This window comes from Arvicola amphibius, chromosome 13, assembly GCF_903992535.2.
Source record: "Arvicola amphibius chromosome 13, mArvAmp1.2, whole genome shotgun sequence".
NCBI lineage: Eukaryota > Metazoa > Chordata > Mammalia > Rodentia > Cricetidae > Arvicola > Arvicola amphibius.
This window is the reverse complement of record NC_052059.1, coordinates 55,948,584-56,070,479: the sequence shown is the minus strand read 5'-3', so window position 1 is coordinate 56,070,479 and position 121,896 is coordinate 55,948,584. Positions and strand designations below refer to the sequence as shown.

At 41.9% G+C, this 121,896-nt stretch overlaps 2 protein-coding genes and 1 pseudogene across 2 annotated transcripts; 2 read left to right on the top strand and 1 right to left on the bottom strand.

Moving 5' to 3' along the window:
- Positions 1–2,787: 2,787 nt before the first annotated feature.
- Positions 2,788–88,578, bottom strand: Micu2 (mitochondrial calcium uptake 2). Its single transcript, XM_038310071.1, has 12 exons — positions 88,369–88,578; positions 56,369–56,507; positions 44,780–44,811; positions 44,604–44,679; positions 34,356–34,403; positions 32,629–32,711; positions 17,504–17,569; positions 14,544–14,641; positions 10,970–11,141; positions 4,934–5,042; positions 4,383–4,540; positions 2,788–3,057 (listed from the first exon to the last, which is right to left on the bottom strand). The coding sequence occupies exons 1-12, from the start codon at positions 88,576–88,578 to the stop codon at positions 2,965–2,967; spliced, it is 1,284 nt and encodes a 427-aa protein (XP_038165999.1). The 3' UTR covers positions 2,788–2,964.
- On the top strand, positions 6,462–6,919 carry LOC119800054 (60S ribosomal protein L28-like). The gene has a single exon (XM_038310072.1). It carries the CDS (start codon positions 6,465–6,467, stop codon positions 6,819–6,821), a length of 357 nt encoding a protein of 118 aa, XP_038166000.1. The 5' UTR covers positions 6,462–6,464; the 3' UTR covers positions 6,822–6,919.
- Positions 88,579–103,126: 14,548 nt separating the features above from the next.
- On the top strand, positions 103,127–103,604 carry LOC121676989 (annotated as a pseudogene).
- The last annotated feature ends 18,292 nt before the right edge of the window (positions 103,605–121,896 follow it).

Sequence of the window (121,896 nt, the reverse complement as noted above, 5' to 3'; positions counted from 1 at the left end):
AATGATACAATGATTACCAGATGTAAATGTTTATTTGAATTCCTAGGAGTGTGTGCTTTTTTTTTAAATTGAGAAAATGCTGTCATAAGATTGGTCAATAGGCAATTCTGTAGGGAGCATTTTCTTGATTAATTATCAATGTGGGAAGGCCCAGCCCATTGGGAGTAGTGCCACCCTTGGGCAGGTGGGTAAGAAAGCAGACTGAGGAAGTCACGAGGGGCAGTTGAGTAGGCAGCATTCCTCCACGGCCACTGGATCAGTTCCTGTCTCCAGGTCCCTGCCCTGCCCTCCCTCATGGTGGACTGTAGGAGAGGTGAGCTGAAATAAATGCTTTCTTCCCCACGTTGATCTCAGTCATGCTGTTTGTCATAGCAACAGAAAACAAACTAGACAAATTGGTACCAGGATCATGGGCATTGCTCTGCAGACCTGACCATGTTGTTTCTGGGAGGACTGTGAAAGGCATTTGGGGCTAGAAAACAATTCAGCGCTTAGAGCTCACTGAGCTGCCATGAGCTTGGAAGATGACAGGTGTATGTGGACACGGGATTTTCCTAGCACACTGTTGAAAACAAGCCCCTTCTTTTACGTAATGTTCTGGGTGCCCTGCTGAAAAGCACCTGACCACGTCTGTGAGACGTCTCTACTGCGGTCCACTGGTCTTGCAGGTGTGTACAATCTTTTGTACTGTGACTGTCATCATGTCCTTTGGTCCCACAACGCAGGAGGCAGAGGCAGGTGAGTCTCTGAATTTAGGGACATCCTGGACTACATATCAAGGTCTGAGACAGGCAGAGTAACATAGCAAGACTCTGTCTCAAAACAATCCAAGTGTCAAACTACAACAAGCCCACAAAAATCACATTGTATGATTTTCATGTTGTGGTAACACCAGATAAAGGACAGGGTGCTGGAGAGATGGCCAAAGGGTTAAAGCACTTGTGTTCTTGCAAAGGACCTGGGTTTTGGTTCCCAGCATCCACATGGTGGCTTACAACATCCATAGGTACACACAAGGTGCACACAGTGTAGGTACAATGCTTATACACACAGAATAAGGAAACCTTTAGAAAACACAACAGACCAAAGTAATAGTATCATCCAAGTCTAGCTTGGTGAACTAATGAGTTTATTGGGGTTACTTCTGGAACATGGGTGAGGGGCTACTTATAGGAGTAGGGGCTTCTACATACATATACATGCCCACCTGTACACACATACATAAACATGTACATACATTTCCCCATAACATTATTTCATATTCATTTTACTGCCATCTTGCATGTTTCCCGTAGCCCAATATATCTTCCTTTATGAGACCTTGATCTTATGATCATTGTGTGTGTGTTGTTAAGAAAGTGTGGTACTCAGCTGTGTCCTGTGAAGGCTGAGTCCCCAAACCTATGTGTTTGGGAGTGAGGGTACTGTATTTATATCTCAAAAGTACGGAAAATTTAGAAGAAAGCCTATTTTCCTGTATCAGTGTCAACACTTTATCCTGATTCCAGACAAGCCACTGTCACTCTCAGAGAACACACAGCGAGGGAACAGTCACACAGGACAGGACACAGAGAGGGAACAGTCACACAGGACAGGATACAGCGAGGGAACAGTCACACAGGACAGGACACAGAGAGGGAAGAGTCACACGGGACAGGACACAGCGAGGGAACAGTCACACAGGACAGGACACAGCGAGGGAACAGTCACACAGGACAGGACACAGCGAGGGAACAGTCACACAGGACAGGACACAGCGAGGGAACACTCACACAGGACAGGACACAGCGAGGGAACAGTCACACAGGACAGGACACAGAGAGGGAACAGTCACACAGGACAGGACACGGCGAGGGAACAGTCACACAGGACAGGACACAGAGAGGGAAGAGTCACACAGGACAGGACACAGCGAGGGAACAGTCACACAGGACAGGACACAGCGAGGGAACAGTCACACAGGACAGGACACAGCGAGGGAACAGTCACACAGGACAGGACACAGCGAGGGAACAGTCACACAGGACAGGACACAGCGAGGGAACACTCACACAGGACAGGACACGGCGAGGGAACAGTCACACAGGACAGGACACGGTGAGGGAACAGTCACACAGGACAGGACACGGCGAGGGAACAGTCACACAGGACAGGACACGGCGAGGGAACAGTCACACAGGACAGGACACAGAGAGGGAACAGTCACACAGGACAGGACACGGGCGAGGGAACAGTCACACAGGACAGGACACGGCGAGGGAACAGTCACACAGGACAGGACACGGCGAGGGAACAGTCACACAGGACAGGACACGGCGAGGGAACAGTCACACAGGACAGGACACTGCGAGGGAACAGTCACACAGGACAGGACACGGCGAGGGAACAGTCACACAGGACAGGACACAGGGAGGGAACAGTCACACTGGACAGGATACGGTGAGGGAAGCCTGGAGTGAGACTTGTCCCTGGTGGTGCTTGCTTAGTCTTTTAGAAAGCACTTCACGTTCTCATGTCCAAAGGCTCAGTGACAGCCTCGGCCTCCAGCTTACCAAAGCATCACTCTGCATACAGGCCTCTGGCAATGTAGTGTGTGTTTCTGTAAAGGAATACTTTCTGTTCTTTTTATTATATTCTTTTATGAAAATTTACCAAGAAATTACTGAGTCAGAGCTGGCTGGATGGCTTATTAGGTAAGGGCACTTGATGCCAAAGCTCATGACCCAAGTTCAATCTCTGGGACTCCCACGGTAGGAGAGAACTGGCTCCCACAGGCTGGACTGTGCACTGTGGCACACACTTTACCCCTTGCTCCCCCCCGCCTCAATCCCTGAACCAGAAAATGAGTACATGGCATTTTTACATTACAAGGCAACTCAATGAAGATTTAGAGAAAGTTAATTCTTTGAAAAAAAGTCACAAATTCTGGCACTTCAAGCAATGTAATTGCTACACATCTTGTTCTTAAAAAGCTTGTTTCCAGGCTTCCTTGACTCCCTTAATGCTCTCCTTCTTCACGCACTTCCAGTACTCTTGCACACTCTGCTGCTGCGACACCTGTCACCCGAGAGAAAGGTCAGGCACTGGAATCATGTCTCGTGGCCCTGTTTATTGCCTTCCCATACTTCTCTAAAGAAAGTTGAGGGTGGGTTATATTGCCAAATCTATGTAATGAAATCCGTATATATAATTTCCCCATATATATATAATTATATAAGATAACACGCGCTGTGGGAACCGGGATCTCTTTTCTAATTGTAAATGAATAATCTTATGTTAGGAACACAAGCGTCAGCTCTCAATCATCCCTCTTTCCTGGCTCTCTTCCTAACTATCTACTTATTGCCGTGCAGACGCTTAAAGTCAAGTTATTCTGATGTAAATTTATTTCATGAGAATACTTCTAGTAGATCCTAATGCAAACAAAATTCTGGACTTTCTCTGTCCCCTAGTCAGAGCCCAGCATGTGACTATGAGCAGCCATGACATGTACTGAGGGTTCTGCGTGCTTCATAGTTAGCTCCCTGCATAGGTATTGTACGTAAATCAATCATTTTCTTCATTATACAGATGAGGTATCTGAGGAACAAACTAAGTGGCTCTTCAAGATTCATTAGTTAGCTGGGTGGCTGTGGCAAACGCCTTTAATCTCAGCACCCAGGAGGCAGGTGGATCTCTGTGAGTTCGAGGGCAGCCTGGTCTACAGAGTGAGTGCCAGGACAGGCTCCAAAGCTACACAGAGAAACCCTGTCTCAAAAAAAACAAAAACAAAAAAGATTCATCAGTTAATACATGACAGGGCAGGATTTGAACCTAATGAGTCCAAGGTCAGTACCAAGGTAAGATACTAGGCTGTGATTTCTGAAATTAGATTCAGATATATGTGCGCATGTGTACATACAATATACAAGTGTGCATGTATGTCCAAGTGTGTGTGCATGCGTGTGTATAAGTATGTACAATGACAGAGGTCCGAGGACAGCCTTGGGTGTCATTTACTGGCCTGAAGCTCAAAAAGGAGGCTAGTCTGGCTAGCTGGCAAAACCCACATACCCACCTATCTCTGTCTCTCCAGAAGTGAGATTCTAAGTACATGTCACTATGCCTGGCATTTACCTGGTTCTGGGGACCAAACTCAGGGCCTTACTAATGGAACCATTTCCCAGACTCAAGTTATTTTTAAAGCAAGGAAAATGGTAAATATTATTCTTGTAAAAGACAGTTCAGGGTTTGGCTGTAGTTTAGTTTCTGTATAAATGATAAAGATTCCATTTAACATATTTCATTTGCTCTAAATTTTATGTTTAATACCATTGTTACTAACATGTAAAAACACAGATTTAAAAAAAAAACAAAAAATAAACAAACTAAAAATCCGTTACCCATAAACCTCGATGCATTCTGTTTTTCAATACTCCAAGAAACTCCCCGTGGCTGAGGCATTCATCGCCGTCCAAGTCAAAGATCTTGAAGACAGTGTCCAAGATATTGTTTGAGAGCTCCTGTCCAGTTGCCACTTTGACAGCTCTCTTAAACTCCGCTGAAAAGCAAAGCAAGAAACTGCCGATCAACCAGGTAAATTAGTCTAAGTGAATTTAATCCACATTTTCCCATTATTTGAGAAGAGCATTCAAATCACGAGTGTACACAAATCATGAGAGTATTCAAATCATGCATCTGGTTGAGAAATGTCATGAGGGTAAAGCAGGGCATTTCAAGGTAATCAAGGTTCCCAGTAACATATTCAATTCCAAGTCCTTCCCCTTCTGGAGAATAAGAAAGTAAAAGCAGAGAAAGTGACTCCTGAGTAAGCCTGCGGGTGCTATGAACGGAGAATAATATTATCTTACTGCTAGTCACCCCCTTATCGGTATCATCTACTCGATAGTAAAACTACTTACAGACAATAAAAATGAAATGATCTGTATCTTACCCAGTCTCACGGGGCGATGAGCTAAGCTAAACATTTGCATGGCGATAGCAAAGTCTTCCAAATGTGTTGTAAAATGGCAAAATGACTTGAATTCATCCAAACTAATGCTCTAATAAAATAAAAGGTTTTTAATTATAATTTTACATATACATTAAAATATATATTTTTTCTTTCTTTTTTAGTTTTTCGAGACAGGGTTTCTCTGTGTAACAGCCCTAGGTGTCCTGGAACTAGCTCTTGTAGACCAGGGTGGCCTCGAACTCACAGAGATCCGCCTCTAAACGCGCGCGCCACCACCACCCCGCTATGCATTGGAATCTTATTGGTGTTAAGTCTTCTATCCTAAAGCTTATGAACTTAGATCTTTCTAAGCAAGTTGATAAAATGTTAAAGACACAGAACAGAGTGCAATATGGAGGCAGAGGCAGGCGGATCTCTGTGAGGTCGAGGCCAGCCTGGTCTACAGAGTGAGTTCCAGGACAGGCTCCAAGCTACAGAGAAACCCTGCCTCGAAAAACAAGAAAACAAAACAAAACAAAACAAAACAACAACAGAAAACAAAACCTAACGCAACCCCCCCCCCACTCTCGCCTCCCCACAAAGAACAGAACGCTAGATCCGAGAGTGCAGGAGGTCCATGAGAATGAGGCTGCCGTGTAGCTGTGTGGACTGGGTACTCTGGGGCCAGGCCTAGCTTCTCCCCTTAGTCTCAGTTTCAAGGAGGCTGCAGAGGTAAAGTAAAGCCCTGGGAGGGTTGCAGTCCTGTAAGGCTGATGTCCACGGGAATGTACACACTAACCTAAGTATGTATACTCACTGCTGCTCTTGTTCCCTTTCTCCCTGTGTACATGTACCCCCCACACCCTACAGAGCCGCAGCCATCCGAGGACACAGAGGACAGACACTGTGTAAGCTTCACCAAAGAGCAGTTTAAACCCAGCCTTGCTGGCACTTTGATCTTAGATTTCTCCAGAACAGAGAGAAGATAGGTTTTTCTGTACTTTATGACTACAGCCAAGGAGACTACTAAGACCCTGTTCAGTGGGCCACTCCTACTTAACCAGTGAACAGGCACTGGACAATGTGGCCGATGCTGAAACTCCAGCTCTCTAAGATGTGTATTATCTTTGCCTAAACCTCAGGCAGGCAACTCTTAGGTTCCTTTGTCCAAGGTCTATGGAGTGGAACTGAGATTTGAACCTTGGTCTATCTGATTTCAGTATCTACATACTTAAGAACAAACAAAACCTAAGTTTAAAAGCTACTTTACCAGTAAAAAAGAATTTGGAGAGGGGGCTAGAGATGGCTCAGCAGTTATGAGCACTGGCTGCTCTTCTAGAGGTCCTGAGTTCAATACCCAGCAACCACATGGTGGCTCACAACCATCTATAGTGGGATCTGATGACCTCTTCTGGCATAAAGTCATATATATATAGGTAGAGTACTCACATAAAATTAATAAATCTTAAATTAAAAAAAGAAATTAGGTTTTTCCGTCTCCGTCTGCCATAGAAGAGCAGGCGCCGCCGCCATGTCTGCGCATCTGCAATGGATGGTCGTTCGGAACTGCTCCAGTTTCCTGATTAAGAGGAATAAGCAGACGTACAGCACCGAACCCAATAATCTGAAAGCCCGCAACTCCTTCCGCTACAAGGGGCTGATTCACCGCAAGACAGTGGGAGTGGAGCCCGCGGCCGACGGTAAAGGGGTCGTGGTAGTCATGAAACGCAGATCCGGTCAGCGCAAACCAGCTACTTCTTACGTAAGGACCACCATCAACAAGAATGCACGGGCCACCCTGAGCAGCATCAGGCACATGATCCGAAAGAACAAGTACCGCCCCGATCTGCGCATGGCGGCCATCCGCAGGGCCAGTGCCATCCTATGAAGCCAGAAGCCTGTGGTGGTGAAGAGGAAACGGACCCGTCCCACCAAGAGCTCCTGAGCCCTACACCCCAGAAGCAATAAAGAGTCTACTGACTTTTTTTTTTTTTTTTTAAAAAAGAAATTAGAAAATTCTCTTCCTTCAATTGATGCTGCCTGAATTGATCTCAAACTTAGTATCCCTATTGCCTTGATCTCCAGAGTAGCTGGGTTACAGGTACATGCTGGCTGGACCAGTGGAAGTTCTGACAGAAAATTCTTATTTCTACAGGGCCTTTTTAGGACCTGCCCTTTGTTCACATGTGGTCTGCTCAAGTCCCACTGCTTTCTGCCTTTGTGGAGCAATCGAAGTTGTAAAACTGCAACAAATTCAAAAAATGTATTATTTTTCATACGGGTGTTGTCTGTGTACCACTTGCATGCCTGGTGCCCATGGAGGCCAGAACAGGCATTAGATCCCCTGGATGAAGTTACAGACAGCTGTGAGCCACAATGTGGGCGCTAGAATCAAACTGGGTCCTCTGCAAGAGCAGCAGTGTTCTAACCTGAGCCATCTCTCCAGCCCAACAAAAGAACTAGAAAGAATATGTGACCAAGGTGAAAAAATGCCAGCAGTGTGAGGGGTAACAAGCCTGCCTTCCTCCTCCGACCCCTCTTCTGACCCCACTGCAAAGGCATGGACTGCACCTGCATGCTTCCAGAAATACACAGCTCACACACAAGCGGCTGTGACCCACACAACACAAACTGCCTGTCTGACTGGGAACACCCTCTCTGCGCATGTCTGCACGCCACTTTCCTTTTCCCCACAGTGAATTTGTCCGCACAGTGTGGGTCAAGTATCATTTCTCTGTATAGCGTATCATGATCTTAAAACAGGCATGGAGTGCAGCCGTTCCGATGCCCACTTCTCTTCTCTTTTCAGCATGCTGAGGTGTGAACTCAGACCTTGTGCATGCTAGGCTTTTCTACAGGTGGAAATGGAATCTCATTACCATCTGAACTTGTGCATCTTCAAAATGAGGTTTCGCACTGTTCACTTGTGATTTCTGTTCTTGTGACTTTATGTCCTGTCCTGGTGAGGTCACCATTGCTGTGATGAAGCACCATGGCCACAGCAGCTTGGGGAGGACAGGGCTGATTTTGGCTTCCACTTCCACAGCACTGTTCTCCATCAGAGGAGGTCAGGACAGGAACTCAAGCAGGGCAGGAACCAGGGGGAAGGAGCTGATGCAGAGGCCATGGAGGGGTGATGCTTACTGGCTTACTCCTCATGGCTTGTTCAGCTTGCTTTCTTCTAGAACCCAGGACCACAGCCTAGGAGTGGCCCTACCCACACGGGTTTCCTCAGACAGAGGACCACTTTGCTTACTGCCAGGATAATGAAAACAAGGCCTCCTGCAGCAAAGGTCAGGAAACCGCTTCCTGCCTGGTGGGAAGGACTGATTTGTTTGGCTGTGTATGATTTTTCGCACAGCAGCTTCCCTCAGGGAATCTCAGAATCACTGTTACTGGCCTTGGGTGGCAAGGGGAAACCAGCACAAACAGGATGTTCATTCTCCTGCTATAAGTAACATTTTTTTTTGTTTTTATTTTTCTTGTCTCTGACCCAATAATCTTGAATCTTCTGTGAGCGCCCACTCCGTTGTGCAGGGTAGTGTAGAAACATAAGCATTTCAGGTACTCTGTACTAGCCGACAGTCTGTCTTTAAGTTCTCAGATCCTCCTAGTGTTTGAGAGTCACGGTTTGAAAAGATTCCACCGTGTGCTCATTAGCTTCACCTGGCAACCTGACCAGCCCAGGAGGACATTATATGTAAACCTTTTAATCTCCTAGTCAATACTAGGGGCAGCTCTTAAATTAGATGTATCTAATCAGGGTTGTAAACATTTCCTTCCTCTTAAAAAAATTTCCAATTTTTTGGTTTCTTGAGACAGGGTTTCTCTTCGTGACCCTGACTGTCCTGGAACTCCCTTATAGACCAGGCTGGCCTCAAACTCAAGATCTATCTGCCTTGGCCTCTGGAGTCCTGGGACTAGAGGCGTGCACCATCATTATAAACATTTCTTCATTTTAAAAATTAAATTCACTTGTAATTATGTATTTCCACTTCAATTATCAATTGTATTGCCTGTCTGGCCATGGTGGCATACAGGAGGCTGAGGCAGGGGAATTATAAATTCAAGGCCTACTGGACAACATTATGAGAGGAGGAAAAGGATCACTCATATATTTTTTTTTCTTTTCCTTTTTTAATGACACGGTTTCTCTGTGTAGCTCTGGCTGTCCTGGAACTCAGTTTGTAGCCCAGGCTGGTCTGGAACTCAGAGATCCACCCACCTCTGCCTCTCGAGCGCTGGGATTAAAGGCATGCGCCGCCATGCCTGGCTGGGTCACTCATACTTGATCTTTTCCCTTTTGCTAGAAATGACTTTCAAAGGCTGGAGAGATGGCCCAACAGTTACCAATATCAGCTGCTCTTGCATAGGACCGGAATGCCATTCCCAACACTTACACAGAGTGGGTTGCAATCTCCTGTAACTCCAGTTCCAGGGGATCTGACACCTCCTGGCCTCTGTGAGCATTTGCACACATGTGATTCACACGTACACACACATGCACTAACATGGATACACATTAGAAAAAAAGAGAGAAGCCGGGCGGTGGTGGCGCACACCTTTAATCCCAGCACTTGGGAGGCAGAGGCAGGCAGATCTCTGTGAGTTCGAGGCCAGCCTGGTCTACAAGAGCTAGTTCCAGGACAGGCTCCAAAGCCACAGTGAAACCATGTCTCGAAAAACAAAAAATAAAACAAAACAATAACAACAAAAACCAAAAAAAAAAGAAAGAAAAAAAAGAGAGAGAAAGGGGTTCATAATTTTAAAAACAGAAATAGTTCTTTAGATCTTATACAAAAGTACTTGCTCACTCCAAAAACATTTTGCTTACATAAAATGACAAAGGTAAAAAATCGCAGTGACACACGCCTGTGGTCGTAGCTCCTAGGGAAGCTGAGGTGAAAGACCACTTGAGCGTTCAAGGTTAAGATATGGCAAGGCACTGATTCAAAACAAAAAGAAAACTAACAGGCGCTGAAGAGATGGCACAGTGGGTGGAAGCATGTTTTGTTCTTGCAGAGGACCTGAGTTCAACTCCCAGCACCCACACCAGCTTACAACTGCTTGTAACTCCAGCTCCAGGGGATAGACCCAACCTCAGATATACACATATATACAGACATATACACGTGTACATGTAAATAAATAAATAATAAAAAATTAAAAAAAACAAACAATCCCTTGAAATCTCACTACAGGACAGACAGTTGAATGAGAAGGGCACCATGGCTCCTAGCTCATGCTCGCCTACCTGGTCCCCAGTGGGCAGAACTGTGTGAACAGAGTTAGGAGGTGTGGCCTTGTTGGAGGAAGTATGTGACACTTTGAAGTTTCAAAAGATTTGTGTCATTCATTCCCAGAGTCAGTCTGTCTCTCTCTCCCTCGCTCTCTGCCTCCAACCTGTGGATGGCGATGTGAGCGCTCAGCTGTCCCTGCCACCATGCCTTTGCTTTGTCGCCATGACGTCTAAGCCCGCACCTGTAAGCCCAAGTTAAATGTTGCCTTCTGTAATCGCCTTAGTGATGGTGTCACAGCAACAGAAAGTCACTCAGACGCGTACAAAACCACGACTACGAGTCTGGTGATCATCACTTTGAAGCTCACACACAAATCACATTTCCTGTGAAAATGTGTACACGGGACAGCTACTCCTAATATGTTAACGACACAGCAGCACTTCATTGAATTCAGTTTTTTCCTGATGGTTTTCAAGGGGGCTCTGATGGGCTCACTAGGTACATAGTCAAATCCTATGTAAACAGAGACAACCATGGCCTTCTTCCCAAACAGCCTTGCTTATTTCCACTGGCTAAGCTCTCCAGAGCAGCTGCCAGCACTGGGTAGAGCCTCGTCCACGGTGGAGCTGCAGCCTCACAGGGGCTGTGCTGTGTCGGAGGCAGCTCATGACAGGGAGCTGGTACTAGGGAAGTGTCCTTGACCTGGCTGCATCAGTTCAGTTACAAGTCACTATGTCCTATGAAATTTCTGATCTGTTTCATGTCTCTCAAATGTGTAAAGAAAAGGTATACCGACCTCTCCTACCGACAACTTTTCTCTCACGTTTTTCCAGTAGATGTCTTTATTTTCGGTGTTAGTGAAGAAAAGGAGCCACTCTGCAAAATCTTCCTTCCTCATGAAGTTCAGACCCTTAGAAAACTGAAGGAATTCCATTTCTTGAACTTCCGTTTGTAAGTTTTCCATAAATCTAAACAGTAAAGTACGAAAGTGGTATAAGCAGCGAGTGGCATTCCCCCTTAATACTGTAAGTGGGCTGTGAGGCAGCTCCCGCCTCCCCACAACTGCTGGCCTCTGGTAGGTGAGCAGAAGGAAGCGTCAGGCTGTGTCAGGGCGCGAGAGAGCAGCCGGAGACAGGCCAAGCCCAACAGTCCAGCAGGTCTGTACTACACCTGGCACCCAGAGCTGCCATGGTGTGAAGGTGTAAAAGTTATGCTGAATGCTGCTTTAACAGATCTACAGAAAAGAGCATTTTCCAATGCACAAACATCAACAGCCGGAAAAATTAAGTATAGGGGAGGACATTCCTTTAGTTTAATAATTAATGGATACCAACATAGAAACAATGATTTTGTATCAGAAGCTTAGGTCTACATGAAATTATCTGCAGTTTTTGGGGCAACAGTGTGAATCTATGTGACAAAACACACTTTTTTTTTTTTAAAAAAAATAAAACCAGCATGTTACTTTGAGCAAAGTCACATTGATAGCTGTCAGATTAAACTTTTACTTTCTTGAACAAGAATCTAGAAAAATTGCACTAGGGTTTATTACTTGAGTAATGTCAAAGCCATTATGAGCATCCTATGCTTTCATGTGTTGCAATCTCCTTTAAATAAATTTTACCTTTTGTGTGCCATAATACAGTTTAAAATGGGTAGACTATATACATGGGATAAAGAAATACATACAATCAGGCTAGTGGGAGAAAACCACCATTGTTAGTAGCTTTCTTTAGGGTCTGCATTTCTCCTGTAACTTCCAAGTGTAGAGGGGAGAATGGGCGTAGATGTCTAACTCTGCGATGAGCGCCTGTCTCCTGCAACATTTGCCGAATGTACCGGATGCACAGATTTTTGATGCTATATTTCTTTCTGGGTCAAAGCAGAATTTTGTCTAAAACTGAATGCATTTTGGGTTGTGGGTTGAACTAATGGATAGCAATATTTTACTGATATATTTTGTATTTTGTTTTACTGAATTTTATTGTATTGTGTACTATGATAATATTCAATGACTTTGTGTTAGTGTGTTCATGTGCTTTAGTGTGTTAGTGCGTGTGTATGGGTGCATGCATGGCTATGTGTGTATGGGTGCATATGTAGGTGTGTGTAGGTACGCATGTTTGGGTGCATGTGTGTTAGTGTGTATGGGTGCATGTTGGTGCATGTGTGTTTCAATGCTTGCGAAGGCTACAGACTGAAGCCTGTTGTCTTCCTCTATCACTTTTCCACCTCATTTTCTGAGGCAGGGTCTGCCATTGCCGATTCAGTGGATCTGTCTGGCCAGTGAGCTCCAGGGTCCTTGTCTCCGCCTCCATAGCACTGGTGGCACAGGCATGTGTCGCCATGGCTGTTTTTCATATAGCTGCTGCAAATGAACTCAGGCCCTTGTGTTTATAGAACAAGCACTTAACTGACTGAGTGCTAACCGCCCCTTGGCTGATTTGCATCAGGATAATTAAAAGAAGTCTGTAGTGAGCGAAGAGGCGTGCACAACAGCTGTGCTGTTCTTTTCCACCTTCTGGGATAGGAGGGAAGAGGGTAAGAGACTGGGAGGCTGACCAGGGAGATGGAGCAGGAGGCAAAGAAGTGTGCTGGGCTGCCGCAGCACTGGAGAACCGAGGGACCAAGAGGTCACGAGAAGGGAATTCATAGTTTTTGGTGACCAACTGGACAGAGAATGAGAGAAAAGCAGAGGTGACACCTCATTCTGAACAGCACTGGCTACAGCATGCTTCTGTTCACTGCTGTCAGCTATGAAAGGGAAGAACACACCTCTCTTCACACGGCAGCTTCTTTGCAATGCCAAGGGCCTTTTAAAAAGAAACCCACCTGATAAACGTACATAAAAACCCATCTATCTTCATGGGCTACACGCCTTTCCCTGGGTCTCCCTTTAATCTACTCCTAACTTCCCACATGGGGTAAAATCTCTTCATTGACAGAAGCATTCATTGCAATGCATCTGAATGGCATGCATGTTTTCCACATAGCTTGTAAAAAGGATTATGCTTAGTGTTTGAGACACAACAGCACACGGTATATAAGTATATATAGACTTAGCAAATCTCAGCAGAAATGCAGGGAGCCAAGCAAGATGCAGGCCCCCTGCCTTCCATATCAGGATTTTTCTAGTATTCTGATCTGCTGCTTTCTAGTACCTGTTTAGAAACTGTGTTCCAGAGAGTGCTCCAGGGAGGCCCAGGGAGGAGGTAAGCAGGGCTCCACTGTGTTAAGGACTACAGTAAACAGATACTCTAATTTTACGAAGAAACAAGTTCAGGGAAGTATGTTAGCATGACGCTTTATCTGAGACGTGGAACAGTCTGCTTCCTACCGCACTGGCTACTTTCACAATGCAGCTGTTGGTCATGAAGATTTACTGCTGGACCTCTGCAGAAGAGGCCTGTGTAGACCAGAGCTGAGTGTCCACATCTCAGGACCGTTTCAGTGCACAGTAACCCGGCTGAGATGTGCCAGTGCTGGTCCCAGCAGAGCTGCACTAAGGGGCACAGCGCATGACCTTATTTTTGTGTTAAGCTGGGCTGCTTGTTTAGTGTTAAGAACAAAATTGCTGGGTGGTGGTGGTACACACCTTTAATCTCAGCACCCAGAAGGCAGAGGCAGGTGATCTCTGCGAATTCGAGACCATCCTGGTCTACAGAGTGACAGCCAAAAGCACACAAAGAAACCTTGTCTCAAAAAACAAAACAAAACAAAACAAATAACCCAAAGTGATGCTTGGGGCATGTCTCTTATTTGCCAATATCAAGTAACCAAAAATAACCATTACATTTTATAAATCAGACATTATTTTTTAAAAATGGGCTAGAATATTTAAGAATAGTAACTTTATGTTTTATAGGTTAAATCCTCAGTGATAAATACCTTAAAGAACCATAAAGAGTATCTAGGTCTAGAGCAGGGTTTCTCAACTTTCCTAATGCTGTGACCCTTTAATACAGTTCTTCATATTGTGGTGACCCCAATCACAACATTATTTCATTGCTACTTCATAACTGTGATTTTACTACTGCTATGAATCACAATGTAAGTATTCTGGAGACAGGTTTGCCCACGGGTCAGAAGCCGACAACTGCTGCCTTATAGTATGCAGTTCTAGAAAATGAGGATATTCAGTTTCTTTCTTTCTCTCTCTCTCCCCCCGCCCACCTTGGCTTTTTGAGACATGGTTTCTTTGTGTTGCCCTGACTATCCTGGAACTCATTTTGTAGATGAAGTTGGCCTTGAACTCACAGAGATCTGCCTGCGTACCCCTCCTGAGGGCTGGGATTAAAGGTGTGTGTCACCACCACCCGGACAGTTTCTTCATTTCTTACATATAACATTTCCCCAGATTTTATGTTTACCTTCGAAATTCTTTATAATGAAGTTTTTTTTCTCCTCTTTTCCCAAAGAAACGCACTTGAAGGGTTGTGTTAATTCCAGGCTCTTTCACTGCTGGTTCCTATAAAGAAGCACAGAAAGGAACCTGTGGGTGTGAGCTTGGGGAAATGTCCATGAGTGTGTCCTGCAGGATGTGAAGGCAATGAGGGCAGTCACTCCTGCCTACGACCTTGGCTAACAGGACTCCCCCAACTTCCACTAACATCCTCTGTGATGAAACTCTACAGAAACTAAGAACAGAAGGGACATGCCCTAACAGGACAAACCTACAGTTGAAACTACGCTGAATGGGGAAAAGTCAAAAGTCTAGAGAGTCCAGGGTGGGACTCCTCGCCCTCTTTCAGTTCAGCTGGGGTTACGGGTGCGTGCTGCCACGCTGGACTAGTGGACCAAGTCCCTCCTAGCACTCCTTGAAGTGCCCTGACACTGCCACCCAGAGGCTCTCTGTAGCCCACACCACACTGGCCTGGAGTCCAGTGCCCAGTGATCCTTCTAGCTCCACCCTACACTCCTGTCCTCACTGCCGACTTCTCCCTGCAGAGTGGCAGTCCAGACAGGGCCATGACTAAACTCCAGCCAGCACCACAGACTTACTCCAGAACCTGTCCGTCTAAACAGGGCTGCGTAACTCAAACAGCTGCAGGCCTGCAGCTCCTTGGCACTCTTAGCAAAGCCTCGTCTGCCCCGGGCCCACAGACACCATTATCTGTGAAAGCATGTCTTCATTCTCTTCCACTCAGTTTGGCTATAACTAGAATTTTTTATTTTTAGATTCAAATTTCCACAGTCCTAAGGTTCTACATATCTTTTGAAGTGTAGAGGGTGTGTGCCTCAGGATTACAGAATGAGGGGACAGATCAACTGAATAGCCAAATGTCCCCAAATTTAAGCTCAGAAGAGGGATAGCTTCTACTTTTGACATTTACCAAACATCAGACCAAATGTCAAAGCATGAGTAAAATTCATGGTAGCTAAATATTTTTACTAATTCTTTAAGAATTTCATACAATGTATTTTGATTATATTTACCAACTTTTCCCCTTAATTCCCTGAGAATTTTGTTTTTCTAATTAGATTTAGATTTAAGTCTTGCTCTGAGCATAAAATCAAATGAAGTTAGAGTTGTACACCGCATCTGCTTTGAAGCCCCTGGTTATGAGATCTTGATTTTCCTTTACAAGTCCACTTCAACTTTTATACTTTGAGACAGGTTTCCAGCAGCAAGGAGGACCGTGCCGTCCTAGATTGGGCTGCACGTCTGCTTCACTTAAGTGGTGCTGGAACTGAACCCAGGACGCTGTGGGCGCTCTGTAAGCACCACCGCGGAGTGCACTCAGTCTCCCTGCCGGTTTCCCCTCTTTAAAGATCTATTTATGTATGTGGGCGTTTGGTCTACATGGATGTCTGTGTACTGGATCCCACAGGCCAAGATTTATAGACAGCTGTGAGCTGCCACGTGGGCACTGGAGATTGAACTCAGGACCTCTGGAAGCTCAGTCAATACTCTTAAAAAGTTTTAACTTTTTAACAATTTAAACATACTTTGCTCTAAGCAAACAAATATTTCTAAGTTTTCATTTTTGTTTCAGGGAATTTCTCATTCACGTATTAATACACACCTGCGATAGTGTATATGTGGAGTGCATGTATATGCACTCATTCACATGTGTGGGCACAGGTGTCTTTGCTGGTGCACACGAATGGAGGCTCAAGGCTGATGCAGTTCCTTTGGATTGCTCGCCACTGCACTGAGGCAGGGTCTCTAACTGGCCCTGCCTTGCCAGAGCACTGTATCTGCAAAGCTGCAGTCACTGTGACCCTTCCACCCACACAGAGTGTATGTGAGTTGAGCTCTCATGCCTCCATGCAAATGCTTTAGACACTGAGCCATTTCCCCAGCTCTTAATTATTGTTGTTTTTAACAGTGTTTGTATGTGTGTAGGCCAGAAGACAACCCTAGGTGTCACCTACAGGAATATGAACACTTTTTTGGGAATCAGGTCTCTCGCTGGCCCAGAGCTTACCAACTAGGTTAGGTTAGGCAGCTTGCCAGGGAACCCCAAGGATACTCCTGCCCACTTTACCAGTGTTGGGATTACAAGCATACACTACCAAATCTAGCTTCTACGTGGGACTGAGTTTATGTCCTTGGGCTTTCAATGCAAATGCTTTACCAGGTGAGCAATTCTTTAGCCTGGACTAAATAAAAATAATTTTCTTCCTAAGAAGACAACTTGACATCAGGTATCCTCCCCTGCTGTGATGTCAGTGGAGGGGAGGTTGTATTTGGTTTTTGAGAGGGTGTCTTTGTGTAGCTCTGGCTGGCCTTGAACTCACAGAGATCTGTCTGCCTCTGCCTCCTGAGTGCTGGGATATACAGATGTGCTCTTGGCATAGGCTGTGATTTTTTAAAAACTTACATATTTGAAATAGATATGTCCTAAAGTAGAGTGATTCAGAAGTTTAAGAAAATCTTGCAAGATGGACTTACAATTACCAGATGGCAGGCAGCTGAAATGTGTTGGTATGCACCACTGGTGGGAATGGAAAGTAGTGACCCACACGAATACTGGTTAATACTGGTCATCTGTTAACCTACCAACAGTCACACACTCTGATCCAGCAACTGAATTTGTGGTCAGTTATCCCTAAGATGTAGTCACATGCCTATAAAATAGCATAATTCTAGGGTTATTCCTTGCAGCCTTATGAACTATGAAAGACAGATATATGTTAAATACTTCCCAAAAGGGGAACGACAGCATAAATATTGTAGCCATATAACAATGTACCTTGAAGCCACAATGAGATGAGATAATGAGCTATGGAGACAGCTTAGTGCGTAGAGCACTTACCACACAGTGTGAGGACCAGAGTTCAGATTTTACCAACACCATGTGTTTGGAAGCGTTTCCTTACATACCTGGGATTCCGTCTCATTCGTCTTCACTGTCTTGAAGTCATCTTGCTTACTTATGATCTTCTGCAACTGAAAAGATTACAGACACACACTTACACGGCTGTCTAATGGAGATCTGAAGTAACCTGAAGACAGATGCCTAGCTGTTACAGGGCATCTAGCTGTCTGCGGCTGGCTGTAGGCCATGCAAGACTGCAGGATTAAGCAGGCAGAAAGGCCGCCAGGGCCACAGTTCTCTGCTTAGCAGCAGCTCCTCCAGCAGACGAGCTGCAGTCTGCCTTTCACTCCTTTCGGATGTTTCCATTTGGGCGTGTTTCTTACAGCGCTGACACTTTACAGCCACATTTCAGATGCGCATCACATACAAGGCCACTCTTCTGCATATGTTCTCCCTTTTATTTATTTGTAACATGTTGAAATACTTATATTTTTGTTAACTATAAAACTGTTAATGGTTTCTTAAAACTGAGTATGTTAAGTAACCTACCTACCTTCCAGAGTCATTTGTACCAGTCTTCAAATGGGAAGCAAATTAAAGGAAAGGATTAAAAAGAAGTGAGATGTACACACAATCTCAAACTATGGTTTAAATCAATTAGGAAACAAATCATCATGACTTTCTTTAAAAAATGACTTGTTAGTAATTTATAAACTCCTAACAGTAAGTCACAGATTATCAATCTACACTTGGCACCCCTTCTATGTTAATTAGACAAATGGCTTATGCTAGGTTCTTTACAGAGTCCTCCCTCCCTGTGCTCCATGCCCTCCTGGCTTCAGGGAAACAATTGAAAGCTTGACATCACTTTCACCTTTATGTCTGCCATTGAAAACCCCATGGCACAGCGCCAGGCACATTCTCACTCCGTATCCCTCCTTTGCCCAACACCTGCACTTCTTTCATGCAGAAATGAACATAATCCAACAAAGATAAGAGCAACAGACTACCATGTACGGAGCACTCAGCCTCTGGGGTGCTCCCTGCTTGTTACTCTGGACAGTGCTTTAGGAAAAATTGACATACATTAAAACCCAGATCCTGGCCAGGCAGTGGTGGTACACATCTTTAATCCCAGCACTTGGGAGGCAGAGGCAGGTGGATATCTGTGAGTTTGAGGCAAGCTTGGTCTACAAGAGCTAGTTCCAGGACAGGCTCCAAATGTACAGAGAAACCCTGTCTCAAAAAACAACAACAACAACAACAACAACAACAACAACACCCAACCAACCACCCACCAAACAAACAGATCCTAGCCTTGCACACTTGAAAATTTTTTCTCTCTGTAGTCAGCCTGTCCTTTCTGAATGTCCATGGAAGCAATTCTGTTTTTTTCTCTAATTTCACCTTGTTTTCAAGTGTAACTGAACACTGCATATTGTTCTGCATGTGCCATTTTTCTTTCAGCATGGTTATCTCAAGATTCATGCATGTGGCCTGTTTGTATTCACTGCTGAGCTGTGTCGCACTGACTCCAACACTTTTCAGCTTTTTCGTCTGCCTGTGATGAGGGATGCCCTTTTGTATGCTGTGAATGTTACATCACTATTGGTTAATGAAGAAGCTGATTTGAGGAGTATTGGTATTAGTTCTTTGAAAATCTTGTAGAATTCTGCACTGAAACCATCTGGTTCTGGGATTTTTTTTTTTTTTTTTGGCTAGGAGACTTTTGATGACTGTTTCTATTTCTATAGCAGTTATAGGGCTATTTAATTTGTTTATCTGGTCTTGACTTAATTTGGTAAGTGATATTTATTCAGAAAATTGTCCATTTCCTTTAATTTCCAATTTTGAGGGGTATGGGTTTTCAAAGCATGACCTGATGATTCTCTGGATATCCTCTGTGTCTGTTATTATGTCCCCATTTTTGCTTCTGATTTTGTTAATTTGGATATTTCTATCTGCCTTTTGGTTAGTTTCGATAAAGGTTTGTCTATTTTGTTGATTTTCTCAAAGAACCAACTCTTTATCTCATTGTTTCTTAGTATTGTTTTGTTCCTGTATTGTTGAATTCTGCTCTCAATTTGATTATTTCCTGCTGTCTAGTCCTCCTGGGTGAGTTTGCTTCTTTTTGTTCTAGTGTTTTCAGGAATAATGTGGGATGTCCTTCTGTACATGTGTTGCTTTTATTGGTTAATGAATAAAGCTGCTTTGGTGTATAGCAGGGCAGAATATAGCCAGGCTGGAAGAGATATGTAGAGAGAATAGGCAGAGTCAAGGAGATGCCATGTAGCTGCTGAAGGAGAAAGATGCCGGAATGCCAGAAATTTACAGGTAGATCACAGACAATACACAGATTAATAAAAATGGGTTAATTTAAGATGTAAAAGCTAGTTAGAAATATTCATGAGACAGGGCAAACAGTGTTAAGTATCTCTGTGATTATTCGGGTCTGGGTGGCTGGAAAACAAGCAAGCAGCCTCTGCTTACAAAATGGCACCCAGTGTTCAGCAATGTACATCCACATAAAGCCTCAGAAAGCTTAATTAAAAAAAGGGCTTCTAGACACAAAATCGAGAGTCAATTGAAGCTTCTTGATAGCTGCATTTTTTTCAGATAGGCTCTGTTTGCTGGTGGTGAGCAGAGACATGGCTCCTTTAAGAGAAGGCTTCCTGACTCAGCATTAGCAGCAAAAACTGCATGGCTTCTTTAAGAGGTGGCTTTTTGGTTCATGCTGGCAGTAAAAACTCTGACTCTTGGGGGCTGGAGAGATGGCTCAGAGGTTAAGAGCACTACCTGCTCTTCCAAAGGTCCTGAGTTCAGTTCCCAGCAACCACATGGTGGCTCACAGCCATCTGTAATGAGGTCTGGTGCCCTCTTCTGGCCTGCAGGCATACACACAGACAGACTATTGTATACATAATAAATAAATAAATAAATAAATAAATAAATACTAAAAAAAAAACTCTCTTTTGGGAGGACCTACATTTAAATGGATTTATGAGTAATGTGCTACAAATTACCTAATGGCGCACAGACACACTGCCTCTCTAGAGCTGGGGCGGTGAGCATGGCTCACAGAGTCAGTGAACATATTTCTGCCATGTTGGATGGGGCAGAGCTAATAGGCAGGGCCACAGAGTTGGTCCTATCACATCTGCTTAACATTTAGGGAAAAAACGGCATTCCTGGTCAGAAAATGATTAGATATACACAATAAAGACAGATTTAGACAAAAATAAACCTCTGAAAAAAAAAATAAACCTCTGAATGGGTCACAGTGTGTTTAAAAATTATGTAGGCTTGGGAGAGACAGGAAAAAGAGTATAGACAGTTATAAAAAGAAGTAAATAGTTTTAAAAATAAAACTAATCTTTAACAAGACAGTAAAAATAATATAAGAGTACAGTCATGGATTAAAGGAGTATAGAAAAATAAGTCACATAAAGATAGAAAATACACAATCTAGATTATGTATGTTATTGTGTTTTTTTTTAATTTTTTGCCTGTGAATGAGCTAACTACAAAGATATATTTAATTTCATTGTTCAATATGCTAAGCTAAACCAGCATATATATTTTAAAGGTATCTTGACTTCAAAATTTGGGTCTAAGGGTATGTTGCTTTGGAAAAGATGTTCTGCTTTTGTTTCCACAGAAGACAAGAACCTGTGGATTCTTTCCAAGCTAATATGGTTTGATGGAACAAGACCCCCTTAAAGGTCTCCATGAAGCCTAAAAATACTTTGCCCACCAAACAGCAGGAAGCAGTTTGGAGAAAACTATGCCCAATTTCCCAAAATGATTTTTTATAAATGTTTGTTTTCATTTAAGGTGGGATATGATATAGAAATGGATATTTTCCATTGGTATGGCCTTTGATTTATTGATACAAATTTAAGGTCAATTTTGTTATATATATTTCTGCTCTTGTTTAAGGTATTATGTTTATAAATCTCATTTAAAAATATAATATATAATTAAAAATTATAGAATAGTCATTTATAAGAGTCAAACTTGCAGTCATGTTAGTTAGGTTTTCTAGATATACAGAGACATTTTTTAGTTAGATAGATATTCTTTAAACCTTTCAAAGGCCTACAGACTATGGCATCTAAAATGTTTTAACAACTTAAGGCTTTTCTCAACTGTGAGACATGTCTGCTTCTGGCAGCACCAATTACTTCAGAGAGGTTGATGGGCATTGAAGAAATTCGTTTTAGAATTTGCCTTCAATGTGACAAGGCTAGTCATTTGGGCAAGATACTGTTCTTGCCTGGACTGCTTGATGGTATGCTATATGAACTGAACATGCAGGGCACACAGAAAAATGGCTGTTGAACTTGCCTAAAGGTGAGACAGTTCTTTAGGGTTCCTGCTTCATGAATAACTGCCAGATATTCTGCAGGAAACAGAAGAACATGACTAACAAACTGGCAATATGGGCAGTATAGATCCTCAAATTTCCTGCTTCACGGAAAAGTCTGCTGGATACTATGGGTCTATAGGCTGAAGGAGGATACCCCAATGGTACAGAAGAACTCTGGCTGACTGTCTAGGCATCAAGATGTCTCTGTCAATTCTAGTGTTTTGGAAGTTGCTTACAATGCACTTCCTGTTTACTTAGGTAATAATATATCCATCTGGGATCTTTGAAGAGCTGAAGACAGATAGTTATAATTTTCCTTAGTTATGATAAAAGATAAATTAAATATAAACTTTAGACTCACAAAGATAGGATAGATGATGATGGAGGAGTGTCTATGTGTTACTTTCATTATTAATAAAGAAAACTGCCTTGGCCCTTTAAGAACAGAAAATTAGGTAGGTGGAGTAGACAGAACAGAATTGTGGGAACAAGGAAGTAGAGAGTGGGGGAGACGCTTCAGGGATTCGCCATAGTGAGTCTCCATGCTGCTCCTCTCCGAGATGGACGCAGGTTAAGATCTCTCCTGGTAAGCCACACCTCGTGGTGCTACCCAGATTACTAAATATGGGTTAAAGAAAGATGTGAGAATTAATCAATAAGAGGCTGAAACTATGGGCCAGGCAGTATTTAAAAGAATACAGTTTCCGTGTAATTATTTCGGGTGTAAAGCTAGCCCGGGCCGGGTGGCGGAACACAGCCCCGCCGCTTCTCACTACAGATTGGCGCTCCAACGTGGTCACTAAATCCACTTAAAAACCTTGCCCGCTTGGTATCGGAAAGAAAGTTCTCTGAGACCATGCCAATGGCTCACTGCTCCCTTCCTGCACCTGGGCAGATGGCGGAATCAGGCTTAGGCGAGCGGGACAGCATGGCGGATTCCTGCCACAATACAGAGAGATGTTTTCAGACTGCGCAGTGCTCTGCATGTCAGATTTGGCTGTAACTTGGATGAAAAGAGTTTTTGTGCTGCACGCTCAGTCTCAGAGTTAAAGTGCTGAGTGCGGCTCCTACCTGGCGGCCCCAGAGCTAGTAGAAAATGGTACATCCTCCATTTTGAAATTGGAGAGAGGTGGAGCCAACATCCAGAGCAGCCAGCAGCTCTGCAGCTCAGAGCTGCAACCGATTCAGAGTCACAAGCGGCTCAGCTATGTTGGACTGGGCGTGGCAAGCCTGCAGTACCTGTTTTTGACCTAGGAATGTCACAGCTTAGATTCTTAAGTGTGTAGCGATTTAAAAGCACAAAACAAAAGTGCTCCTGGATAGTAAAAAAATTACAGATTCACAATAGGAAAGATTCAGACATAGAAGGCCTTTAACTGGGTCACAATGTTGGATAAATGTACGTAGGCTTGAGAGCGAAAGAGAAGAAAAAATATAGAAAATAAAGTTAATGCCTTTAAAAAAAAGGTTAAAGTCTTTAAAGAGACAGAGTACAGATAGTTATAGATTAAAAGAAGTAAAGTGATAGAGTAAAAATAAGCCACGTAAAAATGGAAAATTCACAGAGAGTCTGGATTATGTATTTTGTTGTGTTTTCTTTGATTTTTTTGACTGTAAAGGAGCTAAGTACAGAGAGACATTTCATTATATGGGCTGCCAGGCTAGACCAGAATGGACATTTTAATGGTATGACTTCAGGATTTGGATCTAAGAACATGATGCTTTGGAAAAGAGTTTCTTCTTTTGTTTTCACAGAGGACGAGACTCTGTGGATTGCTTCTATCCCAATATGGTATGATAGACCACGCCCTCCTGAAAGGTTGCTGTGAACATCTTCAAAAAATTACTTCATTCAACTGCCAACTGAGAGGAACCTAGTACACAGGTTACACCATGAAAGACCTAAATAACAGCGCCCCCATTCAGCAGGAAGCAGTTTGGAGAGAAAAAACTGCGCCCATTTTCCCAAATATTGCTTATAAATGTTCTTTTACATTTAAAGGGGGAGATGATATAGATATGAATTTGCATTGGTATAGATTTTAAGGTCAATTTTGTTATATGTATATGTATTTCTTATCTTGATTAAGCTATTGTGATTGTAGTTCATTTTAAAAACTGTAATGTATAATTAGGAAATATAGGTTGTTAATGGATAATCATTGATAATAGTTAAGCTTGTAGTCATGTTATTAGATTTTCTAGATATGTAGAGATATATTTCAGTTAGATAGACATTCTTCATATCTTTCAAAGACTGCAGAATATGGCATTTAATGTTTTAATAACTTAGGGTTTTTCATGACAATGAGACACGTCTGCTCCTGGCAGCACCAATCTACTTCAAGAGGAAGATGGGCATTGAAGAGGCTACTTATGGAGTTTGTTAGCCATTTGGGCAAGAAACTGCTCTTGCCTGGACTGTTGCATAAACTGGACACAAGGAACCCACAGAAAGAGGACTGCTAAACTTGCCTAAAGGTGAGATGGTCTCTCAGGGTTCCTGATTCGTGAAAGAGTCTGCGAGACGTTCTGCAGGACACAGCAGAAAGTGACTGAACTGTCTTTGGAATTTTTCTGCTTCATGGAAATGTCTGCTGGACACTATGGGCCTGAAGGCCGAAGATGGATGCCCCAACGGTACAGAGGAACTTTGGGTGACTGTCCAGGCAGCCAGTTGTCTCTGTCATTTCTAGAGTTTGAAAGTTGCATATGACTTGTTTACTTAGGTAATATTATATCCTTCTGGAGTCTTTGATGGAGTTGAAGAATAAATAGATAGTTATAGCTTTCCTTAGTTATGATAAAAGATAAAATAGATTTAAATATTGTAACTGTAATACTTGCTTGTTAACTGTTTTGTTATATGTAATTTTGCTATGTTAAAGTTGAAGCCTTTCTTTTTTGTTTAAACAGAAAAAGGGGAAGTGATGGAGGAGTGTCTATGTGTTACTTTCATTATTAATAAAGAAAACTGCCTTGGCCCTTTAAGAACAGAAAATTAGGTAGGTGGAGTAGACAGAACAGAATTGTGGGAACAAGGAAGTAGAGAGTGGGGGAGACGCTTCAGGGATTCGCCATAGTGAGTCTCCATGCTGCTCCTCTCCGAGATGGACGCAGGTTAAGATCTCTCCTGGTAAGCCACACCTCGTGGTGCTACCCAGATTACTAAATATGGGTTAAAGAAAGATGTGAGAATTAATCAATAAGAGGCTGAAACTATGGGCCAGGCAGTATTTAAAAGAATACAGTTTCCGTGTAATTATTTCGGATAAAGCTAGCCGGTTGCTGGGAACTGGGCGGCGGGAACGCAGCCCGCCGCTTCTCACTACAGATGATAGAGTATTTTCCTTAATTTGCCAAATATAAGTGGACTAAATAGTGTAACTATAATTCTTGTTTGATAGCTGTTTTGTATATGTAATTTTATTATGTTAGAGTTAAAAACCTTTTTAATTAGACAGAAAAGGGGAGATGATGTGGGATGTTCTTCTGTATAAGTGTTGCTTTTATTGGTTAATGAATAAAGCTGCTTTGGCCTATGGCAGGGCAGAATATAGCCAGGCTGGATGATTATATATATATATAGTATGCTGAGTCAAGGAGATACCATGTAGCTGCTGAAGGAGAAAGATGCCAGAATATGAGAACTTTACTGGTAGGCCACAACCTTGTAGCAATACATAGATTAATAGAAATGGGTTAATTTAAGATGTAAGAGCTAGTTAGAAATATGTATGAGCTATTGGCCAAACAGTGTTGTAATTAATATATTATCTGTGTGATTGATTCGGGTATGGGTGGCTGGGAAATGAATGAGCAGCCTCCGCATACACAGGTGTTCTGCTAACTCACTAATGTGGGATTTTTCCAGTTTCTTTATGTAGGCATTTACGTCTATGAACTTTCCTTTTAACACAGCTTTCATTGTGTCCAATAAATCTGGGTATGTTATGTGGTCATTTTAATTGAAGTTTAGGAAGTTTTTAATGTCTTATTTTTTTCCTTGACACACTGGTGACTCAGGTGAACATTGTTTAATTTCCATGTGTTTATGGGATTTCTGAAATTAGTGTTGCTGTTGAAATCCAATTTTAAGCCATGGTGGTCTGATAAGATACATGGTGTTATTCCAGTTTTTAAAAATATATATCTGTTAAGGTTTGCTTTATTACCTAATATGTGGTCAGTTTTTGAAAATATTTCATGAGGTGTTGAGAAGAAAGTATATTATGTATGGATAGAATATTCTATAGATGTCTATTAAGTCCATTTGAGTCATTACATTTGTTAGTTCCCTTATTTCTCTGTTAAGTTTCTGTCTGGTAGACCTGTCCAGTAATGAGAGTGGGGTGTTGAAGTCTCTCACTACTAGTGTGTGGGGTTTAAGGTATGATTTTAAGCTTTATAAGTGTTTCTTTTACATATAAGGGTGCCCTTGTATTTGGGGCACAGATGTTCAGCATTGAGATTTTCTCTTGACAGATTTTTCATGTGACAAAAATGAAATGTCCTTCTTTGTTTCTTTTGATTGATTTTAATTTTAAATCTATTTTGTTAGACATTAGGGTAGCTATACCACCTTGTTTCTTAGGTCCATTTGATTGGAAAATTTTTTCCCAACCTTTTTACTCTGAGGCAATGTCTGTCTTTGAGGTTGAGGTGTGTTTCTTTTATGTAGCAGAAGAATGGATTCTGTTTTCATATTCAATCTGTTAGCCTGTGTCTTTTTATAGGTGAGTTGAGTCCATTTATATTAAGTGATATTAATGACCAGTGATTGCTAGTTCCTGTTGTTTTAGTTTTTGTTGTTGGTGACATCATTGTGTGTGTTTTCCCCTTATTTGGGATTTGCTGTGAGATCATCTACTGTCTGTGTTTCTGTGGATGTAGCCAACTTCCTTGGGTTAGAGTTTTCTTTCTAGTACTTTGTGTAAGGCTGATTGTGGCTAGGTATTGGTTAAATCTGGTTCTGTTACAGAATATTTTATTTTGTCCATCTATGGTGATTGAAAGTTTTGCTGGATAAAGAAGTTTGGGCTGGCATCCATGATCTCTTAATGTCTTAATTCAATGCTTGATCAGGATCTTCTGGCTTTCATTGTTTCCATTGAGAATTCAGGTGATGGGGATTGAACTTAGGGTCTGATGCAATTTAGCATGTGAGCTCCTGAGCTATACCCTAGCATGTGAGCTCCTGAGCTATACCCAGACCCGCTAAGATTTGGCAAATACTCTTTATCAGAATGAAGACACTGTTTCCTACTTCACTGACTTTTAACAATGATTCATATGGTTAATGTTTGGTGTATACTGACATGATTAGCTGGGCATCACGGTGCATACACAGACCTGCAGTACTTGGAAGTGAAGGTAGGAGGATCAGAAGTTCATCGCCAGTCTGGGTGTTACATAAGAGCTGTCTCAAAAGGCCAAAGGACAACAAAGAAAGAGACAGTATATGTATACATGGCCTCTTCTGCTGTTACTGTGTCAGGGTGGTGGACTGTATTGACTTATTTCCTAGCTATGGAGCTCACTGGTATTTCTATTTTGACCTCATTCTGTACTTCACACATGGATTGGTTTGCTTTTTCTAGGTAAGGGCAGAATTCTGTATTTTGGTTTGTGAGGACAGGACTGGAATTTACTTCTTGGCAGGTCTTTCTCTGGTTTTAGTTACCAAAAACATCTTGGGCTTCCTTTCCTTTATCTTGTAGTTTGGCATTACCTCCTTAATTCCAGCGAAACCATGTGCACTTGAATGTCTTTGTGGGAAGATTTTGGGATAGTGATTTCTAGGCTTCTGATAAAGGGTTGTTCATATTTAGATACCGTATCTTGTTAGTTTTATTGAAGACATGAGTCTACTTCATCTAAGCACATATGAACTGGCTGCCACAATATTCAATATTCCATTTCTGTGCTTGGCTATCAGTAGCATCTGTGGCACTGTCTCCTTTGATACAAAGTATTGTTAATATATCCTTCCTTTCTAGATTATTCATTCATTTTGAAAATCTGTCACATAAGGTGCCAGAGATGGCTTAGGGTTAAGAGCACTTGCTGTCCTTGTAGACTCTACAAGAGCAGTGGTTCTCAACCTTCCTAATGCTGAGACCCTTGTTCCTCGTGTTGTAGTGACCTTCAGTCATAAAATTGTTTGCTGCTATTTTCTAACTGTAATTTTGTACTGTTGTGGACTGGAATGTGAAGCTGATATGTGACCCTAGGTTGAGAACTGCTGTGAGGATCTGGATTTGGTTCTGAGCACTCACAAGGGTCTAAGGAATCTGATGCTCTTTTCTGGACTTCACGGGCACTGCATACATGTGGTGCACTAAAAATATGCAGGCAAAACACCTATACACATAATAAAAATAAAAAATCTCTAAAAAGCTATTGTGTAAGTAAGTAAAATTTAAAAAATGAAATATGGATGTTTTCTCTGAACATACATACAAGTGTACACTATATGCTGCCACTTACAGAGACAAGAGAGAGTGTTGGATACCCTAAAACTAGAGTTACAGAGAGTTGTGAGCTGCCAGTGGATGCTGGGAATTGACCTGGGTCCTCTCCAGAGTAGCCAGTGCTCTTAACACTGAGTTACTGCTCCAGCCCATAAACAAAAATTTAAAATAAATACTTTAAGATGGATGTAATCAATAAAATGGCTAATTATAAATTTTATAGAAAGCTTAAATTTGTTCTTTTATTATGAAACATTAAATACAGTCAAATTTAACCTTCATACAATCTTTCTTCAAAAAGTTACAAAACAAACAAAATAAACCAAAAAATGTAATTAGTTAATTAAAGTATGAATTTCTTAGGAGTCTTATAACACAGTGGATTTTGTGCTTGACAAATCTTATAATGTTAGGTTTTACCTAGAACACTTCAGCTTGGACTCAGAAAGAGATTCTGATAGCCTCTGAACACTGAAGATTTCAGTGTCTGGGGCCAGAGAGGTAACGCAGTGGGTAAGAGTGTTTGGGCCAATCCTGGGAACCTGAGTTCAATCCCCAGGACCCACACTGGGAAAAGAGTGAACCAACTTTCACAGCTGTCCTTTGACTTCCACACCTGGGCTCTGTGTGTGTGTGTGTGTGTGTGTGTGTGACTAAATTTGACTTAAAAAAAGATTATAGTGCTTATATGAATTCTAACATTTCCATTTGAGACATCTGAGAGTATGAACCTAAATATCTCAGTTCAACATTTGGGTCAGAGGGTCTTTCTCTTCCCCAAGACACTCTCTGACATGGTAGCATGGAACCCGGCTAATATAACAAGCTGTACGTGCCTGCTCTATGAGAAAGCACTGCTGGAGGTGCTGGGGAGACAGAAAGCTCCTTGCTGTCACTGAATTTCCATTCTAATGGGCTGAAGAGAACAGACGCGCAGAGCAATTGCTGGTGCTGAGCACTGTAAATAAAACACTGGGAGAGAGACTGCTGGGGGTGCAGGAGGCCTCCTCCAGGTGGTTCTCCTTGATGACACTAGTGCCAGCTTCTGCATGATTGAAAATGCCTGAATGAGTGTAGTAAGGACAACCAAGCAGAGGGAAGAACAAGGACTTGGGCACAGAGGTGCCATGTCACAGGGACAGATATAGAGATTAGCTGTGGAAGGCCCTTCCGGTGCCTATCTGCTACATACAAATTCTGAATAACTGAGCTGGGTGATGGTGGCACATGTCTTTAATCCCAGCACTCAGGAGGCGGATCTCTGTGAGTTCGAGGCCAGCCTGGTCTACAAGAGATAGTTTCAGGACAGGCTCCAAAGCTACAGAGAAACCCTGTCTTGAAAAACAAACAAACAAAAAACAAAAACAAAAAAACAACAACAAAAAGAAATTCTGAATGACTGAGGACATACTGTTGAATGGATTTCTGAATCTCTGTTGACTAACACTTTCAATTTCAGACGGAAAATGAATTAGGCAGAGTCAATTTTATTTCTCTTTGCTTCCAAGACAGTTTACATTCAGGAATGGGAGAATCATTACAAAACCAAGGAGGATAAACTCTATCAAAGGCTTTTCTATGTATTTAGCAGCAACTCTAGCAGGTGTATTTAGTTTGATCAACTCCTAACACTCTTATACTAAGAGCACAGTCCTTTCCATCAGTATGAGAGGAGCTCGGAATGAAAGGACCACCTAAGGAGCCGATTCCCCAGTGAACAGACTGGTCATTAATCTACTGTCTAGAGAAGCTGCTTAAAACCCTGGCACTCGGCCCGCGAGCAGACGCACCATCTATCAAGGTGAAGATTACATAGATCAACTATTACTGGCTTTGATCACTGTCCATACTGTTTATCACACCTGACAGAGAGCAACTCACGTAGATGGCGATTTTCGCCAGTTCTCAGGCTGAAGAAGTAGGCACCGTGCTACCCGACAGCTTTTTCATCTAGATGTTAACAAAGCACAAATGCTCACTAGTATGGAAATTAAAAACTGAGGCAATCTGCACATTAGGACACTTTCACAGGACATTACAGATGTGTATCTTATCACTGAACCACCACACCTGGCTCTTTCAAGAATATGAATATGTATGCATATATATATATGTATATATATATATATATGTTTATTAAACTAAGGACCATGGAAGTTAAACAATTAAAATAATTAATAGAAATGTAGTTTTCTTCCTTGAAATACTTTCTCCAAAAATTGATAAATGTATCTATCCCCTGGCTATCAAGTTCCATTTCTATAGCCAGCACAAAGAGCCCACTATAGGCATACAAGGTTGGCTTTAAAGCCTTAACCTTCAAACAATCGGTGATGTGTCCCAATAGTTACTTTCTGTTTCCTTTCTCTGTGTGGTGCGTGTGCATGTGGAGGTCAGAGAGCAGGCTGGGGTATTCTGCCATCAGTCGCCACTGTCTTAAAGCCATCTTGAGCATTTACCATCTTCTGTAGCTGACAAGACTTCAGACAAGCTTTGCAAGAGTTTCTTGTACAAAAACAACAAACAAACAAACAAACAACAAAAAAACCCCAAACAAAAACCAACCATTTTCAAAGCTATGGTATGGAGCTGGGTCAAAAATTTTTACTAAGTTTAATTTATGTAAAACAAAATACCCCTTACATAGCCATGTAACCACCAGTGATCAAGACTTGAAGTATCAGCATTTCAGCACCTCTTCTCTCTCCCTTTACTCCTTCCTGGCTGCAGACAACCAAGGGTCTGCTTTCCTTGAGTATGGACATGAAGCACTGTATATACACAGAATCCTACAGTTCATATTTTTTCCTTTATTTCGACTCATCCCTCCTGCTGCTTATTTAATACTTTGTTCCTTTTTGTTGCGCAGTAGAAGTCTACTGCATAAATAACATTTATTCATCTAGTCACTTTTGACAAACATTTTGGTTGCTCCTAGACTGGGGTTGAGTAAAGCTGCTATGCGTATTTATATTCAGGTCCTGGTGAACATATGTTTTATATCTTTATTTATTTATTGAGACGGGGTCTCACTATGTAGCCTCGCTGGCCTGGAACTTCGTACATACACAAGACTGGCCTTCAACTTACAGAGATTCACTTGCCAGCTCTTCTGTGTTTTTGAGACAGGGTCTCTTTCTGTAGCAAAGGTTGGCTCAGAATTCACTCTATAGCCTTGGTTGGCCTAGAACTCATGGCAAGCCTTCTAAATTTCAAAAATATTGGGATTACACGGTTGAGCCACCTCACCCACTTATATATTCTCTTTTCTTTGACTGTAAATCTAGGAATAAAAATTTTAAGTCATACACTAAGCATGTATTTAACTTTGAAAGCACATAGCAGTTTTGCTTTTCGACCCAAGCATCATCTTATTTCTATGAGCAATATACATATATAATAAAGAGACTGCTATTTGTTTCACACCTCCATAGCCGGGCATAGAGGCCCACACCTTTAATACTAGTAGTACTCAGGACAGCTAGAGCCACATAGAGACACCCTGTTTTGGGAAAACAAAAACACCCGACCAAAACCCAAACCCCCAAAACCCAACCAACCAACCAACCAACCAACCAACCAAAATGCCACAAATAGTCATTTATGTACACACATAATTTGTCATTCACATACCCTCACTGGTTGACAATGATGCGCACAATCTACTAAGTTTGTATGCATTTCCCCCTCTGCATAAACTACAGAGTACAACCAACGGTTTGCTCTGAGATGTTTCTTTCATATCAGCACCAGCTTTTAGAAAACAGAGTGGAATTCACTGTTTGGAGGTTTAGAACTATGTCCTCAGAAAAAATATTATTAAATACTCAGCTGTATTTACAGTTTTTTAAATATTAGCTATACCTAGTTCCTAAAACATTTACACTAATTTATATTTTTTTGGCTTACCTTTCTATTACTTGTTTTTGATACGAGAGTGATTTAAAACACATCTTTAACATGTATTCTTTAAAGCATATATGGTCTATATGGTCCTTCTGCTGTATGGTGCAGATGCCAGAAGCACATCTCTCCTAGAATCTTATGCTCTAGGCACTTGTCATTTTCCCAAGACTGTATTTCAGAAGTTTTTAAATTTATTTTTATTTTATATGCATGAGTGCTTTGTCCGCATGGAAATTTGTTCTCTATGTGTGTGTCTGGTGCCTGCAGAGGTCACAAGAGGGAATGGAACCCGGGTCCTCTGCCATTAGGAACTAGGTCTGAACATGCAAATGGTGTGACCCTTCAAATGCAAACAGTGAGCACTGCTTTGATGTTTAAGGGAATGTCAATCACTGCACAAGCACCAGGTGTCACAATAACCCCAATACAAGCATGTGCTCACCTTAACAAACTCCTTTCTTTCAATCATCTCATTGCCATCTGCATCTAGCATTTTAAAAGCGACATGGAATCCAGTGTGAGGCTCTGCAAGAAGGTGAACAATGAACAATTATTTAGTTGCTGGCAAAATGCTAAGTATTTGTAGCTACAAAAACCTTCCAATTTGAAATAAATGACCAAAAAGTATATAAGCAAAAGCCAGAGGAAAGAAGGATCTTGTTCATATTTTCTTTCTTTCTTATTACTTTTTCTTTTTTATTCCTTACTTTCTCTTTCTTTTTTGAGACAGGGTTTGTCTGTGTAGCCTTGGCTGTGCTGGAACTTATTCTGTAGACCAGGCTTGTCTTGAACTCAGAGATCCACCTGCCTCTGCTTTCAAGTGTGGGGATTAAAGTGTGCTCTACCACTATGCAGCTAGGAAAGTTCTCTTTCAAACAGTACTTGATGTTGAAGCTCTGGCCTCTCAACATCGCCCATGGAGCTGTGGCTGGGCTGCACACCCTGCACAACAAATTACTGTGAGAACTTGACCCTACCTCCGGCTTTCTGGTGTTCTCACGGCACTCCTGCTATTTTCATATTATTGCTATTCTCTTTTACTGTTCTTTTTTAGTTTTTAAAAACCTTTTACCTTGCCATTCTTTACAACTATAAAATGTATGTCCGCATATCCTTCAGCCAGTTTCCTCTAGCGTTAACATTTTACAATTCGAAAACACACGTATCAAGACTAAGATATTAACATTGCTACAGCATATGAGCCACGAGCAGCAGAGTCTGTAAGGTATTTTGCATTTAGTTGCCATGTCTGCTTAGTCTCATCCACGGATGAGAATTCCTTAATCTTTTCTGTTTCCACTACTGGAATACTTTGAAGGGCAAGAATCCTGTTTAGATTTTTTTTTAAAATATCCCTAAGAGGCCAAACATGGTGGCCCATGCCTTTAATCCTTGAGGCAGGAGTTTAAGAGAATTTCAGGCCAGTCTGGGTCACATTGTGAGACTCTCCACAGAACTCCAGAACTCACCCACTCTTTCTCCCTCCCTCCCTCCCTCCCTCCCTCCCTCCCTCCCTCCCTCCCTCCCTCCCTCCCTCCCTCCCTCCCTCCCTCCCTCCCACTCTTTCAGAAGGCTAACCATGATTTCTCTCTTTCTCAGAGAACACTTAATCATGATTTTTTTCCTTTTCTTGGATAACACTATGATTTTTCTTCTCCCTCAGAAAACACTCACTACGGTTTTCCTGTTTTTCTGTTCATAAATGCTCTGTCTCAGAAACAAAGTTATAGGGTGCCATAGTATGTAGGTAGAAGAGCACACTCTAAGTTAACATTATTTTGCAGATGGAGAGGTTAAGATTTGTGTGTGTGTGTGCGTGTGAGTCCACCTGTGCGCATGTGGAAGCCAGAGGCTGATGTGGAGAGCTTGGGTTATGGCTCTCACTGAATCTGGAGCTTTTTCCGCTCTTCTACTAGACTGGGTAGCCAGTGAGCCCCAGCCCCAGTACTGGAACTACAGGTGCAGATCCTCATGCCTGTATTTTCTGAATGCTGGGGTCTGAACTCAGACTGTCATGTTTGTGCAGTAAACACTCTAACTCACGGAGACATCTCACCAGCTCTATTCCCAATGCTTTTAGTGATAAACACACAAACACCAAATTTCAAGTCCTGCTTGTTAGGGATGAGAACTCCACATAACTATTATAAAGAGAAGCAGTATACTTACTCGTGAGGATTGTAAGTAAGAAAAGATACTCGGTATATGAAATTAGCCCTGAAAGAGAAAACATAAGAATAAATCAGGAGATAAATTTTAGATGAGAACCATGGAAATAACTAATATTGAAACATCACCTCTGTAAAATTTGACATTTTATTCTACATCTTTGGTATAGTGGAAACCACTGTATAATAAGAGTTGAAATACAGCCACATTTTAAAAAAGAAAGACACCATTCTTCATCAAGTTTTACCTCCAGCAAGGAGGTAATGATAGCGAATCTTATGTGTCAGTTAGATTGGGCAAGGATTGGCCATTTTTCTGGGTGTATCTATGAGGGTTCTCCAGCTGAAACCAGTCTATGGACTGGTAGACTCAGAGGAGGAGACTGACCTCTCAACATGTGAGCATCATCTAGTCTGTCAGCAAGATGCCGAGCAAAGAATTCAGGCCTGCCCTCCCCTTCCTTACCTGCTATCAATCTCGCTGCATCCTCTACCCCTCTACTTCAACTCCTGGCTCTCCAGGTTTTCAAGACTTTGGGCTGAGACTGAATCCCACTCCTGGCTCTTGGGTCTCTGGCTTACAGAGGTCACACAAACCTGCAAGTCTCCTTATGAGTTTGGCTTCACTGAACAATACTGACAGCTTCTGTTTAGCAAGTAACAGGAATTCACTAGCATCTCATCTGCAGGTTATGTAATTTAGACTTAGTTTTTCCTTGATTGACAGGAATCTACAAGCACAGTAGCTCAGCTTTAGTTACAGCGAAGGCTAACAATCCAATCTTTGCTGCAGTGACTTCCCTTCCCTGGAGAAACCGTTCTTTTTCATTCTTAGCATGCAGTCTGGGTGGACGCCTCACTTTCCTTCCATTTCCATGACACTGAAGGAGGCGCTGTATCCGAGTTAGGTTTCTGTTGCTGTGATAAAACACCATGACCAAAAGCAACCTGGGGAGGAAAGGGCTGACTTCTGTTTATAGTTCTATAAAACAGTCCACATACAAGAAAGTCAGGGTAGGAAGTAGAGACAGGAACCTGGAGGCAGGAACTGAAGTAGAAGCCATGAACAAGTGCTGCTTGCTGGTTTGCTCAGCCTGTTTTCTTACACCACTTACAGTGATCTGGGTCTTCCCATATCAACCACCAATAAGGAAAACACCCTACAGACTTGCCTACAGAGGCATTTTCTCAATAAAGATCACCTCTTCCTGAATGACTCTACCTTGTGTCAAGCTGACAAAACAGTGGCCAGCCAAGATGGCAAGTGGCTTTGGGCTCAAGCTGGTGACCAGGCTGCTCTAGGGACTGGTTCAGGGTAATTCATGACTGAAGCTAGGTCACTATGAGCGGTTCTGCATGATTTCTACCGAGAATGCCGGACCACTGACTTCTTTTGTGTGCACTCGATGATGTGAGAGTTATAATTAGGACTATGAGGACATGGGCAAAGACAAGAGAGCCCATAGTTAACTGGAAGGCTTGAAAAATGGGTACTGGTCTGAGCTCCAAATCCAGGTAGCTTTAGGGCTAGCTCCGTATCTGGTCACTAAATAAACTTTGTTGTTAGAGCAGTGATGGGTTTTAGGTTGGTGCAGTGAGGAGCAACAGTAAACACAGAAGTCTGACTTTAACAAGAGTGGCTGTTGGAGGAGGTACCAATTTGTCTCTTGGTCAGAAGCTTGGGCAGAAGCAAAATGCACAACTTACAACTGAACACACTTTATCATGAAGAACTCAACAACAGATAAAATCACACAGACTCTTAGTTATATATTATTATATATTATATCTATAATCACAGATAGTTATAGATTATTATATTAGATAATAATATAACGAAACTCAGGCCTAATAATTATCAACTTGTAAGTCTTATTTTGTCTTTGAATCTCTACCTCTCAGTAGATTATTTTGAAACAAATCTTACATATCATATCACTTCAAAGCCTCCCAGGTAAAAATATTCAAAGGCTGGGTGCTGACATCCTCACCAGCTCTCCTCACTCAGCTATTTCCTTGATTTTGAAGTAGTTGTGTTTTCTCAGAGTGAGGACATGTAGTCCGTCTATGGATACCTCTTTCTGAAGACTATTCAGTGTTTACATGAAGGGAGAATAAATTCTATGTGTTTGTCATGTCTTGCTCCTGGCAGAAGTGTTCTAATGTTAGTCTGAGGATCAAAGCATTTCATCCCTTGGCGGCCTTAAAAAAGGGGGAAAATAGTGTTTTTCTATATTTCAAAGGAATAGAGTGGGGGGGGGAGGAGCAACCTCTAGACTGTCCTGGGCTTGGTGCCAAAGGAGACCTTTCTTGTCTTTAAACACAGGTAAATGTCCTTTAAGCATAGGCAATTTTTGAAAAGGAAAATTCCAGCGTCTTTCTCTGAAACACTGACTTAAGTAAACACAGTTGAGAAGTGTAAAAACAGCGGCTTGTGCTCCAGACGCAGTACAGACAACAGAGCCCTGCAGCGCCTCCTAGCTGCCTCAGAAAGCGCTTCTAGAGAGACCCGCATCTAAGGGCACCCGCTGGAAAACTGCTTAGCACCTGTTACTTTGATGGGAAACTGAATGCTGCTAAGTGGCAGTTTCAAAGCTGCATGATACACAGAGAAATTTATTTATTATTTATTATTTATTTATTTATTTATTTATTTATTTATATGTGTATTGGTGTTTTGCCTGCATATGTCTGCGCACCATAAGGATGAGTTCAGACAGTTGTGAGCCACCATATGGTGCTGACAATCAAACTTGAGTCCTTTTGAAGAGTAGTCAGTGTTCTCAATCACTAAGCTATGCCCAGAACAAACAGGGAAATGTTTTTAAAAATTTACCTTTAAAGGCTGGGTAGTGGTGGCACATACCTTTAATCCCAGCACTCAGGAAGTAGAAGCAGGAGGATCTCAGTGAATTCGAGGCCAGCCTGGTCTACAAGGTGAGTTCCAAGATTGTTACACAGAGAAACTCTGTCTCAAAAAACAAAACAAAACAAAACAAAAAACAAAGAGACAGAAAGACAGAAACAGAGAGACAGAGAGAGAGACAGAGAGACAGAGACAGAGGAGAGAGAAAGCAATTCATAAAAAAACTTACCTTTAAAGTTTGATAAAGGATCTTTAGGGCCACTAGGTGCAATGAGTAACAGTTCCTACACTTCCAGAAGTATTTTAAAGTTGGAACCACACTCAAACACAGTCTGTTCAGTGACGGCATTCTGAGAACTGTATTTCCCAAGCAGCCTGGGATATCGCTCTTCCATGGGGATATATTTATATCTTACAACAATGTGTCTTGTAATTTATAGTCAGAGCATCCTTGAGGCAAGTGTGATACTGACAATCTAGCTCAGTTAAAAAATTCAGAATAAGCATAACTTAGAATTTACTTTTCTTTCTAAAGCATAGTAAATTTTATCTCAAGAACATTCTACCTTTTGTTGGCTATGTTATAAATTCTGATGGATCCTATATGGTGTGAAATGGAGTATCTTAAATTGTTCTTTACACAGTTTTATTAACACTGGCAGTGAAGTACAGGTGAATCTTTCCTTCTTTCTCAGAAATACAGATTTCAACAGAAAATAAAAACAAGCAAGCAAACTCCCTGCTAAATTCTTCCTCAATTGTTTTCTGTCTGTGGTGACTAGGCTTTGTTATTAATGAAAGTGAAGATAGCTTGAGTGCCTGAATTTATCTTCCCTGCATCCTTCTGGTCACAAGTACAGGAAAGCCGAGTTTGCAGACTCAGAACACACATTCCTACAAACTCCCAATATAAAAATCGTAGGAGACCGTTACCTCTAAAGCACACAGGTTTATTCTGGTGCTATGATTGGGAGGGATCCAATAGGGAAGAGGTTCTCAACCTTCCTAATGCTGTGCCTTTAATACAGTTCCTCACGCTGTGGTGACCCCAACCATAAAGTTATTTTGTTTCTACTTCCTAACTGTAATTTTTCTATTTATGAATCATAATGTAAATATCTGATATGCAACCTTTGCACAACCTGCAGGTTGAGAACTGCTGCAATAGAATACTAGAGTGTAAAGATCACTGGGTAATTCAATATTAGCACCGCAACGGAATTCTGTGCTGCCTGCTAGACACTGACATACTGAGGGATGAACAGAACTTGACACAAGCAGTACAGTAATGTGTATACATGTATTTGTTTTGTGGACCTGGGGATCAAACACAGTGCCTCACACATCAGCCAGGAGCTCTAGCACTGAGCCATACCTCTAGAGCTATTTTGAAGATTCCTAAATGTTTATTTTTCAAACCACCCACTCTTTCTCCACCATGTATGCTTTCTAACATCATTGGCAGCTTTCTCTTGACTTTTATACTTTCTTCTCTTCCTCTCCCTTCCTACTTGACTTCCTTTATTACTATCCTGTTTAGGGTCCATGTACAATTTGTCAAACTTCTTCAGTAGTCAATATTCTTTATGGCTTCCTCTAGGACTATCCTCTACTTGCCCAGCATAACCCTAACTTAATTCAACTGCAGCATCCTGTTGTTCCACGTGAACATAGGATGAGCACACAGCTGACCAGCGGCTCTATTCTTCATGAACCACATCTCTGCTTGAAGCTTCTCACAGTTATTTTGCTTCTCAATCAGTTCAATTCATTTTCTTATCATGGAAGCTCCTCCCTACTCCTTTCTCCACTATTCTGCTTTGTCCAGGCTGCTCCTCAGGCCCTGCTACCCACACAGTATATAGATGGACGCCATCTATCACTCTTCCCTCCTGGCACAACAGAAAAGCCAGCAGCCAGTGTCAAGATGGCCTTTCCCTCTGGCTTTTAAACAATCCCTCTTCTCCCGCTTTTTAGGATTTGCTGTGCTTAAACTCCGCCCCTTTTCTCTCACCAGTAAGAAATATGCTCACATCTCTCCATCATAACTAACATGCCCTCAACTATCTGTCTCTTCCCCAGCTTCCTCCTCCTAACTCTTCTGCTCATGCCCAGGCCTCTCAGCTAGGTTTCATTTAATTTTCTCACAATGACAACCATTTCTCAAAAATGGCTTCATAGCGCACCCCTCACTGACCTATATCACTCTAAGCATCAAGTACTCAGGATAAAAATGGTGGGCTAGAAGCTGGTTTATGTGAACTATAGAGAAGAGCCAGGATCAAATAGAGCAGACTGGATTCCAGAGGGAGAGGGGACCAGCACTAGAAACCACAAAGGAGTGAGAGGATAGCTTGGAGAAACCACAGGCGACTCAGCCACAAGCTCTCACAGTCTAGCCCCAGGGCTCGGGGTGGGGAGCAGGAGCCCTTCCAGAAGGAAATGCTGGTGCTCAAGGTGAAGGGACTGGCAATACTGCTCTCAGCACAAGCCCACAGTTCTCAGAAACCTCAATCCAGTTCAGGATTCGGTGAGAAAGCGTGTTCCACAGTGGCGCGCAGTCCCACGGTGTCACTCCTCACCACCATCTTGACTGGGAACCCTGGGCCCTGAGCACATGGATAATTACAAACCAAGGACTCTGTGGCTGTAGGCTGGGGCTGGCTGGTGAAGAATAAAGGAGGAAGTCCTGCTCTTGGTGGCTAGGGGCAAATCTCATTAACTGAGAATAACACTGGAGTCTGACAGTCCTAAGCTTGAGGTCAGTGGGTAGGTCAGCCTCAAGGATTCTGTTGTAAAGACTACGAATTCTGAAGCTCTAGGGAACTACCTGTCCACAGCTGTAGCCCTCCAGCAGGGTGTTCAATATGTAGTGGGTTTGAACATGAAGGAGACAGGTTTGTCTGTAAAGATCTCAGGCCGTGTTTTCTTCCCTTACGCCCAACACACTTGGGAGGTGCCCTCCAGTATGAGGCTCTTCAGGATAACAAACAACTAAGTTTCAGGAGATGGGAAAACCTCTGCAAAGCTAACTGTGGCCAGCAGAGGGCCCCTATACCCAAAGGAAGCTACCCAAGTGAAGACTGCCCTGGCTGATTTCTAACCCTTGTCTAGATCAGGCTCATACCAGTAAGAATCATAGCAAGACACAAGTCTACAAGATCATATGACAGTGCCCCTGACACACCCACTACAGACTCCAGTCCTATAGTACTCAGAAAGAGCCTCTCTGACACTTTATCTTTTGTTATTGCCATTTCCTTCCCTTTATATTATTCTTTTTATTACGATTTTGTCTTTCTCCAGTATTTTAAAAAATTTATGTGTATGAGTATTTTGTCTATGTGTATTTATGTGTATGAATGTATGTGTACAACTTGCATTCCTGAGGCCCTCAGAAGTCAGCAAAGGGCACTGGATCCCCTGGAACTGGAGCTATGGATGGGTGCTGGGAACTGAACCCATTATCTGCAAGAACAAATTAACTACGAAGATTCTTTATTGAATTCCAAGCATCATAGGTCAAATAAGACAGTTACACAGTACTCTAGCCAATATTCTTCTAAGTACTTCTCTAAAGTGGGTCACATCAGAGGCCATAAAGCAAGTCTGAACAAATATGAAAGAAGTGAAAGAATTCATTGTATCTCTTCAGATCAAAGTGCAATAAGAGTAGAAATCAACAGCAAAAGAACATATTGAAATTATGCAAGTATTTCTATACTGTACAATGTACTTTTAGGTTACAAGTCACTGGGTCACTGAATAAACCAGGGAAGAAAATGATGACTTCCTTAAAAGTGAAAGCACAACTTATCAGAACCTTTAGGGTACAGGTAAGACATCTGTAGAGTTACTAACTATGACTGCTATGTTAGGAAACCACAGTGGGGCTGGGAGTGGCAAGTCAATAACGCCTCTCCTTTGCAAGTATGAGGACCTGGGTTTGATCACCAGCAACCACATAAAACCCCAAGATTTGTCATTTGTATTGGTTTAATAAAACACTGATTGGTCAATAGCCAGGAAGGACGTATAGGTGGGGCAACCAGAATAGAAGAATTCTGAGAAGAGGAGAGGCTCAGTCTGCAGTTGTCACCTAGATGCAGGGGAAGCAAGATGAAAATGCCTCAATAATAAAAGGTACCAAGCCACGTGGCTACCAAAGACAAGAATTATAGGCTAATGTAAGATGTAAGAGTTAGTAAATAAGAAGCCTGAGCTAATTGGCCAAGCAGTGTTGTAATTAATACAGTTTCTGTGTGATTATTTCAGGTCTGGGCAGCCAGGAATGAACAAATGCCACCCTCTCCCTCCACCCCCAACAATGCTGTAAGAGGTGGTAACAAGAGGCCTCCTGGGTTGGCTGTCTGTCTAGACTAATTGGTGAGCTCCAGGCCAATGAGAAATCCTATCTCACAGCGGTAGACAGTCTTCTTGAGGAGGGCACCAGAGGTTACCTTCAGGTATCCATGTCAACTTCACTGAAAAACAGTGATCTTATATTTGAGTAACTTAAAGGTGCATCTAAAAGTGTTAGAAAAATAAGAACAAGACAAACCCCAAAGCAGTAGATAGTAAGAAATAGGATAGAAATGAGCTGGATACTAAAAGAACAATACAAAGACTTAATGAAACAAAGTAGGTTTTTAAAAAATAAACAAGATAGAAAAACTATTGGTCAAAAAATTAAAAGAGAGGGAAGATATGATCAATCAAATTAAGCATGAAACCAGCACATTACAACAGATACCAACAAAATCCAAAGGATCATTTAAAGGACTACCTTCATTCCCAAAACACTAGAAGACATGAATTCACAGACACAGTTACCTACCAAAGTTAAATCAAAAGGATATAATTAATTTAGACAGATCTATAACAAGCAATGAGACAGAGGCAGTATGGGTCTCACAACAGCACAGCAAGACCAGATCCTTTCCCTCATTCTACCAATCATACGCAGGAATAGGTAACACTAACACTCTTCAGACTACTCCATAAAGCAGAAAGATAGGAAAACTGCAAAACTAATTGTGAGAAGCTGGTATTAACCCTGATATCAAAACCGCATAAGTGCACAGCAGCAACAGAAGACTGCAGACTGATTTTCCTGGTAAACAGACACAAAAAGTCACAATAATTTTCAAATTAAATTTAAGAATGCAATAAGGAGCATAAACATTATGGCCATGTTGGTTGTATCCAGGGATGCAAGGATGTTCAATATATGTAAATCAAGAGATGTGATGCAGACTCAAGGACTGAAATTACATCATTTCAGTCAGTGCAGGAAAATCTTTCGACAAACGCTGGCATCAGGATATAGCCTTTCAAAGGCTAGAACTGCAGTGTGCATCTGCATGCCTGGCCTACCTCTCCTCTTTACCATGTTCTCTCAGCCCCCCGAAGCATTCTCATGGTTTTCCTCTGTTCATTTTGCCTGGCCTTTTTATTTCTTTGTACGGGACTCCTTAATTTCCACACAGGCCTCATCTCCTTTCTCTCCACTTTCCCTCAATCCTTCTCTAGGACTTAATCACTGATGTTAAGTAATTTATCTTTTATTGCTTAAAAAAACTTGAGAAGTTATTTCTCAACCATTTATTATACCATGAAACACCAGTTAAATCACATGGCACTTTCTGCTCCTGCTGTCCCTGCTGCAGTGGCTGGCAGAGCTACATGGATAACCTGATGGGCGATGGCTGCTTCCAGGAGGCCGCCATTGTCGGCTACTGCGACGCCAAATACGTCTGGGCAGCCACGGCCGGGGACGTCTTCCAGAGCATCACGCCAATAGAAATAGATATGATTGTAGGAAAAGGCCAGGAAGGTTTCTTTACCAACGGTTTGACTCTTGGTGCAAAGAAGTGTTCAGTGATCAGAGATAGCCTATACGTTGATGGTGACTGCAGAATGGATATCTGGACAAAGAGTCAAGGTGGGGATCCAACATACAATGTTGCTGTTGGCAGAGCTGGTAGAGCACTGGTTATAGTCATAGGAAAGGAAGGTGTCCATGGAGCCACACTTAACAAGAAAGCGCATGAACTTGCTTTATACCTGAGGAGGTCTGATGTGTAAGCAGCCTCTTCCTTCTATCTACCAAATGTCTTCATCACCACCCCAATTATGATCACAGTGGTACCAGACTGTAGATGGTAGCTAGTTTTTCTTTATTTTTTAATGTCATGATTCCCAAAGGGTCATTTGTATGTTAACCACTGTGTGTAACCAACCTTGATCTGGCATCATAACTGCAGCACAATAATGATTTGCATGATATCTTGAAACTGGGGGAAGGAAGCATGCCGAGTTGGGCATCACTTTGTTTTAGGAACTAATTAATGGGATAGTGATTACTAAAATAAGTTAATTTTAAGCAAGGTGCTGGTTGTACAAGCTCTAATTTGATCAATGTCTTTTCAGCACTTTGAGCATTTACTTGGCTCATTTAGTCTTCCTTTTGTAGCATATGGTTGGGAGGAAAAAGTGCATGCATACTTCACTCTTTCCTCATCCCTCCCTTCAAACATGAGGTATTTGGTTTTTCCATTCTTTTGTGTAGTGCCTGGTTTATTTAACTTAATTGATACCTCCTTTGTTGACGAGCTATCGAGAGCTGCGGTGATTTGCTTTTAATACTATGGTTGCACTTGAGACAGACTCTTTGTAGTGTCTACAGGATATGAAGAATGCAATTGTCGGGGGCAAAGGCACTTCCTCCATGACCTTGCTACAGTAACCACACCGGTCAGATTCCCAGGGACATTCTGTCATTGCAGTAGCTCAGACTTCTTGTCTTGTCTTTGCACACCAGCTCTCTTCTTGAGTAAAACTGTAAAAGGCTGCCATTGTGGACATTAGGTTCCCAACATAACCATCTGGAGTGTGTCCAGTTTATTTTTCATAGGACCAATTTTTATTTGCAGCTTAGGTTTTTATTCGAAGTTGCATTATTGTGGACTTGGCTGTCTTGTGATGTATTTTTTTTCATATGTATTTTGTGCCATATTATTGTTAAAATGAACTGTTGCTATTGTGAGATGGGTTTTCTTTCGAATGGCACTACTTTAGGGACATTCTAGTATTTGCTTCTATTGTTTGGGCATTGTGGATAATGTACAGATTTAAAAACAAATCTTGTTGCTGATTTGTCCATTTCTTTCCCTGCACTTTGTTACATCTGGGATACAGTCTAACTCATCTGATTTAATATGCATTTTAAAATGCCATAACTATTAAACACCTTGTTTATAGACAGATTAAATAAATTTATTCCAACAAAACAAAATCACATGGCACAAATATCCCAGTTTAATTATCTAACACTACTTAGTTAAATCTATACATAGAAATTTAACGATGATTAAAAATTACCTTTATCACCCAGGTCTCTAAAAAAAGTTGATCCACAGCGTGCTATTTTGATTCCTGATAGTACATCCTCGATATCCTTAGGACAGACACACAAGTGAAAATCTTTCAGTTGAAGGTATACAAGTTCATTTTCCAGGTCACCCCAAACAAACACACGAAGCCCCAGCACGTCTTACCTTCCTCGCCAGCTTCTTGACTAGTGTTTTACCTACAACAAAGAAGAACCATGACTTAGCAGTCACACTTTCTCTCCAAACTCAGACTGCATTCAGAAGAAAATAATTTCTAAAATGAACAACCCAATCTAGGTAAGAAATAAAGCTGGCAACTTTAGTCAATATCTCAAATGTAAAATCAGGAGCCACAGAATTCTGAATGTGAACACAATGATACTGCAGTTTTCTGCAAGGCCCATTCTCAGCCTCTCTCACACACGTGAAATCTTACAGTCTTTATTCCGAGGGCACTGTGCATTGATCTGTGCCTCACGAGTCCTTTGTTTTTTTAAAGTCAGTGTTTTGGCTTCACTGATTCAAAGACGTCACTTCAATAGGGTAGTTTTGGAAAGCTGCCCTGTTCCAATCCTAGAGCGATCTCTTAAGTATACCATTGTCCAGCCCAGTTTGAGGGGCGACCAAGACTGTCCCAGTTGCTCTTCACAGGGTCTTATTAGACAATAGAGACCTGAAGCTCTTCCAGGTTTTCAGACATCTTAAAAACTTTACTATTATTATTATTTTATTATTTTGTGAATAGTGGTGTGTGCATGTCACACAGTACATGCAAGGTGATCGGAGGACAACTTTCAAGAGCCCCTTCCCATCACCTTGCTTAGGAGGCAGGTCTTACATGTTTCTGCTCTGGTGTGCACTCTAGCCTAGCTGGCCTGTAGGTTTCTTCTGGGTGGCTCTCCGGTCTCCACCTCAAATCTCACTGTAGAAGTGCTGGGGTTACAGATGTATGCCACTGCGCTATGTCTGGCTCCTTATGTGGGCTTTCCAAATTCACTGAAATAATAAATGTTGTCTGTCTCAAACCTAGTGGTGAACATTACCGTGCAGGTGTAGAAACATCTACAATCTCATCTGTGAGGTTTCATGTTACTATCCTGGTCTAATGTTTTTGCTGAGCATTATGTGCCTGTGAGTGACAGTTCTTGATTGTCAGGTGCCATCATAGCATTTAAGTTACTATACAATCTGCAACTGTACATGTCTGTAAAATGTGTATAAAATTAGTAATATAATGATGATTACTTGCTCTAGAAAATGGTGCAATACATATATTTTAACTTTTTGTTTGCTTTTGACACAGGTTATGTTATATAGTCCTCACTGTCCTGGAACTTGCTTTGTAGTACAGGTACACCTGAGATCAGCCATCTTTTTGTCTTATTTCATGAGTTTGTATGGTCACATGCCCAGGACTATTTTAACTCTTAATCTAACAGCTTAATTATACATATAATTATGGAGGCAGTTTTATCACTTTTAACTAAAATTCAAAATATTAATTTAAAAGAAATTGATCATAATTCAAATTTATCATAATGTTTTTCTTTTTTATTTCTTGAAGGGTAGTCTTGCTATGTATAGCTCAGGCTGGCCTGGGACTGGTGACCTTCCTGCCTTGGTGTGTGACACCATGCTTGGTCTCCTAACATTTTTTTCTTAAAGTTCATTACCATGTATATTTTATTTTTGATTCTCCCAGTTTTTGAAAGAGATTGCACTCTATTCGGAAAGCATGTGAGGTGGCAATACCCGGCAGTGGGAAGGTGGAAGGGAATCAAGGATCTGAGGTGGCTTCTAATATAGGATAGTTAGATGCCTTTTTTGAACTTTTAAAAAAGTCATGTGCTTTAAAAAAATCTATTTGAAACTTAATGAGTTAGGTAATATCTGTTTGCTTAAAGCTGGATGTCAGACTGTCAAATGGTTAACCCAGTAACATCAGTGCCAGAGAAACAGCACTGAACAGTGCAACGATAAAGTCATGAATGATAATATACTACAAGAATTAAGGCAAGAAGTAAATTATAGAAACTCCTGAAGAAGGGAGACCTCATATCTGCTTAATTGTGTAGGTGAGTGCTTATCATGAAGGTGTGAAATTAATTTTCATAGTATTCCACCCCCACCCCCAGATCCTAGGCTTTTGAATATAGTACTATCCTCATCTTACATATAAAACAAACAAGTAGGACGATTTAGGTCATAATACTGCCAGTGGAAAATCTGTATTCTCAATCAGATACTGGACAACCTCACCGAAGTGAAGACAGTAACGTAACTAGGGACTCCTCTTCACAGAACTGATTCATCAGTAACATATGATTATAAAGGCATTTGGCTGTTGTGAATAAAAATTAAAATAGAAACATTGGTTATTTCATAGTAATTACAAAATCTGTTCATCTGTATATAGGATGATCATGGAACAGTGGAGTGGGTGTTATAAGCACTAGGCTGATCTGTGGCTTGATGTGCCAGGAAGGGGTCTATGTCTACCACATCATTCAGCAGTCACAGGAGCACAGAGGCAAGATCTGGTACCAGCCTCTGCTTTATAAACATGATAGAATTAACGTGGGAGCTGAATGAAATGCTTCAACTGTCAAAGACAAGGGGCTGGAATGTTCTGGGCACGAAGGAAGTCTTCTGGGTTAACACCTCTTTACTGTCATATTCCAAAATAGTAAAAACTGATGCTGAGAAATGAGCTTTAAAGATGGAGTAAAACTCCTTGCAGTTTCCCGTTGACATAAACACAAAAGTAAAACAGACATCATGAGTGTCTGATAGCTTTTTCTGCAGTCAGAGAGGCATCAGTGGAGAACAACGACGAGCAGGAGCAATGTCTGCAGATCGTAGGAGAGAAGGGTGGGAACATTCCGGCATCTCAGGGGAGGTGCAGTCTGTCCCAAAGATTACAAAGTACACCTGTTTTTAAAGCAGGCCATGCAGCCAATCCCCAGTTGGGGATGGGATGAATCAGGGGATAAGGAAGTTTTAAGTTATTTGTCACCTTACAGGGTGACAACTAAGAATATCCTTGTTGGGCATCATCTCAAGGGTATGTGCATGTGCTCATGTATACTCAAAAAAGCCAGAGTGAAAATGTCATATACCGAGTGACTATGAAACTGGCTACTCTTGTACCATCCTCAAGTGCCCTGAGAATTCTGATTTCTGTTTGGCAGGAGTAAGGGGTACAAGACTCCATAGAGTGCTGGCTTCACAGCTGATACATTTTTGAACAGTGGCTGTAGTGTCCTCCTGTGCTTTGAGAACTGGAATTCCATGCTCAACAGCGCATTTGGTACAGAAGCAGCTCAGGTGTCCACACTATCTAAAGGAAAAGGAAGCATGCTCCAGATACACAACGACACTTTACTCAGCCGTAAAGAAGTTGTGTCATTTGCAGGAAAATGGGAGGAACTGGAGATCATCGTATTAGATGAATTAGAGCAGGCTCAGAAGACAAACACATTTTCTTTCACAAGCAGAATCTTAATAAAGAGACATAAAAGAAAGGAAGAGGATGGCATGGGGAAGAAGAGCAAAGGAAGGAGGTGAACATGATCAAGCTTCGTAACAGGCAGATAGGGAAATGCCATCTGTGATTCTCTGCTCCGTACACTAAATATGCTACTCAGAAAGGGTGTGATGTTCTCTGTCCATTTTTATTACTCTAGGGTAAAATTTTGCTCTTGAAATCTAAAAAAATAGTGTACTGTAGAATACTATTTTCAGGTGTGTTACTTTTGTTTATGCTGCATTTGATTAACTGTGAAGCTGTGATTCTTTGCCTGTCTAAAATACCTAATGGTCCTAAAAAAGAGAGGACTGCCCAATAGTGAGGCAGAAGCAAGGACAGGCGGGGCTGGTGGGCAGAGAGTATAAAAGGAGAAACGAGAGGAGGTGGAACAACAGAAAGAGAACAAGGAGAGGTGGACCTCAAGGGCCACCTACCCAGCTATGCAGCAAGACACAGAGAAAGTAAAGAAAGGCATACAGAAGAAGAGAAAGGTAAAAGCCTAGAGGCAAAAGATAATTTAAGAAAAGATGGCAAAGAGTAAGCCAGGCTAAAGCCAGGCCTTCATAACTGAGAGTAAGTCTCCATGTGTGATTTATTTGGGAGCTGGGTGGTGGGCCCCCCAAAAGCCAAAAGAGCAAAAACATAGTGCTTCTTGATAAATGTAACGAAATAAAACAATTTATTATTGAAAGTTGATGAGAAAATTCCCAGTTAGGCAGGAAACAGAAATCATCAGATTCTTTGTCTTAGTAGACAAATTAATAATACTCTTAAGAAGTCTTAGTGTTTGTATTTCATGATTACGAGGTCAGAAAATTATTTTAGAATCAGTTAAGCAAAGACATAAAAAAGTATACTCACTATGAAAATATTCATATTAGTAAAATAACTGTAGGAAATTTAAATGCTCCCATATGGCTAAGTTATAGCATACTAATGAAACAGCCGACATGTTCTCAAGCAGCAATGACAGGGAAACCGCTCCGGCATTAAACAGAAGAGCTGGTGATGAAGTGCACAGCAGACAACGCCTGGTCTTACATCTCTAAGTGAAAAGGGGTTTTAAAGGGTAAACCTTATGGCACGTGAATTCTATCTCTAAAAAAATTTACAGGCCAAAAAAGACGTGTGCTAATAATGCTGGTAACTACTAGGTGGCGGGCATCCGATTCTGGATTACTGCATTTTCTACTCAGCAGATTGAACAGCTTCCGTTTTCAAAATGGACAGCCTTTTTTCTCACGCTCTCTAACTTCACCATCTACAACACTCGGAAGCAGAAACTGCTGCTCTGTGGATCTAGAAACAAGTCAGAGGCTTTGGCGCTAACCCAGCGACACAGTGAGACTGCTTCCAAGTCCACGCGACTCCATGTACTACCCTCTGCCCTAGCACAGTGACACATTCTGCGGTAAGTCACCTCACATATGTCCAATACTTCTCACTTAACTAATGGGAGTAAGTACCTCAAGGGTGCTTAGTTAAAAGCACAGGAGCACAGAGAGACTGGTATACAGAGACAAGGGAGTGATGGGTCACTTCTGTGCCTCTTGCCCAGATTGCTTGAGCAACTGATAGCTGGCCACACACAAAACTTTAATAAGGCTACTGACAATCACATTGTCTTTTAAATCCATTATCTCTTACTACTAAGGCTACTTCTGCAAGCCTCTGACATTCTTCCCTTTCTTACAACTTGAAACAGCTTTCTCACTCACTGAGAGTAGAAACAGGGATGGTAACTATCCCTTTCCAGATGTTGTGAGGGCCTTTCCAAGAGCCTGGTTAATTTCCGCTTCCACCATGCTCCCTCACCCTTGTCCTCTCAGGGCCTTTGTCCTAGAAAAACCCTCTCCTCTACCCACTGTTCCCCCATCCCCCTCAGTCCAATGTTAAAACTCTTCTCAACAGGAGTGGTGGTGCACACCTTTAATCCCAGCACTCGGGAGCCGGAGACAGGCAGCTCCCTCTGTGAGTTCGAGGCCAGCCTGGTCTACAGAGTGAGCTCCAGGACAGCCAGGGCTGTTATATAGAGAAACCCTGTCTTGAAAAACAAAACAAAATAAACAAACAAACCCCCAAACTCTTGTGTTGGTCACATTTCTACTAGCTGAAGGGGAGATGCACCCTCTTGGCAAACAGGGAGGGGTAGACAAGGTGGGGAGAGGTAAGCGGCTCTAGCTAGCATGGACGAGAGCACTCTAAGTGGTTCCTTGACTTTCAGTCTCCACGTGCTTACTTAAAACAGGTGAAATCTGTGGATGTGATCAACAGTGAGGTGGAGAAAGTGAGCGATTTAGGCAAGCTGATGAAGAAGGCTAGAGAAAGCGAACTGCATACGACACAAATGACTTGGAGGATCTAGGTGAGGCTGAATTTAGTGGCTCCAATCTTGTGTGACTTCCCAGCAGTTTCAATAAAAGGGATATTATCAAGTAGTTATCAGAGTGACAAAGCCGCAAACCCTGTGGCTGCAGGACAGCGAAGGGGACCTTGGCATGACAGAACAGTGGATGCGAGACGCTTTTATGAGGGCAGAGAATAGACACACTGGGTAGCAGGGAAAGTGGAGGATAATTAATTAGTTGTTGCTAGAGATGCAAATTTTGAAATTTGACTGTAAAATTAGGACAATTAGTAGCATGGGTTGTGAACGGTGGAAAAAATGTCACTGGAAGGGAGTGCAGCAAGACAGAATTTAAAAGGGGAGACGGTATTCTGGCCAGAGAGCCTGTGCTTGCAAGCAGAGCACACAGCAGAGACCCAAGCCTACAGGACCCCAGGAAAGGAGCTGCCAGTGTCTATCTGGGGTGCTATGCAGAGGCTTATATAAGCCTCATCAGTTGTATTAATAAAGCATACTATTAACAAAAGGCCAAAAAGATAGTGCCAGGTAAATGAGTTTAAAATCTAATAAATCTCAGATTGCTCTGCATCATTTCATTTACCCACAGACCACGGGTCAGTGGTTTGGCTCAGTTTATCTTTGCTTTGCTGTTCATCGTGATCTGTAGGAATGTAACCAAGATTATCTTATCCACGATGAAAAATGAAGATGAAACATCATATGCATAAAGGATGTATTATTTGGCTTGCAAAATTACTGAAGTCTTGATTTGGCTCGGTGCCTTCTGATGGTTTAACCGCATTCCAAAGAATAATAAAAGTAGAAATGTCACAGTCTTTAATCATAGTTTGCTGTAGTTCTTTGAACATATTTTAGGGGCTATTTTGATGTCTTTTTCTGTTAAATCTGTTATCTGATTGCTCCACAAGCAATTTCTCTTGCTCGCTTCTGTTCAGTGATGCTACAGGTCTTGTTTCTTTGTGTTTCAGCTTCTGCTGTTGGGCCTGGGACAATTCAGATGACACATGTGGGAATCTGGGTACCGGCTCCTTGCCCATGGCTCACTTACTGCTTGTGAATGTGCATAGTGTCTGGTCAGACAGTCTTTAGTAAAGACTGTGTCTCATCCTGCCCTCAAACAGTGCTAAGCACTTGAGGGAACACCCCAGTGAGGCATGGGATGGTTTGGGAGTTCTTGAGTTCCTTCCTGAGATCACTAGGGTGCTGAATCCAGACAATTTGGCCCTGCTGACTTGATGAGAATCCTAGACACACACTGCTCTAGAGATCATCTTTTGAATTTAGGTTCCTATGAAGGATTAATTCCCACTGTGGGTGATTAATATTTGTTATGACCTCTAGAACGCTCCCCATGCCTCAGTTTTGTCTCCTTCCCAAGTGTTCTTAGGCAAAGCACTCAGCACGTGGTTGGCCTGAATCTATCCCTGACAGCTCAACTACCTCTTACCACCACCTACACCTATTTGTTTATTGTTTTTTTTTTGAAACAGGATTTTGCTTACTGTGGATCTTAGCTGATCTCATACTAGCAATCCTCCAGCCTCAACTTCCAGTGTGTTCCGATTACAGGCATGTGCTAGTGTGTCTAGCTGACTGACCTGTGCCTGTTTCTGAGAGTGGCTAAAAATCTCCATTTTATGTTAAAAATGAGGAGACCAGAAGTTTTTACTTAACCTATTTCTATCATCAGGCCAGAGTTCTGTAGCCAGACGGAAGGGCAATGGTGCTGCTCTGAGTAATGCTGGTCCAGCAAGTGAACCCAGGTCTTCATCTCTTCTGGATACCCTCTCTGCCTTTCAAGCCCTAACAAGAGCAGCCAGGTCTCCAGTGTTCCTGGTGGAAGAGAACGAAAGGCAGAGACTGCACTCCACTCTACAAATAAGCAAATAGGGACTGACTGGGTGGGAGAGGGTGCTCCCACCCTTCAGCCGCCCCACAGCATTCCAACTCCAGGGGCAGGGCAGGGCAGGAGCAAAGTCCTAAAGGAGAGCCCAGAGCACTGCTCCTCCCAACAGCCCCCAGAGCGGTGTTCCTGCTGTTGTAGGCTAGAATGAGTTTCTGTCTCATTGAGTTGCAACAGGAGGGAGAATGCCAGTCTTAGTTAAAGCACTCTAGACTAGAACATTTTCTTATCAATTTTAGCAGCTTAACTTGAATAGGCATTTCTAAATTTCCTATAACACCTCAGACGCATTTCCAGAGACTGTAAATGTGATTCTTCATTTTTCTATCAGTTTCAGTAGCAGTGGATTTATGTGTTCTTTATGCTGCTATAACAGATACTAAGTTTACTCACTCCTATGAATAGAATTCCCCATTGTGAGCACAGCCTGCTTTATCCACTCTCTCACCAGTGGACATGTGGATGGTTTCTAGCTTTTCTGCTAACCCAATGCTGCTGCTATAAACACTCTTTTGCATATCCTATGACACACCAGCAAGTGTTCCTATTGGGTATAGAGTATATATACCTAGGAATGTGAATGTTGGTAGAAAATTCTATAATGTTTAATTCTGCAAGGCAGTTACAAGTTGTTTTCCAAAGCAGGTGGAGCTTTCCATTTCCAACCAAGAGTATAAAAGTTCTTGGAGCTCTCCACCTCTGGTTTACAGCTTCCTGAAACTTTGTTGTGATACTTGCCAATAAGAGGTGTAGAATTTTATCCCACCACAGTTCCAAACAAGGGAAGAATTTATGTTCATTTTCTTGTTTATCTTCTGTGAACATCTATTTCTTCCACTTTTTAATAGCTGTACAGAGGAGGGGTGAGAAAAAGGTCAAGAGAGGAGGGCATTCTTCCCTGCTTAGTCTTCTTGAGCAGTTCTAGGGATGGAGCTAGGGCCTCACACACCCCAGGTAAGCACCTTTACCCTTAGAAGGGCTCTTCGGTTGGATCTAATGAGTCGATAAAGAAGTGTGTTTTATTAAATTGACATGTATGAGGAAAGCCTCACAAGAAAGTGGAGCTTGAAGAAACAACCAAAGCAAGATGCTTTGATATTTAGACAACAATCAATTTAGGAAGGACAGACAGGACAAATGGATCTCTCCACTAAGCTATATCCTAGGGATGTCGTTAAGAGATATGGGGCGGGGCGGGAGTAGAAGCTAATGGAAGCTAAAGGTTACTTCAAAGAACTTGTTAATTGGGGCTGTGATGAATTACCGCAGTCACCAGTCTGGTGATCAAGGCTGTTTTTGTGGCTTTGCTTTGTGAAAGATGTCCCTCTCAAAAGAATCTTTATGGCTTGTTGCATGTAGGAAAAGACAGGCCAAATGGCCCTTTCTGTAGTGACAGTTTCTCCAGTGATGTCACTCTGAAGTAATTACCATGTCACTTGGTATACTCTGAGATGACCTGACCTTCACTCTTCCATGTACAAACTTTTTAAAAATTGTAGCTTCATATTCTCTTGTTCATTTTATGTGTTATAAATAAATCCTGCCAGTTTTGGGCTTGTTGTTTCAATTTCTTTAAGGCAACTTTTGATGAATAAAGCTCTATTTTAATAAGGGTGAATCTTGTTCTTTTGGTTGGTACTTTGTCTTATTTAAGAAATGTTTACCTCAGGGAGACACACACATATACACACACTGCCAAAAGGAAAAATGATGTACACGTGAACCACCGGGGACTCAAATACACATATTAGTAATTGACAGACGGCTTAGCAGGGTGAGCAGAACAGCACCCTCAGCGAATTCTATTGATTCTCATAAGATTTTCATCTTTTGTGAGAGCAAACTCTGTTTGGCTATAACAGTCTAGAATGAGTTTCTATTTCATAGAACTGGAATTGTCAGTGAGGGGGAGGTTTTTTTTTTTAAAAGTGTGTGTGTGTGTGTGTGTGTGTGTGTGTGATGTTATGTGTGAGTGTTCTGCCTACAATGTATAACACATGTGTACTTGGTGCCTGTGGAGGTCAGAAGAGGGCATTGGAACCTCTGAAATAGGAATTACAGAGAGTTGTGAGTCACCATGTGGATGCTGGGAAATTGAACCTGGGTCTTCTAAAAGCACAACAAAAGCTTTTAACTGCTGAGCCATTTCTTCAAGTTCATGTCCCTATACCTAGGCTGGGCAGCTTAAAATAGTATGACTTTTGTTCAAGGAATCCCAGACTTCCAGTCTTTGGGGAATCTGCACTCAGGAGCACAAACCCACACATAATTAAAAATAAATCTTAAAACTTATTATTATTATTATTATTATTAATTATTGTATGTGTGTGCCAGCACATGCCATGGCATACATGTGGGGCTCAAGGGACAACTCTATGGAGTTGGGTTTTTTCCTTCTACTCCACGTTGCTTTGAAGGATTGAAGAACTGAGCGCTCTTACCATTCAAGCCACATGAACTGCTCCTCTTCAGGAGTTTTTATCCCTCAAGTTGGTCTATACTCAGATTCTAGCAGCTAATCAATTATTCTTAAACTATTTCTGACATAAAGTCCTGGTAGATTCCAGGTGACTTCTTATCTGAGAAAACCCTGACTGACCCTGTGGATCTATCTGTTTCTAGTTTTAGGTCAGGGTCCCCAGGGACCTTAAGTCTGCTGTGACCCTTGATGGACTTGAGTTGCTGATTTTATAGTTTTTAACCTTTTTCCCCCTTTTTCTGCTGTGAGGACAGAAGTGATAATGTCCAAGTTCTGTTCATGTCAGAGGTTAAATTACTTTATTACTTAATTACTTGTTTGGTTTTTTTGAGATAGGGTCTCAACTATGTAATCCCAGCTGTCCTGGAACTCACTCTGTAGACCAGCCTGGCCTTGAACTCATGGAGATTCGCTTGCCTCTGCCTTCTGAGAGCTGGGATTAAAGATGTGGGCCACCACATGTGACCCAAACTATTTTTTAAATCTTTGCTTAGTATCTTACTATATCAATGTAGGTCAACATTTAAAAGTTTTGACACATACTGCTAAATTTTCTTCCATGGGGCTTTATTAAAGTAATCAAAGCACATTTTTATTACTTTATTTTCTAATTTCCAAACCTTCATTGTTCCCCTAAGATGAAGTCCACACAGCCCTGCCAAGTACACATTCCTTGAGTGGGTGAGCCGTCACTGAGATCTTTTGTACAATTTAGCCCTTATTTATTCGTCAATGTGATCTCCAAGAAATGCCCCAAGCTCTCTGTCTCCAGTGACTGGGGGACTTCCTGTCCCCAGGATTCTTGAGAGTGTTCACCTGCTTTTGCCCTGCTCAGCCTTTCCCAGTGCACTCCACCCTGCTGACTGCCCCGCACTGTGTCTTCACACTTCTGCTGTCCATTACCTTACTTACTGAGAAGCCAGCGTTTTGTTACATTGTGTCAGCACGAGAAGGTTCACAGCACTGTGGCACACACAGTCTGTTGGGGTGAGCCTGGCTGGTTCCCGTGGTACACCTGGGGTTTCTGCTATTGTGGGGTAATTGTGAGCTTACTGTTTATAAAGTCATTGTCCTTTGTTATTTTAATCTTTGGTTATATTTTTTTTCAGAATTTTTCTACTTACAGCATAATAACATAATAACTGATATATGGCTTTCCTTAATAATTAGTCTAGTTTATTTTTCCTCTCAATTTAAAACCTCAATTCCACCAAAAACTAATAATAACCAGTCAAATTATTAAATAATCTTTTTAGTGGCATCTTAAAAACACACTTTTTTTTCATTTAAAAAAACGTACAAAACAACTACTTCTAAGATAGATACATATGAAAGTTTACAACTGTCATATCATAACAATAAAATACACAACACACAGAATAGTGATAATTCAAATGCAAAAAAGCTGTCACTAATCTTGAAAACAGGTTTTTCAATGCTCATGTTTAAGTTTACAAAAAAAAAAAGTCACTCACGCTCTACTTGCTCAAACATTACTGAAAAGAGGAAGTCTCGGGGTGTCATGTAATATTCTCCCTCATGCTCCAGGGATGAAAACTGCATGAACCGCTGTTTACGTAGAGAAAGTTTCTCTACCGATTCCACGTCATTTTTCTAAAAGAAAAAGAAATAATAATTAAAAAGTTTTTCAGTATCATTGCCAAACTCAGTTACCTCTAGAATTACCTTTAAAAAACAAGTGAGATCTCACAGCCCCCAAAGTTTAGTCATTTAATAAATATCAACTAAGTCCCTACGTTTTTAGACACTGAGTTAAAATACCAATTAAGACTAATTGGAGGGAAGTTACTTTCAACCGGAGCATGACATTCACAAATGTGTAAAGTCACTGTGGTGGCGGGAAGTGACATAGCACAAATAGGAGACAGTGGCAGCAGGTGGGTCTCTTAGGTAAGACAAAGCAGTTCTCTGAAGGGACACTGACAGAGGCCACAGGAGGAGCAGAAGGCCACTGTCACCATGGCGAGGAAGAGAGTGGCGAAGACAGAGTTCTCCTGTGAGGGCTCTGCTCACACAGCTGTGACTAGCACCGTGCATAAAGGACATGCACAGCCATATGATGCGGTGCTGGAGGGCAGCGCTGAAACATGCTACGCTTGCTGCTCCACTCAAGACACTCAGCCTCGAGTTCCCACGTTGTCTTCCTACACACGGATGGGCCTTGTGCTGGGCAGACTGCGACATGCAGGTGACAACAATGGCCCCCATGTGGAGCCTTGACATGATATTGTGCTGCTTTCACCCCACACTGCTTCCCTACGGTATCCTTTTCACTGGGCTATGCATCCTCCGGGACACACCACCTACTTTTCATGCTCAGCACCAACACCGGGATTTACCGACACACAGACAGTGACTGCTGACTCAAACCTGGTGTAGGAATGTCTTCTGTTTGTGTGTTGCTTTCATTGGATAATGAATAAAGAAACTGCCTTGGCCTAGTTGATAGGACAGAACTTAAGTAGGCAGAGTAAACAGAACTGAATGCTGGGAAGAGGGCAGACAGAGAGACGCCATGGATCTCCTGCCTGAGACGATGCTGGTTAGAATCTTGCCAGTAAGCCAGTCACATGGCTATACACGGATTAGTAGAAATGGGTTAAATTAAGATGTAAAAATTAGCCAATAAGAAACTAGAGCTAATGGGTCAAGCAGTGTTTAAATAAATACAGTTTCTGTGTGATTATTTCGGGTGTAAGATAGCGGGGTGGCCGGGACAATAAGCAGCCCGCTCCTCCTGTTACACAAACCAAAATGAAAGAAAAATTAATTCTGGCTGCTTAAATCTCTTCACAGTCAAGGCCACCAGAGACTTCTTTTGGCTGATGTGAATCCCTAACTAATTCTCTCCCCTGAAGTAGACAACAGGCTTGCTAAACATCCAGTTCTGCTCCTTCTGCATTCTATTTAGTGCCTACAGCATAATGGACATCAGTGCTACTTTGTCCACACACTGTTACTATAAAGGAACTCAAAAGGGGAGGAGGGAACGCAGTACCTTGCACAAGCTGGGAAAAGCACTACCCTGACCTATAACCCCAGTCCAGGGGCAAGTTTTAATTACATGCATCATACTCATCCTAACAACCAGAAAATGGAATCATGGTAATATTTCTGAATATTATATAACACACACACACACACACATAGCAAAACATCAGCATTTATACATAGCAATATACACACATCATTTTGCTTACCAAAGAAAAAGCAGTGGTAAGTCGGACAAACAGTAATTTCTGAGGAGGTTCTATGTGCTTTGACAGTGAGTTTATGTGTATGGCCAGGAACGGGAGGGTGGGCAGTAGCAAAACCAGAAACCTACCTGGATTTGCAAATCCTAGGGATTAGAACAGAAAGAGGCTAAAAATGAGACAGTGTTGTGACTATAAAGAAGAATTTTTAAAGGCATGTAACTAACATTAACTTATAGCCTATTAAGAAAATAGCAAAACTAATAATCACGTCAGAGAAAGTACACTCTCAAACCCTGAGACACTATTGGTGCTTTTCTAATTTCTGTATCAAAGTTGTTAAATTTTCCTTTTTTTGATATTTCTTTTTGTTTAAATTCTTTTCACACCTCAACCAATTATATAGTCCACTACTTTATTCAATCCTCTGTTTACTGGTCTCCTAAAGAGGGGCAATTTACGTTCTGGTTTTTAGGCTGTCCTCTTCCTTGTAGCAATCTTACTTTTCCTGGTCTTAACTAATATGTAAGAATTAAATATACAAACCGTCTGCTCTCTCATAGCAAGTTGTGTAAAAGATAGCATATTTTTCTCTAGAAGGTTTAGTTCTAAAAGTTTCTCTATCTCGTGGTTATTTTTTTATTAAAATGCTTATTTAATTAAAAACAATGTGAATGTGTGCATATGCCACATGTGTGGGTGTTCACATGTGTGGGTGTTCACAGAAGATGGTGTCAGATGCCCTCAAGACACGGACAACTGTGAGATGCTTGACATGGATACTGGAATCCAGCTCCAGGCCTCTCCAAGAGCATCAAGCGCTCCAAACCACGCATGGTTACCATTTTCCATGAAGTCTCTATAAAGAGCATCAAGCACTCCAAACAATGGTTATCATTTTCCATGAGTCTCTATGAAGAGCATCAAGTGCTTCAAACCATGGTTACCATTTTCCATGTCTCTATGAAGAGCATCAAGAGCTCCAAAGCACGGTTATCATTTTCCATGTGTCTCTATGAAGAGCATCAAGAGCTACACAATCATTGTCTCTAGGACCCTTGCACTCACACAGTCACATTTCCAAAGAGCCAACCCTGTAAGAAGTGCTGTTTTATGGAGCTGGATAGCTGACTGGATTGCTTGCATCCACTTACATTTTGGCTAAATTACTTTCTAGTGAACAATATTAGATAAAGGTAACAAGAATCTTTTTACTAGTTAATTTCTGAACTTGAAGTTTGCACAGAACTGTATGTCACGCCCACAAATAACTTCCAAATGTGACCTACAACCATGACTCTCTCCACCAGCAGATGGTTGAAACCCTTCAATATCCTCTACCAACACCCTTACAATTTAATTTGGTATGGTAGCTTTCTGAATTTCTTTTACTCCCTAGCATAAACAAACCCATTCTACTAGCCCAAAGCCTTCCAATCCCCATCATTAATTAGCACCAAACCTCTGTGTATCCTATCCACTGCCTCTCTCACTGAGATTGAGAACTTTGCTATCAGCAGTCAACAGTGCCCTTTATTTCTTTTATGACGTATACAGTGGTTGCTCCCAGCTCACAGCTTACTACCAATCTTCCCTCGCTGAGGGAAGCATCTCTTAATTGAGCATCTATTAATTTCAAAAAAACACTAGGAGTCAGAATGCAAATGAACCAAGGGGATAATTGTGCAGCAGAAAATGTCAGCAGCAATGCAGTAGATAATTAAGTGAGCAAGATGTACAAGGCAGGTTGGGAGCATCTTTATAAGCATGTTCTCTCTAATCTTCAAAGTACCCAGTTGGAACCAGTTTTTTCTTTTTCTTTTTTTTTTTTTTCTTTTTTTGGTTTTTCGAGACAGGGTTTCTCTGCAGCTTTTTTAGAGCCTGTCCTGGAACTAGCTCTTGTAGACCAGGCTGGCCTCGAACTCACAGAGATCTGCCTGCCTCTGCCTCCCGAGTGCTGGGATTAAAGGCGTGCGCCACCACCGCCCGGCTCAGTTTTTTCTTTTAAGCACCCTTGTTTTATAAAGGGATGTAGGATTGTTAAGGTCAGCCAGCTTGCCTAGATTAACACAGTAGGTAACTGACGGCACAGCCCACATGGCACCAACCTCAGTCTCCAACACGTTCCCAGTTCCCATAGCAGCTCCTGTGCGAGGAGATGCAGTGCAGCAGGTCTCATCCAAGCTCGAGTCTAGAGACTAACAAAGGCAAGTCCAGGCTAAATGATGCCCATTTCCTAACTAGTATGCATTCCTTCCCTGGTTATATCAAATTTAAGTTGAGTAGAATGTCTTGAATAGATTTATTTGCTATTATAAAATTTAAGCAGGGGGGGGGGATAGGACTTTTGTAAAATTATCACTTTCCAAATTAAGATACCAACACAGTTTTGCCTGGGTTATTATTACTATTGTTATTATTTATCAACAGTAGTCAAATTTTAAAAGAAAAATTTGAAGGCTCACAAGTGCAGTTTGTGTGTATTGTACATTTATGGTTATTTTATAGAATTTGGATTGACTTGCCAATGCCAGTTTTATTGTGTTAGTCTTTTATTTTGCTTTACTTCATATTCATAACTATTCTGATCAAATCTCAAACCTACTAGATGGTTTCAATGATCAATAAAGCCAACATTCAGTCAGCTATGATATTACCAAGAGGAGAAAGACGCTTTACTGTGTGGTTTTCTAAGGATGTGCTATTATAACAACCGAATTCTTTCTGCCTTATTTTTAAGTAGCCCACCAAGCCTGGGAGTGACGATTCTGCTCACTCTAATGCGTAGCAGCACATTGAGCTGCTGCTTTGTGTACAACAGAAGTACAGTTGTTATTTACCACCCAGATTTTTTTTTTTTTAGAAAATTCTTATTTATTTTTATTTTAGGTGCACTGGTGTTTTGCCTGCATGTATGTCTGTGTAAGCATGTTGGATTCTCTAGGACTGGAGTTGCAGACAGTTGTGAGCTGTATGTGGGTTCTGGAAACTGAACTCGGATCCTCTGGAGAGCAGCTAATGCTTTCAACTGCTAAGTCCTGAGATTTATTAATTTTGAAAAACTTGCTCTTTTCTAGTTTTATACGTGCATGCTATGGTGGCTCCCACCCCCACTAGTTCCCTTCCACTCCCATCAACCCCTTTCCTTACAAACCTCAAACCTGCCTTTCTCACATTCAGTTCTTTTTTTTTTTTTGGTCTTGCTACACATTGAGTTTATCAAGGGCCATTTGTGTGAGCAGGAGTTTTAAATTATCCATTTTACCCTGGCGAGCTCACCTGTGGGCCCATAATTGAAGACAATGTCCTTTCCCAAAATTTACTAGTAGCCAAAAGTTCAGCTGTGTGAACCTTCTCCATCCATGACTGATGACAGGCTCAGTCTTGTACACTTAGCACAGATAACATCTGCTGTTTTTAAATTTTTCTGTATTATTATTATTGAGACAGGATTTCTCTTTGTAGTACTGGCTATCCTGAACTCACTGTGTAGACCAGGCTGCTCTCCAACTCAGAGATCCACCTGCCTCTGTCTCTGAGTGCTGGGATTAAGGCTGTGTGCCATCACCACCCAGCTTAACCTCTGCCTTGTGGAATCTATTTGTAATAGCTGTGTCATGCACAGAAGACAGCATTTTGCAACCCTTCTTAAATTCTTTCTGAAACTTATTGTTTTCTGAGACATGGAGATGGTGGCATAAATGCTCTGTTTGTTGTAGGAGACTGATTGTTCGTTTCCTGACCGCCCAGACTCCCGTAATAATCACACAGAAACCATATTATTTAAATCACTGCTTGGCCCCAGCTCTAGATTTGCTAACTCTTACATCTTAATTTAACCCATTTCCATTAATCTGTGCATCACCATGAGGTTGTGGCCTACCAGCAAAGTTTCAGCACATCTGTCTCTGGCGGCAGCTCCATGGCTTCTCCCTGACTCTACCTCCTTTCTCTCAGCATTCAGTTTAGTTTTCCCTGCCTAGCTAAGTTCTGCCCAGCTACAGGTCCAAAGCAGTTTCTTTATTCATTAATGGTAATCACAGCATACAGAGGGGGAATCCCACATCACTGTTGAAGCCTGAATGTTGGGTCATCCCTTATTTGTACAGTCCTGAGTCTCTGTATTCACCACAGTCCTTTGCAAAGAGAAGCATCTCTGATTAAGGCTGAGTATAGTATTTGTCTATGGGTATAAATAAAAATATTTTAAAGGCAGTTTGATGCCATAACAACTTATGTAAACAACTGTGGTTAAGTATCTAGGAACTTGTAGCCATAGGATTTTGACTGTGTTCACAGTGTCAGGAATAAGGTCTCCCTTGTGAAGCAGGCCTCAGATCCAGCAGAAGCAAATGGTTACCACCGTAATGTTTGTGCCATTAATACCTGTAGGCATGTATTGCCTTGTGAGTTGGTAGTGTAGCTTGTAGGGTTCATGGACCACTGAGGGATGCCTTTTAGTCCCCAGTAGCATGCATAGCTCCTCCTGACAATGTGAAAGCTTGCCAGCAGAAGGAAGTTTCTAGCCCAGGTTTAGTTTAATTTCCTATCATACAACAAAGATATGTGGTTTCATCAGTAATGGTATAACCCAGAATTTTAAGAGTTAAAAAGATCTAGGGAACATCTAGTTCTAGCTCTGTGCAAACACCAGCATCACAGCTTTTGAGTTCCAGACCATGAGATGTGCTTTAGTGCCCTAAACAGTTTTGCAGAAGGCTTTGGTTCTTTTGTTTCTTCACTCCTTCCTTTTATCTGTTTTTGCCTGGTCTCATGTGCCTGAGTTCACTTCACCCATTTTTCTTTGTTCCTCTTCCTCATATATATGAGGTGGCTTCCTCCCCCCCCCCCCGAAATAGGGTTTCTCTGTAGCTTTGGACCCTGTCCTGGAACTCTGTAGACCAGGCTGGCCTCGAACTCACAAAGATCCGCCTGCCTCTGCCTCCCAAATGCTGGGATTAAAGGTGTGCGCCACCACCATCCGGTGAGGTGGCTTTTTTGTTGTTGTTTTCAATACCATAAACTAACCACTGCTTTGGGTACTGATTTCCTTCCTCTTGTCTCCTGTCTTCTCTGTCACCGATGATGATGTATGATTGCAGCAGGCTGAATTTCATAAATGAGTGAGGCAAAGAAAGCGGCCTGCAGACTCAGTAAGCACAACCAGCTCAGTTAGGACTGAGAAGAGGAGGTGTAACAGATGTCAAGATGTCAAAGCTGCACCTGAGAAAACAGGTGCCTAGTGTAGCATGGGTGTGCACTGGTTAGAAATGTTCCCGAGTTCATGCTCAGGTAGTTATTGCAGAGCCTGCTGAATGGATTGCCCTGAAGCACATGACAAAAAATGTACAGAAGCTAATAGCAGCATACTGTTAAAACCACAGTTTTTCCTCTGTGTGTATGTGTATAAGCACAATTGTGTGTGCATGTGTGGGGATGTCAGGAAATCTTAGATACTGTTCCTTAGGAGCTGTCTACTTTTTTTTTTTTAAAGACAGGGAATCTTAATGGCTTGGGGATCACAAATTTGGCTAGGCAGATTAGCCTGTAAGACCCAGGGATCATCTAGTCTCCCCAGTACTGGATTATATGTACATGCTATCATGCCCAGCTTTTTAAATGTGGGTTCTGGGAATTGACCTCAGTCCATTCTTATACAGCTTGCAACTTATCAACTGATCTCTCCAATACCAATGATCACAGATTTTGACTTTCCCCTTAATATATCCAATAGCCATCTCATATAAAGATACTTGGGCTTATAAAGAAATGCAGAAATAGGATGTTTCATACCATGACCCAGCACTTACACTTAATCTACATATCCAATAAAGTTATTTAATTACTGAAAACATCCTATTATAAATGCTCATTTTACACTGAGTTTCATGTAAATATTAATACCCACAGACTCATATTCATGGGAACTGGAGTATGCTATGACACCTGAACCAAGTCTGGGTTCTAGTAAGCCCATTGCTAATAAAGAGTAAGGTAGAGAAAACTTATATGTGCCTTAAAGAAATAACAATTCTGTTTTCTTCTGTATGTAAAACAAATAATATTACTATGCTTCTAATCTTTTATCTTTGAGATTATAGAATATTTCTCCCTTCCCTTTCCTCCCTCCAAACCTTCCCATAGGCCCCTCCCCTTGGGTTCTCTGAAGAAAAGAGGAGACAGGACAAATGTTTTAAATGTCCTGTCAGTGATCCTTAGGGCCAGAATCTCACAAGAAGTGATGTTTGTGCTCAAGACAGAGAGGCTAGCTGTAAAAACAAATGCAAACAAACCCAAACCAACAACTGGTAAGCAGTTCTGCCTTCTTCCTTCTGCTTCTTGATCAACTGAGCTACGGAGTATCTTGAGGTCTGCTTTGGCTGGATTAAAAAGCCTGTCACAGGCAAGGTATGGTGGCATATGCCTGTAACCCCAGCTGTAGAGAGGCTGAGACAGGCTATATGTCTGTCTTAGAAGACGCGGCTAAGAAACCATGCAGGAAAATGAATGCTCTGGTACAGCGAATTCAGTCCCTCTCCCTCAAATTCCATGGGGTAGCAGGCACAAAGCTCTTCACAATGATTTCCAAAGTGGTAGGCAAAATTAATGATAAACAGTTGGCATTCCATCTGCCTGCCTGTTTACTTTTTTGCCACTACCTCAGTCAGATGGTGTGTGTGTGTGCATACATATATATGCACACATATATACACACATACATATACATGCATATATACACACACTTATTTACATAAACATGCATATATACATACATATACATGTACACACACATACACATATTAAATTCTTGGACAAATGTTCAGTCTTTACAAACTCCCAGAAGTGGGGACCTGGGAAGGTAAAAGGCAGAGTGATATTGAGACACTGTTAATTTTACAAACAAAAACAAAATGAACTAAACCAGAGTGACAGCACATCATTTCTGTGGTAGAAAAGAACCAGTGAAAATCCTTAATTGTTCAGATTTTATACAAAGTCCAGCTCCACACTTTTATTTTGATAAGAGTGTGACACGGTTGTAAATCTCTTTGAATGTCTGAATCTAAACGAAAAGAGTGGAATACTTAAGTTTCTTACACACTAAAGTCTGAACCCTTTGTAAAGTGTTTCTCATTAATGTTTTCTATTACATACTTCATTTTAATACTTCTGTAAATTTTTATTTTGCTGTAATTGTTTTTAAACTTTATTATAAAAACATTGCAAATAAAAATCCCACATATTGAAATTAACCAATCCCAAAGACTAAACAACATATATGTAAATATCACACAAATATCTACTGGGTCACAGCCTTCATGATACAGTACATTTTTTACTGAGCACAATACATCTTTGAATGAATCAACCCACATGTTTGTTTTTTAAATAATAGAATGTATATTTCACACTGAAAAACCATATAAATGCTGGAGTCCAGTACATTAAATAGCCGAGAAGAGCAGTGCAGCAAGGCAGGGAAGAATAAAAACACATGGCTGCAAAAGTTTGGGCCAGGTAAGGTTAGCAGAGCCACCCAATGGCCCCTATGCACATACGTGGAAAACCTTCAGAAGCCACAGAAAATGCTGCTTAAAATGTAGGAGGATGAGAAGGATAGCTTAAAAGCACTTAATGTAAATCTTTTATGAGGAAAAATACCTTCTAACAAATGAGCCAGAATTATCTGGAAGATTCACTAACATGACAGACCTCACAATCTACTGTGCTGTATGACGTCAGCATCACTGGCTGACTCATGAGACAGCCACAGTACTTTGTAGAGTGCACGCTATAGACAAACCAGGGCTTTGCTTATATAAACTGCAAATGATTAGAGCTATGAGTGAAAACAGAACGTCTTTCGGAAAAGTACAAGTAGACAGAGTTCTACATTGTCATGAATAACTGCTACACGTCAAATAAAACTACATCACAAGGCACACACGCTTTCATCTTCCCAATAATGTCAACACACAGTTTTTAAGAGCTCACTATTAGTTCATTCTTTGTCATAACGAGGCACCAGAAAAAGAATCTTTGTGAGCAAAAATTCAGTGTGCTGACACACAGATTTGGGATTTAAGATAATCAAGAAAAACATGACTGAAATTATATCCTAGGATTAAATCAATTGCTTACAAAAATAGTAAGTACCATAGAACAAACTCTTAATTTTAAGCATTGTACTTCGTATATAAATTTCAGTACCAATGTTGCTGCTCATGCCTAAAATCCTTAAGTACCAGGGTTGCTTCAGAGATACTGGACCCTGATCAGCATTTGGAGGGCGCTGGAAGCTCCAGGTGTTACTGGCTTCCCTTCCTATCCACTTATTTTAGAGAGAACCCAAGAAATAAAATCTGGGACCATCAGATCTATATGCTAGTTTTCTTCAACCCAAACAAAACAAAACAGCACAGTGTATTTTCCTGAGGACAACTCTTACTTAAAGCAAAAGGTCATTTAAAAAATTTACAAAATAATGAGATAGGTAAGTTCTTGACTGTTCCCAACTTACCAAAAAACCAAAACCAGAAAGTAAACAGCGGCACTACAATTAAAGATTTTAAACTTGACTTAAAGGACCTGCAAAATAGTAACAATTGTGTCTGAAACTTCAGGATAAGCCTGGTGGTACGAAGCCTCTTCTTCCAGGGAGAAGAATTCGGCGTGCCTGTGCCAGTGAAATACTCAGCCACCTCAGATGGTGGTGCTGCCAGGCACAGGCCACCTACTAAAGCTTGGCCTTGTGGGGCAGTAAGGGGCAGACGAAGGTGTATCTGCTTCTGGTTTACACAAAGGCCTCCTATGGGCCAGCACCAGTGTTGTCAGGACTGGGCAAAGCCAAGAAAAGAGCAGACCCTTCTACTTCGTGTCCCAGAGAAGGCCCAATGTCAGCCCTCTCCTCCCATGTCCTGTCCTGTTTGTTGGGAGAGAAATGACTGTATTTGTGGCTGGAATAACCTCTGATTTAGAAGCTAAATTGGCAGGTACCCCAAAATGAGAGAACAAATGAAACTGAGAGGCACACCCCTATCGGATCTAACAACCTTTAACCTGAGCACAGGGAGAACTTCCAAGCACATTTAGGCCACAAGTATGTCCCTAGCTAAGTCAACCACCTCTCAAATCCTCTATTGCTCAGTTACTGGATGGCAGACGCTAGCTGATGTTTTAATGCAAAGATAAAAGAGCCTGAGGATCAAGATGGGCAGCATCAGAACACATATTCACATCACTTCTGGCAAATGGCATAACTGGCTAGAATGTTTATGCTAGAATCTAAGCTGGGCAGCGGTGGCGCACACCTTTAATCCCAGCACTTGGGAGACAGAGGCAGGTGGATCTCTGTGAGTTCAAGGCCAGCCTGGTCTACAAGAGCGAGTTCCAGAACAGGCTCCAAAGCTACAGAGAAGCCCTGTCTTGAAAACAGCAACAACAAAAAAGAATCTAAGGTAGTACCTATGCAAAATTGGGGGGGCGGGGGAGTTTAAGGCAAGAGCAGCACAAGACAATGGAACCATATTCTGAAAGAGAATGGGAAGATTACGCAATCAGCAAGGCCTCAGAAGAGCACAGGTGAGACATAGTAACACCTGGAAAGGGATTCAGTCAACCTAAGAACACAGAAAAATACACTATAAATTTAAAAAGAAAATACCTTTTTTCACTGCCCTGTATGTGTGCATTCTATGCTTCAATAATTTTACAAGACTGTAAATCTTGTAAATCAATTTTCATCTTCTAAAATAGGTTTTCAAATTTGGTATCTTAATTGCTGGATTTAATATTTTAAAACTTATTTAAACACACACACATGCCCTCAAAAAGCAACAGTATGGGGTTAGAGGCAGTTCTAAGAAGATTCGTACAAAGGCCAGCAAGATGGCTCAGCAGCAAAAGTGCTTGCTGCCAACTCCATAGCCTGAATTAAATCTGCAAAACATACATGGCAGAGGGAGAAAGCTGATGTCCACGAGCTGTCCCCTGGCTTCCATGACAGTATGTCCTTCTCAAGCCCCATAAAACAAACTGTTAAAAACAAAACAAAACCCAAAAAACAAAACCCAAAAAACAAAACCAGAGCCATATTTCCTTATACTATAATGTGGAGAAATGAAGGTAGCAGCAGGTTTGAGCTGTGCCCACACACCCACCCAGTATCAGCACTGAACTTAATTAACCTGGGAGATTGGAATTTTTTGTCCCGTCTTACTCCAACCTGTTTGTTATAAACAGAACTATTCCAGAAGAAATGGAATAAACACTACTAATCTTACTCTTTATCTGAACGACGTTTCATAAGGAGCTTCTACAAATCGACTCTGTTGGCCAGTGTATACAGTTACATATAAATAACGAGGGCTCTACTGCAAAGCAGCTGCCCAAGGAGCCGGTTCCTAGGGAAGGGGGTGGGGGTGGGGGATAGAATGCAGGCTGAGATCAAAGGCTTAGGCCTGCTGGAGGCTCTATTACCCTAAACCTAAAGAGACTGTTCAGAGACTTGCTAGGTGGAAGCCGGTGAGTGAATGGGGGTGGAATTCCTCCTGTCATCCCCATGACTGTTCCTCAAACCTGCATCTAAGACTAAATATGTGGGAAAGAAGGAACAGAAAAAAATTGCTGGGATTTGGGGCTATATGAACATGTGAGAACCATCCACATGGTTCTAGTTATATATAAAATGCTCCATGGATTTCAAGGATTACTTGTAATGCAGTAAAAAATGTGACAAAGGAATTAAGAGCAGTGAGTGATGGGAACTGGATAAAAGAGATCTTTGAAAGCTGATGACTTCTGTTAAAACATTTCACTCATTTATTGCCTTTAAAGCAACAGGTGCTTCACCCTTCTGTCTCTATTTTTTATCCATGAAGTGACAAATTACAAAAAGTAAGTTCTCTGTTCTTTGTTGAACATTCTTTGGTGTCCACGTTTCTCAAGAATAAAGTGGGAACAGAAAGGGCCTTTCTTACAGTATTACAGCTTTCAGAATGTCCAATACAGACACACTGCATTAGACAAAATACAGTAAGTAAGACCTATTCATTTGGGGCCTTTATTTTGGAATTGGTAATAATCTGAATGAGATAAAATTGCTTTGCTTGTGAGCACTCTGTACTGTGACTGAATATTTTCTCTTAAACCTTTACGGATGGAGATTTTCACCCACTACACCCCAGAAACAAAACACCCCAGACTAAGTTAGAAACCTGCACTGGGCAAGTGATATCTCATACAGAAAGACAGAGCCTTAGCCAAGGAGACAAAAGCTATTCCCAGAAACCCTGGGCACTGGAAACCCTCCCTGGCATTTCAGTGCTGTCTGTCCAGTGATGGTACTCCAGCCTTCTTCTGAAGCAGGAGAGAAGGCTTTGCTTAGTTGAACACAGCAAGAGAAAATGGCGTGTGTGATGCATACTGTTTATTCCTACATAACACACACACCTTCACATACTGCACCTCCACCCACTAAACAACTTGTGTCTAGGGCAGAAGGGAGGGGAAACAAGTATCTTCTCTTTTATTGTTTTTTTTTCTAACTAGATTAAAGCATGATATTCATTTTTCCTCCTCTACTGCTGCCTTCTAAGAGCTACATCCTAACTTTTGTGATCCAAACAAAAGCTGAACTTGGACCTTAAGTGATCACACACAGTTTAGGGGGGTTCAGCTAAACTCTCAACATCACTCTAAAATATTACCAGTGCCATTCACTCCAATTTAAATTAAATAATATTCTTCTTAATAAACAGTAGAGTTACTTTAGCTTATTCCCTAGATGGTAGAAGGTAAATACCACGGTGGGAACTTTTTCTAGTTATTAACATCAACCAGCACACACCTCCTATGACAAAGCACCAAACAGAGATAGAAAGGCCATTCATCCTAGTGGAGGGGCATTACAGAAGATGGTGCTAGAGCAGACATAGGAAAGAAGTAAGCAGCAGTTAGCCAGTATGGATGTTCTATTTAAGCTCCAATCATTACTTTTGCAGGTTATGGGTATTTTGGTTTTCTATTTTTTTGAGGATTTTCCCCTCAACATAGGGGAAGCCCTGGTTGTCCTGAAACTGGTTTTGTAGATCAGGCTGGCCTCAAACTCGAGATCTGCCTGCCTCTGTCCCAAGTGCTGGGATTAAAGGTGTGCAGTACCATCTCCTGGCAGATTTCCATTTTTTTACAATGAGATATGCACCAGACTAGCATATTTTAAGACTCTGTAATTAAATTTATGCATAAACTAGTAACAAGTTTGGTATCAGACCATTCTTTTGGGGTGTGAGTCCCCCTCCCTAGGCAGTAGAGGAGATGCTGAGCAGTTAAGGGGGGACTTTTCTGACAGACACTTTGATCTAATGAAGAAACCAAAGGTACCCATGGAAAAAGCTCTTGGGAAATAGAGTTTCAGAGAAGCCTGGAAGACTGCAGGGGCTGAGTCATGAAGAGAAGCTGCCACAGAATCCAGGATAGTGTGTCCTGCAGTATGGGACATGGTATGGAGCGAGGAAGGGCTGGATTAAAGGATTCCCTTCCTCCTCCCACTGCTTCCTGAGAACAGCTGCATGCTGCGCCACAGGAGAGTGATTCATCCCAAGATTATTTTGCCACACTTTCTCCGTGCTCCCACACTCGCAGTGCTCCCTCACACCCCACATCCTGACCCTTGGCAAATGGAGTTGCTTCATCTGCGCCCTCAGTTTAAGAGGCAAACAGTGAGGCGGCTTCCCAAAGTTCATTGTTGGCTAGTGACAGCAGTCTCTCAGTCACATCTTAATTCTAGAAAAACATGAAATAACTAAAAAAAAAAAAAAAAAACTGGCACATGTGCTGACTACATATAAATGAGGACTTTTAGGTAAATGAAAAGATTATGCAAGTTTAAATGTATTTGGTCATAAGTTGCACTACAGAAGCACACACATGAGTAAAAATAAAATAAAAGAGCAGATTTCCAATTTCTTATAAAAAACAAAAACTATATTTTCATTGGTAATATTGTTCTTTAATGAATGGTCTCTCTAAGAAGCAAACCTATTAATTTAAACTGTCAATCACTGTTCTGATTATTGCTGTCAGGACTGTTTTATAATGGATCTGAACTGCTGGGATGTTCTTTGCTTTAACACTTATTCTGCTACCTTTGATCGACTTCAGTGAACCTTCCCAGACTGATCACTTATTTGCTTCTGACTGCAATGAAACATGTGACAAAACTAAGCGTGCAATACAGTCCATTGCTTTAGATACCTTGGTGTGTGTTCTGCCATGTGCAATTTCACTAAAGGATGACTCACATGACAAGAAACAAAAGGCCTTTGTGCTTATTTTATTACAAACACAAATATGCATACTTATTACTGTAGATTTTCAAATGCTTTCATAAAGGGAAAAGAGGAAACGAAGCCACTGACAGGTGGTGGCTGTGTTAACTATACTAGAGGGTGCTGCTTTGGTTTTGCTCAGCATAGAAGCCATGGCATCCCTCAGAAACAGGATGCTCTGAACCCGGATTACACCAGCTGTCTCACCCTCCTGTAAATCTCAATGAATGATTTGACCGATTTCAGGCCTTCTACCATGGTTGCTTTATGCCTTAATGGATTTTCCCCTGTGCTTCATCTTTGAGTCCATCGACAGCCTGAAATACTGTATTTCTGAAACAGTCTGCTATTAGGATATATCTGCAGGAACTGAGCAAAAGCCGATGAACAGGCATCAGCACCAGTGAGAGCACCGAGATGCTGGCCACCTTCTACAGGACTCATAACAGGTCACCAGAAACCCAAAGAACACATGAACCACAGGCTATAAATGTGCAAAGAACAAGCAAAGGATTTCATAGTACTTTTGCAAATTAATGTCTTGTTCAAGCAAAAACTGCTCAGGATCTGCTGTGCACAAATGTAGTAAAATTATCTAAGACCCGGGATTTGCCAACACTTCCTTACCACTTCCATGTCTCTCTTCTTAAGAGTTCACGATGATGATGATGATGATGTGTGTGTGTGTGCATGCTCTTATTAATTTTTGAAGATACTTTGAGAGTGAATATTTTTTAACAATCTATATTGTAATTTTCTGTGCAAGCCCTGAACAACTGGTAAGAAAGTGCACGAGTCTCTTTAACAGGTGCCACCACTACTAGTATCCAGAACTGCTCCTTTTCAGTTTCTGTAGCTTTTATGAAAAGTCAAATGGGGAAATGCAAGTTCTTTAATCTCAGTACAGGAAAGCAGCAGTGTGAAACTGCCAGAGAAGCCAGTGGGTGTGCTTGCTTACACCCGCAATTCTAGCACTTGGAATACTGAGGCAGCAGGTCAGCCATGAATTCCAGACCAATCTGGGCTACAGAAAGACCCTGTTTCAAACAACCAACCAAATCAAACTAAACCCAAACAACACACACACACACACACACACACACACACACACACACACACACACACAACAAACAAAGACCTGCCAGTGAGTCAAGTCTGGAAAGCCAGGCAACCTGCACCAAATGAAGCTCTTCAGAGTTATGTAAACCAACCAACCAACCAACCAAAAAACAAAAACAAACCCAGAAATGGGAACAAATTTAAAATTATTTTTTAAAAAAACTTATTTATTTGGTTTTTTGAGACAGGGTTTCTCTGTGTAGCTTTGGAGCCTGTGGAACCCATCCTGGAACTCACTCTGTAGACCAGGCTGGCCTCGAATTCACAGAGATTCGCCTGCCTCAGCCTCCCAAGTGCTGGGATTAAAGGCATGTGCCACTACTGTCTAGCTACAATTTATTTTTAATCACATGTATGCATGTGTCTGTGTGTGTGTGTGGGGGGGTATATGTAACTTGAATACCCCTAAAAATTTTATATAAGAAATGAAACCACTGGGGTAGAAAGTTGGCTCATTGGTTAAGAGCTCTTACCACTTTTCCAGAGGACCCAGGTTTAGCTCCCAGCACCATGCTGGGCGGCTCACAATTCCAGGGGATCAGGCGCCCTCTTCTGGTCTCCACAGGCACCTGAATGTTTGTGGTGCACATAAACTCATACATACAGACATAGACAGACAGAGAGGGAGAGACAGAGAAACCCCCTCTCAAAAAACCACCATCACTACCGTCAACAGGGTAAAAAAAAAAAAAAAAACCTAGAGGAAAAAAGTACAATTTTATAAGTTGTTACCAATTTTAAGGGTAGAATGCGAATGGAGCCAGCATTTGGGTCATATTTCAGTTACTCCCCCTCATTTATTCATTATTTAACTTGTGTCTGAGTGAGAGTGTGTGAGTGCACACCCCTGTACACACAATGGCATGTGTGTGGAGGTAACGATCAGCTTTCAAGCATCATGTTTTTCCTGCCATAGTCTGGGTCTCAGGGTCTGAACTCCGGTTGTTCTTGCTGGCCCAATCTTCTCTTTTAAAGTGTGCCTGGACAATCTACTCCTATAACTGTGGTAATTAGTAGAACAATGCTAGGCTTGGGGAGAGAGTGGACACGCACTCGTAGCTTTTGAGTAGACAGAGCCTGAAGCTCTGAAATGCTTTAGATGCCAGATTTGCCCACACTCAAGCTGCTCCTAACTTGCTAGTGAAGTAGCAAAGAGTAACTTTGTGGTTTCAAAAATTTGAGTAATTTTGGAACTTTGTTTAAATTAATTTCTAAATATTTATAAGCTATTTATTGTTTTAGTCTCTCAATTTAAGTTTTTGTAAGATTTTTCTATGAGAATTTATATATGTTCATCACTGACATAGATATAAATATACACAAGAAACAGTAATTTATATGTTTTACTAATATTAATATACCTATAAATTTATAAGCAGACCCACTAGACTGTGAGAACTTGGATTACACAACTCAGTTACAAGTTAGGGAGGGAAGAGAATAATCTTCAAGTTCCCATGGATAATGAACAACAGACAAAGGTGTCTGTCTCCATTTGTAAAGCTGTAAAGGGTTAAGATAGTAAAACGGGGCTCACAGAAAACACTGGAACAGAAATAAACAGCCAAAAGAACTAAGAGGTGAGGGACGAGAGGAATGGCCATCAAGCGCATGACCTCATGCAACCCAGCTGTACACCTGGAGCAGAGAAGCCATTCTTTCATACAGGCATTGCAGACACACTGTGAAGACTTTCAATGCTAAGAATCCTGAAAACTAAAAGCATGGGCCCTTCATTTTACACATGGAAAACATCCAGAGCTCTCATCCCTGCAGGCTAGTGGGAAATGTGTACTTCTTCAGAGATGGTACCTAAGAAAGGAAGACCCGACCAAAGCTTGGTCTTGATGCAGTCTCACATGGATATCTGTATAATCCTGTTTTCACTATATCATTTCCCTGACACATGCCTTCCTCACTGCTCCACACACAAAAGCAGATGTCAGAATAAATACACCCTTACCAGGACACACTAACGGGAAATGCGGGTAAGAGCCAGGAGGGCCAGGACATAGGGAAAAGATGCTTTTCCAGAAGGGCTAAAGTGCCTCACTCTGCTGTGTTCAGAGTGTTTGGGACCACCATAATTACTACCTGCAGAGCTAAAAAGGTTATTTTTATAATAGGACTGAATGTGTTTGTGTGTGTGTGTGTGTGTGTGTGTGTGTGTGTGAGCTACATGCTCCTTGAGTTAATTTTGAACTTGATATGTAATGAAGAATGACCTTGAATTATTGGTCCATTTCCCAACTGTTGGGAGTACAAGGCTGTACCACAATGCCTGACCTTGTATAATATGAATGGGTAATAATTCATTAACTGTCAATTTCCTTAGTCTTTCAACTATTTGTTGTCTCTGAAAAAAAAATGCACATACACTTTCTACACGATTTCATGAACTTAGTCAGAACATGGTCCAGTCTGTGGTGTACAGTCACATACTTGAGGTTAAAGGTCCCTGCTCTGAAGCTTGAGGATATATCTTTGTCCCTTCCTGGCTCTTAAAGTCTTGTACAGTTTTAAGTAAGTTTATGAACCTTTCTATTTAAGGTGTAGCTCCCAAAGTTTAGGAGTCACTAGGCTTTTCAAGTTATGCCAGGAGGCAGAATTTTTTACATTTTTTTTACCCTCCTCCAAACTTTTTATAATATATAAGTACTCCAATAAGAAGAGGAAATATGAGCCAGTGATGGTAACACACAGCTTTAATCCCAGCACTCAGGAGGCAGAGGCAGGTGGATTTCTGTGAGTTTGAGGTCAGCCTGATCTACAGAGTGAGTTTCAGAACAACCAGGGATACATAGAGAAACCCTGTCTTGAAAAACAAACAAACAACAAAAAAAGAAGAGGAAATACAAGTAATTAAAAAAAACTAAGAAACAAACAAACCAACACCCCCAGATCGTGTCCTAATATATTTCAAGTAATTTCAGTAAGTATATATTATTTTAGTGTTTCAAGAAATAATTGTCATGGCTATAACATAAATGTACTTAATCACTGCTATTGGGCAAATCTATTGGCAAAACGTGAAATTCTAATTTAAAAAGAAAAAAATGCTGGAGTGTTAAATAATAAGTTTCAATTGCTGACAAGACATGATATCAACAAGGAGTTTTTGAGAAAGTGTATTTCTAGAAAATACTACACTGATTGTTCTTGTCATCTCCTGCCCCATGTTGTTTATTTTATGGGTAAGAGTGCCTCCATGGATTATGTCCACCTGTGCATGCTAGGTATCCTTGGAGGCCAGGAGGAAGGCCGGCATCCACTGAAACTGGAGTTACAGGCAGCTATGAGCTGCCCTGTGGGTGCTGGGAACCAAGTCCAAGACTCCAGTAAGAGCAATGAGTGCTCTTCACTGCTAAGCCATCTCTCCAGCCTCTTGATAGTTCTCTCTGGATCACGTGGTTTGTGGGCAAATCCCAAAGCTTCCTTCTTACTTTTTCTGCTTATCACCGACTATCTTTTATACTTAGTTCATCTGAGTGAGAACCACCAGAAGGACTAAGCAAGTCTTTCCACACAGGGAGGATGATGGCTCAGCTAACCATGTGATGATCAGATGAGCCTTCACACACTCATTTGGCTACCACTTTCCCTTGGCAGTCAAAGCACCACCTTTGGGCACCTACCAAGCCATGCATAGACAAAGGAGTTTTGCCATACCACCATAGTGGTGCCCTGGCCTGGACTTCAATCCAGGAGCAATCCCTTGCATTCTGCAAACTCCAGGACTGTGGGTTTAAACAGGCAGAGAAGCCTTCCTAAGGGTCTGCTTTTGACTTAAGCTGGTTTCTTAATTGGGTGATTATGGCTAAATGAAACTGAAAAAGACTTTATTTTAAAAACACGAGGATGTGATTTAACCTCTTGACATCCCTACTGCATATACAAACCACAGAAAGCAACCCATGTACAGTTTATTGTACATATCCCCAGCAGACAGCAAGCCTTTTACAAGACTGGCATACCTGGAGCAGTGTGTTGACATCTGCCTGAGCTTTCAACTTAAATTTCATTTTAGCTAACTTAAAAAGTGATTTTCATTTCTCAGGTACATAGCAGCTAAGGGGCTGAGGACAAAGATACCTGGGATCTTAAGGTATGAGGCTCCTAGTATATGACATGGAGCACTGAATGTGGGTAAAGGTAGATTGGGTCCTTATTCATAGTAATCACAGATTTACTCTACATATCATACATTCATGGACTTTCATAGATGGAAATGACATTCCTTTGTATCACCAGATGAACTAAAATATGATTCACGAAATATTACTGTAGATTTAAGTTGTACTGAAATCCAGAAAGTGAGATACTAATGTTATTGTGGAATTAGGTTACTACAGATTGCTACTCCTGTTACACCATGCACATGATTTTTAGGCCCGTACACTGTTGCCGAGTGCCTCAGAATAGGCTTATACATAGGTGTCCCTGTCAAAATGTTACAAGTGCCAGGCAAGAGGAGCCCTCACGTGTAGTCTTAGGGAACCTGTTACAGTGCAGGCAGTTGCAACTTCTCACTAGGGCTCAGCTGCGAAAGGAAAGATGAAATACCTTCTGTTTATCATTGTCATTTGCTTTTCTTCCCTCCCCGGCCTGCAGGAAATTTCCTCCACAGATGTACAGTAAGACAGACAGAGTACGGCCCTACTACAGGGAAGGGAAGACAGGCTTTTATTCATGTCCTACAAATAGCTATGCCAAATCACAAATTACCTCTAATTACAGGGGATAGCTGTGTCATTTTTCTTTTCATAATCTAGCCATTTACACACTTTGAGTTTTTTTTTAACTTCCATTTGGGTTTATTAACATCAAAGTCTGTCAACATTTATCTTTCTTCAGGCATTTTTACCTGAGGCAGTAAGATTAAAAACAAAACCCCCAAAATGCCCCACCCTTCTCTGCATTCTTGTAAGAAAGCTTTACATACATGTTGGTCTTGTTGTGTTTCATGGTTGTCAAGCTTCTATATATTGCTGTAAAGTTTATTACCTGGGGCACATCAATATAAACAAACACAAATACCCTCTAGTACAGGCCATCCTCCTTTGTTTTTCCACAGTGACAAAGATACAATCTGTAAGATATTTATAACTAAATGAGGGCTTACAATAGATAGAATTTTAGTAAGTCTTTGATTTTGACTTTCTTTTTTGAGATACAGTCTTGCTATATAACACAGGCTGACTCAGCATTTAAGATTCTTCTACGTCCTCTGCCTCCCAAGTTCTGGTGTTATAGACATGGGCTACCATACTCAACTTAGTTTAGTGCGCTCTCTCTCTCTCTCTCTCTCTCTCTCTCTCTCTCTCTCTCTCTCTCTCTCTCTCTCTCTCTCTCTCTCTCTCAAGAGAGGGTCTCTCTATTTAGTCCTAGCAGCCCTGAACTAAGTAGACCATGCTGGCTTCAAATTCAGAGGTCCTCCTGCCTCTGCCTCCTGAGTGCTATTTCTTTCTATAATTCAATGAACCCAGATGTAGAACTATAGAGCTGGGAGGTAACTCGCTTTCTTCCCCTAATAGGAAGATATATAAATCAATGTTAACTAATAATGTCAAGTTCAGGTATTTATAATAAATATCTAGACTAGAATTAGCTAGATAAATTATGTATAAATTAAACTAAATATGTTAACTAAACATTGCAGAGTAAGACCCTGACTAGAATTCTGCCATATTTTCTTCCTGGATAAAGCCTCAAATCTAAATTACAATTTATTTAAAAAGTAAAGACCCGAGGCTTTAAGTCATTGTTGGTAACTATTTAGAAAGACCACAATACCACTTACTAGCCTTCACACTAAGTTCATTTACTTACCATTATTAGACCACAGTGACAGTTACAGCATCTTTTCTTGATTGTCCACTTTCTTTTTTTTCCGGCACTGGGGAAACCTCTTCTTATCCAAGGAAAATCCTGGTTGTGTGTGTATACACATGCACACATTTTTTTTTTTGAGACAGGGTTTTTCTGTGTAGCCTTGGCTATCATGGAACTCATCCTGTAGACCCAGATCCGCCTGCTTCTACCTCCCAAGTGCTGGGGTTAAAGGAGCACATTCTTAGATGAGGTCTCACTGTACTGCAGGCTGGCCTCCTTGAACTCAGGGATCCACTTGCCTCTGCCTCTCGATGACTTCTTTCTCTCTTAAGAGTCTTTTCTAGGGCGGTGGTTGCGCATGCCTTTAATCCCAGCACTTGGGAGGCAGAGGCAGGTGGATCTCTGTGAGTTTGAGGTCAGCCTGGTCTACAAGAGCTAGTTCCAGGACAGGCTCGAAAGCTACAGAGAAACCCTATCTCGAAAAATCAAATCAAATCAAATCAAATCAAAACAAAACAAAACAAAAAAACCCAAGAGTCTTTTCTATATTCACAATTTCCTTTTCCCAGAGGATGAAAATTCTGTGAACAATGAACTTAACTGAAGAGAAGAGATCATGTCTGAACTCTCACATTCTTATGCAGTGATGGGCCATGCCTGCTACTTGGCCAAAATAGAGGTTTTGTAAAGCACCATGGATTTATTCTAGGATGTATTCAGGTTTCGGACATGTTAAAGCGTGTTGGGAGGTGTTCCTGAACGGGTTAAAATATAAATATAGAGGTGCTACAATACTCTAAAAAAATCTATTTTAAAAATGATCTTTTAAAAGCTACTTGGTATTCTGACAAGTAATATTTAAACAGTGAGCTTGATCACACTATAAAAACAGTCTGAGCTTCACAACTAACAATATTGTTCGAGACACTTGATTCTTATCATAAAATGCAAATGCGAACTAACAGCATGGGCAGCATCTCCATGGGTGGAATCAGGATGAGCAGGAGATAGACAGCTAGTGGGAATAACTGACACCAACAGAAACTAAGTGTCACTGCGGGTGTCAACATTTTAAAACTCAAGAGTAATCCTAGCTTCCAAATACTACTGCAGCCTGTCTTGATGTCCCTGAAATGCTCAATCACAGTAAAAAATAAGGTGATATTGAAAGGCAAAATATATGTCTAAAGATATGGGTCATGGAGGTGATTAAGGGGACATAGATACAAACTCATACAAATGCAATATTTCTAAGGTATGTTGATATTTATTATTAATTTTATTATGCCTGCCAAGTATTTACAAAGATCTATCTTAAAAGCATTTTTGCAGGCCACAAGAGGGCAATTGTACATATGAAATCAAAGCAATTGCTGCAGTGTGCACGAGAGCCATGCAAGCTCAAGCAGGACGAAACCGTGGTATGGAGGGGGTGGGGCATAGAGGGAGCTGCTGCATCTGACTGCTGCTGGAAGAGGGGAGTCAGTTCTCTTCTGAGACAGAGTCTCTCTCTCTTTCTGTAGCCCTGGCTATCCTGGAACTCACCAAGTATACCATCCTGTCCTAGAACTCACAGAGATCTGCCTGTCTCTGCCTCCTGAGAGCTAGAATTAAAGGTGTGTGCTGCCAAGCCTGGCAACAGTCAGTTTTCTGTAATGGTGTGTGTGATAGTTTGAATGTAATTGGTTCCCATAAACTCATAGATAGTGGCACTGTTAGAGATGTGGCTTTGTTGGAGTAGGTGTACCCTTGTTGGAGGAAGGGTCACTGTGGGGGCGGACTTTGAGGTCTCCTATGCTCAAGATACTGCCCAGTGTCTCAGTTCACTTCCTGTTACTTGTAAGATGCAGAACTCTCAGCTCCTTCTCCAGCCCCATGTCTGCCTGCATGCTGCCATGTCCACTATGATGATGGACTGAACTGTAAGCCACTCCAATGAAATGTTTTCCTTTATAACAGTTGCCATGGTCATGGTGTCTGTTGACAGCAATAGGAACCCTAAGACAAGGTGACATGTGCTCTGTCAACTACACTCCAATATAGGCCCTCCAGTTCAGCCTCTGCCATCTTAAGCATAGCAGCTGCGACCACCTAACAGAGGCTCTCATAAGACAGGAAAGGAAGACCACCAGACCCTCTCCTAGGGCTCCAGCCACTTCCTCCCACCTAATCCCACACGCTCAGCTAAATGGGTCTGGTCCCAGCTGTACCTGGCCTTGGGAGCTGCTAGAGTATATTTGTAGGAGGCAGGAAGCTGATTAAGTGGGAGACCCCACCTATACAGTTTCCGGGAGGTTGATGCCCATGCCAAGGTCGGACTTTTCAGTGACAGAGCTGTCTTGTCATCACCCATGCTCCTGCTACTAATCAACACAAACTTATTAGCTCACTAGGTTGGACTGGATGAACTCTTCCTTTGGTCAGTGCTCTGCCTAGGGTGAACAGGCACTTGTTCACATCTCTCCAGAAGTTCATACATCAAATCCCTTGCTATCAGTAGTCAACTAACAGTTTCCTGGTCCCTTGAAACCTGGTTGAACTGTCTTCACTCTATACCAGCTATCCATGTACTGTTTCTCAACTCCTCAGCCACTCTTCTTAGGTCGGCTCCATGACACAGGGGCTGGAATTTGTTACTTTATCTCCTTTGCCAGCTGGAACAACTTTAGCCTGACAACAGAGGACATGGACTGACACTGCAAGACACCAGAAATAGAAAGGCATTTCTTTCTATGTCCCAGTCTGTCTTATTTATTCAGAGGTGGAGCCCGAAGGCCCACATCAAAGGTCAAGGCCACTTCCAACCAGTAGGTACAAGGCTTTGGCCACACCAGGTGTTCCCAAGCAAGTCTACCAAGCAGCTTCCATGGCAATTCTAGAGGAGCCTTCAGTCTCACAGTCCAGCACACTCTGCTCACGAAATGCTACAGGGCTGAAGGACTGCACAGATCAGGTTCAGCCCATTGACCCTTTCCAACAATGGCAGACTCCTGCTGGCAGGTTTCTTCACCAGCAAAAGGGGCCAACGTTTAGCTTTATGTGTCCTAACACCTTACCTCCTTCAGGGTCCATTCTTCCTTACCTAGGGGTGGGTAGCTATTTTTTGACCCTGCTGCTTTTCTGGGTTTCTTTCTCATAAAAAGTCTTGAAGGCATTACAAAGATACAGACATTATTCCATAACCTTCAACTGAGGTGAGCAGTATTACACAAATGCATGTGTTTAACAATCAAACCATTTACTTGCTGTGTGCGTACACGTGCACATGTCTGTGGAGGTCAGAGAGTAACTTTCAGGAATTAGTTCTCTCCTTTTATCATGTAGGTCTAGGGACTGAACTCAGGTTGTCAGATTTGGCACATGCTCCTTTACCCACAGAGCTATTTTGCCAATCCCCAGCATCTAACCATTATACAACACCAAAATATACTATATGGCTTTTTGCCATATGCCAGGACTATTTAAATCACAAAACAATCTAACTGGTTTGAGGCTTACTAGTGGAAGCCTCTCAGTTTAGATGGAGTAAAATCATTGATTTTTAAAAAATTTTTATTGAGCTCTACATTTTTCTCTGCTCCCCTCCCCCCTTCAACCACCCCCCTCCACCGGGTCCCCAGGCTCCCAATTTACTCAGGAGATCTTGTCTTTTTCTATTTCCCATGTAGATTAGATCTATGTAAGTCTCTCTTAGTGTCCTCATTGTTGTCTAAATTCTCTGGGATTGTGGTTTGTAGGCTGGCTTTCTTTGCTTTATGATTAAAAACCACCTATGAGTGAGTACATGTGATAATTGTCTTTCTGTGTCTGGGTTACCTCACTCAAAATAATGTTTTCTAGTTCCATCCATTTTCCTGCAAAATTCAAGCTGTCATTTTTTTCTGCTGTGTAGTACTCCACTGTGTAAATGTACCACATTTTTCTTATCCATTCTTCGATTGAGGGGCATTTAGGTTGTTTCCAGGTTCTGGCTATGACAAACAATGCTGCTATGAACATAGCTGAGTACATATCCTTGTGGCACGATAGAACATCCTTTGGCTATATAACCAAAAGTGGATATTACTGGGTCTTGAGGAAGGTTGTTTCCTAATTTTCTGAGAAATTGCCACACTGACATTCAAAGGGGTTGTACCAGCTTGCATTCCCACCAGCAATGCAGAAGTGTTTCCCTTTCCCCACAACCTCTCCAGCATAAGTTGTCATCAGTGTTTTTGATCTTGGCCATGCTTACAGGTATAGGATGGAATCTCAGAGTTGTTTTGATTTGTATTTCTCTGATGACTAAGGATGTTGAACATTTCCTTAAGTGTCTTTCAGCCATTTTAGATTCCTCTGTTGAGAGTTCTCTGTTTAGGTTGGTACTCCATTTTTTTTTTTTGATTATATGATCTTTTGGTGTCCAATTTCTTGAGTTCTTTGTATATTTTGGATAGGAGACCTCTGTCTGATGTGGGGTTAGTGAAGATCTTTTCCCATTCTGTAGGCTGTCATTTTGTCTTGTTGACGGTGTCCTTTGCTTTACAGAAGCTTTTCAGTTTCAGGAGGTCCTATTTATTAACTGTTTCTCTCAGTATCTGTGCTGCTGGGGTTATATTTAGGAGGTGGTTCCCTGTGCCAATGCGTTCAAGTGTACTTCCCACTTTCTCTTCTATAAGGTTCAGTGTGGCTGGCTTTATGTTGAGGTCTTTGATCTATTTGGACTTGAGTTTTGTGCATGGTGATAGACATGGGTCTATTTTCATTCTTCTACATGTTGACATCCAGTTATGCCAGCACCACTTGTTAAATATGCTTTCTTTTTTCCATTTGATATTTTTTGCTTCTTTATCAAAGATCAGGTGTTCGAAGATGTGTGGATTGATATCCGTGTCTTTTATTCAGTTCCACTGGTCCTCCTGTCTGTTCTTATGCCAATACCAGGCTGTTTTCAGTACTGTAGCTCTGTAGTAGAGTTTGAAGTCAAGGATTGTGATGCCTTCTGAAGTTCTTTTATTTGTACAGGATTGTTTTGGCTACCCTGGGTTTTCCAAATGAAGCTGAGTACTGTTCTTTCGAGGTCTTTGAAAAATTTTGCTGGGCAAAAAATCATTGATCTTTACATAATTCTAAAATTGATATTTGCTTTACTAAATGTGATAGCAAAAGGAAAAATCTTGTTGTACAGAGACATATATAAATATTAGTAGTATTAAAATCTCAATTTCATATGGATAAGTAAAAGAGATGAAGTTTTACACTTTTGAGAAAATTATAACTAAGGCCATATTAATAGTTATATATTTATTGCATTTATAGGCCAGTCATAATATACTTGTTGAAAACAGAAGAAAAGAGTACAGTCTTGTCTTTACTTTTTCCTATTGGGAACATGCTATATCTCTAGGGTTCCAAGAGTATAACTGAGTTTATCTGGGACATTGGGAATTGCTCTATGCTTCTGGCTAACCTTTCTATAAATGCCAGCTAAACCACAGCCACTTTACTATGCAGCACAGTTCAGTTTATTCCATCACTGTCCTATGTACCAAAACGCAGAGATGAAAGACAGAGAAATGGCCATTCTGCTATAAGCAAAATAAGTAAATAAAATAATTTCAAAAGGGAAGAAAAGAGAACCTGATTAGTTTGTAAGAGTTTATAAACACACACCAGGCAATGGTGCTGCATGCAATCCCAGCACTCTGTGAATTCAAGGCCAGCCAGAATTCTAGAACAAGTTACATGACAGTCTCCAAAGCTACCCAGAGAAACCCTGTTTTGAAAAGCAAAAAATAAAATAAAATAAAAAAATAAAAAATTTATAAATACAAATGCAACTAACCCTTCTAAGGGGAATAAAACACCAATGAATGTATACACTAAGGAATGTGGACTAACTCTTCCTCACTTTTACTTAGAATAGAGAAATGTAATAATGTCCACTGTTAGGCCAAATAATTCTACTAGTTAGATAGTGAAGACAAATCTATCATTGAAGAGCAAACAAAATAAATCTGAAAAGAAGCCAGGGAGACTGCTAGTATCCAATATTCTACTTAACTGGACAAACTTTAGAAGCACCTCGCCCACTGATGAGGCCTGAAGCACGTTCTACTACAAATGTTGGCAGGAGACAGTACTGTTCCCTGCTGGACTTATTATATCCCGAAACTGTAATAACCACATTTACAGATGTGCAGTTCACACTCTGTGCAGCTTATCTAGTCAACCAGTCCTGATTAAGGTGCCAGCATTTCCCGATTACTGTGACAACTCTGTAACTCGTTTTTAATTCACTCATTTTTCTAAGGCCTTGACATTTTCCCATAGAGCAAAGCAAATATTGCATAGCTTGATAAGATGGCAGGCTTAACAGGGATTGCATGGTGATACTGGGATGCTGTACCAATCATAACAGGAAAATAATATTCCTATTCAAGACAGAGCTGCATGCTGTAAAATGCTGGCGTCAGGCTTCTTAAACTTTTCCAGTCCTGACCCTTTTTTCACTGAATTTTCTTTTAAAATTAAGACCCCAGAAATAGAGGTATGTAAAATAGGTATACAAACCATCTACTAACAATAAATTATCAAGCTATCTTACAACCACCATTTTATGCATATATTTTTTTACCATTTATTAAAGAGGAAAGCAAATTTTGGGGTAGGGATGGGAAGATGGCTCTGCTGTTAAAAGTACTTGCAGCAAGTAAGAGGACCACAGTTTAGCTCCCAGAGCCCATGCAAATCCATAAATGCCAGATCAGCTGGGTGTGGTAGCCTGCCTGTAATTTCAGTCAGAAAGGGAGACATGGGTTTCTCGGAGCAATTTGACTAACAAGACGGGCCAAAGTCTGAAAGCTCTAGGAAGATCCTGACATTACCTCAGCCCTTCACTTGTACCCATACACATGTTTATACACAAGCACAAACTCCACACACATACATATGAAAAAAAATTTAAAAAAAACCCACAAACAACCAAAACCACGGGTCTGTGAGGTGGCTCAGTGGGTAGAGCAGCTGGCTGCTCAGACTGAAGACCTGTGATCACTAAACTCAACATGGTGGACAGAACAGAATCCACCACCTCTGGCCTCCGTACGTGCAGAGCACTTGAGCCCATACACACAAATACAAATAAATGTAATAAAAATTTAAAGTACTTAATAAGATAGGTGTGCTTCTTAAACCCTGGCTGGGGATCTGACAGTGCAGGATGTAGAACATTTTCAATTGTTTTCTGGGGGGCCATGACTGGCACTTTGCTTTTCTAGTTATCAAACAAACACACAATATGTATAAAGACTAGTAAGCATTTAGGAGCACTTCAGATATTGCTGGAAGTTATGTCTTAATCCCAAATCAAAATTCATGTAATGACTTTTAAGAATCAGTAACATAAATTTTTCAAATCACGTATTAAACACAATACAATTACAGATACAGTAATTTGATACACATCGAGGAATGATGGTAGAAACATATTGAATGCCTCTTTTCTGTTAATAAACCACTATGTTTCTGTAAAAGTAGTAAGAGGGAACTTCGTACATATAGTAAAAATACTGCAATTCATAACAAACAATAGCCTGGAATCTGAGCCAAAGCTGTGTTCAGAACAAGGCTCCAGTGAAGTCACGTGCTGTAACATCGGCAAGCACTGCTAGAAGCGCCTGGGATTCACTGCGTATTTTATGTTTGTTGTTTAAACAATTCCTCATCCAGTTGTGGCCCCGTATGAAAGCGCCACCCACAGTTAAGGAGCTGGTCTAGTGTGCCTTGTTCGCACTTCTAATTAAACAAGTTTACATCGCAGGCCACTGAAAACAAAGTAACTTCTTCTTCCTAAGACGCTTTCTGTGGGGCAGGGGTGGGGTGGGTACCCACGAAACTGCAGAACTCTGGCCAAGGCTACTACAGTCCTTATCTTGCCACGTGGCTTAGGTGATCAATGACATTCCAGACCGCTGCACACACCCTGCTCATGGCTCACTCCTTTGCTGAGTCAAACTTCCTCGTAGATCTCTGAGCATGTGTTCCCTTTACCTACACTCCTTTAGCCAAATGAATTCCCACGCAGTCCCAGGAAGCATTTATTTCTCATCCCTTCAGGAGAGCCGGAGTGTGCTGGGTGCTCTTCTAGGACCCTCCACTGGGCGCCAGCATTAAAACTGCTCTCTGCGGTCACACTTTCTTAGTATGTAGGCACACATCCTTAGTACAAAGGTCACACTTTTTTAGTATGTAGGCACACATCCTTAGTACAAAGGATTTCAACAATTATGAAGGGAAAGAAAGAAAAGTTCCAACCTGTCTGTTCCTTCATGACCTGGACATCTACACTTAATCTTGTTGACCCCACATAAACCTCAAGCTGTTGGTCACCATGGAAGAAAACAGAAAAGAATAGGAAGTCATTAACACAACTTCACCATTTTTACTGGAAACATCATTTAGTGTGATAAGCGGAAATGAAGGTTATTCTCAATATTAAACTAGATCCACGTGTGATACTAAGTAGACTAAACACAAAATAAAACTATGCACATATGTGCCCCAAACGGTGGGGGAGGGTTGGCAGGTCCCTGCCTTGGAAAACACATTCCAATCACTGCCTTAGAGGAAGAACGTTCAAGCCAGAGCTACACAAGTGCACTAATTTCCAGCCACTGCCGAGGAAGGAATTCCACCCTGGGAGTAAAAGCATAAAAACTCATTTTCTATTCGCCCAAGGAGCAGACCAAGCTTGTGTCAACAGACCTTACTTGCATAGTAAGTATATGGGAAACTAAGCAACAGGGAAAAAAAGTAAATTTATTATTCAAGGCATTAGTAGTTTCTAAGTTAAAATAATACCACGGGGAAAATTAATCTGAGGTTCTGAATAGGAGAAAATTGAATATGCAAGCAGAAAAACCAATAATGAAAAATAAATTTGTCTGACATAAGATTAACAAAAATGTCGAAGATGGAGCAATGGTTAAGAACACCTGCTGCTCTTGTAGAGGCCTGGATTCGGTTCCCAGCACTCACATGGTGGTTTGGAAGCACTTGTCACTCTAGTTCCAGGGGCTGACACCCGCTTCTGGCAACTGGGCACCAGGCCTGCCTGCAGTGTATACACATACATGCAGGCGAAATACTCATACACATAAAATAAAAATAAATCTTAGGAAAACTTAACAAAGAGGCTACATTGTATGAGAAGTTTTCTCTGCCTCTCTAATCAGATGTGGTGTGAGACCGGAGCCAGTACGTGCATAAACTATATTTATCTTCATACTACCAACATTTACTAACCTTTAATCTTCATACTACCAACATTTACCAACCTTTAATCTGTAAGGTTTGCTTTTCTTTTTGTTGTATTGTTTCTTAGGTTTTCCATTAGACCTAGATAATAGAAACCTAACATATAAGGAAAATAAAGTACTACCTGTAATTCTAAGAAAACGGAAACAAAACACGGAAACGTCTCTCGCTATTTTAGGTAGTACTTTCAAACTTCCCTGAGTTTTCACACGCAATATTTATCTTGAAATAGGGTACTAAACACTGGCACCCTAACAGCCCAGGTTTTACGAAAACCTGTTTCACTGAGTAGACGGGGGTCCACCAAAACATTACTGCTTAAGACTCATGTAACAGTCGTCATTAGAACACATAACATCTACAACCACCAACTGTTTTAACTTTTATAACTGATATTTTCATGACTGGAAAAGTCACGTAACAGGACGACTCCACCGTTCCATACAAAGCAGCGATCAGGGAAGCCTTTCGCTAGAGAGGCTACCAGAGGTCCCACCCGGGGAGGCCGGGGACGCCCAGCGCCCGCAGACCAGCTCGCCCCTTCTCCCGCAGACGCCGGCCCTGAGCCACGCCCACCCGCGTCCCCCGCCTCCGGCCGCCCTCCTCCCGGGCTCTCCGGGCACGCGCAGCGGCCTGGGGTCTCCCGCGCCTCCCTCCCAGGGGCGTCCGAGGGCGGGGCTGTACCTGCGCCAGCACCGTCAGGCTGCCCTCGCGCGCAGCGGCTTTCACGCGGCCGTGGTGCCACGCCGCTCCTGCCCCTGCCAAGGCCACGCCGGCTACAGCCGCTGCCACGGGCCCGGCACGCGGGACGGCTCGTCGGCCGGCCGCGAGCCCGCGCCGCAGCCTGCCGCCCCAAGCCGCCAGCCGAGCGCTTCTCCCCGCAGCCGCCGCCATCTTTGCGGAAGCGCTTGAGCGCCGCGCTCCGCCCCCACCTCCTGGTGCCTGAGAATTCACGAGGGCTTGACTCTCGCGAGATCTCAGCGGCCTCCACCTGTGCTCTCCGCGTGTGAGCTAGGTGTGGCTGCCTCCTCGACGTTTAAGAGTGGTCGGCAGTGACCGTCCCTAACGATGTCAGAGTGCTGAGTTAATTGGAAAATTGGCCAAACAAGTTGGAGGTACCACCGTTGTCCAAGATAGGGCTGGAGGGATGAGTCAGGGCTAAGAGGACTTGCTGCCCTCCCAGAGGTCCACAGTTCGATTCCTACACTTAAAGCCACGTGTAACTCTTGCTCTGGGCATCCTGCGCCCTCTTCTGGCCTCTGACACTTCCCCCATAAAAATACAATTAAAATTTAAAAAGGAAGGGAGATAAGTACCGGGTGGAAGGCCGCGACTATATATATAATAGTCACTATATATAACCACACAAGCTAGATTTTAAACGGGTGTTTGGTGGTGGCGGGGATATCCCATCTTCAAAGTGGCTACGTTATGGGGCTGAAAAGTTCTGCATTTTCTCCAACATTGTTTTTGCCCTAAATGCCATATTCCTGGCTATATTAAGAGTTACTTGGGTCCTCAGGACCCACATGGTGGAAGGAGAAAAGAAAGTCCCACAGTTGTTTTCTGACCTATCTATGCAGTGAGTTCCAGGTCACCCATAGCTACATAGTGAAATCCTGTGTCAAAAGATAAGAATGTGTGTACATGCTCTCTCGTACAGCTCTCTGTTTTTGCAGCTAAGCAAACTTTAAATTTTATTTTTCAAGACTTATTTTTTATTTATGTGTATGCATGTGTGTACTTATGCCACATGTGGGTATGTGACCTGGGAATCCAGAAGCGGGTGCTGGATCCCCTGTAACTGGAGGTGGAGGCAGTTGTGATCAACTTGATGTTGGTGCTGGCAATGCAGCTTTGGTCCCCTGGAAGAGCAGCAAGCACTCTTACCTGATGATCTGTGTCCCCAGTCCCTAAAATTTGGTTTTTAATTGCAGTTAAATGTACACGATGCTAGTATTTTACACATTTAAGTGTAGCGGTTAGTGGCATTAAGTCTTACACATGTTGTTATACAAAAACCGTCATCTACAGAATTTTTTTCATCTTGCAAAACTGGCTAACACTTTTCAAGAGTCTCTCCCTGTCTATCCTCCTGAACTCCTAGTCTTTCATTTCTATTAAATAATGTCTAATCTAGACTTCTGACAAGGAATTTCTTCAGAACCCCCAGACAAAGTCAATGTATTTTAAGCAATTGTGATTTACTAAATGTTCCATTTAAATTTTGTTCTTACAAAATATTGAATGATAACTATGATCCCACCTGGGACTAATGGCAGGTACACACCTACTTCCATGCCTCTGTCACTAGGGCCCCACTTGTCCTCTCTGTGGCAGATGTGGACCAGGACCTCAGTCCTGGTTGTTCTTTTGTGATAGAAAGGGATTCATCCTTGCAGAAGAGTTGGCTTCTTTTTTTTTTTTTTTTTTTTTTTTTTTTTTTTTTTTGTAGCCTGAGATCCTCTATTCTTCACTACTGCTGAGTAAACTTAATTATGTTCTTGTTCAACTTCTGAAATGGTCAGTCATTAGAATCTTTATCTAGGTGTGTAACAAGTGTGATGTAGCAAGGGTGCAATGCCAGAACTCCTGATGTGTACAAGACAATGAAGACAATAACAATAGTTGCCATTCCAAATCTAATGTGACCAGTTAATGGGAGCTCTCTTGAGCTATTGTCCATGCCTAATCTCTAATCTTCACTCCCCTCAGCCTAGCCAGTATGTTCTAATCTGCAGTCAGAGCTTCCTTTCTTCATCCTGGGAACCGAAACCCTTTCAGTGTGCTTTCCTAACAGGGAAGTAAGTAGACTTGCTCTGCATGGACTTATAAGCCAGGCTCTACCAGAAACATCACGTGATTAAGGGCATCAAGTCCCAATTTTCTCAGTTATAAACAACCTCTCAGTTTCAGATGGGAAATGAAATGGGATAATTTATAGGAAGTGATTAGCCAAAGGCCTGGCACACAGTACACTCATGACAGATGGGAGTTAGTCTTAAGATCTGGCTTACTCCAGCTCTGTCATCACAAATGAGCTTGACTGGATGTCCGTGATTCCAGATCACTAACCCACATTAACCCGAGACTTCCTGCCTTTTCATATCTCACCTGATGTGTATCCTCAGGTTTATTTACATCTCTGCTAGATTTCCTAGTTCTTGACATGCATTCCCTTGTTCTGAATTACTGATGCATAGCTTGTTTCTGACTCTTGGTGATTCAATGGATTTCTGGGACGTGCTGAGACACAATGGATATCTTGTGGCTTATCCACACTTTCCAGAAACCACTTATCTGCTCTGAGCTATCTAATTTGCACAGTTCCCTCACCTACTTAGTGGAATCAACATCTACTACTAGGTCGTGGCCCCAAGCTCAAGAGTGGTGCATAGTCTCGTTACATCACTCAACATATTTAAAACACTGTTTCCCTCACATTTTGACATCCTCAGGGGTGAGAATGTTTTTGTTTTCCCAGCATCCAGCACACACTAGACATTCAATTAACAGACATATGAATAAGTGAATGAATACATTGGCTCTGATGAAACATTGGGACACCCCATGTCTGGGGTGACAGACATGCAGAAATATATTGCTCCTTTGCTACAATTATTTTTCAAAACAAAGCCTCTTGTTTGATTTGCGGATTCTTTTTAAGAGGTGGAAATCTTTGACCTTGCTTGAAAAACTGCTTTGTAATTAGCTTGTTTTCTTGTTACATGTCCAGCCTCTTTGCACTCTCAGTTAGGAATTAATGTATTCAAACTTTTCTCTTGCAGAGAAAACAAAGTCTTTTAATAGAGCCAATCTCTAGCCAGCTAACCATGCTAAGTATGAAATTGTCTCTGGCAGCTGCCGACTATATTGGTCTTTTGGGGCCCTGGCTTTGTTCATTTCTTCATCCCCAGCTATAGAAAAAAAAAAAAAACCCTGAGCTGGGATGTATTTTCAACCATGCTGTTTATAAACCAATCCCCAAAGAAGGAACTTCTGCTTCTTCAGCTGTAACACCCAGTCTGTTTTAAGTGGTCACTGGAGAGAAACAGAATGGTACTGTGGATGGTTTCAAAATATGGTTCTTAATTCACTTAGTCAGGGCTCTTTCTCTGGAGGAGGGACAAGAGTGAAATGGCATAGGAACAATTACAAGGGGCCTTTTCTGCCACTGGCGGCAAGATTATATTCAAAACAGTGCCAGGTGGTTCTTCACCATTGTGCTGGAGCAGTGAAAAGCATACAGGGAAGAGAAGCATGCAGAGCAAGGTTGGGGTAGAATGTAGAGATGACTGCATACAACCTGTGTCTATAAGGCTTGAAGCAGACACGCTGGGTTGGAGTTGACCTTAAGCGTCCCAGTGGCTGGGGTGGGGTGGGAAGATGCAACAATTTTCACAGTATGTACATTCATGTGCTGCTTGAAAAATTGACACATCTCGGGACTAGAGAGAGAGAGCGCAGTGATTAAGAGCACTGGATGCTCTTGCAAAGGAACTGGGCTCGGTTTGCAGTACCTACATAATGATTCACACCTTTCCATAAAGCCAATCCCAAGGTATCAGCTGAGTCCCTCTTCTGGCCTCAGCAGTGCACACATGTGTTACCCAGACAGACATACGGGCAAAGTACCCATAAGCATAGAAATAAAACCAAATTCAAAAATATGATACATCCCAAAAGGCAACCCTACTGTTTCAGCCTCCAGAATACTGGGGTTATGGACTCGTGCTACCATGCTCAGTGGCATTAAAAGTTTGTAGGTCCATGGCTGTATGTGTGGCCTGTTACTGTCTACAATGTTCTCATGCTGCACATGGCTGGATGGCTGGATGGGGAACAGTTGTCAGCCCCTTTGACCTTCCACACCTTTGCCTGTGGCTTCATGCCTCATTTCCTGCATTCTCACCTACCCTGAAGCTGAGCTCTGCATCTCACATCAATCCTGTCTTTTGCCTGCCTGGACCACTTTGACTTTTCTCACCAATGGCTTTCTGTAAATTATCTTCCTAACTCCTGACATGCAGTAATGTAATTTCCTATGAATTGCTGGTCTTGAACAAAGAAACCAACCAGTTTTTTAAACTGAGGAGGGCATTGTACTTCTGAAACATCTTAAAAGATGCTATGAAGTCAAATGCTACTTTGATCTTAGCATGCGTGGGATAAATAAAGATTGTGATCTGATTCTGAAAGGCTGTTTACTGTTACATTACAGAAGAATGTGCATTAAGATTGATTATCTCTGGTGGAGGAGAAAAATATGGGGGATTCTTAAAAGATAAGTTAAAGAGGTTGGGCTTAGTCCAAAGTTAATGGAGAAGCCAGCCCTTGAACAGACGTTATAAAGAACCATTGCTTAGAATAGTTTGGAGGTTGAACTATGTTTATGGTAGATAATTGGGTGGCAGAGGGTATGATTCACTCTCAGAGGCCCTAGATGAGTCAAAAGGATTGCTAATTATGTCTTTCTGTGCAGTTTGGGCCATGGGTAAAAATATCTGGGGATCATGATTGATACCAGCATGTGTAGAAATAGGTCAAGATGAAATCTCACTGACAGCAAGACAGCCCTGCCAAGAGGAGCCTTTTCTGTGTCTTTCAGGTCCTCCCCTGGTTCTCATTCCATTCCCATCATCCCAGCTTACACTCTCATTACCTCGCACTGTGATGATTGCAAGCATCTCTTAACGCATGCCTTTGCTTCCAGTCTTCTTCTCCTCCCCGGCATTCCATAGTTGGATGTCAGCTCAATCTTCCTCAAACATTTCTTTCAGCATGCATCCATTAGCTGTGTGCTTTAACCTCCCAGGACTCCATCTCCTTGTCAGAAAATGAGAAGATGGCTTTCAGTTTATTTTTCCAGTTCTAAAATTTGTGTTCTGTACTACTCCAAAGTGATATTTGTTTTTCATTTGACAAGTTGTATGGAGTGTGAAATATGTGCCAGGCATGAAAAGAAGATTGAGATTGAACTCTCTGTGTGCTGCCCGGGCTCTCCCAGTAGTCTGTGCCTTCTGTGCTCAAGACGTTAAAACATGGGATCCCCATCTATGTGTGTTTATTTCTTTCTTAACTCTACACATTTGTAATTAAAAGTTTAAAAATACATACCAAAAATTTAAGTTAGGGTGGTGAGGTATAATTTTGGATTGGAAAAGTCCTGCTGAACAAGCATGAGGACTTTAGCTTGGTACCCAGAACCTGTATGTTTACTGTGGTATGTAACTGTGCCAACACAATAGGCCTTAAGGGGTAGATCCCTGAAGCTTATTGGCCAGCCAGCCTAGACAATTAGTAATTTCTGGGTTCAGGGAGATACACTGTTTGAAGTGTTTATCTAATTATTTGTTATCAATAAAAACTTGGGAGTCAAATATTGGGGTAAGAACTTAATAATCAGAGAAACAGTGGAAAAGTGACTAGTGACTTCCTCTCTCTTTTTTTCCTCCATCCAAAAAGGTTCAAGAATCTTTCTAAGGCTCACTCCACTACCCCCTGAGTCTCTCTATATGTCCTTGCTCCTTCAAAACTTCTAAGGCTGTCTTTGGTCAGCTAGTAGCTAGCTCTGCCCTCTGATTCAAAGTAAATTTTATTGTCAGTCTCAGGAGTGTCAGGGTGAGATAAAAATATCTATCATACAGAATTTCTCCCTTTTTTGTATAAATAAGAGGAACATTTTAACTCTAACACAGTAAAACTATAAACAATAGCAGCAATTATCAGATAAGAATTACATTCACGTGGGGTGGTGGTGGCACACCTTTAATCCCAGCACTCGGGAGGCAGAGGCAGGTGGATCTCTGTGAGTTCGAGGCCAGCCTGGTCTACAAGAGCTAGTTCCAGGACAGACCACAAAGCTACAGAAAAATCCTGTCTCGAAAAACCAAAAAAAAAAAAAAAAACCCCAAAAACCTTTCACACTATCCAACCCATTTACATTTGTCCAATTCAGAGAAAATACTCCATTATCTATCTTATCTTGGTGAGTTCAAAGTTTTATATCTAATTCATTTTCTATCCTAACTTGTATTACCAACCCAAAATGACTTTTTGTACTGCAAAACATTTTCTTAAGTAAACAATTTACTATTGCATCTCTCTCAACCTTATACACTTTATACCTCTTTTGTGAGTTTCTTTTCTGAATGTGGTAACAAGGAAAACTGTACCTATAACTATCTCATCTTCAACTCCATCAGAGATCTGATAATGATATAACATTGCCTGTGTGAACAGGAAGTGCAGAACAAAACAACTTCCAAAATTATAGAAATGACAAAGGCATCTGGTTGCCTGGACAGACACCCAAGATGCCTCTTCAGTGTTGGGGCATCCATCTTTGACCTACAGGCCTAGAATATCTGACAGATTTTTCTATGAAGCAGCAATTTGAAAGGACTGTCCTATCTTATCTTGGCAAAGTTTGGCAGTTGCTTTCTTTTGTGCCCTGCTTGTCCGGTTTGGATAGCTATTGTCAGTGTTGAGGCAAGGACAGTTTCTTGCCCAGTGGCTAACTTTGTCATAATGAAAGCAAACTCCATATGGAGGATCTTGGATGCTCATCATCCATTTTTGAAGAAAATCGGTACTTCCGGGAGCAGAAGTATCTCACTGTTATGAAAAAATCTCATGTTATTAAAACATTTTAAATGCCATATTCTGTAGGTCATGAAGTGTTTGAAGACCATCTACCTAAACTATATCTTTGTTTGACCTGGAAAACATTCCTAATGTGGCCATAAATTTAATTGTTAAAAATGACTAACTACTAACCTACATTTCTTAATTATCTTAAACAGTTTGTAATAATATCCTTTAAGGACTAGAACTTTACATTACATTTTAAAATGATCTGCATTGGTGCAATACCTTAAACAAGAGTAAAAACATATATACAATGTTAAAACAAATTTAACCTTAAATTTGTATCAATATAAAAAATATCTTAAACAAGAGCAGAAACATATATACAGTATAACAAAATCTTAAATTTGTATCATTATACAAAAATCCATACCAATGTAAAATGTTTCAGCCAGGCGATGGTGGCACACGACTTTAATCCGAGCATTCAGGAGGCAGAGGCAGGTGGATCTCTGTGAGTACAAGCCCAGCCTGGTCTACAAGAGCTACTTCCAGGACAGGCTCCAAAGCCACAGAGAAACCCTGTCTTGAAAAAAACAAACAACAACAACAAAAATTTAAGACTAAGTTTTTTAGTTCAAAAATAGATTAAATGATCTTCCTTTTATCTTATCATTCCTATATCCCCCCTTTTCTTTTCAGAAATAGATCCCTGGTCTTATCTCCTTTGCTTAGTTTCTTCTTCCCTGACTATGACTAATGACAACTTGCAGCCCAACCCCCTAAATGATGATAAATATCCAGTAATCCACTGAATGACAAAAACCCACCCACCCCACCTCTTGGGAATATGAGTGTTGTGTTCTTAAAATTACTTCCTATTATCTGGGGGTAATGGTATCCTTCGGGGACCCTGAGAAAATTTAGATAGTGGTCAAGTCCAGGGAAAACTAGCTGTATTGCTTGTTGTCTAGCCTCTATGGATGTAAAAGTTCAGGGCTTATCTGAAGTCCTGGCTAGCATAGTCTGTGAGACCGGACCAGCTCAACTAACAGCTTTGAAATTGTTCTGGATGTAGAACTTTGAGAAAACTGTAGCAGAGACATTCTGAGAGGTTGGATCACCTGACCTGCTTGTCTCATGGTGTGTGATCCTTTTCTGAAATCATTTACATTAACATGAGTATCTTTTCTTTTTGTTGTTGTTGTTGTTTTTGTTTTTGCTACTTTTTTGGGGGTTTTCGAGACAGGGTTTCTCTGTAACTTTGGAGCCTGTCCTGAAACTCACATTGTAGAGCAGGCTGGCCTTGAACTCACAGAGATCTGCCTATGTCTGCCTCCCACATGCTGGGATTAAATGCAGGTGCCACCACTGCCTGGCTAACACAAGTATGGAATGTGTGGTGTGTACAAATTTTTGTTTTATGTTTGAGTAGGTAATTGATGGAGGAGTGTCTATGTGTTACTTTCATTATTAATAAAGATACTGCCTTGGCCCTTTAAGAGACAGAAAATTAGGTAGGCGGAGTAGACAGAACAGAATTGTGGAAAAGAGGAAGCAGAGTTGGGGAGACGCTTCAGGCAGTCACCATATGCAGTCTCCATGCTTCTCCTCTCCGAGATGGACGCAGGTTAAGATCTCTCCTGGTAAGCCACACCTCGTGGTGCTACACAGATTACTAAATATGGGTTAAAGAAAGATGTGAGAATTAACCAATAAGAGGCTGAAACTATGGGCCAGGCAGTGTTTTAAAAGAATACAGTTTCCGTGTAATTATTTTGGGTAAAGCTAGCCGGGTGGCGGGACACAGCCCGCCGCTCCTTCTACAGGTAATAGGTATCTTCCAACTTTATACGTCTGTTTGGACTTTGTCTAAAGCTCTGTCCATGTCATATGAAAGGATGGCTTGTAAGAATAAGTCATGAGGCTTCTGTCCAACATGTTTCATCCAGCCTCAGAGCTGTTCCCATGTTGTGGGATCAGATCAGCATATACCTCACTTGTCCTGTAGTCTTTCCTGACTTTTCCCTTCTTGTCTGTAGCCAAGATCCTCAGGAGGTCTCCCCCAGGCAAGTCTGATCTTCTTTAACTCTGAAGGAATCTATAGCTTTTTGTTTCCTGTGGAAACAAAAACACAACCTCTTCCCTAACACCACACATTTCCAGACTTCTGTTCTGAAGCCAAGACATCCCTAAAGCATACAGTCTGGTTTAATTCAGCACTCCCTTCCACAGGCCAGTGTCTCTCAGCAGGTGTGTTCATTTATCAGCATTTTAAAATTCCAAATTAACAAAGCACCACACAGGATCCGGATGCCCTGTTCTCTCCCATCCTTACATGGCTATTCTTTTTATATTACTTTGTTCTTTCTTTAAAGACCTTATTATTTTAAAACTTTTTTCTATGACAGTCTCTACCCATTTTCTTTTCTTTCTTCAGCACCTAAGTACCGTTTAAAGCATACGCTACTGTTTTAGAGGTTTTCTGTGTCTGGCTTTACTCAGTGCCTGTACCGTTCTGTGACCACATGAGACAAATCTTAAACTGGAAGGCAGTGGCTAGGCCCTCCACCAAGCTGCCTTGAACAGAATTTTTTCAGGCTGCAACCCTTGCAGCCTAACCGCTGCTAACCAGCAGCATTGCAGCTGCTGAGTAGGGTGGCCATAGCTTAAAAGGCAGCAGCAATTAAAAAAGAGGACACTACATCTCCACACATGTGGCATATACACATATGCATACACACACCCCAAGAAAACAGTTGGAAAAAATTGTGTCTGTGCTAAACATGTGCAGACTTTTGAGAGCTATTTTTCCCTAATGCTACAATATGACTATTACGTATAGAGAGAAAATATTTAAGCATTGAAAGTGTTATGATTTTTTGCTGTGGGTCCTGGCAGCTTGCAGCGGGTCCACAGACCAGGGTGGCTAGCCCCAGTCATGCAGTGGGCGGTCCCCAGCGAGCCCTGGTGAGCAGTGGGAGGCACATGGACAGACACATCATACAAAATAGAACTGGATATTTATTAGTTGAATTATGGAGGGGAAGGAAAAAGGGGAGAATAGGGGGTGAGAGAGAGAAAGAGGGAGAGAAAGAGAAAGAGGAGAGAGAGAGAAAGAAAGAAGGGAGCAGAAAAGGGAACAGAGAGAGAAGCCAAGATGGTGAGGGAGGGAAGGGCTGCAGGGAGTGGGCTTGGGTTGTCTCTTAAAGTGACAAACAATCATAACAGCAAGTAATTTCGAGATAAAGTGTATGGGAGATTAGGTACAGATTCTATGAAAATACTGTGTCATTTTTACAGGCGACTTGAGCAGCCTCAGAGTTTGGTAAAACGTGGTGAAACAAAGACCAAGAACCACTCCACTGTGGATGACTGTACAGTGTTTGTAAATTTCATTAAAAGTCTTATGATGAATTTAAAATAGAGAAAAGTCAGTAAGATAGCACATGAGACCTAAGAAATAAATATAAGAATATTTATTTGTTTGGGGTCTGAGGACATGGCTTAGTGGGCAAGCTCAAGGACCCATATAAAAAGCTGCGCATAGATACATATACCTGTAACCTCAGCACTGGGAGATTGATTGACAGGTGGATCTTGGGAGCACACTGGCCAACCAGCCTAGTCAAAACAGCCATTTTACATCCTCCTCTGGTTTCTGCATGCGTGCACAGGGCACACACACCTACATATCCACATTCATGTATTGATGTAGGAGTGTTTCTATCTATCTGCTGTTTCATTGGTTAATTAACAAACTGCTTGGCCTGATAGGTTAGAACATAGGTGGGTGGAGTAGACAGAACAGGATGCTGGGAGTGAAGCAGATGCCTTGGGCAGTCGTCATACCTCTCCTCTCTGAGACAGATGCGATGGAGCCAGCCGCTAGGTCAGACATGCTGAATCTTTCCCTATAAGACACAACTTGTGGTGTTACACAAATTATTAGATATGGGTTGGTCAAGATGTAAGAGGCTGAAACTAATGGGCCAGGCAGTGTTTAAATGAATACAGTTTGTGTGTTGTTGTTTCGGGGCATAAGCTAGCTATGAGGGAGCCGGGCGGGATGAAAAGCAGGCTTGCCCGCAGCCCCTTTTACAATGTATCACACACAGAGACAGAATTATTTATTTTTCTCTAATGTAGATACCACAATTATCAAGTCTGCAGAAAAAAGATGCATTACATTACACATTCCGCATTGTAATTTTCTTCAGCGATGATGGCAATGACGAATTACACCTTGCCACAGATGCAGGTAAAACTGTGGCCTCAGCTCTATCTGAAGGTGCTTGTGGTGGGGGGTGGGAGGGAAGGCGGCTGTGTGTCCCATGGACCATCAGTACAGACACGCAGCCCCACAGAAGGGACTGTTTGCTCCCTGCTGTGGACACCTGTGATGGAATAGGCTTTGCAAACTCACTGTGGCACTGGGTCCTGATTAGTTAACACATCAGAGGGTGGGTGCAACTTGAGAAAGATACGCTGAGTTTACAAGCCAGGCTACTATGGGTGACTAGTGAGCAAACAGAAATATAGATGAGCAAGTATATCGCTATGTGTAGTATTTACTTGCATGTGAAAAAAAAGAAGTGTTTGCTTGAGTCTATAAGTTTTCTGTATGCTGGTGGTAATACGATGTGCCTGGGAGGACGGAGGAAGAAAATGCTACTAATCCAGATAGCTGTGCAGAGGAGATTGCACTCTGCAGATCTGAAGCATTCTTACCTGGGTAGGCTTTGTTAAAATCTCACAATGTTGCTTGCTTGCTGACGCTTTATCAAAGTCTTAAACCTCCCACCCCCTTTCTTTAAAGCAGGTGTGAGACTCTTCCAAAATATTACTCTTTCCAAATACTTTCTTCAGAGATCAAAATTCTAAATTTCAGATTGGGTTAAATACATTTTACAATTCACCCCACAGCTGTTGGAGCTCTAATGGAGTAAAATGAGAATCGCTTTGTAAGGCCTACGTCTCCACAGAGCAGTTTTGAAAATGAAACCGAATCTTCATGCTCCACTTGACATGGGGATTTCAAGTCATTTTTTACAGGCTTCACTGTGGCTGCCGTGTGTAACACCAAAAATGTATTAGAATACAGTAGGTTCACAGTTAAAACAGAAGCAAATAAATGGTAATACAAATATAGCTTATCATCTCCTTTTGTGGGGTTCATATTTGTGCTTTAGCCAAAGAACCCATTTTCATGTACAGAGTGTGTCCTTGGTTCATTGCAGTCAGGTCTACCCCCAGGGCTAGCAGAGCTTTCATGTGTGGTGCAAGCAGGGGATGTGATTCCTCTTAAAGAGGAGTCAGATTTTCTCTAAGACACGTATGGTATTTAAATAGTCGTTACTAAGTCCACAGGATGTTCGGAGACTGAAGAATTCTCAGGTGTCCCTCCTAAGGACAGACCTGCTCTTGATTTTTACAAAGCAGTGACTGTCTGAAGTCTCTCAGGGCAAATAGAGAATGGAGCTGGGGGATGGGGTGATACAGGGTCGAGTTTACGACCCGAGGTTGGGTTTCCAGAATTGAAAAAAGGGCAAGCATTACCTTCTTAGCAGAGGCTAAGAAAGAAGCTGAACAGAAATGCACTCACGGGAGTCACCTTCTTTTCTGCCTCTGACCGGAAAGACCTACCGCTGCATAGCCTGTGAAATTATGCTTCCTTCTCCCACTCCATCCCCCTGCCGGCAAGTTCCTGGGGCAACCCCCCACCTCCCTGGAGCATGCCAATCTCCATGGAGTCTACAGACCAAATCTCTGTTGAGAAAACGGTGACTTGCTGTCCCTAAGCCCCCAGACTATGAGGACTTAGGCTCAAACTACAGCTTAAAGAGGATTTAGGTTCATTTTCAGTCAAGACTGCTAAATATCAGTTCCATGCTAATTCCGGAAGTTATGAGAGACTTTGTGCTTGAGATAGCTTAGTCCTCCCCTTTAATCTGGGGACCCAACAAAGCACAGTAGCTAAAGAGAACATTCTGGGTAGTATTTTTGTGTTTAAGTGGATAATTCTGATGTTAAGCTTTTTTAAAAAAGAGAACAGTTATTTGAACTCTTGTTATCTTTCGTTTGTGAAATTCTTTTCCTTTCTTTTTTTCTTTCTCTTTCTTTCTTTCTTTCTTTCTTTTTTTTTTTTTTGACACAGGGTTTCTCTGTGTAACAATCCTGGCTGTCCTGGAACTCAGGCTGTAGACCAGACTGGTCTCAAACTCGCAGAGAAAATCCTGCTTCTGCCCCGAGTGCTGGGACTGAAGGCGTGTGTCACTACCACTCAGCTCTTTTGTGAAATTAATTCCAAAGAGCTCCAGTTTGGGAGAACCTGGTGGAAACCCCTCATTTAAAATATTTATATGATTAGAAATATGAAAAATAAAAACAAAACCACTGGCTTGCCCAAATTTTTATCAGTAGCAGCAGGTGGAAATGGTAGAAAATGCAGGGTTTTTAATCTCAATCCACAGTACTAAAGAATTTTTCAAATTTAAATGGAGTACTGAAAAGTCACCTTGGTTGTCTGAGGAGGCAGCCTAAGATTCTGGATTCCTCTCTTTGAAAAGAGGGAAAGGTGGGCAAACCAGAACAGACAAACAAACAGAAAAACCCATGCTCATGAAGTCTTTGCCTATTGAAACCTTTATTGAAGTTGGAGTGAAAATTGCATTTTGCTTGAGATGATGTGAGCCTGGACACAAGCCTGTCCTCTGTCTCCTTGGGCCAACCGAGGGAAGAAAGAATTACTCCACTCATTTCTGATGGTTTTAACTGTGCAGTCACTCTGTTTGGTGTGGCTCCCAAACCCAAGCTAGATCTTTGAGATAGGAAGTAGCCGTCCTGAATTTAATATCGTGAACTTCCTTTTTGTGAGCTTTGGGCCAGGCAAACATAGATAAATGTACTTACTTATCCTACATTTACCCTTTAGATCTGTGGCCCGTTTAGGGCCCCAATCTACTCTTCTGATCCATTTTCTCACCAAGCAGTGACAAGCAAAATGAGGACCACTCGCTGAAATGTTAGATATGAAAGATTTGAGTAGCCTTATCTCTCAGTTCTTCTCATCCTTTGTTTCTTGCACATCCTAACAGATAATTAGATAACTGGTGAGCTTTCTGCAAATATTCTAAATAGCCTATAAAATATAATATCAGTCAAGACCAGTCTGTTATATCTTTCAGTGGTGTTGGTATGGTCAACTCTATATAGATTAGTGCTTTTCAACACTGTGCGCATGTGAACGCCCTGCAAAGCTTGATCAAAGGCAAGTTCAGGTTTGGTAGGAACTAGATGGGGACTGTTTCTAAGATTTCCCAAGAGTCCCTGATGTAACTCAGAGAGAACCACGGTAAGTAGTGAGAGTTCTGACTGAGATAGAAGAGTCTTTGTACCCTAGGAAAGGCACAGTACCTTCCTGTAAGAACCCGAGGTGTGGGGGCTAGAAAGATGGCTCAGTGGTTAAGAGCATTTGCTGTTTTTACGAGGATTGGGGTTCAGTTTTTAGCACCACCCACGTGGCAGATCATCATCTTTGATCTCCAAGGTCACCAGAACTTACTTAGTGTGCGTGCGCGCTCACACACACACACACACACACACACACACACACACGCACGCACACACACACACACACAGAGACAGAGACAGAAAGAAAGAGATAAATAAGCTAAAGTTAGACAGTAGACACACATTTCCTGAATATCTAATTTTAATATGAATTTTATTTCATTATGAATGATGAGTTCTCCCCAGTTAAAGGGAAGCCCCTCCTGAGCAGTGTGACAATCTAGAAAGTCACTTAGTGGCATTTTTGCCTGTGGTAGCCATCTTTCAGTAACTGGCCAACATGACAAACACAAAGGGAGAGAGGAGGGGCACTCGCTATATGTTCTCTAGGCCCTTTAGGAAAACATGGAGTTGTTCCTTTGGCCACGCACATGCGAATCTACAAGAAGGGTGATATTGTAGACATAAAAGGAATGAGCACTGTTCAAAAGGAATGCCCCATAAATATTACCATGGCAAAACTGGGGGAGAGTCTACAGTGTCACCCAGCATGCTGTGGGCATCATTGTAAACAAGCAAGGGCAAGATTCTTGCCAAGAGAATTACTGTGTGGATTGAACACATCAAGCACTCGAAGAGCAGAGACAGCTTCCTGAAGCGGGTGAAGGAGAATGACCAGAAGAAAAAGGAAGCCAAAGAGAAGGGCACCTGGGTTCAGCTGAAGCGCCAGCCTGCTTCACCCAGAGAAGCACACTGTGAGGACTAACGGGACGGAGCCTGAGCTGCTGGCGCCCATTCCGTACGAATTCCTGGCCTGAAGTACAAAAAGAAATAAAAGATCTGGACCGTAAAGGTTTCTTAAGTTGAATTGTGGTGTCTTCTCCCTGAAAGAAAATGCTGGTTCACTGTGTCTTTCCTACTCAGATTTTATTAAATTTTTCCTTCTAATTGATACAAAAACCAAGTCACTTAGTGGCTGTTAAGAAATGCTGAGTGACTGACACACAGGTCACTTGAACTGTCAGATGAAAATCCAAGTGGAGCTGGGTTAATTCATTCTTGTGATAAAATTCCTTTCAGTGATGGATTATCCAGATGGGTGGGTAGTGGGGTCCTTTGCCACTCCACCAGTTCCCTAAAATGTTTCTTACTCTACAGGCAGAACAAGGACAGGATGCTCATGACCTGGTTCTCGTCACTCAGAGTCAGGGGTGAGGAGGCAGAAGAAGAGAGACACAATGAAGATGGTTTGTTTCCTTAAACATCTAACGCTGGCTTGAGATATAGTAGGTGTTGTTCTTTAAAAAAATGCTATAAAGTCCCAGGCGGCAGCTGTAGGCAGGCAGTGGACTCTGGGAGCAGCCAGTCCCAAGTCAGAGACAACTGTGGGTCCCTGCAAGATCCCTGGGGGCCATGTGAGCAGGCGGCAGAAGCCCGGTTGACAGCAGGTCCCAAGCTGGTCGCCCAAGATCCCTGGTCAGGTCCCGAGCAGGTCGGTGGGTGTGGACATGAGGCGGGTAAAAGGCACATAGACACGGTAGACAGGTGTAGAACTGGACATTTATTTATTTAGGGGGTTATGGAGGGGAAAGGGAGAAGGGGGGCAGAGAGAGAGAGGGACAGAGAGGGACAGAGAGACACGCACGCACACGCCAAGAAAGGACAGGAAGAAGAATTCAAGATGGCGGCGAGAGGTCAGGGGTCGCCATGAGTGGGCGTGGCTTGCCCCTTAAAGGGCCCAAAGAATAACAGTAGGTACCAACCGTGAAGAAATTGCTTAAATTTAAATTAATTAAGTCAAAAGTTTAAAGCAAGCTCAGCAGTTATAGTTACTACAGTTCAAGTTAGTAGAGGTCTGGGCAGCTAGAATACTCAACCCTTTTAGAAGTTAACTGGGCAGTGTCACTCAGAGAACCCAGAGCAAATAAAAGCTCCATTCCCGGGGAGGCTGGAAGCCAGACAGCAGTTTGCTCTGAAGACTGCATATCAACGGAAGGGAAAGGGCTGCAGGGTCCTGGTGCAGTCGGGGTGGTGTGGGTCTTTGGGTGCTAGGGAAGGAGAGATTCCCATGGGCTGTTAGGGAGGGGCAGCATGGCCAGCATCTCACCTGGAGCCTTTTAACAACTGCTCCTGCTTGCGGCAAGAGATAATCAGTAGATGCTGAGGAGGAAACTGCGAACAAAGAAAGATGAAGCATGAAAATGACCAATTATTTTGCCTCACTACATGCTTTATGAGCCGTGAGTACATGCTCCATTATCCCATCCTAGGATCCATCCATTTTGTTTACCTGACTGGACAGCTTTCTGCAATGCCTTAGCCCATTGCTTTATACACATTTCATGCCAGGCCCACTCCTCTTGAATTTTGGGGCTCCCCCACAGCCCTTGAGTTTTTCAGCTCAGATGGCAAAAGCTCCATATTCTGGGGCTCAGGATTAGAAGTTCTGCTTTTATGTTCTAGAATATTTTCTGATAATTCCATTTCCATGTATTCATTCAACAAGTATTTATTAAACAACTACTGGATGCCAAGAGTTGGCTGACTCCCATGTTTTCTTCAGTGGCAGCTTCTTTGTTCTGGTTGAGATTTCAAGCCTTAATAAAGTGAAATTGCCCAGCCAGAACTTAATGTTACAGAATAGTTTCTAAGTAGTGCAGACCACATTGTTTAGTGACACGAGCCAAATGGATTAGCTTCCGCCTTGGGAGGGGAGAACTTTCATGGCTTTCTTCTTGCTCCGAGGTCTCTGATTACTCATTCTCCTTAGTCCCTGTATCAGTTTCGTAGGGGTGCCGTGCAAATGCCCACCAACCGATGGCTCGGAATGACAAAACTGCGTTCTCTCCCAGGTGGGGGAGGTTTGAAAGCACCGGCAGTCATGCCTCTCCTGAAGGCTCTGTGCAGAATCCTTTCTTGCCTCCTCTAACTTCAGTTCCATGGCTTACTGCTGCATTGTTCTGGTCCCTGTTTCCATTGTCAAATAGCTGTTGCTGCTGTTGGCATTGTGCATGTGTGCATGTATGGTATGTTGCAATCAGCCCCTTTTCTTTTAAAGGTACTGTGGAATTGGGTCCTATTTTGATCCAGTATGACCTTAGTTTACTTAATTACATCTGCAAATTCAATGCTATCTGACTCATTTTCACTCAGGGCCACATTTATTGGTATCTGGGGGCCATTATTTGAACATACCATTTTGGGGAACATACTTTGACCCACAATAATGCCCCTCCAATCTAGTCTAGAGCCTGGGACTTTGTTCATGCTAGGAAGTGCTCTACCATTGAGCCATAGCCCTAACTGAGTCCCTCAAATTTCGATACCTATGTATATCCATCCACTCAGGCTGTAAGGAAGCAAAGCTGCAGATGGAGCCTGTAGTTCAGCCAAGGAAGAAGTAGCTGCATCCCTGCTCTTGGTCCTTCCAACCAGGAGGCAGATGGGATGAGCTGAGAGGAAGATCAAAGACCAGCAGGGGCAGCGGGCAGAGCAAGGTACCAGTTAGACACCCCGAAGGTTATCAATCACCTCCGGCCCTTTTAACTTGCTCCTGGGACCTTTCATTTTTCCTGAGTCATTCTTTTCTGCCACTTGCTTCTTCTCTGTCATCCTCATTCTCTGAGCCCCAAAGCAAGGAAGAAATATATTAATGTGATCAAAGGACTTCCAAAGGACATTGGCATGTCCCCATTAGGTTATCAGCACTTTATGCCATATTATTGTTTGTGATCAGGACAAGGTCCATGCAGCACTCTGAGCGCGAGCCAAGGAGCAGGGTTTGTAAAGTCCCTTCTGCTCAACGTCCTCAGATTCTTCCGTCCTGTCTCATTCATTTCTATAGCACATAGTAGAGTGTCCAACTTGTTTCTGTCAGCGAGGAGACAGAAAGCAAATGGGCAGAGCGGGAGCACACCTCAGGATCCTAAGGAGTTTTCTCACACCGTGCTTAACCCACTTGGATTTCAAGGAAATGTTTGCACATTTCTGTTACAAATATTTATAAAGTGCCCACTTGGAATGAAGGGTCTTGCTAGAATATGTGGAAATGGTTCAAAGTCACAATATTCCTTGCTTTTGAGAAGTTTATAATCTAGGGGGAGAAAGGCTGTATAAAATTAGTATGATATAAACTGCAAATGTCCCAGGCTTATTGTGTTTGGCAGAGGAGGAGTGGTGATGGGAGTGTTGTTAGAAGAGGTAGACCAATTCTGGCAATTCGGGATAGGAAACTACACTCACCAGTGGCTTTCCTGTGAAGGACTCACCGTCCAGGTACTTGAACCAAGGGACTGTCATTTGTTACAGTGAGACACATTTGGGAAGAACGTCCGTATGGGAAGGACACAGGGAGTATGGTAGAAAATGAGGCCAAGAAGCCTATCCAAGAATAGTGGGGTTTGCTTCAGATCCTAGGTGGGAATGTTTGATCTTCGTCTTGTATTTAATGGGGGAGTCACCAGCATTTCTACCTGTAGGACTAGCAGAAGACTAATTCAGAAGCTCTTGAAGCAGCCCAAGACTTGGGAAATAGGAAAAAAAGCGGAGATCCAGGGGTCTTGAAGTTCAAGGTAGACTCAAAAGAACCTGGCAGATGAGAGATTGCTACTGATGGGGAACAGGGAGCAACTAAAATCTCAGCACCATCATGAAAAGGGCAGGGCAGACCAAGGGGAGATTTATGCAGGGAGATGAGATGGAGCACAGAATGGGGCTTGTGGTCTCTACAGTCCAGCAGAAAGTAGACTAACGTATGGAATTGGAGAGCAGGCAGGCCTAGGTTATTGAGTTCAGAGGTGAAGATTATTAACCACAGTGTGAATTAGAGAAGAAAGGACACTCGGCCCCTTTTATGCAATAGAAATATTATATTGTCCATATTTAAAGTAAATGCATCATGATTGGAAGCTAGACACAAAATCATCATTTTCTAAATGTAACTGTGTATAAATAGAAAAAACATTAGGTTATGAAAAGGCTTAAATATTCTAGGAAGCAGAAGTGCGTCTCCTTAGCACTGGTTTAAAGAATTACACAGTTCTCCATGCCAGTGGACTCCCATTAGTGGATCAGAACCACTTGGAAATTAATGTGTCAGAAATGAAAATGTACAGACTCACCCTATCAGGATTCCCAACAATACAGGTAGCTGTCTACATAGGATTTATGTTGTAAGGTATTCTGTCATTTAAAGGCAACTGAGGGGACTGGGGTATCCATAAATTTTAGAACTCAAGGAATGGGAGACGTGTGTGTCCTGGAAGCAATCCTTTGTGGATATGGAGGAGCAGCTATGTTTGTTGGTGGGAAGAAGTCTCATCAGGTGTTTGAGGGGGCTGCAGAGATGGCTCAGTAGTGAGAAGAGCCTTCTCCTCTTCCAGAGAACCGCAGTTTAGATCCTAGCACCTACATCCGGCTGCTCACAAGCATCTGCAACTCCAGTTTCAGGAGATCCAGTGTTCTCTTCTGACTTCTGTAGGCCCCTGCATTCATGTGCACAAGTCCACCTATAGACACACACCAAAAATTAAATAATTTTTTTATAAATTGAAGATTATTTTCACAACAGTTGTAAATGACCAACAATAGGGTAGACAAGATGGCTCAGCAGGCTAAGTGTCTGCGCAGAAAGGCTGACAACCTGAGTCTTATCCTCAGAGCTCAAAAGATATAGAAAGACAAAATAGACTCCATAAAGTTGTCATCTGCCCTCCATGTGCACACACATGTACAAACGTGTACACACACAACAAAAATTATTAATGATCAATAATGGAATCCTTTAGAGCAGTGGTTTTCAACCTGTGAGTTGTAACCCCTTTGGGTCACCTAAGACCATGGAAACACATATATGCATTATGATTCAGAACAGTAGCAAAATTACAGTTGTGAAGTAACAACAAAAATAATTTTATGGTTGGGAGTCTCCACAAGATAAGGAACTGTATTAAAGGGTCACAGCATTAGGAAGGTTGAGAACCACTGGTATAACTCATTCATCATAATTAAACCTTGTGCCCTTGGACCAACATCTTCCCATTTCTCTCATCTCCTAGGTGTTGGCAACCACCATCCTCTCTGATTCTAGGAGTCACTTTTAGATTCCTCATAGAGATGAGACCTTATCGTACTTAGTGCTGAGGATAGTCTGGTCCACTGGTCCCCAGGGTCATTCTGTTGTTGACTCTTTAAGAACTCAGGGTCTAAAGAAAATGGCAAGACACATCAGTGATGCTCATATTTCCCTATATTTCTGATTTTCCAAACATATAACACTTCTAGTTTCTGAGTGGAGAAAATAAAAAAAATTGATATAGTGTTTGAGTTTTGAAGCCAACCATGGAGAGAAGTTCTGCCTAGAAATTTGACCTTTAAATTTTATCTACAAGCCAATTCTTGATGTTTAAATGGCAAACTTATTAAACTATGTTTATGTGACCATAGTTGAAGACTTGGTACCTATATAAAATGCATTCATTTAGAAGTTTATTTTCTGCTGTAAGGAGGCCGTTTGTTTGTTTCCTGGCCACCCAGACTCTCGAAATAATCACACAGAAACTATATTAATTAAATCACTACTTGGCCCATTAGCTCTAGATTCTTATTGGCTAACTTTTACATCTCAATTTAACCCATTTTTATTAATCTGTGTATTGCCACGTGACTGTGGCTTACCAGTAAGATTCCATCCAGTGTCTATCTCTGGCAGGGCTACATGGCTTCCCTCTACTCTGCCTTCTTCCTCCCAGCATTCTGTTTAGTTTTCCCCACCTACGTCTACTCTGTCCTATCAGGCCAAGCCAGTTTCTTTATTAACCAATAGTATTCACAGCACATAGAGGGGACTCCCACATCAATTTTCAACCAAATCATAAAAACACAAAACATGCACCTATCAATGAGTACCATATAATGCTTCCATATGTATACATATGCATCTTCAAATTTTGTGTGCTTTGAGATATGGTCTTATGTTGCCCAGGTTCTTCTTTAACTTACTGCACAGTTGAGGATGACCTTGAACTTTTGATCCTTCTGCCTCCACCTCCTAAGTGCTGGGATTACAAGTGTGCATGACCACACCCAACTTTATATCTTAAACTTTTTAATTGAAAAAAACCTGACAGTTTTGTCTATATTTTTTGGTACAATTCATTATTGAACTTCCCTTTTATATTTGAATGTCAGTCTCTTTCTGTGCTTGGACTATGTCTTTATACTCATTTTTTTTCTTAAAATTAGTTCAGAGGAATAGCACAAAAGTGAAAATAGTCTTTGTAAATCTCAAAGAAAATTGAAGGAAAAGTACAACTGCATGGCATGCCTTAGTGCCATGGTGCTTCTGCCATAGGTTGGAACAAAATGGTAGCTCCATCCTTTGATAGTCTCAAATCAGTCAGGTCAGCTTTTCAACAACAGGGGAGCTTGCACACAGCGTCTCATACCTGTGGATCCACCAGCAGTGCTCCTAGGTGGCAGGGAGGTGTCAGAGACTCAAGTTGCTTGGATTCACGGACTTTGTTCTGATGCATAGATATGTTGGGGAGCCGTGTGACATGAAGGTTGTTCTGGAGCAAGAAGACACTTTGATCCATGTACTCACACTACAAAGATACACAGCATAGCTTGCTGTCGTTAACACTAAAAGAATGCTAGAATGTGCCAGCGAAGTCCACAGCAATGCCCTGGCAGAAGGCAATGTGGAAGTGTGGGGAAGGAAGAAGATGGGGGTTAGGATAATAATTCAATGGCTTGGACATTTGAAACCTCAGTAAGAGGTGCTTGATACCGCCTGCTTATTTCTTTCTAAGAAGTATAAAAAGTGAGGTGTTCACACTAGATGTCTAAAAAAATGTCCTTTTGGGAGAAGAACACCCGTAAAGATGAAGAAGGGAAGATATTACCATATGACACTGTAAGTCACTCACAGCTCTAAAGCTGCAAGGCTTGCACAGGTGCAAAGTTACTCTCATTAAATTCTATTTAAGGAGCATTGCAAATTGCGTGTTTGTCCCCAGATTGGTGCCAATTATGATCAAACAAAGACTTCTTTCTAAATAAGCCAAGTTTAATTTTATACCACCATATAAAAATCTAATTGCTGCTAAGTGTTCTCTTTAAACTAGAAATCTTTATTAGACGAGCAGAAGGCTGGAGAAATGGCTCAGTGGGTAAAGCATTTGCTGTTTAAGCATGAGGAACTGAGGTCAGACCTCCAGGACCCACGAGAAGCTGAGTACACCTGTAGCCTCAGCGGTCCTACTGGGAGATGGGAGAATACCCCAGAGTTTGCTGGCAGGCTAGTCTGCTCTATACTGGAAACCTCATCTCAAACAAGTTAGAAAGTAAGGACCAGGACCCAACGTTATCCTCTGACCTCTGAATGTACACCCACATGTACCTGCATACATGTGCATATGCCCGAGCCCATAGATAGACAAAAATAGAAAAGCTTGGTTAATGGATTAATTTAATGTCATTGAGTTTCCTTTACCTTGTTTACAAAATATAAAAGATAGAATGTTCAAAATATTCTTCTATCATTCTGGGATTATAACTATCCCTATCTTGGTTTTTTTTTGGGGGGACAGGGTTTCTCTGTCGCCTTGGGGCCTGACCTGGAACTAGCTCTTGTAGACCACACTGGCATCGAACTCACAGAGATCCACCTGCCTCTGCCTCCTAAGTGCTGGGATTAAAGGTGTGTGCCATCACTGGCCAGCTGTATCTTATTGTTTTAAAGGCAAGCCTTTTCAATTTCCTCTCTACTTTTGATTCTTTCCTAATATCAAACATCCACTAGAGGCTAGATTATAGATCAAGTGTTTCTGGACTTCATAGTCTTTGGAGTGTAACTTTATTTCTTTGGACATATATAAAATATATATTATATATACTTTTTAATATCTTTTCTAATTAAATTTATGGTTATCTGTCTCCTTCATTTTCATGATGATCAAGCATGCCAGGTAAGTACTTGTAGATGGAGCAGCGGGGCTGCGTCCCGCCACCTGGCTAGCTTTACACCCGAAATAATTACCAGAAACTGTATTCTTTTAAACACTGCCTGGCCCATTAGTTTCAGCCTCTTATTGGCTAATTAACCCATATTTAGTAATCCGTGTAGCAACACGAAGTGGTTGCTTACCAGGAGAGATCTTAACCTGCGTCCATCTCGGAGAGGAGAGGCATGGCGACTGCCTGAAGCGTCTACCTCACTTCCTTCTTCCTGTTCTGTCTACTCCACCCACCTAAGGGCTGGCCTATTAAATGGGCCAAGGTAGTTTCTTTATTAATAAATGAAATCAACACAAACAAAAGTCTCTCCCACATCAAGTACTCATCAACTGAGCTGCAACTCCATCCTCCTATCCACTTCTGTTTGCCCACAGAAACTCTGGATATATGTAAAATGCTATTTTTTTTTAACCAGGCACTTAAAAGTAGTAATTCCCCCTAGCAATGTAATAGGCTTGGTAATGGCTTAACCCCTATTGATAATACAAAATGTGTTGGAAGAGAAAGTATTAAAAAAATAGCTTCAAGACACACATACAACTCTGATAACGTATGGCCTAGGACAAATTCTACTTCTTTTGAAAAGTTTTTCTCACCATCCCTAATCATCCAGTTTGACTGAACTTGGTAATTATGTCTTCGTTTGTATAGATCTCTCCTAGAAGACCTGAGGGCACTTGAAGCCAAATTGTATTCTGCTGATAATGTTTTGCTGCTTTTCCTTTTTCTCTTTCACTAATTTCCTCTAGTCTGCTATTAACACATTCTTTATTGACCTTGATCCTGTGTAGGTTCTATCAGCAGAAATCTAGCACTCTTCTAGTCTTGAAGAAAGCAGTGTTTTATCCTTCTGCTGCCATGTTGGTCCCATGGCTTTCTTCCAAAGCCTAATTGTGGTGTTCTCCTGCTTATTGGTGAACTTTCTGTAATTTTCTTATTTTTATATAGGTAAACCTATGTAATTCATGGATGTAAGAAAGGAATGAAGACAAATGCACACACACACACACACACACGCATATGTACTATACTTTCTGCTACTTGAACTGAATAAACCTCTATGGTTATTTTGGTTAGAATTTTATTTATTTTTAATTTATTATGTATATAGTATTCTGCCTGCATTTATACCCATGAGCCAGAAGAGGGCACCAGATCCCATTATAGACATATGGTTGCTGGAAATTGAACTCAGGACCTCTGGAAGAGCAGCCAGTGCTCTTAACCACTGAGCCATCTCTCCAGTCCCTTGGTTAAAATTTTAAAACATTAACTTAGATTAGTGATTCTTAATATTTGGTCCTCAGATTCCTACCTCAGCAGTATCATCTGGGGTGAGTTATAAACATGAAAGAAACCTCAGGCGCATCCTGCACCTGCTGATGTAGAAACTTTCTGGGGTAGAGGCAGTCCTTCCACACTTTGCTCTCTCCATGTGATTCTGTGAAAAATACAGCTTAACTGACCAGCCTAGCAAAATGTGCCTGCCAGTACAATAGTGGTGTGACAGCTAAGGGGCAACCAACCACTCTCAGCCTGGATATGAGGTCTTCATCACAGGAGGGTTTTCATGCCTATAAGCCTGGAAAAAAAGCCCATGATTGGAGAGGTCATAGACTTTGTTGGGAAACACACTGTTGGTATTAAATGAAATGGTCATGTTATCAAATTGCCCTCTATGGTATGTATGGATATACATATCCACAGGTTTGGGTTGTTTTTAACTTTTGTCGGAGGATTTTTTTTTTTTTTTTTTTTTCAGAGTGCAGCAGTTAATGCAGAAACACATAGCTGGTGAAAGTGCCAAGTATAATTATCGAAGAGTGCTCAGTTGTGGATGAATCCTGCCATCCAAAGCTCAGGGAACAGAATGGAAGAGTGAGCAGCAGGAGTGTAGGTGCTGGTGAGTAGGAAAGAGAGCTATAAATGCTGACTTTTGTACTTGGCATGGCTGTTAAACACACAGACTAACGCTAATTGTGGTTTACATGCAAAAGACCTGTATAAGATCAAGTCAGTCAAAGTTCCAGCGTGAACAGGGGAGGGAATCCCAAGGCCCCATCCTTGGTGGTGGAGCTATTGGCAATTGATGATCGTTGAAGGAGGGAAAGTCTCTCTCCTTTGGGGACATGAACACTAGTTGGTTACCAATGTCCCAATGGATGAAACCACACCCATGTGGATATGGGAAGCAGTAACTGGAGTCAGGTTTAATAACATCAGCAACAATGACAAAAGAAGACATGAAGCTGGGAGGGAAGCAGGGTTGGGGAGCACTACAGGGAGCTGGAAGGAGGTATGGTGGACAGATATGATTAAATACATTGTATACATATACAATCTTCAACAAATAAGTAAAAATATTGTTTTAAAAAAGATAAAGGTTAAGAGCTACCATTTTAGATAACTGAACATCCTTAGAGCACCATTTCCTTTATTTCATTTTTGTTTTTATGCTACTTTATACACTACAGTTTATTCTTTCCCTCGTATGGCTTTTCTCTTACTAACTTCTTAAATATAAAATTAAATCCTAATCTTCATTCCCCCCCTTGTCTATGAAGTAAAATTGGGTTTCACAGTCAGAAGAGTGAAGAGACAATCTAAGGAAAAAACTTTGACAGCTATGTATCTGACAAGGAATTAATATGTACAATCTATAAACAACTAAAAATATATAAACTATCCAGGCAGTAAAGGGGATAATGAATTGAGTGCAAGTGGCCAATAAATATTTTTAAAATATTCAATATCCTTAGGCATTAGAAAACTGTGAATTAAAAACACATTGAGGGTCTTCTTCTCACCATTCAGAATGACTTACCAAGACAACAAACAATAACTGCTAGCAAGAATGTAGGGAGAAGAAGAACCCTGAGAAATGGTTTGTGGAAATGCAAACTGGTACAACAATATGGAAATCAGAATGACAGTTGCTAGAAAAGTCAAATGGGAGCCACCTCTGGACCCAGCTATGGCTCTCCAGGGTCTGCACTTGAAGGGCAAGGGAAATAACCTAGACTTGTGCAGATAGATAGTCCATGTTTTCTCACATTTATAGAACAGATATAAATTTATACACACATGTATATAAGTTATATGAAATATGAAAGGAACTAAACTAGGAGAGGAGATGTCTAGAGGGAGGGAATGGGGAAACAGATGGCAATTACACACATGTGACATAAAGGTCAAAGGGCAAGTGGAGGTGGTCAGAGAAGGGAAAGGGAGCATGAGGTGGGTGAAAACCATGACTTCCCCCCATGATGGACTGAACCCTCTGAAATTATGAACGAAAATAAGTCCTTCCTTGATTGTTTCTGTCAGGCAGAGTCTACCACGAAGCACAAATCAACAGATCCAGAGATGTGACGCACAGTCTGGTGAGTGGCTTTGTGATCTGTCTTTTAACTTTCAGCAATCTTTGTAAAATTTGTAAACAGCAGCTTAAAATGTGTCTATGTGCAGTTGGGGAGCAAAGCATTTTTTACCTCTCAAAAAAACCCCCAATGAATTGTTTACACATATTAAACAAATACATAAATACATTTATTTGTGTATTTGTGTGTGTGTTGGCTTTACACAATCCACCACACGCTTGTGGAGGGCAGAGGACATCTAGGTGTCACTTCTTGCCGTCTACTATGTAGGTCCTGGGGATGAAACACAGGCCATCAAGCATAGCAGCGAGTGCTGTGCCCACTAAGTCATCTCACCAGCCCTGATGAATGTATATTTGTCATACCTGTTGGTTCTCAAATCTAGTGCAGCTTAAGAACCACCGAGGGACTTCTGGCTAAGCAAAATGACAGACTAGATTGGTTCCCTCACTGCGAAACAATTGAATTCTTTATAAGACAGAATTTAAAAGATTGCTTGCCTGAACAATGTGCTGCTCCCCAAATCTGAGAATTCATGTGCTTAGATCTGTAAAATTATGTTCCTATCTTTTCCTCTCCATTTCATTTTAGAGGTTTTGCTCATTTTTGAGACAGGGTCACACTATGCAACTCTTGCTGTCCTGGAACTCACTCTGTAGACCACACTGACCTTGAACTCCTGGAAATCCACTGGCCTCTTCTTCTTGAGTGCTGGGATTAAAGGCGTGTGTCACCACACTGGGCCTATTACTAAGAGTTGCACTTTCCAGTATATTATCTTTGTCAGTTACTCTTAGTTCACTTTCTTGTTCCTCCCTTCTGAATATCGAATAATTTCCTCAGATCAGATCTCCAGTTTGCTGATTTTAATTATACTTCTGTTTTCTGATTTCTCATCGTTGGCCTTTAATTTAACAATACCTACTTTTCATTTATGGATTATGTGTGTTTTACTTTTGATAATTTTCTATTGATTACTAATTTTTGTGATTCAGTTTATACATTATACATGGGTTTTTTTGTAGTCTTTAGATAGAAGTTTGGATATCTGAAAAATGTGAGTGTCCATTTCTGATGGCTTCTGCTGACTCTTGCTCACGGTGATTTTTCTTTTTCAATTTTGTAAGCTTTGCTTTGATTGGACCCTCGTATTTGGTTGATATTCATGTGTGGAAAACCTGGAGAACTATTAAACTAAAGATATTTGCAGATGTAGGAAGCCGTAGTTCTCACTGGCCTTTTGTAGTCTCTGGTGAAATTCTTGCATCTTAGCTTACCACCTGTTCCTTAGTTCTGGCTAGACTGACACTAGCATTTGTCTCCAGAGCAATGCCTCCCCTCCTCACCTGCACCTCTTAGCTCACTACTTACGTTTCCTCCTTGTAGGTGTCCATCCTGGACCAGTTAGAATAGGCTAAGTCCCACGATTTTAGCCTAAGCGGTGTAAAAGAGTGAAAGATGGCCTCTCCGTCTGCGCACGGCCTTGCTGTGGTCACAGCACCCACGCGCCCCGCAGTCCTCCTGCGACTAAGCCTCTAGTACATCAATATTTAAGAAAGTGTGGTGGAAAGCACACGCCCTCCTTCCTCTCGCCACTCCAGTGTGATCCTCGTCATCCTGTTTACTAATGGCCACAAATGTTCCTGACCTCTGCAGCTGTGAGGAAGCTGGGACCTCCAGTCTTCTGCGTTCCCAGGAAGGAGAGGAGAAGCAGGTTTTGGTGAGTCCTAGTAATGGCTAACAAGGCTAACTACTGAAAGCCCGGTGCCAATGCTTGACTTTCTTGTGTGTTCTGCTGCACCAGAATTTCCAGATAGCTTACTAATATTACACTGGGATTTGAGAACTGATAATTGTCACACATGCTTCTCTGAGTCCTTTTTAAAAAATATTTGTTTATTATGTATACAATATTCTGTCTGTGTGTATGACTGCAGCCAGAATAGGGCACCAGACCCCATTATAGATGGTTGTGAGCCACCATGTGGTTGCTGGGAATTGAACTCAGGACCTTTGGAAGAGTAGGCAATGCTCTTAACCTCTGAGCTATCTTTCCAGCCCCCTCTGAGTCCTTAAGAACTTAAGTGACTAAATTTTATGCAGTCTTGGGAGTAAGGAGATAATACATAAATGTCTTTTACTTTCTTTAACTTTAATGCAGTAGAATAGAATGGATATGAAAAGAGACAGCACACCCCAAAGCAGGTAGACATAAGGGAAGCTATTTGAGAGCAATGCAGTCAGATAAGATTGGGGAAAGGAACGACGCAAGGGAAATTGCATAAGAATACCTACTGTCACTTGTCCTTCAAAGTCGCTGAACTTCCCCAGATTCTTCTCCAATGAATAGCCATAGTGATGCCTAGACGAAGTTATTACCTCTGGCTAATTTAGGTTGCTCAGTGCCAGTGGAATTAGCCCTCCTAAGTTCTGATAAAAGTGATTTTTTTTTACTTCTTTTATTGGTTTTAAAATTCGTTATATTTACTTGTTTATTGTGTGTTAATGCACACACGTGCCATAGCGCGTTTGTGGTGGTCGGAGGACAGCTATGGGAGTCGGTTCTCTCCTTCTACTGTGTGAGGCCTGGGGCTCAACCTCGGGTTTCCAGGCCTAGAAACTGTCACCCTGCCAGCTCAACTCTAAGAACGTCAATCAGTTGTTTTACTCCAGACCCTAGTGAAGTTGATTGCGGTTTCTGTCTCTGCTGGGTGTGATTTGCAAGGGTGGCAGGGGTGTGAATAGCTGTTACCTGTGCAGCTGGAAGGAACAGGTTCAATGGGAAGGGGTCGCTTACGTCACAACACTATTAAGGGAGCAAATATAGAATTACTTGTGTTTAAATCTATTTTCAGGATTTTAAAATTATATGTTGCATGAAAACCTTAAACTTGAAGAGGCTTATTGAGCCTCTCATTCCTCTGTCTGAGCAGCTGCCAGCGGCTGATGGTTATAATTAGTGTTATTATTGTTAATAATAATAATTAATAAGAAAGCCTGTTCTAAGATGTGATGCCTTTAAAAATAATATTGAAGATGACAGAACATATATCATTTTTTCCCCTCAATAAAGTTTTAGGTTGTAAAAAAACCCATCATAATTATTATTTCCTACCAAACACAACTTCCTTTAACTGGGATTATTTCCTCTAGCCAAGATAAAGAAAATAGCTCTGAAAAAACAATGCAACCAAGTCTTTGGAAGAAGTGTTGCCTGGGTGGAGGGCTGTTGTTGTTATTCTAGTGCTCGCATTAGCAGCAAGCAAGCAAGCCTGCTTGCCCATCTTGTGCCTCGGTGGGACTCTGCCTTCTCCAGAAGTTCATTTTATTTTTGAATGATTTAGTTGACCTCAGAATTTTAAAAGACTTTTTGGGTGGTAATTGTTGGCATAGTATCATGCAAAGTTCTGAAATACTGACCAAGAAAAAGAAAATGGTTTTCTTTTTCTCCTTAGCATTTAACTGTGTGACAAAAGTAGAAACGCTAACTTAAGTGGCGCCGCACACAAGCCCAGCACTGGTACGGGACGGCGTGCGATGCACAGGGCTCTCATTCAGTCTCCCCAACATTCATGCCAGGACGTCAACTGGCTTAACTACAAATGTTCAGAAAAGTTATGTAAATGGCATTCCGATAACACACGTGTGTGTCGCTGTGTGTACTCACACTTGCTTATGTGTACATGTGCGTAGTGTGTGTTGCTGAGCGTGGAAATCAGGGCATCATTCATATTGGCTATCCACTCTTCCATGTACTTGAACCCCAGCTCCAGCTCTTGATTACAGTGTTGTTGCTTCTCAGGGAGGGAGTGAGGGAGTCATATTTCAATCCATGTCTCTGTTAAAAAACAGACGCCAGTAGTGGTGCACGCCTTTAATTCCAGCACTTGGGAGACAGAGGCAGGTGAATTTCTGTGAGTTCAGGGCCAGCCTGGTCTACAGAGTGAGTTCCAGGACAGCCAGAGCTACGCACAGAGAAACCCTGTCTCAAAAAAACCGAAAAGTCAGACCTCAAAACCCAGCTAATAAGTTCTCAGTGGTATAAGATTCACAATTTGTAATTTCTTTTTTTAAACTTGATTCCTTTTTAGAAAAAAAAATCTTATAATTGCAGGTCCGGAGGAAACCTCTAAAGTTATATGCTAACTCTGATTTTAAGAAAGAAATAAAACAAATTTAGAGACTTGCATTGAATCCAGCAGGAGAACTGAGTGAAGTATTTTCATTTAAAGACTTCATATTTTAAAAACTTTATTTTTATTAAAAAATATTTTTTATGTGTATGGGTGCATGGTGGTTTGAAAGAAAATGGTCCCCAAAGGAGAGGCACTATTAGGAAGTGTGGCCTCGTTGGAGGAAGTGTGTCCTTGTGGGGGCAGGCTTTGAGGTCTTTTTCTCAAGCTCCCCTCAGAGTGACAGTCAGTTGACTTTCTGTTGCCTGCAAGATGTAGGACACTCGGCTATTTTTCCAGCATCATGCCTGTCTGCATGCTGCCATGCTCCCTGCCATGACGGACTGAACCTCTGAACTGTAAGTGAGCCACCACAGTTAAATATTTCCTTCATAGGAGTTGCCGTGGTCATGGTGTCTCTTCACAGCAATGGCAACTAACTAAGCTAACTAAGACCGGAAGTTTAGTCTGCATTTAAGTCTGTGTACCATGTGTACCATGTGTTCCTCCCTCCCTCCCTCCCTCCCTTCCTCCCTCCCTCCCTCCCTCCCTCCCTCCCTCTCCCTCTCCCTCTCCCTCTCCCTCTCCCTCTCCCTCTCCCTCTCCCTCTCCCTCTCTCTCTCTCTCTCTCTCTCTCTCTCTCTCTCTCTCTCTCTCTCTCTCTCTCTCTCTCTCTCTCTCGTCTTCATGTGTCCTCCTTCTCTCTTCTTCCTCCCTGTCTCCTACCACCCTGCCCTGCCTCACCCTCCACCATAGCTTCAACGGCAATTCAGAATTAGTGGTCCCTGGTTCCAGGAACACAGCCTCTCCTTTGAGTGGTGCCCTTTTCTGTTGCCAGTTGTAGGTTATTCTATACTGCTCTGCTGTAGTTTCTGTCATCAAGCGATGCATTTCGGTTTTCAACACGTGTCTCTGCTTTCCCAATTGGATCTTACATCTATTCCAAGATTGATATTGTGCCCCCAAAGAAAGTCAACTTAAGCCCAAGAACTCACACTTGACACATGACTTCTCTTTTTGAAAATGGAGGCTTCTTTTTTCTTCTTTTTCTTACTCCTAGGTTTGTTTGAAGATCCATGGAGTGAAGGCGGGAACTCCTTGCTGTCAGAGGCATGCATTTCAGTGCCTGGTCCTGTCACTTACGGAGGCATGCAAGGCCCATACCTGCTTAAAGCTCTTCTTTATGAAGGGTCTTCTGCTTGGGAGCCCTTTAAATGCTGCTGCTAGGATCGCACTAATTTCTGTTGTATTGGGTGTGTTCTGGAAAACTCAACAGAAGTCTTCTGGTGCTCTCTGGGTGTTGTGTGAGTGAGTATTAAACTATTACTACTATTGCTTTGCACCAACTGCTTCCAAAGTGTGACCTTCAGATCAACAGCCTCAACATTGCTTGGGAGCGTGTGAGAGATCCAAGACTCCAGAGACGCTGGTTCAGAGTCTCCACAGTGGATGCCCCAAACCAACATTTAGCAACCACCCTGGTGAGTGTGCTGTCTACTGAAGCTAGCATGAAGCTTCATTCGGCAAATGGCCATTATGTGCCTGTTTTGGTTGCCCCAACCTCCCCTCTTTCTGTCCTCCACTCTTACCCAGCTGGCAAAGAGAGTGGCTTTTACCACCACAGCTGCAATTCCCCTTGCCGCTTGATGCTCCAATATACATGCTGATACTTGTTTGTCTATCTTGGTTGTTACTTCTGTCAAGTCATATGTGTGGGTAGAACCGATGTGTATGCAACACGCCTTGCGTGTCAGAAACTACAAGATGTTACAGCTAAAATGCTGGTCCCCAGCCTCACAGCACTGAAATTCGAAGAAGCCTTAGATGAGGCAGAAGCAGTTCAAATGCATAGCATTGATTGCTGTGGAGGAGTTCTTGGCCTGGCATGTCTTCAACACTTAAGAACAGCAGTATGGCTGCTCTGAGGATCACCATGGTCACAGACCCACTTTCCCACAAGCTAACATTCATGTAGTGTTGAAAAGGGCAGTAAGTAATTCATTAGACGTGGAGGAATATGGCTATGGTGGCATAGTATCTTCCCAAGGGGGCAGATCTCAAAAGGTGCTGACTTGGCATCTCTATAACCCACAGAGGTCCAGAGACAGGAAGTTTCTGCAATTGTAACTGGCAGATGGGTCTGCCTAGCTAGCCCAAGAACTTGAAATTTGGAGAAAGGCCCTCCGACTGTAGGCTGAGAGAAATTATTACTCTGTTGTCTAGAAGGACATATACTTGCTTGAGCAACAGTGACCTTAAACACAATCACAGGATTTGGGACACCTATTCAGAGAAAGATGGCAATTTAGGTCAGGTAGTGCCGGCTCCCTCCACACGAGGGAGCCTAGACTCCTCGTTTACATTTTCTGACTGAGACTACAATTTGTATTTTCATCCTGCCACAAATGAAGTCACTTATGTGACTTCTGCTTTATCATTTCGAGGTTTCTTTCATGTAATTTTAATATTTCTATGATGTTCCAAACAGTAACATCTTTTTCCTTTGGGATTTTGGAATGCCAGCTTAAGACACTAGAAAA

Coding starts and splice junctions, on each gene's coding strand:
- LOC119800054 (XM_038310072.1), top strand. CDS start 6,465: ATGTCTGCGCATCTGCAATGGATGGTCGTTCGGAACTGCTCCAGTTTC.
- Micu2 (XM_038310071.1), bottom strand. CDS start 88,578: ATGGCGGCGGCTGCGGGGAGAAGCGCTCGGCTGGCGGCTTGGGGCGGC. Junction 44,680..44,779: donor TCAAGAAGCTGGCGAGGAAG/GTAAGACGTGCT, acceptor GTCTGTCCTAAG/GATATCGAGGATGTACTATC. Junction 4,541..4,933: donor TCATCGCCCCGTGAGACTGG/GTAAGATACAGA, acceptor TTTGCTTTTCAG/CGGAGTTTAAGAGAGCTGTC.